This window comes from Brachyhypopomus gauderio, chromosome 7 (assembly GCF_052324685.1).
Source record: "Brachyhypopomus gauderio isolate BG-103 chromosome 7, BGAUD_0.2, whole genome shotgun sequence".
Lineage (NCBI taxonomy): Eukaryota > Metazoa > Chordata > Actinopteri > Gymnotiformes > Hypopomidae > Brachyhypopomus > Brachyhypopomus gauderio.
This window is the reverse complement of record NC_135217.1, coordinates 31,982,605-32,126,783: the sequence shown is the minus strand read 5'-3', so window position 1 is coordinate 32,126,783 and position 144,179 is coordinate 31,982,605. Positions and strand designations below refer to the sequence as shown.

At 42.5% G+C, this 144,179-nt stretch overlaps 2 protein-coding genes across 4 annotated transcripts; both read left to right on the top strand.

Annotated features, from left to right (window-relative positions):
- Positions 1 to 47,499: 47,499 nt before the first annotated feature.
- Positions 47,500 to 56,654, top strand: LOC143519648 (uncharacterized). 3 transcript variants are annotated; one of them, XM_077013307.1, is made up of 7 exons: positions 47,500 to 47,631; positions 50,312 to 50,671; positions 50,882 to 51,118; positions 51,282 to 51,378; positions 51,646 to 51,691; positions 55,775 to 55,899; positions 56,094 to 56,654. In XM_077013307.1, the coding sequence occupies exons 1-7, from the start codon at positions 47,574 to 47,576 to the stop codon at positions 56,155 to 56,157; spliced, it is 987 nt and encodes a 328-aa protein (XP_076869422.1). In that variant the 5' UTR covers positions 47,500 to 47,573; the 3' UTR covers positions 56,158 to 56,654. The 3 variants fall into 3 exon arrangements, with proteins under 3 accessions (XP_076869422.1, XP_076869420.1, XP_076869421.1); XM_077013305.1 differs by having other exon boundaries at positions 51,628 to 51,691; XM_077013306.1 differs by lacking the exon at positions 47,500 to 47,631 and adding an exon at positions 49,209 to 49,359 and having other exon boundaries at positions 51,628 to 51,691.
- Positions 56,655 to 57,980: 1,326 nt separating this feature from the next.
- nek11 (NIMA-related kinase 11) lies at positions 57,981 to 118,293 on the top strand. Its single transcript, XM_077013304.1, has 16 exons — positions 57,981 to 58,007; positions 58,357 to 58,543; positions 69,714 to 69,879; positions 74,057 to 74,175; positions 75,187 to 75,251; positions 75,945 to 76,071; positions 78,098 to 78,247; positions 78,893 to 78,971; positions 80,561 to 80,646; positions 81,626 to 81,745; positions 83,497 to 83,590; positions 83,739 to 83,868; positions 92,136 to 92,263; positions 95,844 to 95,904; positions 98,699 to 98,792; positions 116,852 to 118,293. Exons 2-16 carry the CDS (start codon positions 58,365 to 58,367, stop codon positions 117,090 to 117,092), a joined length of 1,839 nt encoding a protein of 612 aa, XP_076869419.1. The 5' UTR covers positions 57,981 to 58,007; positions 58,357 to 58,364; the 3' UTR covers positions 117,093 to 118,293.
- Positions 118,294 to 144,179: the final 25,886 nt, after the last annotated feature.

Below are 144,179 nucleotides of genomic sequence, written 5' to 3'. Positions count from 1 at the left end.
TTTGCATACATTGTCGTTGTGACATGTCAATCAATAGCTCTGAGGCGTGGCCAAATTTACTTCAGCAGCTATATCTCAACAATGCTTTGACCTATCTTTATGAAAATTTATCAGTTGTTAGGGCACATGACTCAGAGGTCACAGGTCAAAGCTGGCCACGATTGTCCAATAGGGGGCGCTATAACATGGGGAAATTTGTTTCTCAGAAACCATTAGTCACATCAAGCCCAAACTTTACAGGCATCATCAGGGGCCCAAGTGGTATCAAGGCACACAATGATGACCTCATCACTCAAAAAACATGGCCGCCATGAGCCAATTAATTTTTATTTGAATTAATTGGCCATTTGACAGACTTACCATTGGCCAATCAACATGAAACCTCATCACTGTACATATCCCAGGACTATGTGTCATACTGTGCAGTGTTGAAACATTTGGCCACTAGGTGGCGCTATTTGTGAAAATCATACATAACTCCTCCAAATTTTCACTTAGGAACATGCAACTTGTTTCATTTTATACCTTGCAGTAGACCTGACAACTTTGCAATTACAAGTCCTATTAAAAAATGCATACTTTTGTCACATTCATCAATTGTTTGAAAATAGCTCTTTAAGAACTAGTCCTAGGAATTTGACCCAATGATGGCAAAAATGGCATAGGCATAATCTGTAGACACTGTAGTTAACTAAATAAGGAAAAAATGTTGCATTTTTATTTGTCTGATTGGTCAATTTTTCCATTATATCCTTCTGGCCATGCCATAAATGACCTTTATTGCTATCACTCATAAACCATGTAAGTGATCAACTCCCAATTTGAAAGGCTTTTATAGACTGAGGTCCTTGTGAGGTAGGCCAAGTTTGGTACAAATTGGCCTGTCGGAGGCGCTACAGTACCCAAAAACCTGAGAAATCATAAAAACTCACGCAGCAATCTTGTTATGCAGAATACAGACAAGTAATGGGGCTTGTATGATTCAGATCAATGAGGTCTATAACATTGCAATTGCATCTTATAACAAAAAGTGCACTGCCTGACCAGAAATGAACCTTTTAATTCACCAAAATGTCATTGCATTACTGAGATTAATGAGATATCAGTATGATAGTACTTGGGCTCCATCTAGTGGCCAAACACCGAAACTGACTGAAAACAATTGCTCACATGAAACACCACAAAAACGCACACAAAGCTGATCTCAGCATGTGATTTAGTTCTGTGATCTGAATCATTTTGCCAATACACATTATTTTGATCCTTTTGGGCCTTTAGTGCCTCAGTTGAATTGAATGTTTTGTCACATTGATTTACTTATGCATTTTTTCCACTCAAACAGCTTCTATTCACTTTTGGGTCTAAAGGACCTATTGGGCTTCTTTTTGCCTATTGAGGCCAAGAGGCCAATTTGTTGGTCTAAAAGACCCTTTGGGCTTTTTTGCCTTTTTGTGTGTGAACCCGCCAATCGCCGCTTGCGGCTATATTTAGGGTTCACACACATAGTGTGGGAAACCTATTGTTATTGCTCGGATTTTTCTTTCTTATTATTATTATTATTATTTTTCTCCGCATAAAATGCATACTGCAGCCTAGACCGTAAGGCCCAGGGAGACCAAACTTGGCAGACTGGTGTAGTCTGTTTGCGGGACCGTGCTAAAGTACAGAGACCCACATTGGCCTGATGGTGGCGCTATAGCGCAGCATTTTGCGTTTTGGTCCATATCTCCCACCCCGTAGGTCCTAGAAACAAAATTCCACTTCAGGTGCATTCCTTGGCTCCAGACAAACAAAAAAGCCTCAAGAACCATTAAGCTCCGCCTACTTAGATTTTTTGCTAATTTGCATAATATGCAAAACCTACTTTTTTATACTAGTCCCTGGTTTTTCATCGGATTTGTTCAATCTTGGTGTCAAAATATTCAGAAGAATCTCATTATCAATAAATTTGAACAAAATTGTTACATTTGCATACAGTGTCGTTGTGACATGTCAATCAATAGCTCTGAGGCGTGGCCAAATTGACTTCAGCAGCTATATCTCAGCAATGCTTTGACCTATCTTTATGAAAATTTATCAGTTGTTAGGGCACATGACTCAGAGGTCACACGTCAAAGCTGGCCACGATTGTCCAATAGGGGGCGCTATAACATGGGGAAATTTGTTTCTCAGAAACCATTAGTCACATCAAGCCCAAACTTTACAGGCATCATCAGGGGCCCAAGTGGTATCAAGGCACACAATGATGACCTCATCACTCAAAAAACATGGCCGCCATGAGCCAATTAATTTTTATTTGAATTAATTGGCCATTTGACAGACTTACCATTGGCCAATCAACATGAAACCTCATCACTGTACATATCCCAGGACTATGTGTCATACTGTGCAGTGTTGAAACATCTGGCCACTAGGTGGCGCTATTTGTGAAAATCATACATAACTCCTCCAAATTATCACTTAGGAACATGCAACTTGTTTCATTTTATACCTTTCAGTAGACCTGACAACTTTGCAATTACAAGTCCTATTAAAAAATGCATACTTTTGTCACATTCATCAATTGTTTGAAAATAGCTCTTTAAGAACTAGTCCTAGGAATTTGATCCAATGATGGCAAAAATGGCATAGGCATAATCTGTAGACACTGTAGTTAACTAAATAAGGAAAAAATGTTGCATTTTTATTTGTCTGATTGGTCAATTTTTCCATTATATCCTTCTGGCCATGCCATAAATTACCTTTATTGCTATAACTCATAAACCATGTAAGTGATCAACTCCCAATTTGAAAGGCTTTTATAGACTGAGGTCCTTGTGAGGTAGGCCAAGTTTGGTTCAAATTGGCCTGTCGGAGGCGCTACAGTACCCAAAAACCTGAGAAATCATAAAAACTCACGCAGCAATCTTGTTATGCAGAATACAGACAAGTAATGGGGCTTGTATGATTCAGATCAATGAGGTCTATAACATTGCAATTACATCTCATAACAAAAAGTGCACTGCCTGACCAGAAATGAACCTTTTAATTCACCAAAATGTCATTGCATTACTGAGAATAATGAGATATCAGTATGATAGTACTTGGGCTCCATCTAGTGGCCAAACACCGAAACTGACTGAAAACAATTGCTCACATGAAACACCACACAAACGCACACAAAGCTGATCTCAGCATGTGATTTAGTTCTGTGATCTGAATCATTTTGCCAATACATATTATTTTGATCCTTTTGGGCCTTTAGTGCCTCAGTTGAATTGAATGTTTTGTCACATTGATTTACTTATGCATTTTTTCCACTCAAACAGCTTCTATTCACTTTTGGGTCTAAAGGACCTATTGGGGTTCTTTTTGCCTATTGAGGCCAAGAGGCCAATTTGTTGGTCTAAAAGACCCTTTGGGCTTTTTTGCCTTTTTTTGTGTGAACCCGCCAATCGCCGCTTGCGGCTATATTTATTATTATTTTTTTTCTGCCTTAAAACGCATCGTGCAGCCTAAACCGTAAGACCTACAGACTTCTCCTTTGGCCAACTTGTAGTACTCCTCTCCGCTACTCAGGCGCAACACGCCAGCCCGATACGACCCTAGGTGGCGCTATAGCGCACACAAACGCATGAAAAAGTTTACACAGGTGTTTCTCCTACACCGTATGTCCTAGAGACAAAATGTAAACTGCATATGATCAGGCATGAGCTCATCTAAATAAAGTTCCATTGAAGCCATATGCTCCGCCCCTTACATGTCGAGCTAATTTGCATAATATGCAAATTTGCACACATTTTTGAGCGCGTACTAGTCCCTGGATTTTTCACATATATGCACATATGTGGTATCCAGGCGCTCACAAGAGTCTGAACTTTAATTGTTATGGAGCCAAAGTGCACATTTCTGCACATGGGCGTGGCCACATGCATCACAAGTCAAGCGTAGAAAATTCCTTCGCCAAAAATCCACATATTCTGCTATATCTCAGGCATTCTTTCACGTATTCATACCAAATTTCACACACATGTACCTACTGGGTGTCTAGACCTGCACATGCATTTTGGCAGACATGCACATCTAGGTGGCGCTATAACGGCCAAAAAACTCTCCTGCCCACACCGATTGGCCAAATAACTCCAAACTTGGTACGCATCATCTATATGCACCTATGACACAGGTCCTTGACCTGCACCATCATATGTCCAATATGGCCGCCGCTATCGACCAATCAGCTTTCAGTACACCTTTCACAAGCTTTTCATATGCCAATTTTTTTTCTGCCTTAAAACTCGTTGTGCAGCCTAAACCGTAAGACCTACAGACTTCTCCTTTGGCCAACTTGTAGTACTCCTCTCCGCTACTCAGGCGCAACACGCGAGCCCGATCCGACCATAGGTGGCGCTATAGCGCACAAAAACGCATGAAAAAGTTTAAACTGGTGTTTCTCCTAAACCGTATGTCCTAGAGACAAAATGTAAACTTCACCTGATCAGGCATGTGCTCATCTAAAAAAAGTTCCATTGAAGCCATATGCTCCGCCCCTTACATGTCGAGCTAATTTGCATAATATGCAAATTTGCACACATTTTTGAGCGCGTACTAGTCCCTGGATTTTTCACATACATGCACATATGTGGTATCCAGGCGCTCACAAGAGTCTGAACTTTAATTGTTATGGAGCCAAAGTGCACATTTCTGCACATGGGCGTGGCCACATGCATCACAAGTCAAGCGTAGAAAATTTCTTTGCCAAAAATCCACATATTCTGCTGTATCTCAGGCATACTTTCATGTATTCACTCCAAATTTCACACACATGTACCTATTGGGTGTCTAGTCCGGTACATACATTTTGGCAGACATGCACACCTAGGTGGCGCTATAACGGCCAAAAAACTCTCCTGCCCACACCGATTGGCCAAATAACTCCAAACTTGGTACGCATCATCTATATGCACCTATGACACAGGTCCTTGACCTGCACCATCATATGTCCAATATGGCCGCCGCTATCGACCAATCAGCTTTCAGTTCACATTTCACAAGCTTATCATAAGCCAATCAATATGAAACTCACATATTATGTTCATCTACACACCCTCTAAGACATACTCAAGTATGACGGGAATTGCACCACTAGGTGGCGCTATACTAGAATTTCCTGAATTACCCCTACATCTTTCTTACACATGCACACACATGCAATGGCCTACCTATAGGTTTCATATACACATTGCTTCACCCATACCTACCCAGTGATTTCACACACATGCTTACGCATCTCAGGCGTGCCAGATGGTGCCCATACCCTGTGCTTGGACCCCGTAATTGCCGCTTGCGGCTATATTTAGGGGTCCAAGCACCACCGGTGCTGGAACCCTATTGTATTTGTTCCGATTATTATTATTATTATTATTATTATTATTATTATTATTATTATTATTATTCTTTTTCTCCGCTAAAACGCGTTGTGCAGCCTAAACCGTAAGACCTACAGACTTCTCCTTTGGCCAACTTGTAGTACTCCTCTCCGCTACTCAGGCGCAACACGCCAGCCCGATACGACCCTAGGTGGCGCTATAGCGCACACAAACGCATGAAAAAGTTTACACAGGTGTTTCTCCTACACCGTATGTCCTAGAGACAAAATGTAAACTGCATATGATCAGGCATGAGCTCCTCTAAAAAAAGTTCCATTGAAGCCATATGCTCCGCCCCTTACATGTCGAGCTAATTTGCATAATATGCAAATTTGCACAAATTTTTGAGCGCGTACTAGTCCCTGGATTTTTCACATACATGCACATATGTGATATCCAGGCGCTCAGAAGAGTCTGAACTTTAATTATTATGGAGCCAAAGTGCACATTTCTGCACATGGGCGTGGCCACCTGCATCACAAGTCAAGCGTAGAAAATTCCTTCGCCAAAAATCCACATATTCTGCTATATCTCAGGCATTCTTTCACGTATTCATACCAAATTTCACACACATGTACCTACTGGGTGTCTAGACCTGCACATGCATTTTGGCAGACATGCACATCTAGGTGGCGCTATAACGGCCAAAAAACTCTCCTGCCCACACCGATTGGCCAAATAACTCCAAACTTGGTACGCATCATCTATATGCACCTATGACACAGGTCCTTGACCTGCACCATCATATGTCCAATATGGCCGCCGCTATCGACCAATCAGCTTTCAGTACACCTTTCACAAGCTTTTCATATGCCAATTTTTTTTCTGCCTTAAAACTCGTTGTGCAGCCTAAACCGTAAGACCTACAGACTTCTCCTTTGGCCAACTTGTAGTACTCCTCTCCGCTACTCAGGCGCAACACGCCAGCCCGATCCGACCATAGGTGGCGCTATAGCGCACAAAAACGCATGAAAAAGTTTAAACTGGTGTTTCTCCTAAACCGTATGTCCTAGAGACAAAATGTAAACTTCACCTGATCAGGCATGTGCTCATCTAAAAAAAGTTCCATTGAAGCCATATGCTCCGCCCCTTACATGTCGAGCTAATTTGCATAATATGCAAATTTGCACACATTTTTGAGCGCGTACTAGTCCCTGGATTTTTCACATACATGCACATATGTGGTATCCAGGCGCTCACAAGAGTCTGAACTTTAATTGTTATGGAGCCAAAGTGCACATTTCTGCACATGGGCGTGGCCACATGCATCACAAGTCAAGCGTAGAAAATTTCTTCGCCAAAAATCCACATATTCTGCTGTATCTCAGGCATACTTTCATGTATTCACTCCAAATTTTACACACATGTACCTATTGGGTGTCTAGACCGGTACATACATTTTGGCAGACATGCACACCTAGGTGGCGCTATAACGGCCAAAAAACTCTCCTGCCCACACCGATTGGCCAAATAACTCCAAACTTGGTACGCATCATCTATATGCACCTATGACACAGGTCCTTGACCTGCACCATCATATGTCCAATATGGCCGCCGCTATCGACCAATCAGCTTTCAGTACACCTTTCACAAGCTTATCATATGCCAATCAACATGAAACTCACATATTATGTTCATCTACACACCCTCTAAGACATACTCAAGTATGACGGGAATTGCACCACTAGGTGGCGCTATACTAGAATTTCCTGAATTACCCCTACATCTTTCTTACACATGCACACACATGCAATGGCCTACCTATAGGTTTCATATACACATTGCTTCACCCATACCTACCCAGTGATTACACACACATGCTTACGCATCTCAGGCGTGCCAGATGGTGCCCATACCCTGTGCTTGGACCCCGTAATTGCCGCTTGCGGCTATATTTATTATTATTATTATTTTTTTTCTGCCTTAAAACGCATCGTGCAGCCTAAACCGTAAGACCTACAGACTTCTCCTTTGGCCAACTTGTAGTACTCCTCTCCGCTACTCAGGCGCAACACGCCAGCCCGATACGACCCTAGGTGGCGCTATAGCGCACACAAACGCATGAAAAAGTTTACACAGGTGTTTCTCCTACACCGTATGTCCTAGAGACAAAATGTAAACTGCATATGATCAGGCATGAGCTCATCTAAATAAAGTTCCATTGAAGCTATATGCTCCGCCCCTTACATGTCGAGCTAATTTGCATAATATGCAAATTTGCACACATTTTTGAGCGCGTACTAGTCCCTGGATTTTTCACATACATGCACATATGTGGTATCCAGGCGCTCACAAGAGTCTGAACTTTAATTGTTATGGAGCCAAAGTGCACATTTCTGCACATGGGCGTGGCCACATGCATCACAAGTCAAGCGTAGAAAATTCCTTCGCCAAAAATCCACATATTCTGCTGTATCTCAGGCATTCTTTCACGTATTCATACCAAATTTCACACACATGTACCTACTGGGTGTCTAGACCTGCACATGCATTTTGGCAGACATGCACATCTAGGTGGCGCTATAACGGCCAAAAAACTCTCCTACCCACACCGATTGGCCAAATAACTCCAAACTTGGTACGCATCATCTATATGCACCTATGACACAGGTCCTTGACCTGCACCATCATATGTCCAATATGGCCGCCGCTATCGACCAATCAGCTTTCAGTACACCTTTCACAAGCTTTTCATATGCCAATTTTTTTTCTGCCTTAAAACGCGTTGTGCAGCCTAAACCATAAGACCTACAGACTTCTCCTTTGGCCAACTTGTAGTACTCCTCTCCGCTACTCAGGTGCAACACGTCAGCACGATCCGCCCATAGGTGGCGCTATAGCGCACAAAAACGCATGAAAAAGTTTAAACTGGTGTTTCTCCTAAACCGTATGTCCTAGAGACAAAATGTAAACTTCACCTGATCAGGCATGTGCTCATCTAAAAAAAGTTCCATTGAAGCCATATGCTCCGCCCCTTACATGTCGAGCTAATTTGCATAATATGCAAATTTGCACAAATTTTTGAGCGCGTACTAGTCCCTGGATTTTTCACATACATGCACATATGTGGTATCCAGGCGCTCACAAGAGTCTGAACTTTAATTGTTATGGAGCCAAAGTGCACATTTCTGCACATGGGCATGGCCACATGCATCACAATCAAGCGTAGAAAATTCCTTCGCCAAAAATCCACATATTCTGCTGTATCTCAGGCATACTTTCACGTATTCACTCCAAATTTCACACACATGTACCTATTGGGTGTCTAGACCGGTACATACATTTTGGCAGACATGCACACCTAGGTGGCGCTAAAACGGCCAAAAAACTCTCCTGCCCACACCGATTGGCCAAATAACTCCAAACTTGGTACGCATCATCTATATGCACCTATGACACAGGTCCTTGACCTGCACCATCATATGTCCAATATGGCCGCCGCTATCGACCAATCAGCTTTCAGTTCACATTTCACAAGCTTATCATAAGCCAATCAACATGAAACTCACATATTATGTTCATCTACACACCCTCTAAGACATACTCAAGTATGACGGGAATTGCACCACTAGATGGCGCTATACTAGAATTTCCTGAATTACCCCTACATCTTTCTTACACATGCACACACATGCAATGGCCTACCTATAGGTTTCATATACACATTGCTTCACCCATACCTATCCAGTGATTACACACACATGCTTACGCATCTCAGGCATGCCAGATGGTGCCCATACCCTGTGCTTGGACCCCGTAATTGCCGCTTGCGGCTATATTTAGGGGTCCAAGCACCAGCGGTGCTGGAACCCTATTGTAATTGTTCTGATTATTAGGGGTCCAAGCACCAGCGGTGCTGGAACCCTATTGTATTTGTTCTGATTATTATTATTATTATTCTTTTTCTCCGCTAAAACGCGTTGTGCAGCCTAAACCGTAGCACCTACAGACTTCTCCTTTGGCCAACTTGTAGTACTCCTCTCCGCTACTCAGGCGCAACACGCCGGCCCGATCCGACCATAGGTGGCGCTATAGAGCGCAAAAAATTGTCACGCCTACACCGTATGTCATAAACAAAAAATTCCAATTGCATCTGATCAGTCTTCTTCCATTCTACAAAAAATACATTTGAACCCATAAGCTCCGCCCCTTACATGTCGAGCTAATTTGCATAATATGCAAATTTGCACACATTTTTGAGCGCGTACTAGTCCCTGGATTTTTCACATACATGCACATATGTGGTATCAAAACGTTCAGAAGAGTCTGAACTTTAATTATTATGGAGCCAAAGTGCACATTTCTGCACATGGGCGTGGCCACATGCATCACAAGTCAAGCGTAGAAAATTCCTTCGCCAAAAATCCACATATTCTGCTATATCTCAGGCATTCTTTCACGTATTCATACCAAATTTCACATACATGTACCTATTGGGTGTCTAGACCTGCACATGCATTTTGGCAGACATGCACACCTAGGTGGCGCTATAACGGCCAAAAAACTCTCCTGCCCACACCGATTGGCCAAATAACTCCAAACTTGGTACGCATCATCTATATGCACCTATGACACAGGTCCTTGATCTGCACCATCATATGTCCAATATGGCCGCCGCTATCGACCAATCAGCTTTCAGTACACCTTTCACAAGCTTATCATATGCCAATTTTTTTTCTGCCTTAAAACGCGTTGTGCAGCCTAAACCGTAAGACCTACAGACTTCTCCTTTGGCCAACTTGTAGTACTCCTCTCTGCTACTCAGGCGCAACACGCCAGCCCGATCCGACCATAGGTGGCGCTATAGCGCACAAAAACGCATGAAAAAGTTTAAACTGGTGTTTCTCCTAAACCGTATGTCCTAGAGACAAAATGTAAACTTCACCTGTTTAGGCATGTGCTCATCTAAAAAAAGTTCCATTGAAGCCATATGCTCCGCCCCTTACATGTCGAGCTAATTTGCATAATATGCAAATTTGCACAAATTTTTGAGCACGTACTAGTCCCTGGATTTTTCACATACATGCACATATGTGGTATCCAGGCGCTCACAAGAGTCTGAACTTTAATTGTTATGGAGCCAAAGTGCACATTTCTGCACATGGGCGTGGCCACATGCATCACAAGTCAAGCGTAGAAAATTCCTTCGCCAAAAATCCACATATTCTGCTGTATCTCAGGCATACTTTCATGTATTCACTCCAAATTTCACACACATGTACCTATTGGGTGTCTAGACCGGTACATACATTTTGGCAGACATGCACACCTAGGTGGCGCTATAACGGCCAAAAAACTCTCCTGCCCACACCGATTGGCCAAATAACTCCAAACTTGGTACGCATCATCTATATGCACCTATGACACAGGTCCTTGACCTGCACCATCATATGTCCAATATGGCCGCCACTATCGACCAATCAGCTTTCAGTTCACATTTCACAAGCTTATCATAAGCCAATCAACATGAAACTCACATATTATGTTCATCTACACACCCTCTAAGACATACTCAAGTATGACGGGAATTGCACCACTAGGTGGCGCTATACTAGAATTTCCTGAATTACCCCTACATCTTTCTTACACATGCACACACATGCAATGGCCTACCTATAGGTTTCATATACACATTGCTTCACCCATACCTACCCAGTGATTACACACACATGCTTACGCATCTCAGGCGTGCCAGATGGTGCCCATACCCTGTGCTTGGACCCCGTAATTGCCGCTTGCGGCTATATTTATTATTATTATTATTATTATTATTATTATTATTATTCTTTTTCTCCGCTAAAACGCGTCGTGCAGCCTAAACCGTAAGTCCTACAGACTTCTCCTTTGGCCAACTTGTAGTACTCCTCTCCGCTACTCAGGCGCAACACGCCAGCCCGATCCGACCATAGGTGGCGCTATAGCGCACAAAATCGCATGAAAAAGTTTACACAGGTGTTTCTCCTACACCGTATGTCCTAGAGATAAAATTCAAACTGCATCTGATCAGGCATGAGCTCATCTAAAAAAAGTTCCATTGAAGCTATATGCTCCGCCCCTTACATGTCGAGCTAATTTGCATAATATGCAAATACGCACACATTTTTGAGCGCGTACTAGTCCCTGGATTTTTCACATACATGCACATATGTGGTATCCAGGTGTTCAGAAGAGTCTGAACTTTAATAGTTATGGAGCCAAAGTGCACATTTCTGCACATGGGCGTGGCCACATGCATCAGAAGTCAAGCGTAGAAAATTCCTTCGCCAAAAATCCACTTATTCTGCTGTATCTCAGGCATACTTTCATGTATTCACTCCAAATTTCACACACATGTACCTATTGGGTGTCTAGACCGGCACATACATTTTGGCAGACATGCACACCTAGGTGGCGCTATAACGGCCAAAAAACTCTCCTGCCAACACCGATTGGCCAAATAACTCCAAACTTGGTACGCATCATCTATATGCACCTATGACACAGGTCCTTGACCTGCACCATCATATGTCCAATATGGCCGCCGCTATCGACCAATCAGCTTTCAGTTCACATTTCACAAGCTTATCATATGCCAATCAACATGAAACTCACATATTATGTTCATCTACACACTCTCTAAGACATACTCAAGTATGACGGGAATTGCACCACTAGGTGGCGCTATACTAGAATTTCCTGAATTACCCCTACATCTTTCTTACACATGCACACACATGCAATGGCCTACCTATAGGTTTCATATACACATTGCTTCACCCATACCTACCCAGTGATTACACACACATGCTTACGCATCTCAGGCGTGCCAGATGGTGCCCATACCCTGCGCTTGGACCCCGTAATTGCCGCTTGCGGCTATATTTATTATTATTATTATTCTTTTTCTCCGCTAAAACGCGTTGTGCAGCCTAAACCGTAAGACCTACAGACTTCTCCTTTGGCCAACTTGTAGTACTCCTCTCCGCTACTCAGGCGCAACACGCCAGCCCGATCCGACCATAGGTGGCGCTATAGCGCACAAAATCGCATGAAAAAGTTTACACAGGTGTTTCTCCTACACCGTATGTCCTAGAGATAAAATTCAAACTGCATCTGATCAGGCATGAGCTCATCTAAAAAAAGTTCCATTGAAGCTATATGCTCCGCCCCTTACATGTCGAGCTAATTTGCATAATATGCAAATACCCACACATTTTTGAGCGCGTACTAGTCCCTGGATTTTTCACATACATGCACATATGTGGTATCCAGGCGCTCACAAGAGTCTGAACTTTAATTGTTATGGAGCCAAAGTGCACATTTCTGCACATGGGCGTGGCCACATGCATCACAAGTCAAGCGTAGAAAATTCCTTCGCCAAAAATCCACATATTCTGCTGTATCTCAGGCATACTTTCATGTATTCACTCCAAATTTCACACACATGTACCTATTGGGTGTCTAGACCGGCACATACATTTTGGCAGACATGCACACCTAGGTGGCGCTATAACGGCCAAAAAACTCTCCTGCCCACACCGATTGGCCAAATAACTCCAAACTTGGTACGCATCATCTATATGCACCTATGACACAGGTCCTTGACCTGCACCATCATATGTCCAATATGGCCGCCGCTATCGACCAATCAGCTTTCAGTACACCTTTCACAAGCTTATCATATGCCAATCAACATGAAACTCACATATTATGTTCATCTACACACCCTCTAATACATATCAAAGTATGACGGGAATTGCACCACTAGGTGGCGCTATACTCGAAATTCCTGAATTACTCCTACATGCTTTCATGTAGAAGGACAATCATGATCTCATATGATTCTATGCAAAATCACTAACAACTTTGTAATTGCAAGTGCTTTGCAAAAAAGTACAGATTTTTGTGTATAATCCAATACATATAATTTACACTTTTCATACTAGTCCTAGGATTTTCACTCCATCACCTCAAATCACATATTATAATATCCAGCAGCATGTGAAATACAAAACTGGTGGAACAAATTCTAAGATTCTTGCAATTTAATATTTTTCATATGCATCACAGTGGTACCGTCATGACATATGAACTGCATATTTCAAAAACTCCCCTATATAATGTTAGGGTTTTTCTTTCTTATTATTATTCTTTGTCCCATTTTTTGACCTAAAACGTATTGTGCAGCCTAGACCGTAATGCCTAGAAACCCCAAACTTGGCAAAAAGGTTCAGTTAACTCCAAGGACCAGATTCCCATACAGGGACCCAAATTGGCCTGATGGTGGCGCTATAGCAGACCATATTGACTTTTTGTCCATATCTCCTACACCGTAAGTCCTAGAACCAAAATTCCAGTTCCTATACATTCCTTGACTAAATTCAATAGGACAATTAATATACAACCATTAAGCTCCGCCCACTTAGATTTCGAGTTAATTTGCATAATGTGCAAAATCACACACATATTTGAGCGCAAACTAGTCCCTGGATTTTTCACATACATGCACATATGTGGTATCAAAACGTTCAGAAGAGTCTGAACTTTAAAATCTATCCAACAAAAATGCTAATTTCTTCACTACCTAGTCAGTATAAGCCAATCAAATGAGGAGGCGTAAATTCAATAGTAAATTTTGCGCATATGGAGCTCTAACTTAAGAAAACTTGCATGTAATGAGATGGCACTTCACAGACAGCTTCCCTGTGAGGGTCTGGGGCAGCTCGCAGAGGTTGCCATACCTCACCTGCTAGGGGGCGCTATAACATGCAAAAATTTGCCCCATGCACTCAGATTGGCCGATCCACATGAAACTTGGCAGACATCATCTATGGGCCTCTGGGAACCAGGTCCTAAAGCAGACACTCCATACTTCCAAAATGGCTGACGTAATCGGCCAATCAGTGATCGGCACGCGTTTGACAGGCTTACCATTGGTCGATCTGCATGAAACCTCTTGGGTGTGGACAAGTGCACGCCCCCTATGACATAATCCAGCCAGGTGTCGATTGGCCACTGGGGGGCGCTATTGCAAAAAAAGCAAGTGTATCCCCTACATAATTCCACTTGGGAACATGCAATTGGACTCTTTTGATTCCTTGCAGTAGTGCGAACAACTTTCCCATTACATGTCCTATTAAAAAATGCACAGTTTATTTACAGTTAATAATAGTTTGAAATCATCACTTTTCATACTCCTCCTAGGATTTTCATACTATCATGTCAAGCAAAGTCTTATAATACTCTACAGAGTGTGAAATCAAAAAACAATCTAAAGATTTTGGATTTGAGGACACTTATACCTGCTAAATATTTTTTTAATGGACAGCATCGATACATATAATATTCATATTCTTAAAGCTCTTTCATATTTTACCCAATTCTGACCAAAATGAACAAGCCCATTCAGAATCCCATCCTGAACAAATTTGTCAAGTTTCATCTAAATCGGTTATCGTATGGCTCTACAGTGCAGTATTATATACAATGCATAAGAATGCATGTAAAGTCCCTCTGTCACCTTCTCCTTCTCACACGCACGCAAGCTGAAACTCACACTCTCAGTCTCTCTCACACTCTCACCCACATTCCCCCTCCCATCTCTGTGCCCTAAGTAAACATTGCTCTGGCTACCTAGATCTCTCTGTGTCTATTAACCAGGCACACACACATACAGGCGCAAGCAGGCCTTCCTATAGCATTCACAATGACACTTCCCTAGCCATACCCACCCATATCTCAGTGACTAACACATGCTCATACAAACTGATATTTGGCTTCTTTTTTGTCTCTCTCTCACACAAACACAGACACACACACCTTTATACCTATATGTATGTATAGTTTCTATGTATACTTATGTATGTATGTATTAGTATATGTTGTCATAGTTTGAGTACATACACTACCACACACACACACACACACTTCTACCTAAATGTATGTAGTTTGTATGCATATCTATAGTATATGTATAGTATATGTAAGTCATGCCAGTGATGTCAGTCATATCAGACATGCCAGTCATGTTCTGCCAGTCATGTAAGTCATGTCATGCCAATCATTTCAGTCCAGTCATATCAGTCATGTCAGTCAAATCATCAAATCATTACAGTCATGCCAGTTATGTCAGTCATATCAGTCATGTTAATTTTGTTCGTCATGGCAGTGATGTCATTCCAGTCATGCCAGTCATGTCAGTCATGTAATGCCAGGCTTTGCAGACTACATTCATACTTTGAATACATGGGCAGTCATGTTAGGCATGCTAGGTGTGTAAAGAGTGAATTAACAAAGCATAGTCTCTGGCTCCCTCAATCTCTCTGTCGGTGATATACAGGCCCAATCATGTATAGACACATGCAGGCCTTCCTATATTGTTCACATAGATGCAGCCCTAGCCAGATGTGCTGTTTCTGTGTCTCCCTTTCTGACACATGCAGATGTCATTACACACTATCTGTAGAGCACACACTGGCCAAACCCAAACAGCTTCTTTTCACTTTTAGGTCTAAAGGACCTTTTGGGCTTCCTTTTGCTTATTGTGTGTGTGAACCCGCCTATCGCCGCTTGCGGCTATATTTATTAGGGTTCACACACACATAGTGTGGGAACCCTATTGTAATTGTTAGGATTTTTCTTTCTTATTCTTTGTCCCATTTTTTGACCTAAAACGTATTGTGCAGCCTAGACCGTAATGCCTAGAAACCCCAAACTTGGCAAAAAGGTTCAGTTACCCCCAAGGACCAGATTCCCATACAGGGACCCAAATTGGCCTGATGGTGGCGCTATAGCAGACCATATTGACTTTTTGTCCATATCTCCTACACCGTAGGTCCTAGAACCAAAATTCCAGTTCCTATACATTCCTTGACTAAATTCAATAGGACAATTAATATACAACCATTAAGCTCCGCCCACTTAGATTTCGAGTTAATTTGCATAATGTGCAAAATCACACACATTTTTGAGCGCGAACTAGTCCCTGGATTTTTCACATACATGCACATATGTGGTATCAAAACGTTCAGAAGAGTCTGAACTTTAAAACGTATCCAACAAAAATGCTAATTTCTTCACTACCTAGTCAGTATAAGCCAATCAAATGAGGGGGCGTAAATTCAATAGTAAATTTTGCGCATATGGGGCTCTAACTTAAGAAAACTTGCATGTAATGAGATGGCACTTCACAAACAGCTTCCCTGTGAGGGTCTGGGGCAGCTCGCAGAGGTTGCCATACCTCACCTGCTAGGGGGCGCTATAACATGCAAAAATTTGCCCCATGCACTCAGATTGGCCGATCCACATGAAACTTGACAGACATCATCTATGGGCCTCTGGGAACCAGGTCCCAAAGCAGACATGCCATACTTCCAAAATGGCTGACGTAATCGGCCAATCCGTGATCGGCACGCGTTTGACAGGCTTACCATTGGTCGATCTGCACGAAACCTCTTGGGTGTGGACAAGTGCACGCCCCCTATGACATAATCCAGCCGGGTGTCGATTGGCCACTGGGGGGCGCTATTGCAAAAAAAGCAAGTGTATCCCCTACATAATTCCACTTGGGAACATGCAATTGGACTCTTTTGATTCCTTGCAGTAGTGCGAACAACTTTCCCATTACATGTCCTATTAAAAAATGCACAATTAATTTACAGTTAATAATAGTTTGAAATCATCACTTTTCATACTCCTCCTAGGATTTTCATACTATCATGTCAAGCAAAGTCTTATAATACTCTACAGAGTGTGAAATCAAAAAACAATCCAAAGATTTTGGATTTGAGGACACTTATACCTGCTAAATATTTTTTTAATGGACAGCATCGATACATATAATATTCATATTCTTAAAGCTCTTTCATATTTTACCCAATTCTGACCAAAATGCACAAGCCCATTCAGAATCCCATCCTGAACAAATTTGTCAAGTTTAATCTAAATCGGTTATCGTATGGCTCTACAGTGCAGTATTATATACAATGCATAAGAATGCATGTAAAGTCCCTCTGTCACCTTCTCCTTCTCACACGCACGCAAGCTGAAACTCACACTCTCACCCACATTCCCCCTCCCATCTCTGTGCCCTAAGTAAACATTGCTCTGGCTACCTAGATCTCTGTGTCTATTAACCAGGCACACACACATACAGGCGCAAGCAGGCCTTCCTATAGCATTCACAATGACACTTCCCTAGCCATACCCACCCATATCTCAGTGACTAACACATGCTCATACAAACTGATATTTGGCTTCTTTTTTGTCTCTCTCTCTCTCACACAAACACACAGACACACACACCTTTATACCTATATGTATGTATAGTTTCTATGTATACTTATGTATGTATGTATTAGTATATGTTGTCATAGTTTGAGTACATACACTACCACACACACACACACACACACACTTCTACCTAAATGTATGTATAGTTTGTATGCATATCTGTCCAGTCATAACAGTCATGTCAGTCCAGTCATGTCAGTCATTTCAGTCCAGTCATATCAGTCATGTCAGTCCAGTCATGTCAGACATAAGTCATGTCAGTCATATCAGTCATGTCATTACAGTCATGCCAGTCATGTCACTCATTCCAGTTATGTCAGTCATATCAGTCATATTACTTTTGTTCATCATGCCAGTGATGTCTTTTCAGTCATGCCAGTCATATCAGTTATGTCAGTCATGCCAGTCATGTCAGTCATGTAATGCCAGGCTTTGCAGACTACATTCATACTTTGAATACACGGGCAGTCATGTTAGGCGTGCAAGGTGTGCAAGGAGTGAATTAACAAAGCATAGTCTCTGGCACCCTCAATCTCTCTCTGTCTGTAATATACAGGCCCAATCATGTATAGACACATGCAGGCCTTCCTATATTGTTCACATAGATGCAGCCCTAGCCAGATGTGCTATTTCTGTGTCTCCCTTTCTGACACACGCAGATGTCATCACACACTATCTGTAGAGCACACACTGGCCAAACCCAAACAGCTTCTTTTCACTTTTAGGTCTAATTAGGGTTCACACACATAGTGTGGGAACCCTATTGTAATTGCTCAAGTTTTTCTTATTAGGGTTCACACACACATAGTGTGGGAACCCTATTGTAATTGTTAGGATTTTTCTTTCTTATTCTTTGTCCCATTTTTTGACCTAAAACGTATTGTGCAGCCTAGACCGTAATGCCTAGAAACCCCAAACTTGGCAAAAAGGTTCAGTTACCCCCAAGGACCAGATTCCCATACAGGGACCCAAATTGGCCTGATGGTGGCGCTATAGCAGACCATATTGACTTTTTGTCCATATCTCCTACACCGTAGGTCCTAGAACCAAAATTCCAGTTCCTATACATTCCTTGACTAAATTCAATAGGACAATTAATATACAACCATTAAGCTCCGCCCACTTAGATTTCGAGTTAATTTGCATAATGTGCAAAATCACACACATTTTTGAGCACGAACTAGTCCCTGGATTTTTCACATACATGCACATATGTGGTATCAAAACGTTCAGAAGAGTCTGAACTTTAAAACGTATCCAACAAAAATGCTAATTTCTTCACTACCTAGTCAGTATAAGCCAATCAAATGAGGGGGCGTAAATTCAATAGTAAATTTTGCGCATATGGGGCTCTAACTTAAGAAAACTTGCATGTAATGAGATGGCACTTCACAAACAGCTTCCCTGTGAGGGTCTGGGGCAGCTCGCAGAGGTTGCCATACCTCACCTGCTAGGGGGCGCTATAACATGCAAAAATTTGCCCCATGCACTCAGATTGGCCGATCCACATGAAACTTGACAGACATCATCTATGGGCCTCTGGGAACCAGGTCCCAAAGCAGACATGCCATACTTCCAAAATGGCTGACGTAATCGGCCAATCCGTGATCGGCACGCGTTTGACAGGCTTACCATTGGTCGATCTGCACGAAACCTCTTGGGTGTGGACAAGTGCACGCCCCCTATGACATAATCCAGCCGGGTGTCGATTGGCCACTGGGGGGCGCTATTGCAAAAAAAGCAAGTGTATCCCCTACATAATTCCACTTGGGAACATGCAATTTGACTCTTTTGATTCCTTGCAGTAGTGCGAACAACTTTCCCATTACATGTCCTATTAAAAAATGCACAATTAATTTACAGTTAATAATAGTTTGAAATCATCACTTTTCATACTCCTCCTAGGATTTTCATACTATCATGTCAAGCAAAGTCTTATAATACTCTACAGAGTGTGAAATCAAAAAACAATCCAAAGATTTTGGATTTGAGGACACTTATACCTGCTAAATATTTTTTTAATGGACAGCATCGATACATATAATATTCATATTCTTAAAGCTCTTTCATATTTTACCCAATTCTGACCAAAATGCACAAGCCCATTCAGAATCCCATCCTGAACAAATTTGTCAAGTTTAATCTAAATCGGTTATCGTATGGCTCTACAGTGCAGTATTATATACAATGCATAAGAATGCATGTAAAGTCCCTCTGTCACCTTCTCCTTCTCACACGCACGCAAGCTGAAACTCACACTCTCACCCACATTCCCCCTCCCATCTCTGTGCCCTAAGTAAACATTGCTCTGGCTACCTAGATCTCTGTGTCTATTAACCAGGCACACACACATACAGGCGCAAGCAGGCCTTCCTATAGCATTCACAATGACACTTCCCTAGCCATACCCACCCATATCTCAGTGACTAACACATGCTCATACAAACTGATATTTGGCTTCTTTTTTGTCTCTCTCTCTCTCACACAAACACACAGACACACACACCTTTATACCTATATGTATGTATAGTTTCTATGTATACTTATGTATGTATGTATTAGTATATGTTGTCATAGTTTGAGTACATACACTACCACACACACACACACTTCTACCTAAATGTATGTATAGTTTGTATGCATATCTGTCCAGTCATAACAGTCATGTCAGTCCAGTCATGTCAGTCATTTCAGTCCAGTCATATCAGTCATGTCAGTCCAGTCATGTCAGACATAAGTCATGTCAGTCATATCAGTCATGTCATTACAGTCATGCCAGTCATGTCACTCATTCCAGTTATGTCAGTCATATCAGTCATATTACTTTTGTTCATCATGCCAGTGATGTCTTTTCAGTCATGCCAGTCATATCAGTTATGTCAGTCATGCCAGTCATGTCAGTCATGTAATGCCAGGCTTTGCAGACTACATTCATACTTTGAATACACGGGCAGTCATGTTAGGCGTGCAAGGTGTGCAAGGAGTGAATTAACAAAGCATAGTCTCTGGCACCCTCAATCTCTCTCTGTCTGTAATATACAGGCCCAATCATGTATAGACACATGCAGGCCTTCCTATATTGTTCACATAGATGCAGCCCTAGTTATTATTAGGGTTCACACACACAGTGTGGGAACCCTATTGTAATTGCTGGTATTTTTCTTATTTTTCTTCTTATTCTTTTGCCCATTTTTTGACATAAAATGCATCGTGCAGCCTAGACCGTAATGCCTAGAAAACCCAATCTTGGCAAAAAGGTTCAGTTAACTCCAAGGACCAGATTGCCATACAGGGACCCAAATTGGCCTGATGGTGGCGCTATAGCAGAGCATATTGACTTTTTGTCCATATCTCCTACACCGTAGGTCCTAGAACCAAAATTCCAGTTCCTATGCATTCCTTGACTAAATTCAATAGGACAATTAATATACAACCATTAAGCTCCGCCCACTTAGATTTCGAGTTAATTTGCATAATGTGCAAAATCACACACATCTTTGAGCGCTAACTAGTCCCTGGATTTTTCACATACATGCACATATGTGGTATCAAAACGTTCAGAAGAGTCTGAACTTTAAAATGTATCCAACAAAAATGCTAATTTCTTCACTACCTAGTCAGTATAAGCCAATCAAATGAGGGGGCGTAAATTCAATAGTAAATTTTGCACATATGGAGCTCTAACTTAAGAAAACTTGCATATAATGAGATGGCACTTCACAGACAGCTTCCGTGTGAGGGTCTGGGGCAGCTCGCAGAGGTTGCCATACCTCACCTGCTAGGGGGCGCTATAACATGCAAAAATTTGCCCCATGCACTCAGATTGGCCGATCCACATGAAACTTGACAGACATCATCTATGGGCCTCTGGAAACCAGGTCCTAAAGCAGACATGCCATACTTCCAAAATGGCTGACGTAATCGGCCAATCAGTGATCGGCACGCGTTTGACAGGCTTACCATTGGTCGATCTGCACGAAACCTCTTGGGTGTGGACAAGTGCACGCCCCCTATGACATAATCCAGCCGGGTGTCGATTGGCCACTGGGGGGCGCTATTGCAAAAAAAGCAAGTGTATCCCCTACATAATTCCACTTGGAAACATGCAATTGGACTCTTTTGATTCCTTGCAGTAATGCGAACAACTTTCCCATTACATGTCCTATGAAAAAATGCACAGTTTATTTACAGTTAATAATAGTTTGAAATCATCACTTTTCATACTGCTCCTAGGATTTTCATACTATCATGTCAAGCAAAGTCTTATAATACTCTACAGAGTGTGAAATCAAAAAACAATCCAAAGATTTTGGATTTGAGGACACTTATACCTGCTAAATATTTTTTTAATGGACAGCATCGATACATATAATATTCATATTCTTAAAGCTCTTTCATATTTTACCCAATTCTGACCAAAATGCATAAGCCCATTCAGAATCCCATCCTGAACAAATTTGTCAAGTTTCATCTAAATCGGTTATCGTATGGCTCTACAGTGCAGTATTGTATACAATGCATAAAAATGCATGTAAAGTCCCTCTGTCACCTTCTCCTTCTCACACGCACGCAAGCTGAAACTCACACTCTCAGTCTCTCTCACACTCTCACCCACATTCCCCCTCCCATATCTGTGCCCTAAGTAAACATTGCTCTGGCTACCTAGATCTCTCTGTGTCTATTAACCAGGCACACACACATACAGGCGCAAGCAGGCCTTCCTATAGCATTCACAATGACACTTCCCTAGCCATACCCACCCATATCTCAGTGACTAACACATGCTCATACAAACTGATATTTGGCTTCTTTTTTGTCTCTCTCTCACACAGACACACACACCTTTATACCTATATGTATGTATAGTTTCTATGTATACTTATGTATGTATGTATTAGTATATGTTGTCATATTTTGAGTACATACACTACCACACACACACACACACACACACACACACACACACACACACACACACACACACTTCTACCTAAATGTATGTAAAGTTTGTATGCATATCTATAGCATATGTATAGTATATGTCAGTCATGCCAGTGATGTCAGTCATATCAGAAATGCCAGTCATGTCAGTTACATCAGTCATGTCAGTCATGCCAGTCATGTAAGTCATGTCATGCCAATCATTTCAGTCCAGTCATATCAGTCATGTCAGTCAAATCATCAAATCATTACAGTCATGCCAGTTATGTCAGTCATGCCAGTCATCTCAGTCATGTAATGCCAGGCTTTGCAGACTACATTCATACTTTGAATACACGGGCATTCACAATGACACTTCCCTAGCCATACCCACCCATATCTCAGTGACTAACACATGCTCATACAAACTGATATTTGGCTTCTTTTTTGTCTCTCTCTCACACAAACACACAGACGCACACACCTTTATACCTATATGTATGTATAGTTTCTATGTATACTTATGTATGTATGTATTAGTATATGTTGTCATAGTTTGAGTACATACACTACCACACACACACACACACACTTCTACCTAAATGTATGTATAGTTTGTATGCATATCTGTCCAGTCATGTCAGTCCAGTCATATCAGTCATGTCAGTCCAGTCATGTCAGTCCAGTCATATCAGTCATGTCAGTCCAGTCATGTGAGACATAAGTCATGTCAGTCATATCAGTCATGTTATTACAGTCATGCCAGTCATGTCACTCATTCCAGTTATGTCAGTCATATCAGTCATGTTACTTTTGTTCATCATGCCAGTGATGTCATTTCAGTCATATAAGTTATGTCAGTCATGCCAGTCATGTCAGTCATGTTATGGCAGGCTTTGCAGACTACATTCATACTTTGAATACACGGGCAGTCATGTTAGGCGTGCAAGGTGTGCAAGGAGTGAATTAACAAAGCATAGTCTCTGGCTCCCTCAATCTCTCTCTGTTGGTGATATACAGGCCCAATCATGTATGGACACATGCAGGCCTTCCTATATTGTTCACATAGATGCAGCCCTAGTCTTTCTTATTATTATTCTTTGTCCCATTTTTTGACCTAAAACGTATTGTGCAGCCTAGACCGTAATGCCTAGAAACCCCAAACTTGGCAAAAAGGTTCAGTTAACTCCAAGGACCAGATTCCCATACAGGGACCCAAATTGGCCTGATGGTGGCGCTATAGCAGACCATATTGACTTTTTGTCCATATCTCCTACACCGTAATTCCTAGAACCAAAATTCCAGTTCCTATACATTCCTTGACTAAATTCAATAGGACAATTAATATACAACCATTAAGCTCCGCCCACTTAGATTTCGAGTTAATTTGCATAATGTGCAAAATCACACACATATTTGAGCGCAAACTAGTCCCTGGATTTTTCACATACATGCACATATGTGGTATCAAAACGTTCAGAAGAGTCTGAACTTTAAAATCTATCCAACAAAAATGCTAATTTCTTCACTACCTAGTCAGTATAAGCCAATCAAATGAGGAGGCGTAAATTCAATAGTAAATTTTGCGCATATGGAGCTCTAACTTAAGAAAACTTGCATGTAATGAGATGGCACTTCACAGACAGCTTCCCTGTGAGGGTCTGGGGCAGCTTGCAGAGGTTGCCATACCTCACCTGCTAGGGGGCGCTATAACATGCAAAAATTTGCCCCATGCACTCAGATTGGCCGATCCACATGAAACTTGGCAGACATCATCTATGGGCCTCTGGGAACCAGGTCCTAAAGCAGACACTCCATACTTCCAAAATGGCTGACGTAATCGGCCAATCAGTGATCGGCACGCGTTTGACAGGCTTACCATTGGTCGATCTGCACGAAACCTCTTGGGTGTGGACAAGTGCACGCCCCCTATGACATAATCCAGCCAGGTGTCGATTGGCCACTGGGGGGCGCTATTGCAAAAAAAGCAAGTGTATCCCCTACATAATTCCACTTGGGAACATGCAATTGGACTCTGTTGATTCCTTGCAGTAGTGCGAACAACTTTCCCATTACATGTCCTATTAAAAAATGCACAGTTTATTTACAGTTAATAATAGTTTGAAATCATCACTTTTCATACTCCTCCTAGGATTTTCATACTATCATGTCAAGCAAAGTCTTATAATACTCTACAGAGTGTGAAATCAAAAAACAATCTAAAGATTTTGGATTTGAGGACACTTATACCTGCTAAATATTTTTTTAATGGACAGCATCGATACATATAATATTCATATTCTTAAAGCTCTTTCATATTTTACCCAATTCTGACCAAAATGCACAAGCCCATTCAGAATCCCATCCTGAACAAATTTGTCAAGTTTCATCTAAATCGGTTATCGTATGGCTCTACAGTGCAGTATTATATACAATGCATAAGAATGCATGTAAAGTCCCTCTGTCACCTTCTCCTTCTCACACGCACGCAAGCTGAAACTCACACTCTCAGTCTCTCTCACACTCTCACCCACATTCCCCCTCCCATCTCTGTGCCCTAAGTAAACATTGCTCTGGCTACCTAGATCTCTCTGTGTCTATTAACCAGGCACACACACATACAGGCGCAAGCAGGCCTTCCTATAGCATTCACAATGACACTTCCCTAGCCATACCCACCCATATCTCAGTGACTAACACATGCTCATACAAACTGATATTTGGCTTCTTTTTTGTCTCTCTCTCACACAAACACAGACACACACACCTTTATACCTATATGTATGTATAGTTTCTATGTATACTTATGTATGTATGTATTAGTATATGTTGTCATAGTTTGAGTACATACACTACCACACACACACACACACACACTTCTACCTAAATGTATGTAGTTTGTATGCATATCTATAGTATATGTATAGTATATGTCAGTCATGCCAGTGATGTCAGTCATATCAGACATGCCAGTCATGTCAGTTATATCAGTCATGCCAGTCATGTTCTGCCAGTCATGTAAGTCATGTCATGCCAATCATTTCAGTCCAGTCATATCAGTCATTTCAGTCCAGTCATATCAGTCATGTCAGTCAAATCATCAAATCATTACAGTCATGCCAGTTATGTCAGTCATATCAGTCATGTTAATTTTGTTCGTCATGGCAGTGATGTCATTCCAGTCATGCCAGTCATGTCAGTCATGTAATGCCAGGCTTTGCAGACTACATTCATACTTTGAATACATGGGCAGTCATGTTAGGCATGCTAGGTGTGTAAAGAGTGAATTAACAAAGCATAGTCTCTGGCTCCCTCAATCTCTCTCTGTCGGTGATATACAGGCCCAATCATGTATAGACACATGCAGGCCTTCCTATATTGTTCACATAGATGCAGCCCTAGCCAGATGTGCTGTTTCTGTGTCTCCCTTTCTGACACATGCAGATGTCATTACACACTATCTGTAGAGCACACACTGGCCAAACCCAAACAGCTTCTTTTCACTTTTAGGTCTAAAGGACCTTTTGGGCTTCCTTTTGCTTATTGTGTGTGTGAACCCGCCTATCGCCGCTTGCGGCTATATTTATTAGGGTTCACACACGTAGTGTGGGAAACCTATTGTAATTGCTCGAATTTTTCTTTTTTCTTCTTATTATTATTATTATTTTTCTCCGCATAAAACGCATACTGCAGCCTAGACCGTAAGGCCCAGAGACACCAAACTTGGCAGAATGGTGTAGTCTCTTTGCGAGACCGTGCTAAAGTACAGAGACCCACATTGGCCTGATGGTGGCGCTATAGCGCACCATTTTGCGTTTTGGTCCATATCTCCCAAACCGTAGGGCCTAGAAACAAAATTCCACTTCTGATGGATTCCTTGGTTCAAGCCAAACAAAAAAGCCTCAAGAACCATTAAGCTCCGCCTACTTAGATTTTTTGCTAATTTGCATAATATGCAAAACCTACTTTTTTATACTAGTCCCTGGTTTTTCATCCGATCACCACAAGCTTGGTATCAAAATGTTCAGAAGAATCTCATTATCAATATTCCTGGAAAAAATTGTGAGATTTGCATACAGTGTCGTTGTGACATGTCAATCAATAGCTCTGGGGCGTGGCCAAATTTACTTAAACAGCTATATCTCAGCAACGCTTTGACGGATCTTCATAAAATTTTAACAGTTGTTAGGGCACATGACTCCGAGGTCATAGGTCAAAGCTGGCCACGATTGTCCAATAGGGGGCGCTATAACATGGGAAAAACTGTTTCTCAGAAACCATTAGTCACATCAAGCCAAAACTTTACAGGCATCATCAGGGGCCCAAGTGATATCAAGACACACAATGATGACATCATCACTCAAAAAACATGGCCGCCATGAGCCAATTAATTTTTATTTGAATTAATTGGCCATTTGACAGACTTACCATTGGCCAATCAACATGAAACCTCACCACTGTGCATATTTCAGGACTATGTGTCATGCTGTGCAGTTTTAAAACATTTGGCCACTAGGTGGCGCTATTTGTGAAAATCATGCATAACTCCTCCAAATTTTCACGTAGGAACATGCAACTTGTTTCTTTTTATTCCTTGCAGTAGACCTGACAACTTTGCAATTACAAGTCCTATTAAAAAATGCATACTTTTGTCACATTCATCAATTGTTTGAAAATAGCTCTTTAAGAACTAGTCCTAGGAATTTGATCCAATGATGGCAAAAATGGCATAGGCATAATCTGTAGACACTGTAGTTAACTACACATGGAAAAAATGTTGCATTTTTATTTGTCTGATTGGTCAATTTTTCCATTATATCCTTCTGGCCATGCCATAAATGACCTTTATTGCTATAACTCATAAACCATGTAAGTGATCAACTCCCAATTTGAAAGGCTTTTATACACTGAGGTCCCTGTGAGGTATGCCAAGTTTGGTTCAAATTGGCCTGTCGGAGGCGCTACAGTACCCAAAAACCTGAGAAATCATAAAAACTCACGCAGCAATCTTGTTATGCAGAATACAGACAAGTAATGGGGCTTGTATGATTCAGATCAATGAGGTCTATAACATTGCAATTACATCTCATAACAAAAAGTGCACTGCCTGACCAGAAATGAACCTTTTAATTCACCAAAATGTCATTGCATTACTGAGATTAATGAGATATCAGTATGATAGTACTTGGGCTCCATCTAGTGGCCAAACACCGGAACTGACTGAAAACTATTTCTCACATGAAACACCACACAAACACACACAAAGCTGATCTCAGCATGTGATTTAGTTCTGTGATCTGAATAATTTTGCCAATACATATTATTTTGATCCTTTTGGGCCTTTAGTGCCCCAATTGAACCTTTTTTTGCACATTGATTTATTTGTGCATTTTTTCCACTCAAACAGCTTCTTTTCACATTTTGGGGTCTAAAGGACCTTTTGGGCCTCTGCCTATTGAGGCCAAGAAGCCTATTCGTGTGTGAACCCGCCAATTGCCGCTTGCGGCTATATTTAGGGTTCACACACGTAGTGTGGGAAACCTATTGTTATTGTTAGGTTTTTTCTTCTTTCTTATTATTATTATTATTTTTCTCCGCATAAAACGCATACTGCAGCCTAAACCGTAAGGCCCAGGGAGACCAAACTTGGTAGACTGGTGTAGTCTGTTTGCGGGACCGTGCTTAAGTACAGACACCCAAATTGGCCTGATGGTGGCGCTATAGCGCAGCATTTTGCGTTTGGGTTCATATCTCCCACCCCGTAGGTCCTAGAAACAAAATTCCACTTCAGGTGCATTCCTTGGCTCCAGACAAACAAAAAAGCCTCAAGAACCATTAAGCTCCGCCTACTTAGATTTTTGCTAATTTGTATAATATGCAAAACCTACTTTTTTATACTAGTCCCTGGTTTTTCATCTGATCACCACAATCTTGGTGTCAAAATATTCACAAGAATCTCATTATCAAGGAACATCAACAAAACTGTGACATTGGTATACAGTCTGGTTGTCACATGTCAATCAATAGCTCTGAGGCGTGGCCAAATTGACTTCAGCAGCTATATCTCAGCAATGCTTTGACCTATCTTTATGAAAATTTATCAGTTGTTAGGGCACATGACTCAGAGGTCACAGGTCAAAGCTGGCCACGATTGTCCAATAGGGGGCGCTATAACATGGGGAAATTTGTTTCTCAGAAACCATTAGTCACATCAAGCCCAAACTTTACAGGCATCATCAGGGGCCCAAGTGGTATCAAGGCACACAATGATGACCTCATCACTCAAAAAACATGGCCGCCATGAGCCAATTAATTTTTATTTGAATTAATTGGCCATTTGACAGACTTACCATTGGCCAATCAACATGAAACCTCATCACTGTGCATATCCCAGGACTATGTGTCATACTGTGCAGTGTTGAAACATTTGGCCACTAGGTGGCGCTATTTGTGAAAATCATGCATAACTCCTCCAAATTTTCACTTAGGAACATGCAACTTGTTTCTTTTTATACCTTGCAGTAGACCTGACAACTTTGCAATTACAAGTCCTATTAAAAAATGCATACTTTTGTCACATTCATCAATTGTTTGAAAATAGCTCTTTAAGAACTAGTCCTAGGAATTTGATCCAATGATGGCAAACATGGCATAGGCATAATCTGTAGACACTGTAGTTAACTAAATATGGAAAAAATGTTGCATTTTTATTTGTCTGATTGGTCAATTTTTCCATTATATCCTTCTGGCCATGCCATAAATGACCTTTATTGCTATAACTCATAAACCATGTAAGTGATCAACTCCCAATTTGAAAGGCTTTTATAGACTGAGGTCCTTGTGAGGTAGGCCAAGTTTGGTTCAAATTGGCCTGTCGGAGGCGCTACAGTACCCAAAAACCTGAGAAATCATAAAAACTCACGCAGCAATCTTGTTATGCAGAATACAGACAAGTAATGGGGCTTGTGTGATTCAGATCAATGAGGTCTATAACATTGCAATTACATCTCATAACAAAAAGTGCACTGCCTGACCAGAAATGAACCTTTTAATTCACCAAAATGTCATTGCATTACTGAGATTAATGAGATATCAGTATGATAGTACTTGGGCTCCATCTGGTGGCCAAACACCGAAACTGACTGAAAACAATTGCTCACATGAAACACCACACAAACGCACACAAAGCTGATCTCAGCATGTGATTTAGTTCTGTGATCTGAATCATTTTGCCAATACACATTATTTTGATCCTTTTGGGCCTTTAGTGCCTCAGTTGAATTGAATGTTTTGTCACATTGATTTACTTATGCATTTTTTCCACTCAAACAGCTTCTATTCACTTTTGGGTCTAAAGGACCTATTGGGCTTCTTTTTGCCTATTGAGGCCAAGAGGCCAATTTGTTGGTCTAAAAGACCCTTTGGGCTTTTTTGCCTTTTTTTGTGTGAACCCGCCAATCGCCGCTTGCGGCTATATTTATTATTATTTTTTTTCTGCCTTAAAACGCATCGTACAGCCTAAACCGTAAGACCTACAGACTTCTCCTTTGGCCAACTTGTAGTACTCCTCTCCGCTACTCAGGCGCAACACGCCAGCCCGATACAACCATAGGTGGCGCTATAGCGCACAAAAACGCATGAAAAAGTTTAAACTGGTGTTTCTCCTAAACCGTATGTCCTAGAGACAAAATGTAAACTTCATCTGATCAGGCATGTGCTCATCTAAAAAAAGTTCCATTGAAGCCATATGCTCCGCCCCTTACATGTCGAGCTAATTTGCATAATATGCAAATTTGCACAAATTTTTGAGCGCGTACTAGTCCCTGGATTTTTCACATACATGCACATATGTGATATCCAGGCGTTCAGAAGAGTCTGAACTTTAATAGTTATGGAGCCAAAGTGCACATTTCTGCACATGGGCGTGGCCACATGCATCACAAGTCAAGCGTAGAAAATTCCTTCGCCAAAAATCCACATATTCTGCTATATCTCAGGCATTCTTTCACGTATTCATACCAAATTTCACACACATGTACCTACTGGGTGTCTAGACCTGCACATGCATTTTGGCAGACATGCACATCTAGGTGGCGCTATAACGGCCAAAAAACTCTCCTGCCCACACCGATTGGCCGAATAACTCCAAACTTGGTACGCATCATCTATATGCACCTATGACACAGGTCTTTGACCTGCACCATCATATGTCCAATATGGTCGCCGCTATCGACCAATCAGCTTTCAGTACACCTTTCACAAGCTTTTCATATGCCAATTTTTTTTCTGCCTTAAAACTCGTTGTGCAGCCTAAACCGTAAGACCTACAGACTTCTCCTTTGGCCAACTTGTAGTACTTCTCTCCGCTACTCAGGCGCAACACGCCAGCCCGATCCGACCATAGGTGGCGCTATAGCGCACAAAAACGCATGAAAAAGTTTAAATTGGTGTTTCTCCTAAACCGTATGTCCTAGAGACAAAATGTAAACTTCACCTGATCAGGCATGTGCTCATCTAAAAAAAGTTCCATTGAAGCCATATGCTCCGCCCCTTACATGTCGAGCTAATTTGCATAATATGCAAATTTGCACACATTTTTGAGCGCGTACTAGTCCCTGGATTTTTCACATACATGCACATATGTGGTATCCAGGCACTCACAAGAGTCTGAACTTTAATTGTTATGGAGCCAAAGTGCACATTTCTGCACATGGGCGTGGCCACATGCATCACAAGTCAAGCGTAGAAAATTTCTTCGCCAAAAATCCACATATTCTGCTGTATCTCAGGCATACTTTCATGTATTCACTCCAAATTTCACACACATGTACCTATTGGGTGTCTAGACCGGTACATACATTTTGGCAGACATGCACACCTAGGTGGCGCTATAACGGCCAAAAAACTCTCCTGCCCACACCGATTGGCCAAATAACTCCAAACTTGGTACGCATCATTTATATGCACCTATGACACAGGTCCTTGACCTGCACCATCATATGTCCAATATGGCCGCCGCTATCGACCAATCAGCTTTCAGTTCACATTTCACAAGCTTATCATATGCCAATCAACATGAAACTCACATATTATGTTCATCTACACACCCTCTAAGACATACTCAAGTATGACGGGAATTGCACCACTAGGTGGCGCTATACTAGAATTTCCTGAATTACCCCTACATCTTTCTTACACATGCACACACATGCAATGGCCTACCTATAGGTTTCATATACACATTGCTTCACCCATACCTACCCAGTGATTACACACACATGCTTACGCATCTCAGGCGTGCCAGATGGTGCCCATACCCTGCGCTTGGACCCCGTAATTGCCGCTTGCGGCTATATTTATTATTATTCTTTTTCTGCCCTAAAACGCATTGTGCAGCCTAAACCGTAAGTCGTACAGACTTCTCCTTTGGCCAACTGGTCAAGGACACCTCCGCTACTCAGGCACCCAACGCCAGCCAGATACGCCTATAGGTGGCGCTATAGCGCACACAAACGCGCAAAAAATTTTCACGCCTACACCGTATGTCGTAAACAAAAAATTCCAATTGCATCTGATCGGCCATGTTCCATTCTACAAAAAAGAAAATTGTGGCCATATGCTCCGCCCCTTAGATTTCGAGCTAATTTGCATAATATGCAAATATACACACATTTTTGAGCGCGTACTAGTCCCTGGATTTTTCACATACATGCACATATGTGGTATCCATGCGTTCAGAAGAGTCTGAACTTTAATTGTTATGGAGCCAAAGTGCACATTTCTGCACATGGGCGTGGCCACATGCATCAGAAGTCAAGCGTAGAAAATTCCTTCGCCAAAAATCCACATATTCTGCTGTATCTCAGGCATACTTTCATGTATTCACTCCAAATTTCACACACATGTACCTATTGGGTGTCTAGACCGGCACATACATTTTGGCAGACATGCACACCTAGGTGGCGCTATAACGGCCAAAAAACTCTCCTGCCCACACCGATTGGCCAAATAACTCCAAACTTGGTACGCATCATCTATATGCACCTATGACACAGGTCCATCATATATCCAAGATGGCCGCCGCTATCGACCAATCAGCTTTCAGTACACCTTTCACAAGCTTATCATATGCCAATTAACATGAAACTCACATATTATGTTCATCTACACACCCTCTAATACATATCAAATTGCACCACTAGGTGGCGCTATACTAGAAATTCCTGAATTACTCCTACATGCTTTCATGTAGAAGGACAATCATGATCTCATATGATTCTATGCAAAATCACTAACAACTTTGTAATTGCAAGTGCTTTGCAAAAAAGTACAGATTTTTGTGTATAATCCAATACATATAATTTACACTTTTCATACTAGTCCTAGGATTTTCACTCCATCACCTCAAATCACATATTATAATATCCAGCAGCATGTGAAATACAAAACTGGTGGAACAAATTCTAAGATTCTTGCAATTTAATATTTTTCATATGCATCACAATGGTACCCTCATGACATATGAACTGCATATTTCAAAAACTCCCCTATATAATGTCTGATTGTTATGAAAATGGACAGACACATTCAGAAGACCACTGAGGTGATATCTGCCAAGTTTGTGCCAAATCCATCCACAAATGGTTGTACTGTGAATATTTTCATTTTCTATGCTGAACATGCATGCAGATCAAAGGTCATTCTTTTCCTCAAAAGAGTTAGAGTTGAGCCTGTAATCCAGTCAGACCCATTAGCTCAATGGGTAGAGCAATGTGCTCCCAGCCACAATGCACGTGGACAACGGGGGTTCGAATCCCACGTTGGGCAGTATTCCACCATAAGTTTAAAAAGCTGCCATTTAGATTCTGTTTTTTGAGCAGGTACTTCAATCACGAACGGGCTTCATATACTTTCATGTACATTTCATAAAGCTTTACATAATGTGCCAGTGGGTGCAAAATCTTGCCAAACCTCAGCTTGGACCCCGTAATTGCCGCTTGCGGCTATATTTATTATTGTTATTATTATTGTTGTTGTTGTTTTTATTGTTAACAACAATATCAATAATGATAATATTATTTTAGTCCATTGTGATGATATCTTTCCCAGCCATTGACATACATGTACATAAAATATACTTTCTAAAAAACCCAAACTGGCATAAGCAATCATATGTGTGGCACAAGACATCACAAAGCATATATGAGCAAATTGTATTTTAGAAGGGCTGCCAACTTCATGGCAGATTTAAAAGAGATTTAAAGAGAAAATTTAATGTCTGGACCATTTGGGCTGAATTGAATATCAATGTTTTATAAACAAATTATCAATGATTAGTTCCGACCCTACAATGTGATTGGCTGAGAGGCGATCTAGGAGTGCCAATATTACACGTTATAGCACTGTAACCGAAGCTCTCCATGTATTACTCCGCCACATACAGGTAACCTAGCAACAAAGCAGCGTTTACAAGCCAAACAGCGCAACTACACACAAGCAGCAACATTATCAAACTGAATTACAGGGAGTTCGTTAAATCTATTGGCTTCGAAAGCATTTGTTTCGATCTGAAACTGGAGGATGAAGCTATAAATCAGGGGTTCTCAACTGGTCTCAGCCCGGGACCCACTTTTTCTCATTGTCATTAAGTCGCGACCCATTAAAGAAAAATATCCCAGGTCCTTATTGCAATACATTGGGGTTTTTTTTTAAGGTTCATGTGTTTTATGAATGCTCATGAGATAGTTTAAAAGGTTTTGTGTATCAGTGTTTGACAATAGGGGGTTTTATCAGTTATGATTTTTTAGAACCTTTTTACAATGGTTTTTACCTCCATTTAGCCCTGTTTTCAATGGTCCTATCGCCTTGATTTTACAGCTGACATGTTTGTATACCTCTGACAGTTTTTACCGCTTGGCTTTTATAATCCCTTTATCTGGTTTTAAAACTGAATGTGATTATGCACCCTTTTATTCTATTCCTTATTTTTTTATTTATTGTACAAACCATTTTATATACCTGGTGGTGTACCACTGAGTGCATTTATATGTGTTAAGGGGATGAAGGCAAAGGAGTGGCAAAGACTGGACAATACAGAAAACAGGCCACACAGTTGGTTGTAAAATTCTTTTATTGGATGTGTGATTGTATTTATTTGATATGACACAATAAACAAAGTCAAAAGAAAAAAAAAAGAAAAAAAGTTGTAGGTTGCCATACACCATGCACTTTATGTAATACAACTTGTTTGGTGGTCTTATGAAGGACCTTTTAAAAGCTATTGAAATTATTTCAAAAAACAGAGTATGTAGTGTTCTGGGGCCTTCACGACCGCCCCTTGCGTCCGTGTTAAAGTAATTTGTAGACGGTGCCTTAGACGTTGCAGTGGTGAAAGTTGCACATTTAAAATAACATGTTGTCTGCTATTTAAAATACGTCTATTCCTGACGTAAACAAAGTTGTAGATGTTTGTCTTAGTTGCCAGAAATAAGAATTTTCATATTCTGGCACTTTTGCTAATACTGTCAAAGTTATTGAAGAAAGAATTAAGAATATGTGAACGTGAAACAAACTTTACTAGTATGCATACGAGTGACTTTTGATACCATTAAAATTACCTTAAAACTATGTACAGTTATAAAGAAGTGTGTCCTCTTTGGGTCCGACACAGAGATACGGTCTCTGGTCCGACAGAGATGTAGACTGGAAAAAATGTGATGTTTTTCGCTTGGCCATTTTCAACGCTTAGCGATTAGCGCTCCGCTGCTTTGCGAGTCACGCTGGTGATCAGATTCCCGCATTTGTTGATGGGGAGTGCAATAATTATATTACTCGCAAATTTAAATTTATGGTCGCCATTGCGACGATTTTAGTCGCAATCTGGAGCCCTGTCATGTCTGACGGGTGCCTCTCTGTCTTTTTTCAGGATAAAAGGTGAGTACAAAATTAGAAGAGTAGCATATTAATTTTTTTTACAAACTGTCCGCGACCCACCAGTTGAGAATCACTGCTATAAATGACCAGCCTGAGCCAAGGTTTGTCAAGATCAGATTTGGAGTTCCAGTTTCCAGTTGTTGAATTAGAGTTCTAGGATTGGAGTCTGAGAACATTTGAAGCTTTAGATCTGAATGTGATCGGGTCTGGTCTTGTTCTCACAGGTTGGAGAAGGTGTACAGAGTGAAGAAACAAGCCCTCAGACACACTATGCTCCTCAGTCTACAGAAGAACTGCTGGATGATGTGACTTATGTTGCTGAGTGCATCAAACACACTGAGCCCACAAGAGGGTGAGATTGAACACATTCAGATTACATCCTCTAAACTTATAACTTACTTTTACACTAACAATTATGTTTTGTGAGAGTCTACACTGTATTTGATCAATTCTGTGTTTTATAAGTTCTGTACCCAAATAGGACATTGCAATGTAGAAATGTAATTTTAATCACATTTTAAGTGCACTGTTGTGCATTTTGTATGTGCATTTTGTAACTCATAAATGACTTAATATGTGATTGCAGATCTGTCTCTACTGACCACCAAGTCACTACAGTTACACTACAGTTATCTACACTGCAGCACCCAGAAGATAATCACATTTTTACACTTTTACTAACCATGAAACTTGGGTTTTCTTAGTCATTGGTGCAAAGTTGGGTCTGAACACCACATGAAAGTCAATCTTCATGACCTCTCCAGACCTTCCCCCTACCTGAATGTTGCATATGCAGATGGCAAAGCCAGCAAGAATTTTGTAGCCGCTGGTAACCTTAGCTCAGGGGTGGGCAATTAATTTTTACAAGGGGCCACATGAGAAACCTGAATTGTGTCAGAGGGCCACACAAACGAAAATGACGTCATCGCGGTGGCTCCGCCCACCTCACACAAACTTCCGCGAACGGCGGAGGCATTTATACTTGCAGCAACACATTCTGTGCAGTGTTGTCTGAAACAATGTGTGTTAGTGTAAAGAAACACCCCTCAAAAACAGGGGAAGCAACATTTACCTGACCAATTTTAATGTTGCTTTTTGTTTCAGATTTGAAAAGTGCTGGAATTTAGGCTAAATACTTGAAAATGCTTGAAATTGTAACTACTTCGTTTCACAACAAATATCTGTCTGACTGAACAATTTTCTTGTATTACTTTAACAAATACGAGCCTCTTGTGACTCCAGGACGAAACATGAGAGAAAGTGAAGACGTTAAGATTGGGCGTTTTGAAAATAAACCACCATTAAATAATGTGATTAAAAGCGAATTATTTCGAGTATATGTATAAATATTTAACTTAATTAAGTTTAACGTGCTGGGAAATATTGAAATGGACCTGGAAAGTGACGTACAAGTGCTTTAATTCCACCTTGTAAAGGTGTATGAACCCTGCAAATATGACTTTGTTCATCGTGCGAGGCCCTCGCACACGGGCGGAGTCACCGCGATTACAACATTTTCGCCGCGCGGACCCTCGCGCCGCGTCAAGTATAAACCAGGCTTAAACCTACCTTTATAGCACTTCTACGGCACTTTCAAGGTCCATTTCAATATTTCCCAGCTGATTCAGGTTCTCTCTAAGCTCGGTTTTCGTTAACTCTGAGTTTACTTACCCGGTTTCGTTACTAAATCCGCTTTCTGGAATTACCTCCCTGTTCAGTCAGCTATTTGTTGTGAATCGAAATACAGTCATACAATTTCAAGCATTTTCAAGTCCTTTAGCCTAAATTCCAGCACTTTTCAAACATGGAACACAATGCAACATTAAAATTCGTCACGTAAATGTTCCGCTGTTCGCGGAGGTTCGCGAGCTACGTTCATTCGCGAAAGTATAAATTCACCCTTATCTTGTCGCTGATCACCTACCTAACCCTACTGTTTCTCGCACAGCTCACACACACGCACGTACGTCCACACGGAATTAACACAAATGTAGCGCTTTCAAAATAAAAGCGTCACAGTTTTATTGCACGCACGATATAGATATTTGTTTCATTTGTTTCATTTATGATTGGCCTAAGGCAGACCTGGGCAAACTACGGCCCGCGTAGTTTGCCCAGGTCTGCCTTAGCTGAATCTGGAGTTCCTGGGGTAGCCGGGCCTGCAAAACACCATATTCTGATTGGACACAACAAAGTTGTATTCTGATTGGACACAGACGAGTTGTATTTGTATTCTATCCCTTTATGTTAAATGAGCCACTCAAAATGAAATCAACAGGCAGCTGGACTATCTTTAAAAATGCTTATGGAATATTGTGATGAGCCCATGCAATATAACTAGATAACACATTATTATCTAAGTGACATTTAATGATTTTAGAGTAATATATGTACTAGATGACACTTATTTATGGGTGAACAGGTACACTATTTTGCCAAAAGTATTCACTCACCCATCCAAATGATCGGAATCAGGTGTTCCAATCACTTCCATGGCCACAGGTGTATAAAATTAAGCAACTTGGCATGCAGACTGTTTTTTACAAACATTTGTGAAAGAATGGGTCGCTCTCAGGAGCTCAGTGAATTCCAGCGTGTAACTGTGATAGGATGCCACCTGTGCAACAAATCTAGTTGTGAAATTTCCTCACTCCTAAATATTCCACAGTCAACTGTCAATTGTATTATAAGAACATTAAAGTGTTTGGGAACGACAGTAACTCAGCCACAAAGTGCTAGGCCAAGTAAACTGACGGAGCAGGTCAGTTGATGATGCTGAAGCACATAGTGCGAAGAGGAGTCAATCACTACAGACATCCAAACTTTATGTGGCCTTCAGATGAGCTCTTAAAGATGTTGCTTCAGTTCATTGACGTTTTTAGGCATTCGCTTGACCTGCTGACCTGCTAAGGACCAGGGGCCTCATGTACAAACAGTGCGTACGCACAAAAATATTGCGTACCCTATGTTTCACGCAAACGGTCAGATGTACGAAATGTGATTTGAACGTGAGAAAGTGCGTACACCCACGACACCTTCACCTCTGGCGTACACGTTTCTTGAATGCCACTGCATTAGGGAAACCGGCTATCGCTGCAAATTGCGCTTTAATGTTTGCCTGGTCAACCGCTTCATATGGGAACTTTATAAAACTAGCTGACATGCAGATGATCCCATCCAAAACAGCTGGCATGGCCTGGCTCAAAGATGACTGGGATATCCCCGACCGGGCTGCTAGTTCTCTTTGAAATGAGCCAGTTGCCAGGAAGCCGAGCATTTCTCTCTCCAAAACTGGAACTCAGCACAAGAGGACAGTTCTTGGAAGTCTGAAACAGCTTATAAGCCAGTCGTCATCATGGGCCAAAAATCATTATGGTCACAGAAAACGCTCTATCGGCGAATTCGGCCATTAGCAATATCTTCCAGTAATGCCAACGCTGCCATCTCCCAAGAACTCCAGCGCAACATTTTATGTATGTTTATATAATTTGGGCTAAGTGGAAACACGTTGAATGATTATTTCAGTAAGGCAATGAAATTGTCTGAATAATTTACTGTTTCATTTTCTGATTAATTTACTTTATTTTACCCAATAAGGGCTTACTACAATATCTGCATGAAGGTAGTTGTAATTAATTTCAACGCATCACCTCTAAGTGTCGCTAACTGACGAAAACACATTAGGAACATGCGTACGCCTGTGGTGAAAGTGTCGTGGGTGTACGCACTTTCTCACGTTCAAATCACATTTCGTACGTCTGACTAGCAGTGGTGGACGAAATACACCAATTATGTACTTGAGTAAAAATACAGGTAACTTGCATTGAATATTACTCAAGTAAAAGTATTCACCTCAATTTTTTACTTGAGTAGAAGTACAAAAGTATCTGCCTTCAAAAATACTTAAGTACTAAAAGTAAAAACGTTTTTTTTTCTTAGCGTCACATCAAAACCCCTAGGCCTACTTGATCAAAAGGTGAACAGGAAACAGTGCCTTACATTTGCCTAGCAAACACAAAATACACAAAACTAGCCTATATTATCCTCACGACATTCATTTCCAAACTTTATCCATATTAATAATTCACACTAGAAAGGTAGACAAGTGGACAAACCGTTTAATATGAAAACATAATTCACCACTAAACAGAACAATAATTTTGAACCGGTCACTTCAGTCCTAGCTTGGGGGACTTTTTCTGAGGTTCTACGTTGTCCACCACATGGCGGGACAGAGAAGCTAGAAGCTGTAGCACCTAGAACTAGAACTGTGTGCAGCCCTACCAACTGAACTCATAATATTAAACTGGGCCGAATAATTAATAATAATGAATATAATAATAATCAGGGTTGCCAACTCTCACGCAATGAGCGTGAGACACACGCATTGACTGTCTTTACCAGAGACCGTCTTCACTATACAGTATACAGAATGTGAGATAGGCTTAATGTAAAAAGGGTAGGCAAAATAAGCTATAGCTTCAACCTATACCTTTTTGGTTAAATGTATTTTGCTGACATGTTTACTTACAGCAAACTGAGGTTGTGTTGTTGTTTTGTGTGTTTGTTTGTATATATATTCTTTTTGATTGTGGAGCACATAACCGAAATAAAACTTTTCACACGTCAAACGTCAAAACGTCACTCGCTCACACGACATACATCCGATTTCTCACACTGAAAAAAATCTAGTTTATTTACCTCTGATCTACATCTATGATTCAATGAGTTACTAGTTTGCTCTGGCGCCAACCACTGGCGATCGATCGATCGCGATATAATACTTAATTTGTGCCCAACAATTTACACTCGTCGCCACCCGACCAACATTTTACACACATGCCGCCGCCCCGCCTCCCAACCCTGATAATAATAATTTTTATAATAATTTTAATAATTTTGCTTCGCTCATATTTGCTTGCCTTCGCCTCCCTCATAGGAATGAATTACGAAGTTCGCTTCGCTTGGCCAAATTCGCGTTTGTGTCCCCGGCTTTAACGTTTGATGTGGGAGTCTCCTGTGTTAAACTGGCGTTTAGCATCTCCACAGATTGCAATTTGGGTACTAGCACATTGCTTTGGATAAAAGCATCTGTTAAATGTAGTGTATTTCAATGTGATATCATTAACCGGGGTATATAAACCTACTCATCTAATGGCGAACTTACTTCGATGTGTTTTTTCAAGTTTGACGGCGAGTTCATAAATGATGACAGCGATGTGTTCTTCGGAATGCAGAGGAGGAACACGAATAGTTTTTCTTTTTGAGGAATTCAAACAATTGGGCTAAATAAGGCCAGTGGTGTTGAGGAAAGCCATCTGTTGCAGCCATGTCAGATCCTCAGCCATTTAGCGTATAAATCTTAATCTCTTACTGAGCGCTGATTGGTTATAGTCTGTGACACGGTACACTTTGACCTGTCGGTATTTTATTAAGCGTTGATTTAAAAATGAAAAAGGAACGAGATGTTTCTGTAAATGTAACGAAGTGAAAAGTAAAAATTTTCGCTTTGAAATGTAGTGAAGTAAAAGTATAAAGTCTTACCAAATAAAAGTACTTGAGTAAAGTACAGATACATGGAAATGTTACTTAAGTACAGTAACGAATTACATTTACTTAGTTACTGTCCATCACTGCTGACTAGTTATGTAACATTTGAAGTGATGCCTCAGAGCCTGTATTGCGCAAAAGGGGGCGTGCCAGATGAAGCCCCTAATCGAGGCATGTATCATTGCCCTAAAAATCATGTGACTGATGACAAACGAGGCCTCGGATTCTGTGGGCTACGTCATTGTTTCATTTTGAGTGTCACAACCACATAAAGGGGGTTTGAGCCTTGCGGCCCTTTGTGGGTTTTGAGTTGGCATTTGGTGTTGTGAGAAGTGTGCATTGGTTAATTAGTTAGAGTTAGTGGTTAAAGTTCTGTTATAAAAAAAGATTAGGCTAGACCAGCTATTATTTATTATTCTTATTATTATAGACTTCAAGCTAGTTGTAAGCTATAAGGCTTCTAAGGCATCTAAGAAAAGGAATCGACTCAACCCCAACACTGTTTCATTCTGTTTTGTTTTATCTAACTATACAGAATGGACGGTTAAAGCAGTATTATTGCTTACTATCAAGTTTATTAAACCTTAACACATAGCAAACTCACTGATACATATCCTCTCAGCTCACGGTGTGTGTCACACTCAAATCCGTCCCTCTAAGAACATAACATGTATCTAACAAATCCACTTGTTACATCCTTTCTCTCTTTTTTTCTTTTCATTAGCTTCATTGGCTAATTAAAAATTACAACACATCCTTTAAGAACATTAACTTCAGATGTATATTTTGCAAACATACTATGCATTAATTCCAAAATTAACTGTGCATTCAATAACTACGTTACTCAAATTCTGCCACTTTTACAGCGCAAAAACAACTTGCATCCAAAACATATAAAGAGACCAAATTATCCATCTCACTGAGTATAGTCCCTCAAATAGGCAGGTCGTTTATTCTGACGACCAGACCTTGTAGTAGTAGCGCACTGATCATTACTATGACCACTTTTAGCAGTGGCTCCAATTCGTGCATCTGTCCCTGTTTGTGCAGTTACTGAGGGTTGGCAGTAGTTGTGTCTGAGATGGCGTCGGTTTCTCCTCAGGACACCACCTGACTCCAGCTCCACCTCATAAAGGTCTGGGACTCACTGGTCTAAGCACTTTAGCTGTTTTCCAGACTCTACAAGGTTCAAAAGGTTGGACTCTAACACTGTCCCCTGAGTTGAAACAGTCCAAGTCTTTCGCTGTAGTCTGTTGTTAATTAATCCCTGTTTGTTCTTTGACACTTTGGGCTCCAACAGAGTCTCTTTCATAGGAAGAAGTGTCTGTGTCCTCCTACTGAGAAGTCTCTGTGCTGGACTTGTGTTGAGACCCTGGCTCGGTGTGTTGCGATGGTCCAGTAGAGCCAAATATGGATCCTGCCGGGAGATGCAGCTTTCTGCATTAGACGTTTTGCCATTTTTACAGCTGACTCCGCCTTCCCATTGCTTTGTGGGTATCCGGGTGATGAAGTCCTATGTTCAAATTCCCACATTTGGCTAAACCTTTTAAACTCGTGCGATGAGTACTGCGGTCCATTATCAGAAATGAGCACATCTGGAATCCCTTTCCAGATGTGAAAAAATGTGCTTTCAGTTTGTGAATCACTGTGTTACTTTTGGTGTCCGGCAGATAGTCAACTTCCCAATAATTCGAATAATAGTCAACGGTTACCAGATAGTCCTTATTGTTCCAAGAAAACAAATCAGTTCCTACCTTGGCCCATGGTCTGTAAGCCATGTCATGGAGATGCAATGTCTCTTTTTGTTGCTTGGGGTCAACGGACCTGCAGATGTCACATTTGGAAATAAAAGTCTTTATTTGACTTTAAGGATTAACTTGATCACATCCTGCAACTCTGTGTCCGCTCTTGTTGCATCACGAATGGCTGCAAGTCTTTCTGCAGAGATTGGCAAGTAAATTATCATATTAACCGTCTTTAGCTCTGACTCTGTCTCTCCCTGAGTGCTGTCAGGTAAGTAAGCTCTGCTTAGTGTGTCAGCTAGAAGCATGTCTCGCCCAGGCACATAGATCACATTAATGTCATATTTTTGCAGTCTTAGTAGTTGTTTTTTCAAAATGTTTTCCAGTGGCTTATGCTCACTCTGAACAGTCACTTTTCTACCATAAGTATATTGGTGGAACTTTTCCATTCCAAACACTATAGCCAAACATTATTTTTCTATCTGGGCATAACCCCTTTCCATGGGAGTCAATGCCCTACTTGCAAATGCTACTGGTCTACCTCTGAGTCAGGGCTGCTCCCAGTCCCGTCTCTGAGGCGTCACACTGCAGTGTTAACTCCTCGTTTTGTTCATAGTACTTTAGTAATGGAGCATTTGTTACTTTGTCTTTCAGTCTTCCAAGAGCTGTTTCATGAACCTCAGTCCATTCCCACATGTTGTCCTTGTGTGTAAGTTGTCTCAAAACTTCGCAGTCATCCGAAAGATGTTCACAAAACTTGGAAAGGTAGTTCACCATACCTACAAATCTCTGTACACCCTTAGTATCTGTAGACCTTGTTAACTCCCGCACTGCACGAACTTTCTCCGGATCTATGCGGAGACCTTCTGCTGTCAGCAAGTGTCCAATGTATGGCACAGACTCTACTAAGTTTAAACTTGTCTGCATTTAGTTTAATGTCTCTTTGTCTGCACCTCATTAGGAAACATCTCAAGTTGTCCCCGTGATTCTTGTCCGCTTCCTCCTGTGTATCTCCCTCACCTGTAATCAGTATATCGTCAGCAATGATGTACACCCCTGGTAAGCCCTCTAGTGCGTGCATGAGTTTCCTTTGGAAAATTTCTGGAGCTGGGCTTATACCCATTGGCATCCTGAGCCATCTATACCGTCCGAATGGGGTTGCGAACGTAGTGAGGTAACTGGACTCTTCATCCAGTTTGACATGCCAAAATCCATGCTTTACGTCACATACCGTAAATACCTTTGCCTTCGAGAGTCCTGGCAGTACATCATCTATAGTGGGAAGTGGATAATGGCTTCTTTTTAATGCTCTGTTCAGTGGTTTTGGGTCTATACAGATCCTTAGTTTTTTGTTTGGTTTCCTCACCATTACCATACTGCTTATCCAGTCAGTGCTGCGCTCCAGAGGTGCAATGATTTCTTTTCTTTCGAGGTGTTTGAGTTCCTCTTTGAGTGGGGTCATCATAGCTACAGGCACTCTGCGTTTAGGCAGTTTCACTGGGGGTACACTTTTGTCTATTTCTATGTTGTATTCGCCTTCTAGGCAGCCAACCCCTGTGAAAACATCTACAAACTCAGACTTTATTTTGTCCATATCTTTTAGCTGATCACTATTGCCTGTCCTTTTGTCTGGACATTGTGTTTTCACTATACTGTCGATCGCCAGAATATTCTCGTACTGCACCTTGATCAGCTTCATGGCTTCACTGGCCTTCCTACCCAGTAATGGGATTCTGTCCTCCTGGTCCACTACTTGAAACTCAAGTCTGTACAGTTTACTATTTCTCGGATTACGGAGTTTGATTTTACATTTTCCCAGTGGGCGCAACCTGCTTTTGTTGTACATGACAAGCACTTTTTCTGTCTTATCTAATTGTATATTTGAGTTCAACAGCTGCTTTGGTATAACATTGCAAGTAGCCCCACAGTCTATCTGAAAGTTGTCAAGCTTCTTTTCCAACAACATACCTGCAAAGAGATGTTGACTTTTGTTGTGCGTCTCTTCCCTTTGATCAGCAGTACCTTGCTTTTTTCTCACATCTGTCATTGTCATGATGTCCTCACATGAATCGCTTGAGTCTGAGACTGTGTGTACCAGTCTGTCTTTTTTGCTTTTCTCGAACATTGTTTTGCATTTTGCAGCAAAGTGGTTCTCTTTTCCACATTTCTTACACTTCTTTCCATAAGCTGGACATTTGTGTTTATTTCTCTCATGAATGTTGCCACAAAACTTACAGTTAATCTCTTCCTTTTTTTCTGTCCTTGGGTTCCTTGCCATGGCATGTATTTCCTCCACCGTTTTACCCTGTATGGTTTTGTTGTTTTCTTTTGAAAGTTCTGTGGCTCTGCATATTTGCATGCACTTATCCAGTGTTAAGTTTTCTTCCCTTAACAGTCTTTCCCTCATCGTAGAGTTATGCGTACCACAGACAATACGATCCCTTATTAGTGAGTCCTTAATGTCACCAAAGTTGCACGTGCTGGCCAGTACTCTCAAATCTGTGACATATTTATCAATAGTTTCATCTTGTCCCTGGTCTCTAACAAAAAACTTGTATCGCTCCACTGTTTCATTAAGTTGTGGATTGCAATGTTTATCAAACAGTGTCATTATTGAACTCACTGTCCTTGCCGATGTAGTACCGCTCGTCAGCGTCGCCATAAGCTCTCTCCCCCTTTCCCCAAGACAGACCCTTCAGAAATTCGCGATGTTGCGATTTGCAACTTCAACGCAACTTCAAGCAAACCCCGCGAATTCAGGGCGGTGTTGCAACTTTAGCCAATCACCGCAACTTTCCCGCAAATTTGACCAATCACTGATGTCGTCTTGATGTGACGTCGACAAACTCCCGCCTTACTTCCGTATATACGTTCAAGAGGAGCAGACTGAAAGCAGCATGAGCGACGAAAAAAATAACGGCAAAAAGATCGGGAAAAGCTACACTACATGAAAGCAGGGATAAACTGTTTTTTTTTTTGTTTTCAGTGTTTTATTGTTTCACAACGATGGGTTCATACATGTATTTCCAACAAGTTTAACTATTCTAGTACCAGCCCATCTACTCCAAGTGATTTTTCATAGTCTTTTAAGAGACAGAAAGTCCATTTCTGCCACCGAGCTGTTGCACTTCGAGGGATCATTTCAAGAAAGTGAGAGGGAGGGATCATTGTGCATTCTCTGTCCCAAGACCCGTGTTTCAGAGGGTGGGGCATACAAAAACTCGAGAGGGATCATTCCTGCCCAAACTATTTCATACCACATAGAGTAAGAGAAATAAAATCATTGCTTGAAGTGTTAAAACCAGGGGTAAAACACAGGATAAGAAGCATAATACCCATAAATAAATAAATCAGGGTTGCAAACTCTCACGCATTGAGCGTGAGACACACGCATTTGACCGTCTTCACACGCTCTCACGCCACACTTCCGATTTCTCACGCCAAAAAAAATCTAGTTTATTTACCTCTGATCCACATCTATGATTCAATGAGTTACTAGTTCGCTCTGGCGCCAACCACTGGCGATCGATCTCATATAATACTTAATTTGTGTCCATTTTACAGGCCGCCCGGGTTCGCTAACCCCGCCCCCCCCCCCCTCAATAATTAACGTTCGCCACCCCCTCCAGGTTCAAATCTCAAGCGATCTTGAAAAGTTGGCAACCCTGAATAAATAATTAAAATGGACTACTAAATAGAGCAAACCATACAACATTTACTCCCTTCCATCGCAATTGTTTTGAAAAACACCCGCAACATCAAACATTTTAGCCCGCAACAATCACAAAAAAGGCCCGCGAAATCCTGGTGGGACTGCCAAGAAGGTACGTAAACAACTTAACTTTAGTTGTTTCTTCCGAGTCGGGCATTGTGAGTTTCGTATACAACGTAAACTCCTCTTTCCAGCTTTTCCACGTTTTCGCTAAGTTTGGGGAATCCAAACAAAGTGCTGGAGGTGGTTTCAGTCCATCCATCGCGACGACCAGAACTCCTCTCCGCTCGGTCTTCGGCTCCGTTCTTACCAGGCACGCGCTCCGCTTCCCGCGCTGTTCTAAGCTAGCGGCACTTTTCTCTGGTCAGGGTTCTCACAAACTCGCTACAATCGAATACACGATCGCTGCCACCATGTTTCATTCTGTTCTGTTTTATCTAACTATACAGAATGGACGGTTAAAGCAGTAGTATTGCTTACTGTCAAGTTTATTTAACCTTCATACATAGCAGACTCACTGATACATATCCTCTCAGCTCGCGGTGTGTGTCACACTCAAATCCGTCCCTCTAGGAACATAACATGTATCTAACAAATCCACTTGTTACAAACACTGTTAAAAAGCTTCTTAAAAAAATAAAAATCAGTAATATATTTATTCCATCTGTTGCAGTTTCCTGTCTTTCAGTTCCATAAGCACTCTTGTACTCCCAGTTCCACAAGCATTTATTTTACATGTTCAACATCATCACTCAAATAACAATTTATAAACACACTTTTATATTCATTGGGACGTGGCAAAAAAATTATTTTATACACAGACACAAACAGTTTTCTCTGACTCAGAATTAATTGAGTGTCATATATCCTTTTGCACAGCAGGTGTCACTAGTGAGAGCGAGTCAACGAGGCTTCGGGTAATGAACCTTTGAGCTGGAAAGCCCCATTGGTTCATGAAGCCTCGTTTTGCCATCACTACATCTGACCGTTTGCGTGAAACATAGCGTACGCAATGTTTGTGTGCGTACGCACCGTTCGTACATGAGGCCCCAGGTCAATACCAGTGAATCCATCATGCAAAGAACAACAACCAATACAGGTAGACATAACTAAACTGAACACAAACTACAGGAAACATTAACTACCATTACATTTACAAGAGACATAAGAACCATAGCACACTCACAACCAGTGATGTAATCTTACCACTTTTTTCGGTAACGAGTAATATAACGCGCTACTATTTCCAGTGCAGTAATCAGATTAAAGTTACTTATCCAAGTAACTGTGCGTTACTATTTTTATTTTCCGTAGTAAAATATATATTTTTGCTTTCTTCTTGGCTCAGTTCTACTTTTGCGTCTGACCGTAGCGCTCGACTCCGCACGACCCTGTGAGAGCGCGAGCATGTTTTACACGTCATTTTTTGCAGTGTCCTCCCGTAACGATATGTGGTAGTATAAAGAAACACCCCTCAAAAACAGGGGAAGGAACATTTACCTGACGAATTTTTATGTTGCTTTGTGTTTCAGGTTTGAAAAGTGCTGGAATTTTGACTAACGTAGCCTACTTGAAAATGCTTGAAATTGTAATGGTATTTTGTTTCACAACAAATAGCTGACTGTCTGACTGAACAGTTCGCTTGTATTACGTTTACAAATACATTTACAAATAATACCGCGCAGCAACACAAACGTAATGTCAGAAGATACTACTCCTCACTGTGAATTCCCTAACGGACAGACACTTGGCCGCTCAAGGAGTCTTATTAGCCCTTTAATTGACACTTGGGGGGCGGAGCCTGCACGCGCCAGGGTTGCGTTATCAATAAAGTTTCCCTCCTCGGGATTTTTGGATTAAGCAGTTTCTGCCTCAGTTACCGAACCTGCTTCAATACATTGTTACTGTTAAAAATGCACTTCCAATAAAGTGAGTATTGGAAAAATTAAATTTGCTGCTGAATGTAACTACTAAAGTAACTTGTAATCTAACGTAGTTACTTTTAAAATAAAGTAATCAGTAACGTAACTAAGACTGTGTTCGAAATAGTCTACTACATACTACTGGCATACTGATCGAGCCCCAAATCAGTATGTCGTATGCAGTATGTGACCAAAATGAAATTATCCAGTACGCGAAACATACCCGGATGACCTACTACTTCCGCAAAATATTCCAGTACACGAACAGAGCTATCTTCGTGGTGTACTGCATCCCATCATGCAACGCTACGTTCACGTGACCCCGTAGTATGCTTTGCTTTTGTCGCATACTGGAAACTGTACTGCATACTACTATGAGGACCAGTATGCAGTATCCAGTATATACTGAGTCCAGTATGCAGTATCCAGTATGTAGTAGTCTATTTCGAACACAGCCTAAGTTATTTTTAAAAGGAGTAATCAGATTTTTTCAAGGTAACTAAGCCATCACTGCTCACAACCACAATGATCTGCAACAAAAGACACCAAACATAGAGCTTAAATCACAGGACATAATGAGAAACCAAACTAGAAACAGCTGATGACAATAACCAAGACAGAAAGACAGAGCAAAAGGGAAAACAAGGAAAACCGGAACAGAGGCAGGACTAGGAACGAGAAAACAAGACAGACAGAACAGAGGTGGAGCCAAGCGTTACACACACAGTATAACACATGTGGTCAGTGGGGTACAAATTACACAATTCCAGGAAGTTCTTCAACTTCTCATTTTTCATGGTAAAACTTGAGCCGAGCTTCTTCAGTCACATAGAGATTCTCCATTTCTGGCACATAAATGATGAAAAGGCTGCATCACTTGGCAATGACTCTGTTCACACTATCTGGTATGAACTGTTCTGTATCTTTATTATAACATCACACTGTTCTGCTGGTTTATTATTAGTAAGTAAATGTAAATGTCATACGACATGCTCAAAATGTTCATTAATAATTAACTTGTGTATGATCTAATAATGTATGTCTTCAGAATAGTAGCAGCAGCGAACATGTTGCTGGTGTCTGTGTCATAGCTGCTCGTAACGCCGGGTGTCTGTGTCATAGCTGCTCGTAACGCCGGATGTCTGAAATGTAGCAGCCATGTGTGAATGTGGCAGAAACACATCTTTACTAACACTAGCCCCACAAACACCAGGAAAAGCATTCTGACCAATGAAGAATGGAGCTGGTTGGGCACAGTGTTGATGAAGGAAGTCTCAACAGTGCATCACACATGTAGGGCTTCAGTGTGAAGTGCTGTTGGACTGGATCTGTCTGCTTAAAGTAGGAGGAGAATTACTTAAAACCAACAAGGTGCAGGTGTGAAGGGCGTGTCAGAAGGAGGGAGACTGGGAGGGAGTGGTTTAGGGTGTGTGTGTGTGTGTGTGTGTGTGGTTGGGGGGGGGGGGGGGCGTGTCTGTGTGAGTGGGCGTCTTGTCTGAGTGCTGGGACCAGCTCACCATGACACTGCTATTTTAACTGATTCATATTTGAAAGGTTTTTAGTACACTGCCACAGTTACAGGAAAACTCATACAGGGCTAAAAGAAATCATAAATATAACTGTACTGTTTTGTACTGTAAACTGTACTGTTTTGTATAAATATAACTGTACTGTACATTTTGAAGGATGTCTCACATGGAAGATTTCTAAATGTCTTCCAGAAGTAACCTGGAAGTGGGCAAATATGTACAATACAGTATTGAACCAACATCACAGTTTTGAGAGTTGAGAGTTTTAAAGTTCAATAATTCATGAATTCTTTTTCTGATTTGTATGTATTTCATACATATTTTACAGGTTTTCTCACAGATGTTGGGCCATGGCGTGTGCAGTATCCTGACACAGTCTGTGCTTATAGAGGATCCAGCGTTGTTTTGTCCTGCAATTATCATTATCCAGCTATGGTAGAGGTGCAAGAAGTTTATTGGTGTTCAGCAAAAAAAAACAAAGATTGCAGGTATCCACCATACGTTTATGACAATACAACGAACCAGAGCTCAGAGGACTTTAAGTACATTGGAGACAAAAAATCAAACTGCACTTTGTTAATCAGTAATGTTCAGTTGAATTACACTGGAGAGTACAAATTCAGATTTATAACTAACAAAGAAGGTGGTAAATGGACAGGTGATCCTGGAGTGATACTCCAAGTGACAGGTAAATGCTTAATCATTAAATTAAAGCTCCAAATTTTTTTCATTTACATATTTGATTATCTTATCTTAACAAATAAATGGACAACAATGGAACTGCTTACAAATGCCTTATTTTACTGGAAAAACAAACCTCCAACCTACAATGTTTTAAACGAAATACATATTCAGTGCTGATTCACTTATGCAGACTCTTGTTGTCTGAAAAATCTAGAGTTATCAGTGATCAAGTCGTCTGGAAGTGGATCTCTACAGGAAGGAGACGCCTTAAATCTGACATGTAACGTCAGCTGCACTCACAGTGTCCCAAAGTTCATTTGGTCTAAAAACAGCAAGCGTTTAAATGAATCAGGGCCTGTTCTCCACTTTCCTGCTTTGACTGCCTGTGATTCTGGGACCTACACCTGTACTCTTAATAGCAGAGAGGCTTCAGAAGTTCTTCATGTTGAAGGTTAGTTGACTAATTTCAAATATTTCTGGATTTCTTTTTCAAATGAAAGCAGGAAGAAAATAAAAATATGTTGATGTTAATGTTTGGCTGGAAATTCATACACACAGTAAATACATTCATGCTTATTTGAATATTGACATGTATTGTTTAATCTCCCAAACAGGAATCTGTTGGCCATCGTGGGTTACTGTCTTGGTCATAGCGGGAGGGATCTTTGTTGTACTAGCCATGGCAATATTAGCTTTAATTTACAACAGGAGGTGAGATTCTGCATATTTCTGGACATTACATTCTTTACCATCTAAAAAGATGGAGTTTGTGGTTGGATTGTGACTGAACTATGTGTTGTAGTCTTTGATCTGTCAACAATCAAAAATCCAGATTACGTTCACAAAACACATAACCTAAATGTAGTTATGCACTATTATTTTGACACACTGGGACTCTGTAGATCACTGTTTATCTGAGATGCTGTTTCTGCCACTGAGTCTCTGTATCTTTAACTGTAGGTTTTCTGCTTTTATTAGGGGAAATGCAGATGAAGGTGTAATGAGAAGGAGACAGAACGTCCAGGTCTGACCCACATCAGCCTTACAATTAAAGCATTTTCAATGTTTGAAAACATTTTCATAAATATCTATAAATAGTAGTTCAGTTGGCTGTATAAGTCCATGAGCTGTCAGGTTTTCTATGACATGTACTGCTGGATTTTACAACCATTACAACATGCAGTTCCCAGTGCTGCAGACCTCTGCAGAAGGACGATGAGTTATTGTGACGGGTGGGGGTGAGCAACAAAAAGGAACCGATCACGCCAAGTCTCAGGGAAAAAGGATGGTTTAATAGAAAGTGTGCAAACCTAAAACCCGTGCAATAGATCCAAATTAAGGATATAATGACCAGCGGTCAACTGGTACAAAGACAAGACATACAGTTGTGATCAAATTTATTCAACCCCCACTGAAATAAAGTGTTTTGGCCAGTTTGACATTGATTTTGATCATTTCAGTCATCTTATTTACAATTATATCAAAGAGGCACTTATAAATTAGACAAACATAACATAATATTTATGATGGAATAACCACAAATGTCTTTACTGTGCTCACATCATTATCAGTTTTATTCAACCCCCTAGTGACATTATTTTTTAGTACTTAGTACAACATCCTTTTCCAGTTATGACAGCTTTCAAGCGTGAAGCATAGCTTGACACAAGTGTCTTGCAGCGACCTATGGGTATCTTAGCCCATTCTTCATGGGCAAAAGCCTCCAGTTCAGTCACATTCTTAGGCTTGCGCACTGCAACTGCCTTCTTTAGGTCCCACCAGAGGTTCTCAATTGGATTTAAGTCTGGTGATTGCGATGGCCACTCTAGAATGTTCCAGCCTTTCATGTTCAACCATGCTCTAGTGGACTTGGATGTGTGCTTCGGATCATTGTCCTGTTGGAAGGTCCAACGTCTCCCAAGCCGCAGGTTTGTGACTGACTCCATCACATTTTCCTCCAAGATCTCCTGGTACTGAAGGGAATTCATGGTACCCTGCACACGTTGAAGCTTTCCTGTACCATTAGAAGCAAAACAGCCCCAAAGCATAATTGACCCCCCGCCATGCTTCACAGTAGGCAAGGTGTTCTTTTGTTCATAAGCCTGGTTCTTCCTTCTCCAAACATAGCGCTGGTCCATTGTCCCAAACAGTTCTAATTTAGTTTCCAAAACCTGTTCCAAAACCTTTGTGGCTTGTCCACATGACTTTTGGCATACTGCAGTCGACTTTTCTTGTTCTTTGGAGTCAGCAAGGGGGTGCGTCTGGGCGTTCTGGCATGGAGGTCTTCGTTATGCAGTGCGCGCCTTATTGTCTGAGCTGAAACTTCAGTGCCCACATCTGACAGGTCTTTTTTCAGTTCCTTAGCAGTCACGCGGGGATTTTTCTCCACATTACGCTTCAGGTAGCGCACAGCAGTCGCGGTCAGGATCTTCTTTCTGCCACGACCAGGTAACGTTTCCACTGTGCCCTTTAACTTGAATTTGCGAATGATACTTCCGATAGTGTCTCTTGGAATATTTAACAACTTCGCAATCTTTTTATATCCATTGCCATTCTTGTGAAGAGCAATAACCTCTTCTCTTGTCTTCTGGGACCATTCTCTTGCCTTCACCATGCTTGGAAACACACCAGTAGATGTCTAGAAGGAGCTGAGTATCACAGTCCTTTTAAATCTGCCTAATTGTTGCTTATCATGCTTGATTGCTGCTCGTTGACATCCACAGATGTTTTCAATACCTGATGGAAAACACTGGAATGAACCTCTGTTCTTAGGAGTGGTAGTCGTAAAGGGGTTGAATAATTGTGTCAATGAAGAAATCACAAAAAGGCCATTTAATACTTTATGACAAAAAAAATTGATGCTATCTTAGTTGCATTTAGTTCTTTAACAAGTCCTTGTAAGATTTCATTATGAACACAATTACAAATGTGCACTGAATTCCATAAAACCCTTCGCAGCATTGGGGGTTGAATAAATTTGATCACAACTGTATATAGACAAACAAACGACCCTCAGGTGAGACGGATCACGGGCTCCGCCCACCTGAGGGACGCACATGGCGTCACCAGACAACAACAGCAGCCGCTGTGGACGGAGGCGGCCGGTAGGGGGCCGCCTCACCGTGACAGACCCCCCCACCAAGCCGCACTCCCCTCCACTGGGTGTGTGGCACACAGCGGCTGCACACAAAACATGAAGGGGCAGGAAGGCAGAGACAGGCAGGAACACACCTCCTGCCGTCCAGGAGCTGGAACATAAAACACAAAACATTAGGCAGCTCACCTCCCCGGGCGGGACCCTGGACCGACCGGGCCGTTAACAACACAAAACCACGCCCCGGTCGGTCACAGGGCCCTCACGCCCTAACCGGCGTTTAGCCAGAGAGCCCCAAGGGTGTGCGGACGAGGAGCTACGACTCCTTTGTCGTCCTTAGTGTGTGTGTGTGCAGGTTACCTCCCCGAGGCGTGGCTACTTCACCTCCTGGACCTACCTCCTCCCAGAGCTGACCCCGGCCCTTGGCTAGGGGTCACCCCAGCCTCCTGGGGAGCCAACCCCTCCCAGGGCCCCCCAACCCAGGAGCGCCAGAGACCGAGGCCCAGAGCACCCCCGACGCGGGCTAGGGAGCAGCCCCAAGGGCCTCCTGGTAACCCCGGGCAGGAGGGAGGATCTCCATCTCCAGCAGGAGCTTCTCAGACCGGAGCCCCATGGTCCCCAAACATCCGGGGGCCCCAGCCCTCTAGGGAGGGGCTCTTCATGACCGGGCTCCGGTCACCCCACAACACAAGGGGGCTCCTGCCAGGTGGAGACCCCCACAAGGTCCAGGAACACCACGACACCGCCAGGGGGAAGCACCTGCACAGAAAACACACACACACACACCCCAACATAAAACACAAACGTGCCCTACCCTATTCAGGGCCTCGCTCGGGAGCGACGCCCTCCGTGCCACACCCCATGGCACGGGACCACAGCCGGTCCCCCCCCAAACACGCATTTAAGGGGAGGAGCATGCGTGGAATTACACACAAACAGTTGACAACACGCTAGGACAAAACACACACGCAAAGACTAGACAAGCAAACAAAAACGGTGCACAGACAGACAGACGGGACCTACACAAGCGCGCTCGACATAAACACACAGTGATGCGCGCCGCTCAGAGTCGCAGTCGCTCCCCACATTTAACACAAGACACACGGGGAGCGAGGCGACGGTGACAACAACAACAGCAGCCGCTGTGGACGTGACAGTTATTGATTCTGTAATTACTGGTAGTTAAGGAAACAATAAATATAATTTAGTTGTTTACTTAACAGCTAACATTAGTACACAACTAAATTATAATAGAACAGTTTCTAGTATTGCATCACCTGGCTTCAAGGTAAAAAAAAAGCTTCTTTAAGGTGGCATCCCCATCTAAAATCATATAACACTTGTGTCATTTGCGTTTGCACTGGTTTCCTGTGTGAGATTGTCATGGGGAAGGTGTGCATGAAGGAAACAAATGTAAATGTCCTGCTGAAGGGTTAGTGTTAGGGTTAGTTAGGGTCGTGAAAATGAAGAGGAACATAAAGGAACTAATTTTTTATTAGTTTCATATTAAATATTACATTTGTTTGTTTGTGAATGACTGGACATTGCAGACGATGCAATAATCTCCATCAAAGAAAATGTAAAAATAGACTAACAAAAAGTTTGGTCTGTGCTGATTTAGTGACTGCCTATTGAATTTATTTGACATATTACATAATTCAATTGTGGTGACATCTTTTCCACCCATTGGCTTACATGGACATAAAATATACAAACCAAAACTGACATAAGCAATTATATGTGTGGCACAAGGCACCAAAGGCATATATGAGCAGTTGTATTTGTATTTTGCATTTTGGAAGTTGTATTGGAGATTTAAAGAGAAAATTTATGTATCTGGACCTTGTGGGCTATGATTAGAATATCAGTATTTTAAAAGTAAATAATCATTGATTACACAATGCTTGATCAGATTTGGGATTCCAGGTGTTGAGTCAGAGTTCTAGGATTGGAGTCTGAGAACATTTGAAGCTTTAGATCTGAATGTGATCAGGTCTGGTCTTGTTCTCACAGGTTAGAGGTGTACACAGTGAAGAAACAAGCCCTCAGACACACGATGCTCCTCAGTCTACAGAAGAACTGCTGGATGATGTGATGTATGCTACTGTGTGCATCAAACACACTGAGCCCACAAGAGGGTGAGAATGAACACATCCAGATGACCTCCAAACACACCAATTTATATCATCTTATGAGCTAAGATTCATTTTAAGGATCTACAATGTTCTATATATATTTCTTCTGTACCACAAAATGTCACCACACTGTAGAATGAACTACACTGCAATATGTGGATTTTGTAGCTCACAAACACCATAATATGTGTTTACAGACCAGCATCTATTGACCAGCAAGAGGACAATTCTGTCATCTACAGTGCAGTGCACATCAGCTAATCACAGCACTTTTAATTATGAAATGCATCCCATCATTTTCTTAGTCATTGATACAAAGCTGGGTTTGAATTTATCACATTAGGTCAACAATTAAAAAGTAAAGTCATGTCACGACCATGTTCCTCAGGTTAAGATGTTCCAGAGTGTTCCTTCCCCAACAGTGTTCTCAGTTGCGTTCAGAGCTTCATCACCATTGATAATCACAACTTAAATGGTCTCCCTCCTTCCCCTCCTCAACTGCTGAAGTGTTTCCAGAAATTTTTTACGGCCACCAGAAAGTCATTCTCCACGGGATCTCCAAACATCTCCGACTTCATGTACTTCACTTTGAGCTCTGAATACAACCATTAAAGCAGTTTGGTTGTTTTTTGGGGGCTAAAATCTTCAGAAACAACAATGATATTAAACATTCAGTTGTAACTTTTAATAACAGCCTATTTATATTTTAACCCTGTTAAATGACTGATTTATCAAAATAAACTCATTAGACACTTGGACCAGCCTTACAATTCTGATGTATATGCCATGATCATAAAGTAAGAATTACTTAAGTCTCTATAAATTAATATCTTACACTTGTATCTAAAACCTAGGTGTCACATTTGACGGTGACCCAAGGGGTAATGTTAGTATTGTCTCCAGAAGAGTGTTCTGTGATTTTAGCATAGCCAAAGTCTGAAGTGTCCTCACAGCAACCTCAACACTTTTAGGAAGAAACTTGAGACTTTTCGTTTTGTACAGCCTCTAATTTCACCGCTCCGCCTACACTGTGCTTATGTCATGTTCTATCATGTTGGACTTCTGTCATATTCTTTTGAACTTTGCACTTGCGTTTTCAATGCAAATTAATTTTTACTTTCTTGATGGGGGCAAATATTATATGATCTTATTATATAAGATATATAATTATATGATCTTTTCAATTTAAAGTATTCATTAATGTAATGTCTCTAAATTTTTCACTGTATTAATTTCATGATTTAACTTTATTATTAAACTGTGTCTGTTCTTAAGCATCTTACATGTAGGCTAGCAAGCTTTAGGTTTGAAGTACAATGTAACACACAAGACTTCAAATACGAAAAGGGGTTCTTTATTCTCAGCAAACACTTCAGTTCTCCGAACTAGTAAAGAATATGAGTTAGCAAAAACATGCAACTCGTGCTCTATCTCTGGTCTCGAAATGGCGCGCTAGCGTGCAGCGGCACGTTTGCATAAAAAAATTAACATAAGAACATACGGCAGTGGTCTCTCTACAAAAGGACAAAAGAACAAAACATTGTTAACATCTCGGTACCATGTAACAGGGTAAATAATTGATCCCACAAACATTTCTTACCGAGTTTCTCGAACATTGTTTCAGGTAGCCTAACTCTCTCACACCAACCGTCTCGGATTGAAATGACATGCCCGTCACGTCTGTCCCAAAAGTGTGCAAAAGGATTTTGTACTTTCTGACACTCATTACCCCTGCACCTGGGGATGGCGCCACCCTCTGACCTACGCAGGTACTTCAACCAGCATGTGGATAATACAATGGATTTACAGTGAACTTTACAGTTAACCACTTTTTCCCACCTGGTTACATTAGGTTAAAGCCTCTAGCTACGCTAAGCTTCAGATCTAGTCTACTGTAAGTTAATGCGTATGCATACTACGACTTATAATAATAAAATTATTTGTTAGAATGTCTTTTCCGTAGTCTCATTTTAGTACAATAAAGATGAATCTCCATCATACGCCAACACAATCCTCTTCTTCCTCCTCTTCCCTTTCACCAACCAGCACCAGATTACCATGACAATACCGTAAAAACACGGAAGCTGATCCAACGATTTAAGCATTCACAGGTATTATTTCATATACGATGCATTTTTATACCGCAAAAAACACAAATGTTATTGACCTCGAACATCTGACAGTTTAATGAATCTGTTATTCGTAGTTATGTGTGAATGTGCGTTAAACCAGGCAGCTAACCGAGCCGAGCAGCTTTAAACACACACGGGCTGCTTCAGAGTTCAGGACAGACGCTCACTGACCCACTAATGGCCAACACGAGACACGAGTCCGTCCACTCAGTTGTGTTTGGAGAACGGGCACAATAACAGCAATAAAAATATGACTTTGCATTAGTCAAGCCTGCTCGACCCCCAGAACCACCGCTGTCTCACACTACTGTGTCCTCTTGTCATCTAGAATCTCAGATGTGGCCTAAGTTCCGTGAACTGGGGGTCCAGACCTGTAACCGGCCCCCCCGACACCCGCCGCCCGGTACCGGGAGTCTGATCGCCAATAGATACGTGATTGAGGAGCGACTCGGGAGGGGGAGTTTCGGCACTGTGTACCTGATTAAAGACACCAAGACGGCGATGGAGGAAAAGCTGTGAGTGATGAACGTGTTCAACACGGCTGGTGTATTTAAACCACACACCGTCCCTTCACACACCGTCTGGTCTAACCGGTCAGGGGTGGGTTTCCCGAAACGTTCGAAGCGTTAAGTACTTCGTAACGTCGTATGAAACGTACGAGGTTAAGAAGTACTTAGCGCTAAGAACGTTTCGGGAAACTCACCCCAGTCTGACAAGGATCTTACATTTTTTTGAGAGTCTGTTTTATGGGACCAAACGCTGGCTGAGTAATAGAGGAAATCATACAGCCAACATTTAGATCAGATTATTTTATCAGTTCACATTTAGACTAATTGTGAATTAAACAATAAATAGCCTAGTTTTTCCAATAGATAATGGGCGTACTATTATTCTGAGTCAATTTCCAAACTCACAATTTATCGTCTAGGTCTATGACAAATTTAATGTCAGATTTAATGTTGATAAAGGATAATAGGTTATAGCAAACCATTGATTCTTTATAGTCTGTAAAAGGGAGAAATAGTTAAAATAGCGTATAAACAGTGATTTAGTTATCAGCCACTGGAGGGCAGTATTACTCTTTCGAGCGCTTGATCAGTTTTCCTCATATTTTAGACCCCAAAGTTTGAAGAAGTCCTGTTTTCTGTAACTGTAAACATTTAGAAAAGCCGTGGCAATACATTATCTAACATTACAATATGCTTTGATATCTAATCTAAATATATAGATAACAAAAGATATTAGTTTAAACCCAGTATTGCAACCTAATGGTTGTAATTGGGTTATTGATACATATGAAAATATACTGTAGTCTGTGGACTAACTGATTTAACTAACACTACACAGTGACATTGTTGGACTTTACCCTCATAGAATAATTCAGTATCCAATGAGAAATGTAAATAAAATGTAGCACATTCATGTGCAGTTGTTATTACAGTATATGGGTCGCTTTTCACATAGGAAGCCTACAAATGATTCAAACAAACAAACAAACAAAAATCAAGCCACCAATAGCAGCATGTTGGCTATCAAATATATTTATATTGTGCTAAGTATAAATGAAATAACAGTATAGGTGAGTGGTGGTGATTAAACAGGCCACTGGGTCTGGGAACTCTTCACTCTTAGTCTTCTGATTATGAATAGTTACTGTGCCTACTCTAAATTAATATATTCACGCTGGCCAACACGCATACATTACCTATACAAAAAATGTGGTTTGGTCTGGAAACGTCCAGTACCAGTTCAGTGGGCAGAGGAGACTCTGGTGCTGTGGCTTGTGACAGCTAGGAAGTGGAGCACAAAGGTATCAAGAAGAGACCAATTAGGAGCTGTGCCCCACTGCAGGGGTCAAGGGTCAGGTGGGGTCGTGCAGGGGTCAATTTTTCGTCCGCCTCTCTTCTGGGCACCAACCTGCGCCCGTTTTGCCACCATCTCCCTGTCTGCACGTCTCTATGTATTTTACTTCTCACTAATTCACTACGTTCCTGCTGCTTCACCTCTTTTGTTCCCCCCATCCAGTCACTCCTCTGGTTCTCTGTTCCTCCTCCTCTCCTCCGTGTCTCCGTGTCTGCTCCCCTGTGTGTGTGTGTGTGTGTGTGTGCGCTGTCTCTCTCCTGCGTCTCCTCGTCCACTCCCCTGTGTGTGTGTGTGTGTGTGTGTGTGTGTGTGTGCGCTGTCTCTCTGCCCCGCAGTCGTCCAGCGCGCTGTTTTTTGACAGAGGTTTTCCTCAGCAGCACCTGCAGTCTGATGGACACTTCTGTTTTCTTTCTAAGAGCCAAATGTCAGTAGCAGGTGCTGTGAAGCAGAACCACTGCCCCCCCCCCCCCCCCCCCCACTTTCTTCACTCAGCTTTGTTAGCGCACCATTCTCTCCTTCCCTCTTCCCCCTTCCCTCTCCTGCTTTCTCCTCTCCTCCCCTCTCCCCCTCTCTCCTCTCCTCTCCTCTCCTCCTCTTTCTTTTCCTTCCTTTAACCAATCCCTCCTCTTCTCTACTCTCCTCCACCTGCCCCCTCCTCATACCTCATACCTTCTTCTCTCCTCTTTTACACTTCTCTCCTTCTTTCCTCAATATGTAGCTTATTTCATCTGGTCTCCCAATCGATTTTTGGTGGTGAATATAGAAGTGCCTTCATTGTCCCTTACTCACAGGCCTATTTTTATTCTACATTTTCAAATAACTCTTCATTTAGACACAAACACACACTAATGGCCCGGTTCTCAGAGCCCTTAAAGCCTAGTTCAGAGTTTCTTTGCTATACATTTCCCCTTGCACCACCACTACACACAAACTCACTCGCACGCACAAACACAGAGATACAGATACACATTAGCATATTTCACTTTGACACAGACCAAGTCAGACAGAGGAGATCTCCCCAGATGGGCTGCCATTTTGAGCAGGGTGATATTTAGTTAATGGATGAGTCTGTCATCAGTATGGGTGTAGTGCAGCTCCCACAGCCTGTCATCGCTGGTGTCTTCATCAACAGCTCCTAGGTCAGGAGACACCCTGAAACGAGGACTTTTTCAGATGTGTTTTTCATGCAGGTTTTTCACCAGCCTTAGACTAACATGGATTTTTAGTGAAGAATTTTTGTTGGCAGATTCATTTAGTCCAACACGAGATCTTCATTTTTGTCTGTAAAAGCTGACCTGAAGGATCGAGGGCTGAATGACTTACATGTGCACATCAGCTGTATAATAACCCTGCATGTTCACACAGTCTAGCAAAGTGATTAGAACTCCTGGTTTTAGAGGAACGTCTTGATATTCATGTGTGTTTGAGTGAGAGAGAATGTTAGCACTGTGTTTTTGACATGACATTTACAAATGAATGAAAATTCTGTAGGAGAAAAACACCCTCCCAGTTATTTGAGGTACTGACAGGCATTCGGGAAGCCAAACTCTCACAGTCAGGACACACGTTTACTTTACTGTTCAAATCATAATTCACAGTGAAAGTCCTAAAATGCAGTAAATGAACAAGAAAATGGTGGCCGGTCCAATGTGGGATTGTAAAGACAGAGTCCCCAGTGACAACTATTTACGGCATATTAAGATTAATTGCTTGGCCTATTTTCTGTTCACTGAAAGACCATCACTTTAAAACAAAATCCTCTGCTGCCTGTTTGTGGCAGCACGTTTAACTGCTATGGTAGAAGGAATAGAAATAGAAAAGAAATAGTTCTGCCCTGCATGATCAAACAACAGTGACACCAGAGGTAGGCCCACTCTTGCCTTGTGTGTAATTCAGGAACAGCTAGTGAGCCAAAGTCCTTTTTACAGCTTACATGTCAAAGGTTTTCAATAGGGTTTTGTGTCCTAGTTTTCTGTAAATATACTGAGTCAGCTGACCTTCAGTCATTTTCAGTAAACAGTAATTCACTACTCAGACCTAGTGCTCAGTTTGACATACACACACACACACACACACACACACACACACACACACACACTGCAGTCAGCTGACTAAAAGATTGGCATGTGATGCTACTTTCATACTATATCCTGTATAGTAAACAATTATAGATTTTTTGTTGGCAAATTTGTTCTCTGTGACCGTAGACCTACATTTAAAATGTACCGTAGGGCGGCCAAGATGAGGAGCAAACACAGGCAGGTGCTGGGACTTCGGTCATAGTGATGTCACGTGTGTCTGCTAAGGCCATAGCATGCAGCAGGGTGGTAACACAGGTAACACACGGTAACACAGGCATTTGAGAAACCTTTTATGGGCTGTTGAAGCAGTTTTGATAGGAATGTAAAAATCATGCCTTAGTACGGTGAAGTTGCTTCTGCTGCAGTGCTCCACAGCTGATTAACATCACTCTCAAACGGAGTGGAAGGTGTCAGGTTAGGCCCTGATATTCACCTGCGGCGGGGGAATCTGTAACCAGCTGTAGTACAGGATGTATCTGGGTGGTTTATTTCTTCACAGAGTCCTCAGGTTATTAGTCTTACCCAGAAAGGGGGAGAGTCTCCTGGGTGGGCAGATCGAGACTCTCTGGGCTTACCTGCCATGTCCAGCTCCTGCAGCGGACCCCTGTATTCTATTACAGTGTGTTCTGGCCCGGTTCAGCAGCCTCCACCAAACCACAACTTTGGAGGAACTTTAGATTTGTTTCTGGACACTTCCACTCCATTCTCTGCTCTCTCTCTCTCTCTCTCTCTCTCTCTCTCTCTCTCTGCTGTCTGACAGATCTGGAGCTGACTAAGTGCATCTGTTTCTTGCTGGCCAAAGCCTAAAGGAGTCTGTGTGTGTAAACTGGGCCATTCTCTGACCTGGTTTATTAGTCAAGAGGTTTCCCTTCTTTTACATTCATATTTATATTATAGCAATAATAATAGATACAGGCTGCTGTAATGCGGTCAGAGCATTTTCAGGTCTCTCACTGCTGATTTAGGCCTCTAGATAACTCAGGATTCACTGTGAACTAAACAGTAGTTTTCTGAGATGAGAGGCATCTCCATTCTAAACTCTCCTACTCCATTCTCTGTTCTCCATGGCTGCGTCTGTAATAGAGACGAGATGCTGAGCAGCTCATGTCATCCTATTTTTCGTATTAGTAACAGCAGTGCTAATTCTGAGGAGGATATGGTACTGTTTCTGCCATTTGGGCCCTCAGAACAGAAAGTATGCATGTGCAGATGGGTTATGTAGTTCTGCTGGGTTATGTAGTTCAGATGGGTTATGTAGTTCTGCTGGGTTATGTAGTTCAGATGGGTTATGTAGTTCTGCTGGGTTATGTAGTTCAGATGGGTTATGTAGTTCTGCTGGGTTATGTAGTTCAGATGGGTTATGTAGTTCTGCTGGGTTATGTAGTTCAGATGGGTTATGTAGTTCTGCTGGGTTATGTAGTTCAGATGGGTTATGTAGTTCTGCTGGGTTATGTAGTTCAGATGGGTTATGTAGTTCTGCTGGTCTCTGAGCAAGTCTTCCTGTGACCTAGTTTATTATTACCTCTCGAACAGCAAAAATCAATAAGTTGGAAAGTCCTCCTTCTCAGTAACTGTATATATCCGTAACTGCATATATCCATGGTCTCCCTCCCTGTTGTGAGCACAGTAAGAAAGAGTCTTTTGTTTGAGTCACATAGCTGAGCCATCATTTGGAAAGGTGTACCAGAGAATCTGTGGCATCAGACATCACAACTACACCACCAGGTATCCGTGGTTACATCTATTTAGGCAAGCTCAATGGAAGAGGAGAGGATTTACATGAAGAGCTGGACAGTGGCATATAAACAGAGTCCTCCAGTTTCAATATCACAATGATATTCAGTTGACAATTCTCTGTTTGTAAAGTGTCAAAAATCCGCAATTGACTCAAGTTCTTCTATTAAACATTGCAATTTGGGGTTCTTTGTATTGTTTCACTTTAACAACCAGGATGTAAGCAATGATGTATTCATTTTTTTATTTATTTATTTTGAAATGAGTTTTCCATCAGTTCAACAATCTAAGAATTTCCATGCTCAACAATTGCAATTTGCAGCTGAATCGATCCTCCCCTCCAGACCTAAAAGACAGACGGAGAGACCGCTGGGTTCTGCCAATACTCACGTTGTTATTAGTTAACGTCTCTGGGCCGACTGGGCGGAGGATACGCCCCGGTTCAAAAGGCCTCCAGGTCTTGCTTGGTTGTTTTTTCCTTGCCTTGTTGCTATTCTCGGGTTTGAGAGTAAATGGTCCTCAGTCTCTAAGGACCCAGTGAGAAATGGGACATGAGCGCATGTTAAATTATTCACCGCAGGGAATCGTGGTGACCGGAGCTTCCTCCTCCTCCTCCTCCTCCTCCTCCTCCTCCTCCTCCTCCTCCTCCTCCTCTCCTTTGCATAGATCTTTTGGGTAGAGATCTAGGAGGTCTGTGACCAATTTAAGACCTGGTCTGGGTTGAAATGTTGTTCTTATGAAATACACTGTGTCAGAGGAATTTATTTTATTTATTGGGTGGAATCATATACTTTATGTATTAATACATTTATAATGCATTATAACAAACAGCTTTGGCTTCTCAAATTGCCATTGACCAATTATTTATAAAAGTATATAACACATATATATAACGCATGTATGTAGAGCATGTATATAACACATAATCAAGTCTTGATCTTAATCATTAGTCATTACTGATGTTTATTAAAATATTGGTCATTTAATAACCAACAAAATGTCATGTATAGCTTAATACACCCCAGAACGTCTTTCTTTGATGTGCGCATACTCAATAGATCATTCAACCCCATTGGTAACCATTACAAAATGATGGACAAACACATATTTATTTCAGTTTGAGAGACATTTTTCCATATCTCATATTGCAGCTGTCATGGTCCAGCCCGCATTCAGCCAATCTATCCAACCTCACAGTTCCCCCGCCGGTGACCCCCCCTCAGGGACTCCTTAGGTCCCCATCACCAACCTGCTAATCACCTCACGCACCTGTTTCATATTCTCCTTCTCCCTATTTAAACCCCACAGGATCTGTAGTCCAGTGTTTCCCACTGACTGTCCTGCACACCAGGGGCTACACAAGCCCCTACACAAGCCCCGTCTCCATAACCTCTTTACATTTACATTTTTGTTTTACTTGCCAGAACACCTCCGAATATTATTTTTTACAGTGTAGCATCACAGTGAGTGAGTGTGAGTTACAGTCCAGTTCGATTAGGTGCTTAATAACACACTTCAGTTGTGAATAAATATTATAATTATTAATGAACCTGACCTTATGAAGTCACATACTCCTGCTTTGAAAAGTGTTAAGGCATTCAGCTTTAATACATCCAGACTTTTGGCAGGCATTCTATATGTTACATATAACACATTATGAAAGCGTCTATAAAGCATAATACAGGATTAATCTGATGTGTTACAGATATGTTTTTATAGTTAAGAAGCAACACTCTGGGCTAGATGAACAAACTGTGTGGTTAACATGATCCTTCACAGTCTCTCTCTCATGTGCCTTAATGCAAACTAATGTCAGTAGTTCAGGATACAGAGCACATAGCAACATGTCTTTTTTAAATTCACCTGAGACTTCCCATACCACATCTCTGCTCTTGACACAAATTTGAGTAGATGGACTTGATTAAAGAGGTTTGGGTCTGAAGGTTCAGGTCAGCCAGATACTCAAGAGCAGGAAAAGTATAAAATGGCATCTGCCTACCAAGAATGGAACAGACGAGCAGACACGGAGGAGATTTAATTACTAACACATTAAACTCATAGTTGACTATGACTATGACATGTTCCTTATGAACTTAATGTTTTACATATGAACTACAAGTTATGGTTAAGTCAGAGTAGCCATAGATGAATATGTAAACTTAACTGAACAATTTGCATACAATTTTAATATTAAGTGTAAAGAAGCTTGGTAGTATGTAAACTAATTTTAAACTAATTTTATCCATTGCCTGGATGTGAAATCCATTGGTTGGCACTTCCTCAGCTGTGACGTCCCTCCATGGGTCTAGTGTTTTTGATCTTCTTATTCTTTTGATCTATTTGTTCTCACAGCACATGAGGATGAAGCCTGAAAGGAATATTTTCACCCAAATATGTAAATGATACTGGACAGTGGTATGGTAGTGTCTATGGTTTCTATCATATCTTTCTAATTAAGAATAAGAACTCACCCTCCTCAGAATTACCTTTATTGAACATAGTAGTAGTCCAGAAGTAATCTCTTCTCTTAAAGCCACCATGGTAAAGAAAAGGGGGCGATGGGGTTATTTCTAGAGCAACTTCAGATTGACAGCAGTAGTTGGAGACAGAACAGTCTGTCTCCACAGTAGTGGTGTCCCTGCATTGTGAATGTAAAGCTGCGTGCATCTCAGGTTCAGGGGTGGAGGACCACAGCACATCACTGTTCAGGGGTGGAGGACCACAGCACATCACTGTTCAGGGGTGGAGGACCACAGCACATCACTGTTCAGGGGTGGAGGACCACAGCACATCACTGTTCAACACACCTAATTCAGTTTACAAAGTTCATGCTAATTATTGGTGATGAAACTGGTATTTTGAAGCAAGGAGAACAATGTGGTGGATTTTTATGCCCTGTATTTGAAAAGTGGCGTCTGGTTGAACGACACCTAGCTAGCTTCACCCAGGCTTCCCAGGTTGGAGGTTTCTGTTGGGACGTTAGCTGTTTCATGATAGAGAACAACAGGAATAATAATATCCTCCCAAAATAATATTGTGATGACAGTGCTAATAAGTCTAGAAAACAAAGAGAAACCACAAATCAGAGATTTGAGCCTGGATAATTGCCAAATTGAAGTGTTGGACAAATCGGTCATGTCTCACAAATTGCCATTTACTGGGGGACCCAGGGTGTCCTGACGAGTGAAAAGATCCATTATGACCCATCATTATTGCTGGGAGTGAGACCCAACCTGGCACTGGTGAGCGTACTCTCAGACTGGACAATTATCTGAGCAGGAGGAGGAGAAAGAAACTTTATTTCGCCAGTGAAATAGCATTGATAACGTGGTTGTTTTCCCAGGCACACCCTGCCAGGAGGGGAATTGCTGTGCTTGGAGACACCAAAGCTCCACTCTGTGGGTGGGGACCTGCACGTGGGACCTCTGAGCATTGCTGCTGTCTGCACAAGAAAGTCATTTTCTTAGTGCAGCCACAGAGACATGACAAGGGCATTTATCAGGCCAACAAGGTCTCATTATTGCACATTTGTAGCACTTTGTATGAGCACGCTTTCAGCATTGTCAAGGAGAGAAAAACCCGGACAAGATAGTTGCCGCTGAGTGAAAGCAGCTATTTGCTGTGAGGAGAGAGCAGTCTTGTACAATGAGAGCCTGCAGTCCTCTTACATGTGGTTGACAATGGTCCGAAATAGAAGTGCTGAAGTTGTCTAGGGAGGAAGATTTCAGCACCATGGAGAGTGGCCTTGGGCCAATTTCATATGATGATTCTGTGCATAAAGGGCTGCCCGCCATCATTATATTGGGTATTCAGAGAGAAGGTTTAGGTCAGGGCTAAGGGTCAGTCATAGGTTGAAAATCTAAGTTGTCACTCTTGCTTGTTAAAATTCTCAGTTGCCTGGTTGCTCTGGTTGCTTGACGATCCAGCCTGTGTGTAGGTTCAGGTGTGGTACCACAGACCATCACAAGCTGAGACAGTCTCAACCAAAACCAACCTGCAGTATGCAGTTGTTACTGATATAGGGATAAACATTTAACACGCATTGCATACTGTATTAGTTGTAATTTCCTCTGAAAAGATATGACGGCTCATCTGATATTGTGCTAATAAGGGTTCTTCTAATTTCAAGTTGCATTTTGAAATGTTTGAAGGCCTTTCCTCCCCTCCAACTCTCAGCTTATTAAAATAAATCAACAAAGCAGCACTGCCAATTAGCCCAGTGACTCACCACCATAAAGGAGTAGTAAAAACGAGACCGCGGCCCCTTTCTCATCTGCGCTCAATCCCTGATCCCTTGTTTGCATAATATTTGAGGAGAAGGAAAGAGCGAGGAAGTAAACGATTAAGGGTAAATGTCAGTGACTCGTCCGCTGATTTGGACTAGAATGAAATGCTCTGTATCATCCCCTGAGCCTCTGACAATAGGGATTGCACTGAAAGTCAGAGGCTTGAGCAGCTCTAGGGATTCCAGGTTCATTCTTCATGTTTGGGTTATGAATCAAGTGAAATTTGACCGGTTGAGGTAATGATTAGGAAAAAATAGATTCATACAGCAATTTCCCTACCTTTGTAACCATTCATTTGGGACAGATAAATGATATTCATAATTTAGCAGTGGTATGATAATGTAGCCTTTCCTTGTGCTCTAATTTTATCCACAGAATACCAATTCTGCTTATTCTGAAGGCTTAATATTACCCCTCTGGGGATAAAGGAAAACAGAGCAGGAAAAGAGCTTTCTTCTTTCTGAATCACAAAATCACAGACACAAAGCCAATTCTCTGCTAAAAGATGGGCTGGTTCTTTTGCTTTAAAACAAAAAAAGGTTAATGCACTTGTTTAATTACAACATAATGATTCCTCAGAGTCAGTGTTCTAATGACAAACTGAAGAGATCAAAGCTATGAGCTTTAATAGATCTGGGGAAGCAATCTGTCCTTGGCTAAACAACATGTCTAGCTTTTGGCTGGTAATTGAGAGCCATAATGTTAATACTGTGTATTGAAGCAGACACAAAGGGTCTGTATCAGGTTCAAAGGCAGAAAGCACCATTTACAAACTGGATGTGTTGGACACACAGAAGACAGACAAACTCAAAGACTCAAGCACTGAGAAGTTTTTCTCAAACTGAGATGTGAAATATCGATATTACTTTATGAGATTTTGTATAGAGGTTGTCTGGATATTTGAGGAAAGTATTTAAGGTAGCCTGAATATTTGGGGGGGGGGGCATTTTAAATCTGCTGACCAAACCATTCAGAACACAGTAACTTTCCACAGTCACCTTCAGATCGCCTTAAAATTATCAGGACATGGATTTCAGCAACTATCCATTGTGTCTGTGTCTATTGTCATAAGTGCTAAACCAGCAAAACTGAATTGAATTGAACCGAAAAGTTATTGTTGTGGAAATTCAAAATTCCAATGCAAACACTAGCTGGAGACCAGAGGTGACCCGAACCAAAGATAAGAGCTTCCTACAGTTTGTCACTGTATCCCCTAGCCACACCTTTTGTCTGTGCTTCCTCTCAGCGCTCCACCAGGATGAAAGTCTCAGGCTCTGACCTTTAGATCATGACATTTACTGCTTCATTGTAAGCAGCATGAGTTTACAGCTAATTAACCTCCATACTTGTTAAGAAATTAATAGAGGAACAATATTGGAAGAGTTCTTAATGAGTTTTACAGATCTGACTTGTGAATAGAGCGCTGCAGCTAAGTGGTTTCAGTGTTACCCTACTGAATGGTTTTGTTGAACATCTAATTTGTGCTCTCAAAATGCAGTTTACCAGAAAACGCACTGTTCATTCACTGATTCACTAATTACCTTTATTTATCCAGTTCCTAGAAAATGTATGCTCTTTTATAATAACAACAAATAAATACAACAACAAACACATCTGGTCACTTGTTCATGAAAGTGCATTTGTGAGACAGTATAAACACTGGAGGTGCTGGTTTTGCCCCAGTTCTGCCCCGGGGTGACTGTGTGTGCTGTGTTGTGCAGTAAAGTGCTGAAGGAAATCCAGGTGGGGGATCTGAAGCCTGCTGAGACAGTGAAGGCGGTGCAGGAAGCTCGGCTCCTCTCACAGCTCCTCCACCCAGCCATCCTCAAGTTCTTCACCAGCTTCCTGGAGAGAGACGTCTTCTGCATCATCACTGAGTACTGCGAGGTGAACCATCGCTTCTCTCTTTCACAATGTTTACACACACTCTTAATATGGTGCCAACTCTCACGTGTGGTGTTTAAAAAGATCAAGTTCATATTTGGAAGTTTGAAAAGGAGAATGACACAGAAAACCGTATAAACACGTCCTGTGTTTAATGGTGGAATGATCAGAAATTCTGACTTGCGTGAGCTAATTGCTATTGAATTTTTTTGCAGATTTTTCTATTCCCTTCTTTGCTCCTACACATTGACAGTCATTTGTGTCTCTAAGGCATGAATGGGACTAGCTAGTGATAGCTGTTGACACCCACAACAATTCCAAAGTTCCCTCTTAGCTCTTCTGAAAATATCAGGTTTATGGGCTCTGATGTTTAGACCCTCCTCAGTGTTGACTCTTTTCTACCATTTTGGTACTGGACTTTATTTTGCCAATGCTTTTAATACACTGCACATGCCTGATAGTAGTTTTGGTGCTTTGCAGAGCACCATTGAACCACCAGTCAGTGTTTCATTGAAATCCTGTGTCCTTGCTAACCTATAACATAAAGGGTCAATGGATTTTCACTGAATTCAAGGCCTCCCTGGGACTAGGAGAGAAGTCGTGACATTTAAGTGTTGCTTGTCACAGAGATGCCATTTGGAGGTCTTTTTCTTTACTAGGTCATTCCAGTGCACTGATGAGAGTTGGTTAAGCATTTAAAAAGCACAGTATAACTTCACAATGTTGTTTGTGTGCTCAGTCGTAGCTCATCATGGTTCTTAGTGAAGTGTCCCTGCACAAATGTTATTTTGCAATGAGGCTCTGATCTTTGGTGGCTAAACGGGTTTAGCTTACGGTCTGTAGATGGAAAAGTATTTGTTTATGGACACTCAAGAAAATATAATTTCCTTTTCCATTTCCTTTCCCTTTTTTCTGTAGTAGCTGATTGTCTGACAAGATCCATTTGTACCTATTTCTACAGTTTTACGTGTCAGCGCATAAAAATGTCTACAGCTCTTCTCAGTAAAACTGCATTCTTGGTTGATCCAGGCTGTGCATGGATGTACCCAGCACCTGTGTGCTTTTGGAAACAGACTGCTAGGAGACACTACATAAATAACATAACTACATAAATAACGACATCAGCTGCTTGTTACACTGCTTGTAAGTTCTTGTGTATGGAAAATGTCTGAGTTGGGATTTCTTATTTCAATCCACCGTTCGCAGTCTGGCATAGATGCAGCACATGAAGATGTATTTATTTCCCCTCCAGCGGGTGAGCTGGATTACATAAACGTGGGGTGCGTTCATGCTGTCCAGATATGATGCGTGTGCTGTGAAACGCGGGAGGATGTAGACCGACACGGCTGCAGTGTTTTATAGCACGAGGGGGATCCCCCTTCATCTGGGCTCTAGCTCTCAGTCTGATCCTCAGTATAACCTCCAGCAAGAGAAAGAGAGGGGGGGGGGGGGGAGAGAGAGAGAGAGAGAGAGAGAGAGAGAGAGAGAGAGAGAGAAAGGCTGGCAGGGAGGTTGAGAGACAGTGAGAGGGGGAGTGTGGGGGAGATAGGGATGGAAGGGGAGAGATGGAGAAAGAGAGAGGGGAGAGAAAGAGAGTGAGAGAGAGAGAGTGAGAGAGAGAGGGAGGGAGAGAGCCCATAATAGACGAGATGGGGAATCGAGCATGTGATTGATCTTGTGTCTCTCATGCTCAACCGGCTGAACGTGTCTCTGATGTTTCACAGGGACGTAGAGAAAGACGAAATTACATGAATAAAATTCAAGCAGGTCTCCTTTGCCTCCTCTGCCTCTCCGGTTCATCTCACCAAACAGTTTGCCTTGTGGCTCCATGCTGGTTGAGCCTTAGCTCACTGCCACTCAAGCTAATGATGCAGGAATCTCTTCATAAGTGTGTGTGTGTGTGAGAGAGAGAGAGAGAGAAAGTGTTTATTAAAATAATAAATATTCGCAATGTATTCAACTTCTTAGAGCTGCTTGAAGAATTGATTTGTGCTGTGCATATCTAACTTGGTTTAATAAACCTTTATTCTGCTTGACTTGTGGCAGGAATCATTATGTCCGTGTCCTTTAAATCACTGCTGGTCTTCTTTCCAAAAGACTATAATAGTGGAGAGAAGGAGCTGCCTCGATAATTGGCCCCTACAGAGAGCCTATAGGTGAAAAACAAGATTATGATACTTTTATTTATATATTATTTACCTTTTCAAGCTGTGCTTAGTTTTTATTCTTTTCCCCCTTTTGCTACTACCTACTGTACTACTGAACTACCAAATATTACACTGTACCTGTGTTTGGGTTCCAGCTATGAGTCATTCTGGAACATTCTGGATATCCATGAGATCTGTTCATGGCCATCCTCATCACAGCTATCACAACCAGAAAGTTATACTTCTGTAATAGTGCTAAAATGTACTCCCCTTATTTGAAAGGATGTTTATTGCATTTATACAGTTAAAGTTAATAGCAGTAAATCTTATTTTTGTTTCATTTTGATCCATATTTCAGTTTAACAGGTTTGTGTGTGTATTTATTTGTTTATCTTTCTTTTTATGGTAGCTGTTATTTTGGTATACGTTTATATTTCTGCTAAGGACACTTAAGGACACCACTGCCCTTGGATCAGGTACCAATGAGGGGCCCTTGGCCCCTTCTGGGCAACCCCTTCCACCATAGTGTTGCCCCTCTGGAGGATGTAGCCTATGGCTGATTTGTTGACAAAGCTCTGACAAAACAAAAAACTGCATTGACTTTGTTTACATGATCACTGTACAGTCTTTCCATGCTAATGTGAACCAAACGTGATGAACGTTAACGTTAACAAAATTCATTTATGGTTTGTCTCACAGTGAATGTATCTCCTTTATTCTGAATCACGTTTTTATAATCTATGTTAAAGAAACCTGTTCTGCTGCTTCTTACAACCTGTGTTTGCTGGAGGGGTTTGGCTTATGCCATGCACAAGGACATTTCTCAAGAGAAAACAAACCTTAATTAAATCTTAAACACTAATTTTTCAAGCAAATGCCATCCAGTGTCATAATTTCAACAAACTGGACTTGTGACCGGAGTTACACAGTAATGGGTAAATGGGTCTCATTATGTGGTTTTGATGTAGTCAGTGGGAGTGTGGGTGAGATATTAGACCTGATTAGTGTTCATCAAGCATTCATTTACCATCTGGGAGCTTTGGTGCTAATTTCAACCTTGGAACCCTCGAATAAGAAAGACGTTTTGGAATCACAATGGCCCTGTTTTCATAGATAAACACATTATGAGTAACTAATGTGTCATTGCATGGTGCAGCTATAGGCTGATGACAGGAAACAACTCCCTGTCGTCCTCTTACCGCTCCCGTCCGGCTGTGTTCAAAGCCCACACTTCCTCCAGGCTAATGTGTGCACAGGCAGGCTTATTCAAAACCACTTTAAACCTGCTAAGCCCATTACACAGATCTGTCTCTCGTCAGACGGGTCCAGTGTGGCTAGCCCCGCACCACTAATGACACAGAATGGATCAAATGAACTTCTACAATAACACACATGACTTTCGGTAAGTGGTTGGAATATGTAGCTACTGAAATGGCACAAAAGTGCCCAGAGACCATGACTGACACTGGGAGGAGGGAGAATAGAGAAGTCTCATTGTTCTGAGGTCCACCTCTCCCTTCCTCCATCTCTTCCTCGCCCTCATGATGTGTTTTTCCTGTTTTCTTGTGCACTACCAGTGGGGACCTTATGCTGTGATAGGCACAAACACCTAGAGATGAGTCAGGATTCATCATGCTCAACAAGAATTATGTTTGTGTCTTGTTTTCTTTTGAAAATGAAAATCACAGAAGACACAGCACACTATGGAAATTACATACATATTATGTACATTTTAATTTTGTGTTAATTTGCCATTCTGATTTTACCATTGGAGGATTGGTTTCCTGAGCCTGGGTTCATCTGAAGAACTCCTCCTGCTTAAGCTTTACCTGTCACCTTTGGCTTATTACTTCCAGATCCAGATTCAGATTAAACATTAAACATTATCCAATTAAACATTACTGTTAAAACACCATACAAATACATTTGGAATCGAACTGTATCTCATATAGGCCTTACAGGTCTAAGTCTGTTTCTCTGCTATTTCCTGAACAACTGAAGCATTAAAAATGTGCAACTCCCTCGCCCCCCAGGACGGAGATTTGGACTGTAAGCTGGAAGAGTTGCGAGAGGCCGGGGAGACTCTATCCGAGGGGCAGATCTCTGACTGGCTCATTCAGCTTCTTCTGGGGCTGAACTACATGCACCAGAGGTAAATCTCTTCATAATAACGACCAGCGCTAGCCTCTTGAAGCTTTTGAGCATGCTACTTTGTGAAATGGAAGTTGTTTAAATGATTTAAGGAATGTTTTAATTGTGTCTAAATTGAATAAAACATTTATATGTCATGGATTCACTAGTTTAATGTGATTAAAAGTGGACATGATACACTACATGTACCTTGTAGGTTTAACACTGTCAGTGAAACTGGATTCAAATATTCAATCAATCAATCAAATTTTATTTATATAGCGCTTTTTACAACAGTTGTTGTCACAAATATTAATCTAAATACAGAAAGACATTTCTTGTTCTAGTGTGGAACGTGACACCAAGAGGTTGGTTGTGTTGGGAAACCTTGCAACAAGTAGCTAGTTTACATTAGCTAGCAAACTAAAGTATTTCAGTATTCAGTAGCTAAAGTATTCTGATATGCCCAAGCCAACTGAGTGTATAAACTGCTCCTATGGTTAGAGTAAAAATAACAACACATAAGCAACATCACATAGGGGTTGAAAGGGATACGCTTCTCTTTACCTGGGTACTTATACCTCACATTAAGCCCTGAATGTAGTTCTGTCTTTCAAAATATGACTAAAGACTTGCACATCTGTTATGTTTTACAGCCTGGTGAGAGTGCTGGTTAGTTAGCTAACTAGTAGTGTTGGTTAATTAGCTAACTAGTATTTAGCTAACTAGTAGGCCTACCAGATTGCAAACTGATGAGCTGCTCTCATCAGTCAGAGTGCATGGCACCCATGGCACTTATTCAGGACAACTTATGACCATCCAGTTGACTTTCCGATGAACCAACCTCATGACGTAACCAACCCCAAAACCAGGAGCACACGTGCCTGGTATTCACAGTGACTGTGGCTCCATGCATACTAAATACAGATATCGCTGACAGCTGCATCTAAATAGAGGACAAATGTGCTGTAGAAAAGAAAAACGTCTCCATGGCTTTCCGTGTGTAATGATTCCTGTTGCCTTTCCGTGCCAGGCGTATACTACACCGAGATCTGAAATCGAAGAATGTGTTTCTAAAGAAGAATGTTGTGAAAATAGGTGCGCACTCCCAATGCAACACCACACTTGATGTTGTATTTGATGTTTGTTCATTGTTTCGGAAGTGTCTTCCCAGTGGCACACGGTGCTTAGGAAGTCGTCCCTGTGTGACAGAGTCTGACTCTCAGCTCCAGAGGAACACGAGCATCACCCCTGTGCTGCTAAACGCCCACTCACCCTGAGATAAAGGCAGGGCACTGAGGCGCAGCAAAAACTGCGTTCCTCTGCTGGGTCCTCTTTTAGAACTGTGCAATTATAATTATGTGAAAGCAGTTTTGATTTTAAAGAAGATGGCTCCCCTACTGTTCCTGTCTTGGCACAAGAGATTTTCTTTAAAGTAGCACAGTTTTAGAAGTGCAATACATGATTCACATGAGTCTTTTGAGATACTGAACGCCTTAAAAGGTATAAAGTAAAGATGAGTATATAGGCAATGGGTGATATTACCATTATCAGAAAATATTACTCATAGCAGAAAAGAATAAATTATCACATAAATGTTCTACTAGTGTTTTATCATCTTTACTTTATACTGAAACAATACCCATATCATACAAGCATTCAGTCAATAGCAGGATCTCTACCCATACCCATATCAAAAACAGAATCATGCTTTATGTAGTACATTTAAGTAATACATGGCATGGGAAAACATGAAATGAATACATGGTATTACATACTTTTTCTGATCAGGTGACTTTGGAGTTTCATGCTTGCTGATTGGGTCATGTGACCTGGCCACTACATTCACGGGTACACCATACTATATGAGTCCTGAGGCCCTCAGTCACCATGGTTATGACTCAAAATCTGACATTTGGTAAGTGAAGCTGCAATGAAGATGTTTTAAAGGGCTACTTGTGTCTCAATAACTTTATTTACTTGTCTTATAGATTGGGATACAGATTTTTCTACAGCTGGGCCGTACTGATTAGATTTGTCTCAAAATACATATGTCAGTATTTCAGAATTCTCAGTAGAGAAAGCCCAAAATTGAGCTTGGTTCAAGTTATCATATTTATTGTTCAAAAATATCATTCTTTTCATATACAGTACATATTTTTGTAAGATAAAGAGCATGTTTGTGTCTTCAGTTGCATTCAGTATTTGATCAGTACTATAGTGCTTGAAGGAGATGTTTTCACCTTAAATTCCATGAACCTAAAAAGAATTGTGATCATTACATTTCACAAAAATGAAAGCGACCAGACAGATGCATTTGGGTACTGAATTGTTTTGTAATGGAGGCTTGTCATCTGAAAGCTTGTGTGGGTAATCCCACAATTCCTGTGATGTTTCTGCTGAACTTCAAACGTACGTGTTTGCTCGAACATAAGAACATAAGGACAAGAGAATGTAAAACAGAGCAGAACACGGCAGGTTCACCTGCTGAGCTTTAATGTGCAGAATTGGCCATCAATACAGATGCTCCCATGAAAGTGCTGGAGGTGTTGCTCACACAGCACATAAATTAACCCCTGACCTTTGGGTCTCATAGTGTGATCCTCCCCAAGAGCTGATTTTACCCAGAAGTCTTTAGTCACTGAGAATGCCATGGCAGAGAGGGGGAGGATAAAGGTAGAGTGCAGTAGGGAATTATGGGAAAAAATGGGGATGCTGGAATGATGAGGAAATAGACTGAAAGAAAATGAATGAAAGAATGAGAGAGAATGGAAAGGCCAGGTAAAAACAACAGAACAGGAATAGCAGAAATGCCAAAAGATGGTTGAGAATGAGAAAGAGTTTGTGAGAAAGAGGGCGATCTCATTGCCAAATAGCCTAAGGCATCCACTGCTAATTTAGTCACCACAAAACACGCACACATACAATCCCTGGGTGTGTGTCTGATAGAGGTATATATACACCCACACACACCACACAGTATATTGCAGTGTGAGAATGCACAGGCAGCCTAATGAGATGAGGACACTGTAGTTACGTGACCACAGGCACACCAGAGCCCTAGAGAACAAAAAAAGAGAGAGAGGAGAGGAGAGGAGGAGAGAGTCAGTGTGACAGAGAGAGAGAGAGAGAGGGGGGTAATGCTAATTCTTTTACACAAGCTGCTGAACGTCGCTTCCTCCGAGCGCATCGGGTTTCAGAGCTTGTCTCATTCTCCCACTTCTCTTTCCCTGTGAGAATCGTTCACATACAACTTTCCCTGCCTTTGTAAACAAAGTAAGGAATCTCACTCCTCCTGGTAGGGGAAGGCTGGATCAGACTTCCCAGCGATGCTTTCACTGGCTACCTGGCTACACAAAGATCAGGGTTAGCCATCCTTCCATTCAGAGCACCGCCATTTCACAGAGATTCAAAACAGAGGCCATGTACACCTCCCAGGAGCAATGCTAAATATCACGATTTTGAAACCACTGAGATATTGGTTTCATATTCTTGTGCCTCTGGAATCACTCACAAAATGGAGCCTTGATTTCAACCACGTGGGATGATAACTCAATTATTCGCCCATAGGTTTCAAATTCACATTTAATAGATTTCATCTTTAATATAGAAAGATAGCTAAGAAAGTAATGAAAACATTCCATCATTCACGTGATATAGCCATATGAGAGAATGGATCCTGACAGTACTGTCAGAGGCCATTAGGATACTGTATATGCAGATCTCAGGACAATGACTGACTTACACAATTACCTGCACGCTCCTGCAATGGTGATGTCACCCGTGCGTCGCGTTAATCTCAAACGCAGCTTGTTTTCCGTTTGTGAGTGTGCGGCTCCTGCAGGTTATTGGGCACAAGCAGCCCCAGCGTTTCAGGAACTTGGAAGGCCGTTAGGATCCAACCTGCCAGTCACGTTCCTGCGCGTGTACGTGTTTGTGCGCAGGTCTTTGGGCTGTATCCTCCATGAGATGTGTTGTCTGAAACACGCCTTCGAGGGACACAATTTCCTGTGTGTGGTCCTGAAGATCGTGGAGGGCCCCACGCCATCCCTACCGGAGCACTTCTCCCGGGACCTAAACACCTTAATGCAGAGGTGTGAGACGCCACGTTGCCTTTGCTCCATTAGCTATGCGCCACTAGCTACATGTCATAGGTAGCAAATGCCAAAGCTATGATACAGTTTTCATACTGTAAAATGCTAACTGCCTCGCATTTGTTGTTACTAACATTACTATTTTTGTGTACTGAGTATTGCATTACACCAGACTTAGCTGAAGGCATTGCTGCTCTGCTTGGACAGAATCATATTTCAGGCTATACTGGTTTTTGTTGTTTTTGAACACTTTCTGCCTTTGGGTTGTCTATAAGACAGGTAATACAGTAAAACCCCCACTGTAAAGAAAATTTCTCAGTTTAATATTCACCTGGAATTGAATATTAATCTTGCAGGGAAATAGTCAACATTTAAAATCACAGCTGCTTTGGAAAAGTAGTTATAAGATGTTTAGTGCGTGTTGTCAGTGTTAAAAATTGAGGTCATTTTGTCAGTGAATGTTAGTTGTTAGTGAACCGTTTTCATCTTTCGATCATGGCAGTAAAACTGGCTTGATTTAAAATGATCACAGTCTATGTTTTTTCTCTGCCCCTTTTTCATTCAATCTCTCCTTTATCCCTTTATCCCTTTCTCTTTCTTTGCTTCTCCCTCTCTTACATCTCTCTCTCTTTTTTCTGGGGCCAGGATGCTGGAGAAGGACCCCAGGTGTCGTCTCTCTGCTGCTGACGCTCTTCGTTTGGGCTTCACACGGGAGCTCACGCAGGTACAGTCACTGCTCTCTACAGTACCGGTCCGACAGCCCTGTGTCTGCCTCACACTAGTGTTGGGGCCCGCATGCATCAGCAGGAGAACTAGCCCAACTGGGTCAGCAGTACTCAAGGCTTATTACTCAGAATTGGCAACTTATTGATTTCTTAGTGCAGTTTCCTCAGCAGCACTGCAGTGAAAGACATTTTTGAATGTTATAATCTAAGTGATAATATGATATAATCTGAGTGATTTAATGCTGCTGGAGTTCAGGAATTCTCATTCATGATCTTAAAAATAACCACACACGTACCACCCAAGGTCATGTGGCTTGCATGATCATGGAAGCATTCATGATCGCTCAGCATTTTGGCAGAATTACAGTCAGTTATTTCAGCTGTTAGAGAGGGATAAAACCTTGACCACTAAATCTCACATACACCCACTTATTTATTTTTTCTATTGCCCTGCAGATTTCATAGTGTAGCACTCATTAATCAAACTGTACATATACTATCAGAGGAGGTCCTGCACAGTCTCATTGTCACTGAAGGACACACTAATTTCACACTAGGACACTAGTTTCACAGAAGAACTCACTGTAGTTTAGCTTCCCTGAAGGACACAATTTAACACAGCACATAATCGAGGTTACTGAAGTTGTTTAATTGCATTGTTAGAGCCACACACACACACACACACACACATGCGCGCACACACACACACACGCACACACGCACACACACACACACACACACACACACACACACACACACACACACACACACACACACACACACACACACACACACTCAAAGGCTATCATACCATCACACCCCTAAACCATGTAATCAGGGTGGCTGTGGCTATCCAAACAATGACACCAAACACAATACCCTTTAATGTAGTCCTCTGTTGTGCTTCTGTTTCCATGCTGTCAAAGCTTTTACTTGGCTGTGTAATTTGTGCCTTTGTAAATGTTTTGTTCTTTTAGTGTGCTTTGTCTCCCCCAGGATAATGTCTCTGTCTCCCCCAGGATAATGTCTCTGTCTGTCTTTCCATTTCCACTTTGATCATTTGAATAAGAGTAAGATAGAATGCCGCATATTTCCTCAATGATCCACATATAGAACGTTTTCGGGATGCGTGTAGTGTAGATCAGGTGCATCAACAAAAGAAACAGTTCAGAGTTATTCAAAGTTTAACTTTGCATCCCCTCAGAGTTCCGACACACTTTAAGGTAAAGTTTAACAGATCTGAACTTCTGTTGCTAAAGCTCCTGCACCACACGTCTCCTGGTCTACAACACACACCTCCTGGTCTACACCACACGTCTCCTGGTCTATACCACATGCCTTCTGGTCTACACCACACGCCTCCTGGTCTATACCACACGTCTCCTGGTCTACACCACACGCCTCCTGGTCTATATCACACACCTCCTGGTCTACACCACACGTCTCCTGGTCTACACCACACGCCTCCTGGTCTACACCACACGTCTCCTGGTCTACACCACACGTCTCCTGGTCTACACCAAACATCTCCTGGTCTACACCACACGTCTCCTTTCACACACATTCACATGTTTTCTTTTCTCCACAGAGCGTTGTGTATCAGCTCTCAGACCTGGCGCTGAGGGACGAGGCGTCGGCAGACGAGAGGGACGTGTCTCAAATCGCCAGAGCGCTGTGAGTTATAACCGCGTGTGCTTAAACTTAAATCACCAACACGCTTCTCACCTTCCCGCTCCATGGTGAGCAGAGCTGGCGGTTGTCAGCTGACACTCGGCCGAGCGACTCGTGACGGCGTGATCGCCGCGGAGACCTGGGAACAACACTCCGTTCTCTTTTGTTCCTCGCACCTGCTTGTTAAAAGGAGATCTAAAAATACGTCTGTTGTGTGCCCACTGTTAGGAACGTGTTAATCAAGCAGCAGCTAACGAGTGACTCGTGCCCCATTAATTCAGCCATCATGCGTGATGTTAATGGAAAACCTCACCACCTGAGGCCACACCAATGTTAGCCAAGAGCTAATGGAAATGGTTCAGTAATACTAATGCTATGATGCAGGAAAAACCTACTGAGCACCACCTCAGTTAGACTTTTACAACTCCATCATTAATATTTTTAGATATGGCTGCTTGGCAGAGAAATTGCACTCTGCTTATGTGACGCTGCCAGTTTGTGATTACGAATGCCCTCATGACACTGTTTGAAGTCTTTACATTCAGTGGAATGTTCCTAAGCACAAGTAGGCCATTTACTGCTTTGAACATCCTTGCACATATCAAACACACTGTCCTGCACAGAAGGAATTTGCATATATTATGTAAGTATAATCTTGCATAATTTGTCTTTAAAAACTTTGACGTGCCGCTCACAAAGGCTGCTTTTTAAAACGCATACATGCACTCTGACACATCCTGAACACACACACACACACACACACACACACACACACACACACACACACACACACACCCACACACACACACACACACACACACACGAAGCACTATTCCAAGTCTTCAGTAATTTTAAAGCTCTTTTGAAGTTCTTAAGAATATACAAGTAAATGCTCTTGTTATTACAAATTCAAAAGCTATGTGTTTTTAAAAGCATCAAACATTTGAACAAAACATTGCCTGTCCCCACTCTGACCCTGCAGACAGGCGAAGGTGCACCTGCAGACACTGAGGGAGAGGTCAGAGGTCGAGAAGATGAGCCCCCGAGAACGGATGAGGCTCAGGAAACAGCAGGTGGCGGATGAGAGGGCAAAGAGGCTGAAGTGAGTGGTGTTAATATGGATGTAGCTAATGGTAAACTGCACCTGCTAAACTCCACACCACCAGTAAACTGTTTGCTGGGTTCCCTACACTGACCCCCTGTAATGGCTCTGTCAGATTCAAACGCCGACACTCACCTACAAAGCCATAACTGGACCGGCTCCCACATACCCAAAGACATTGATCAAATGGTTCTGCCCCATGCTGCCTTCGAGCCTTTAATACTGCTTGACTCAAACCACCATCCCCCAAGATACAAAGACGACACGCAACAAGACTTCTCTTGTCTCTTGGAATGAACTTTCACTGGCTGTCTGCAGAGCTGAATGAGTCACTGGCTGTCTTCAAATGAAAACTGAAGACTAGCCTCTTCACTGAGTAACCAAGCACTTAAACATGCACTTAAGAGAAAAAATGACTCTTGTTTTAATGTTGAGTGTCTTCCACCCTGGACAGGGCTTTGGCTTGATAGTCTTAACACTGACCTATCTAGTGTCCTGACCCGTCTATTTATTACGAGGGCGTCTGCCAAATGCGGTAAATGTAAATGTTTGACTAGTCACTAGCAGTTAGCATAGCACTAGCAGTTAGCATAGCAAAGCATAGCGTCATGGAGACCATTTCAGTCATGTCTCTTTCATGTTACCTTAGGTCCTCACAAGCTGTAATCTTGCTAGTTGACAATGTTACATATTTCAGTATTCAAAATGATAAATGGTAGAAGATAAAATGTCCTTCTAAAATCTCCATTGGTGGCAGGGTGTGGAAAAAGGCTTCACTTTACAGTGAATTTGTGTTGGGACAAATTACCTCCTGCCTCTCTCGGTCACTCAAAACCACATCCCAAATGTTTGCACCAGACATTAAATCATTGAACAAAACTTTTAAAGATATAATTGACGACAGGTTATATACACTGTCTTGAAAATTGATTCGAGTTTTTTTATTCTCCGACAGCAGATTTCTCTGTGCCATTTTATGGCAAAGCCATTTGCAGCAGCACATGCTGGGATCAGATACTGATGAAATATGGACGTTTGGAATAGTCGGCTATCAAGAGCCAAATAGCCGCCTCTGTCTCCCAGAAACACATTAACAACACCTGATATTTATCTGGAGTCCTTTAATGTTTTTCAGCTTGTCACTGGATCAATAAGTGTCTATAGGGTGGACTCCTGTAATCTTAACAGAAACAAGCTGCTTGCTCCCATGGTCCAGCAGGTGCGGTTTCATAGGCCTGTTCACCCGTACATCACGACTGATGGAAACTGGCTGACTGTTTCTACTACAAATGAATGTTGAGATGAACTCATGGATCTATGTACTAAGAGAATATAGTATATGACATTAACAGTATACAACAGTTCATCAGCTAGACAGGGCTCTCAAGTCTCACGCATTGAGCGTGTGACACACGCATTTGACCGTCTTCACACGCTCACACGCCACACTTCCGATTTCACACGGCGAGAAAAAAAAAATCTAGTTTATTTACCTCCGATCCATATCTATGTCGCCCTCCACTGGCGATCGTTCGCGATATACAAACCCCCACCCCGCTCAACAACTTACGTTCCCCCCACCGCTCAACAACTTACGTTCGCCACCCCCCCACTCAACAATTAACGTTCGCCACCCCCCGTCAACAACTCTCACACTCTGACATGAATCCAAAACTTGAGAGCCCTGTATAGATTATTCTGTGTGTGTTTGGTTCAGGTGCAGTTTCACGTTCTGTTATTTCATTCAACAGACAGATTGTGGAGGACAAATACAAAGAGAACCACCATCGCATGATGGAGCTCCGGTCCAAACATTTTCAGAAAGTCAGCGTAAATGTCCTGAAGGTCGGTCTGCGTTTTTCTATGTTCCTTTATGTTCACGTAGACTTAGCATGAAGTCATCAAAAATTGAAAAGCCATTTTCATAGTTCAAAATTTTAGTTGAAAACCTTCAGTATTGAGTTTCTGTCCTCACGTTTTTTCCATCACTAAGGAAAAAAGTGAAATCACGGTCTGCTCGGCCCAGCCGACCGCTGGTCAACATATTACAACAATCAGCCATTCGGGAAGGACGGGAAATCAAAATGTTGATAAAGACACAGTGTCAGCTCCAGCAGAACATGGTGAGTGCCCTTTCTAGTGCGAATGAGTTTTGGGTTTCGGCTTGTTCAGCATATTTGCATGTCCTCTGTGCAATCGACTCTCAGTCACTGGCACAGAGTTCACTCGGGAGCATCCCGGGACAGAGGTCAATAGGCCAGTAGGTTTCAGGTGGACAGATCGGTGTCTTGGCTGTGACATCTGCTTTCAGTGGCTGTCGGTTGTGCAGCTAATGTGGACATGGCTGCTGGTGGCACCCGTGGGAACCCTGAGCAGGGACAGTAAGCGTGGTGTGTTCATAATGGGGAGTGGAGTCGTGGGTAGTGGAGGGGTTGCTTCTCATGTGTGCAGTGCTGTGATGGCTGAGACAGCAGGTGGTGTCCATGGGAGATATTTTGACTGCAGAGTTTGACTGCAGACAGCATGGGGACTGGTTAGACTTGCTAGAATGTGTTTCGGTTCATCAACATTGCCATCCAACACCTGGTATATGGATTGTACAAGAAATGGCAGAGAAGATTTGTGACAGTGGTGGCAGAGCGTAGACCATTCAGAGTGTGATTCTCAATAACTCTGTTGCTGTAGGCCAAAGACGTAAAAACACCAGACCAAAAACCAAAAACTTACAATGAGACATAGGACGGAGAGACCAAGACTGAATCTAAATAAAATCTTAACATCAGAAAACCAGATAAGCTAATCTATTATTGATAATACGTTTCAGGGGGCTGTGCTAGATTTAAATGCTAATCCACAGGGAAGTAGTTGGAGATGTATCTGTACAGACATCTATAGAGAGAAAAGAAACCTTTCTAGTCAATGACAAGAATCCTTTCTAGTCAATGACAAGAAGCCTTTCTAGTAAATGGCATGAAGCCTTCTGAGGTAATGACAAGCATTTATTTCATCAGATTTTCATGACACTTGAAGACTTTGGCAGCGATGCCCAACCTGCCGGTGTGTGGAGGAGGCTCCCAGGTCCTGCTCTCAGGAGCCCACACCATCCTCACGTTTGAGGATCTACACACCTGCTTTAGCTCAGCAGTCCATTACCAACCCTTCATGAGACACGTGAGGTGTGTCAAAGTAGTGGAAATGCACACCTGGTGAAAGCAGTATGGTACATGAGACCGGGAGGACCAGGCTAGAATACAGTTAGTACCCGTCCAAGCCTTTGATCCAGTCAGATCTGCCAGGCTCATCTGATCAAAAGGTAATTCTTGTTTGACATTAAGTAGTTTAATCAGTGTTTGGATTGAACAAGTCCATGAGACCAGGAGCTCCGTATTTAGAGGCCATAAATAGTCTTGCAGTGTGAAGTGCAGTTGTGCACAGGCGGAAAAAACACATTACACACCAATTTAAGTGTTATCATAACTATCAATTAATCTAGCAATGTGCGTGTGGCCTATTGAAAAATTGATTTGTTTATTAAGTGGTCTATTAAAAACAGATTTGTCGAGGACCTTGTAGATGACGGAGAACCTGTGAGAAGCGCTGGTGAATCATCACTAATGGTCATGTGGCGATCATTATCCAGATCAAACACTAAATGAAAGAAAAACGCTTCCTTCCTCGTTCCATAATGGAGTTCTGCTATCATGACAATAAATCTCCAGGTTCTCCACAAAGACAGGCTGCTTATCTGTGTTCCTGGCTTAACGCTGTAGATTACAGAGGAAATGAAACCTTTTAAAAAGACGAGGAGATAAATTTGCATTATTGGGCAACTAAGAGAGGAGCCAAAATTATTTAGAAACAAAAAAAGGGGGAAAAACAGTTGTGTTATGCTGAATTTACAGGGAAACTTGTAACATGGCAATGAAACCTATGCACTTAGAGCTAATATAGAGTGTAAGTACGGATATATTGCATGCAGGATGGCACTATATATATCATGCAGGCTTCTATATGTTATATGATTGAACTGTGGTAAGATGAGAAAGGGAAGGACACAGCTATAGCAGTAAGGCTCTCTGTTAATAAAGTAGAATCAATTCTCATGTCTTCAGTAAATGATGCTGCATGCTTCAATACTGTTACTTCTTACAGACGGAAGAGTCACGACAGGCAAACTTCTCAGCAAAATCATTAGAAGAACCCTTTCTTATATTTGATCAGTGGGGTGTCTCCAACACTGAGGAGTGGGTGTTTTCTTTCAGGCCTTGTTGCTGTTCGTTCTGTGAGCTGCTCGGAGCTCGAGGGAGTGCATATGTTTATCTTCACGGTTGTAAATGAGTGTCTACGTTTGCTGATGTCTCCAGCTAAACTTTAATGGCTCCACCAGGGACCTCCCTGTACACACCAAACGCAGGTCTGAATCATAAACACGGACAATTTGCAAATTATATTCATTTTCATATTCATATAATTCTTCTTTTTTTACCTTTTAAAAAATGAATTTCTAATTATGATTATAAAGCAGGACAGGTGTAAGTGCTTGCTGGAAATGATTGCTGGGGGTTTTATGCTCATCACAGATGCCTCCACATGCTAACGTAAGTCTTCAAAGGCAGGAGGGAAACACGAGCGTGTAATTGACAGCGGCTTCCTGCACTTCATTTGTGCTTAAATCCTGAAACTCAGTCAGAGATTCCAGGTAATGGGACTATGGGGAGAAGTGTTTCAATCTTAAATAAAAGAATAGCTAGTGCTTTTTTGCACAAGTGATTCAGGTTAAGGAACACTGCTGATTAACATCAGTGAGACTATCAGGGGAAGATAGAGGGGGATGGTGTACCCTGGCTAAGCCTCCAGTCTCATTAAACTGGGCTCTACTGCTCTGTAATGCTTCTTATTCATCTCCATTAAATAAACATTTAGTGAGTTTATGACCAGGGGTTAAGGCTGGAATGAGGGCAGTCTTAATCCCACTTCAACATTATACTGAAATTTATTTAAAGTATTTCTAATACTGAATTGCTTGGAGCAATGTTAAACCTACCTGTGTTGTGCTCATATGATGTTGCCCCAGGGTGAAGACAGGGCAACACAGATGTAGCTGGTTTTATTACTGTATTTATTCACCGCTACACCAGAAATCGATGTAGGTGAAGGGTTAGGAGATGTCCAATAAATCTGATAACAAAAGAAAATGACCAAATATGTTGGGAAGAGTTTTGGGGTGTAGGGTTAATGCACAGCTTCATTTAAGGTACAACTGTTAAGTTCATTACAGCTTAAACTACCTGTTGGGGCAGATGTTTGATGTTCATCTGGCCTAATATGTGGTTTAACTACTAATTTCTAATAAAAAAAGATTATAGAACAGTGGGGTTTAAAATAAAAATATGTGCAGGAGAGATTGGCTGTATTACAGGGACCCAGTATAAAACTATAGCTAGTTCGCTAGCATTCAGGTATTAGCTAATTGGCTGACTAAAAAATAAAGCAGTAAGTTGAAAGGCCAGTGATATCTGATCAAATCCTTCTGAAGAAATATGCTACCACTGCACTTAAAAGTTTACATTTTGTACATATTTGGCATAAATATACCGCATAAGCTACAGTATATCTCTCTTACTGTGTGTTCAACTTGTGTATCTATGTCTCAGTATCTATAAACCTGCACAAGCTCTATATCTGTTTGCCATCCTCTTCCTTGTGTAAATAATACATATCACTGCTCTTTCTAATATGGAATATATTACATCATCACCAGTATCACCAGTCTAACCAGATTTATGCCTGGAGGCCTTCCTCTCAGGAAGCTGAGATGCAGATAAATGTTGTGCCGTGGCAGACACGGTGGTGTGTTTTCTGAAGTAATGGTGTTGGGTGGAGGCGAGAAGGATGGACCTGCCACTGGAACACCAGCAGCGGTGGAGACCCTGATTCACTGGAACCACTGGTCACGGTTCTTATAATCCGATTGAACAGATTCAGCTGCACGTGTGGCTTAGATGGCAGCATGTTGTCTGAATCAAATGTTTGACCGGCAGCGTGTTGTCTGCGAGGAGCCATGTGCTCCTTTAATAAAACGTCTTCCCCATTTCCGGATGATATCAGCATTGTTCAGTGTTCAGCATCTTCTAGTGTCCCGTAGTGTCCTGAGTCCTGAGCACACAGAAGGCATGACTGACAGGACACAATATAACTAAAGATGTCTTGTCACTACATGTCACTGGGCATGTGAAGTTTTGACTGCATCAGACTAGTCATGACATTTAAAGACATGAATCAACTTGGTATTATTCAGAGATGCCATGTGCTGCTTAGTTAACAAAGAAGCATGATTAGTAAATGTTTATTATTAATGTGATTATTAAATTAAAAAGACTAGAAATGATCAAATTAAAATGACCAGAAAATCACAAGTTGTGAAAATTATATTTTTAAGAATGAACAAAACAAACAAACAAACACAAAGCAAAAGAAGCCAACACACCAACACAGAAGTGAAAATATTGCTATAATCCCACCAGGATGGGTGGTTAATCCCCCCACACATTTACCAAAACAGAATTTAAGTCGTCTATATGCAACAAGAGAGAGTAATAAACATCCTACTTTGTGTTAAAGGCGAATGCTGTTTTCCATTAATGTCTGTGTTGCATGTGGTTCATGTTAAAGAAGTTGAATTTCTTATCATTTTTACATTCTAAAATGTGGTGAGTTAAGCTGTTTATATTACAGATTTGTAGATCACGTTGTTTAGATCTAGATCGGCTTGGCTAGAGAGATGGATGTGACAGTGTAAAGAAGGTATAATAAGTTCCTTTCATTAAACCTAATCAGACACTTTTCAGATTTAGATTTGCACTTGACACCTTGAAACGTATTGTGTTCTATAGCATTATATTGTCTTGTAGCTCTCATTCTAGGGTCAGTACTGATGCTTGGTTCTGGCAAGGTCTCAGTTAAGGGTATTTTCAGACTCTAACCTATCATTGGTTATGTCATAAGTTATAGTAAAGTTGCTAGTATTTGGACTGTAGGTCCATTTGCTGTAGTATGTCTTTGGACCTGAGTGAATTGAGCTCAGACAGCTGTACACACAGGTGTATTGGAGCTCCACTCTTTACCTCGGGCTTTGCTTTAATGCCGTGTTCTCCCGTAGGAAACTGAGATCTTCATAATATCTCTGGTGTTTCTCCAAAACATAAAAGAGATATGATAGAAAGAATGGTGGAAATTGTGAACTATTGATTCATTCTGATGAGATCTCAACAAAGTCACACACTGGATTTGATCAAACTGAGCAATAAAAAGTTCCTATTTTGGTCAAAAGTGCAGAATTTATTAAACTTTCTAAACCGATGTTTAGTTTGTGCACACCAAGCAGAGAAGAGCATCCTCTTGACGTGGTATTGCTGCCATGCGTTTTGATATGTACCAGACACCCAGATACAATACTCTCAGTTACTGTATTCACAATAATCTCTGCTGGGTTGCTGCCACAAATAGGCACCACTGGGCATGTGGGCATCAGAAGCATTTGCAGCAAAATTGCATCACTGTGCATGTGCCCTTTAATACCAGAAAACTTGCAAAACATTTGCAAGATATTCTCTGTATACAAGTAGATCTTTATTGTTCAGTTTTCGATCCAGAATTTTCTCCCTTTTTAGTGGGCAGTGACCACTTACGTTGAGGAGGCTTTGTTCCAGTGTAAAACCACACTGTACCCCAGTTCCCCACACTGTACCACACTGTACCCCAGTTCCCTCCAGTGCTGTTGTGGTCCTCAAGGTGTCTGTGCCAGGGGCATTTGTTTGTGTTTTTTGTCTCCTCCCTGTATTGTCTCTGTTCTCTCCACCATTCATGTTCCTCTAATGTGTCTTGAAAGCTCTCTATAGTTGATCATGAAAAATGTTATGCTGGATATTTAAAAATAACACCAGATCACAATGCAAAGGGCACAAATACTACAGGCTGAAGTGCATACAGTACATGAAACTAGAGTCAGACAACATGAATAGGGTCACCAAATCTCTACAGCATATGATGCCTTAGACAACAATGCCTTAGTGCATGTTTCAATAAAGACAACTAAACACTGATAATGAAGAACAAAAGAAAAAATGATGATGAAGAACAAAAGAACAAAACAAACATGAACAAAATCCCAGCAAATATTTAAAAGCAAAAGATCTTCAGTAAGGTTCAGCATAATCCTCCATCCTAATTTTCACTATATTTAATTTTGTCTCAGATTGTATATTTGATTTAACAAAGCAGATTATATAAAAAAACATGATTATTGAAAATATTTTGAGCTGGTGCTCAAGACATGCCCTGTTCATGAATGTAGATTGAAGTCATCATTTACATGAGGACGTGTGTGTCCAGATGCCCCTCTTTTGAATCACAGCCAGGACGAACTCCTGGGAGGAGACCCAACCCACATGATGGGATTTCACACTTTCATGAACAAATTGCTGGGTCTGGTTGGTTTTGTGCTGCGTCTCAGCGCCACCATGTTCCTCTCACGCTTGCATTGTTTTTGCAGACATGTTCCAAGAGCAGAAACCTCTCTGAAGAAACAGAGCAGTTCTGCTTCCTCTTTGATGTGAAATGTTTGTTTGGTTAGTCTTACATGTAAGAAACCAAGCACAAATTAACCTCCAAAGCTCCTGCTGTCAGCAGCCATTGGCAGCTAATTTTTTTTTCAAGACTGCAGACCTACGTATAATGTAACCGCACAGAAGAAACCTCACGGGGAAACTTCTTGACCTTACTTCTTAACTTTTTTGAGAAAAAAAATTGTGCACCAATGATACACCAAAGAACATGTACTTTAAATACTCACTTGCTGAGTTTCCCTTTAAATGCTTCAATTAGAAGACCTAATAGCTGAGAAGGGGGTTGAGAGATGCTCCCTGTGCTACAGTGGAAGGGAGGAGTGGACGCTGTTGAACTCTTTGTTAAGATGAATCATCTACTGGCCCTGCAGGTTTCTGCTGCTGGTTTGTGGTATCAACCTTCATGGTTGACTTCTCTCATCTCTTGGTCAGGTTTGCTACATTGCACACATTCTGTTTCTGGATTGGGAGACAGCTATTCACTAGTTCAGCCAGGCTTGGTAAATGCTAAATTGTTTATAAATCAACACACACACACACACACACACACACACACACACACACACACACACACACACACACACACACACACACACACACACACACACACACACACACACACTATCTCTACCATAACTGGATGTTCTTCAACACACATCCAAACCAAAAGTATTATCTAGCAGGTGATGGTGGAAATAATAAGTCTGATATGATATAAAGGCGGGAAGGAAGAGCACTCACTCTTAACAAGCACTGCCTCTTAAAGACTGCCTCTCAGGCTGGTTAGGGCTGCTTTTTAGTGTATAGCATCTCTCCAAAAACAAAGATCATTCTCTGTTCTCTGTGGAGAACATTGTAGTAATCAGACTTGTTTTGACTTGTTTTGAAGTTTGAAATAAAGTGCATCTTCCTACATTACTGGGGGCTGTTATGAAATGGCCCTTTCCAAGGCCTCTAACATCTGCCTTTGTATACACACACAAACACACACACACACACACACACACACACACACACACACACACACACACACACACACACACACACACACACACACACACACACGTACTGTTGCTATCTCTTTGGCAGTTAGACCCTTGTCTGGAGCTCAGGTGGAGACCTTTACCCGAGACAATGAAACTGTTCAGGCGATGAATGGCAAGTTGCTCTCTTGCTCACACTCATACACACACCCACACACACACACACACACACACACACACACACACACACACACACACACACACACACACACACACACACACACTCTTTCTCTCTCTCTCTCTCTCTCTCTCTCTCTCTCTCTCTCTCTCTCTCTCTCTCTCTTTTCCCATACACTGTAGTACCTGTATATGTCTCAGAGGAGTATTGCCATGTAGCAGTGTAGCTGGGAACAGTAATTGTGTTTGCACTCACGTGACTGTCATAATGCTGTGGATTCCCCTGGATTTTGAGCTGCTTGTCTTTGTGGACTGCAGAATTAAAAATGAATGATCAATTCCAGTTGGGCTCAGAGAGTTCACACTCTCCCTGAGCAGAAATGGCATTACAGTGAATCTGCATCAGCTTCTAATACACCACTTTAAAACACCCAAAACATCATTTTTCTTAAACAGCATTTTACACTTTACACATCTGTGTTATTCAAACAGCATCAAAAAATTAAGGAGATCATATTTGTGTGTGCATGTATGTGTGTGTGTGTATGTGTGTGTGTATGTGTGCATGCATGCGTGTGCGTGTGCACGTGCGTTTGCATGTTTCAGGCATTCCAGAGGACCCACAGGATGCGGAGGCATATTATTCTGAGGAGGTTTTTGAGTCTGGCTCGGATGAAGATGATTTCTCGAGGGGTCTGTCCTGCGCTGACAACCTCTGCCAGACACCTGCACAGGTGAGAGACTTCTAGAGGAGGGACAGGTGTAGCAGAACTCTCCCTTTGGACAGAAACTGGTGCCAGTCAAATAAGATTTACTTTGTAAAAGACATTTAAATGTCAGTGATACTCATATCTTTTCTGGCATGTGTGTTAGGATTCAGACCACTAGTAGGAATCATATAAATGATAGGAAACTGTGTTAAAATGGTAGGAGATGTCTAATAAAAATACTCCTTTATGCAAGGCTTGTGCACAAGGTTTATACAGGTCACCTCTCAATCTTAAGAAATTATATGAAAAAGGAAAACATAAGCATGTTATGGAAATGGTCAGGTTCCCATTTAACTACATGGGCAATGTTCAAGTGTCTCTCTTCTTCAGATTTGCTGCATTGCACACAGCTAGTTCAGTCAGGCTGGGTAAATGCAAAATTGTTTGCTGATCAATCAATATACACACACACACACTTGTGTGTGTGCACGTGTGTGTGTGTGTGTGTGTGTGTGTGTGTGTGTGTGTATGGCCAATAGTAATAATTAAATACAAATTCAACCCCTGAATGAATGACTTAATATTGTTGGATATGGTTGGAAAGCTAAATGTTCTGAGCTTAAATGACTCCCACTGTGTGCTAAAGAGCAGAAATGAGCCAGACTATCTCAGAGGAAAAGTGCTAATGCAGATAATAGCTAGCGGCCACCAATTAATATTATTCTGAAGCAGTCATACTATCTGTTGCTTATTGACTTTCATTCAAGTTAGCATTTATAGCCAAACTTAGGGATAACACATCTGAGGTATTTCATTGGCTCAGAGTTTTATTGTTGTCTTAGTTATCACCTATCTCCAACGCAGAGAAATATAGCTAACAGTTCTGAACTGTTGGAGGAGGTTTGCTAAGAGTTATTAGCTCCAGAGTCTGAGTATAACCGAACTATTAGGTCTCTTTTCACTTGTTTAAGTCAAAGGGTTGTTTAAGTCAAAGTTATTCACAAGTACAGAGTTTCACCAGTTCTTGTTTTTTCCAATCATGCTTGCAGTTTTTTCCTCACTTGTATGCAATATCTGAGTAAATTTTCGTTATAAGACAGAAAATGCATAAATTATGGGCAGCTTCACATTCCATCGACACTTTCATACATTTTCATTTGAGTTTGGCTTGCTGTATGGTTCCATTCCCATGGAGCCTATTAACCACCTCTCCACAGTCACTTGTATTATTAATTTAGGATGTATGGCTGCTGTATGACATTGCACAGCTGTGATGGGAGTTGACCCGCAGAAAAATTACGTAACTTAATTTTCCCCACAGTGAATTAATGTCTGCTTTTAAAACAGCTTAAAATTTTGACTTTCACATTGTTGAACCGAATAAGTCTCGAGCACTGTAGAGTCTATTAAATGTGGGACATATAGCAGCCTGAACTCTTTGGTCCTGAGATACACACCGTGAGCCCAGTGCAGCCCGAACCCTGATTCCCAAAGTGTCATAGCACAAATGTCATTGTAGAATGGAACCACACTGAGAATGATCTTCAGCTGTGCTTCTGGGAAATGGAGTCCTGGTAAGCCCCAAGAGATGATAAAGCTCTGGCCAGGCTCCCAGACGCTCACGGGCTGAGTCTTGTTGCTCCCAAGACAGACGCCCCCCCCACCCCACCCCCACTTCAGGCCTGCAGAGCTAGAGTCAAATCTCTTCCCAGAGCACCCAGCCATGCAGCCGTGCTTGGCCAGATTAAAACGATTTGTCACTGCTGGATGAAACAAGGGAGACCGTGAGCAGATGAAAGTGGAGGGCAGACTGAAATGGACTTCTGGCTCAGCGGATGGTTGATAATTAGCTCGTCAACAAAGATGGTGGAGCGGTCCAGATTCATTCCAGCAGGTATGGTGGGCCGAGATTGAGTAGCACATTTTAACAGGAAAGGTTTTTAGGTTTCCATTTTTTGTGGTAAGTCTAGACATCACGCTTGGCACACCTGAAGTCCCCGGTGACAGACCCTTGTCCTCTAAGCAATTATAATACTGATTACTAAAAACGTCCTGGTTTTGCCCACAATTCAGATTGAGTACAAACATGGTTTCTGGTGTTGTATATATATTAAGATGGCCCATGTATTCCACACAGTTTTACACAGACAAGAAATGACTGTCATGGTTATATTGTTGTAGTGTTGGTGACCACGGACCTGTGTTTCAAACGTTAGGAACAGAAGTGCATTTTTGGTGCACCTTCACTATAGCAGCCATAGAACACCCCACAACGTTGGTGCCTTCTGACACGCTGCCTCCATTCGACTAGTGCAGTGACTTCGTGCCCTTTCAGACATCAGTCAAATGAGAAACTATCCCATGAGCGACAGATCTCTGCGCGCAAATGCCTTGCTGACGTCAGAGGTCAGGTGAGAACGACCAGACTGCTTCAAGCTGACAGAAAGACAACAGTAACCTAAATGACAACTATTTACAACAGACGTATGCAGAAGAGCATCTCTGAACTCACAGCACTTCAAACCTCAGAGCAGATGGGCTGTAGCGACACATCACCACACTGGGTGCCATCGCCTGGTCTGATGAGGTTCAAGTTCTGCTGCATATGTATGGCTGGGTCAGAATGTGGCATAAACAGAATGAAAGCACAGATCCGTCCTTCCTTGTATCAACGGTTCAGATAGTGGTGCTGTAACAGTGGAGATATATTCTTGGCAAACTTTGGGCCCCTTAATACCAAGTTTGTTTAAGTGCCACATTCTTCCTGAGTATTGTTGCTGACCAGGTGCGTCCCTTTCTGATGATTCTGATACTTCCAGCAGGATAACACATGCCACTTACAAAGGTCAAATACCCTCATACTGGTTTCTTGAACATGTTAATGAGTTGACTGTATTCAAATTGCCTTCATAATTACGAGATAACAATCCAGTAGAGCACTTTCAGGATGTGGTTGAAGTGGTTGATTCGTATCAGGGATGTACAGTCAATAAATCTGCAGAAACTCGTGTGAATACGGACAGAAATCTTTGAGGGGTGTTTCTAACACCTTGTTGAATGTATGCCTGGAAACCTTGTGTCATTCTGCCTGCAGTCGATCTAGATTTGCTACGTGATAATTTATTAGCACAACCACTAACATAACTGGCACAAAAGGGTCAGTTGTCATCACACATCCATCCTCATCACCACAGCTGGAGTTGTTGTCTACTGCATTACCTGCAAGAGATGTATTCAGCTTTATATTGGAGAAACCAAGAGAAGACTTGTAGATTGGTTTATTGAACACCCTCGGTCCATCTGAATTAAGGTCATTTCCAGTGTCAAGGCATTTTAATACTAATGGACATTGTATTAATGACATATATGTTTGCATAGCCAGTGGTCCTCTGGGAAACTCGTTGCGAAAATCGTTAATATCGTTAAGATAAGTTTCTTATCTAAGTACAGTGACGTAACTTTTTCCTATACATATATCTTCTTTAAACACAAAGGCATCAAATCTGGGTAAGAGTGGTTGAACCAATACAGACAAAAGTCTTTTCTAGAGTTTTGTGTTGTGTCTGAGTGGATGACTTTGAACTATCATGTTGTATTCCCTCAGGATAGTGATGTGGAGGCCATGATGCGACACATGGAGAATGTTCTAGAAGAACAGCCCAGCGGTGAGTGTGGCCTGCTGACGCCCTCGTCATCCCCGACACATCAGAGCAGGAATGAGGCTAATGAAGCCAACAGGCGCACAGAGAATGCAGCGACCCGTCTGATCAGACTGGACGGTTCTTACACTCACGGCTGGTCTGTTGTTTGTATTTGTTTACAGTAAGGTTCAGTGGTACGGGCACAACTACTGTTGGTATTCTGTCACAGTGACACACACACACACACACACACACACACACACACACACACACACACACACACACAACACACACACACACACACACACACACACACACACACACACACACACACACACACACACACACACACACACACTCACACACATTTCTTGAGGACTGCTGAGTGTATTGTCTTGGAGATGAACCCAGTGGAAGCAAAGAGCTCTGCATTAAGGAAGTGATGAAGCATTCCTGACAATTTCTCTCCCATTCTGCGTGATAATGAGAAACCCCCCCCCCCCCCCCCCCTCACCACCCATCCCCACCCCCACTCCTTAGCCGTGCACGCTAACAAAAAGCAGACATGGCCTGTTTTTTCTTCCTTGGAGCAGCACTGACATTTACATTGATTGGGTCATTTATGTGGAGCTATTTACAGGTTCTGGCCAGATTAAATGCACTTCCCCCAGGACGAGGCTGACGTGTGTTTCCGGCTTCTTCTTGCCGTTTCTCTCCTGCCTGGTGTTCTCTCTTCAGGTTTCATCAGCTTTATTTAAACCTCTCGTTCTGTACCCACTCCTGCAGTATCCAGATCACAGTATGTGTTTGAGTGTCTGAGTGCCCCTTAAAACGTGCCATCTGGAAACTGTTGTTGAAACATGTAAACAAATGGAAACAAGCTAGCAGTAGCGTTATCCTTTAGAGAAAAGGCCACTGCTCTATGAAGAACAGCCAAGTTAAACATTGCTTTTGCTGAACAATCTTTACTATTATATGAGTGAGAAGTCTAACCCAAACCTGCTACTGATTATCAGTTCAAAGGTTCTTAGAGCTGTCAAAGTGTTCATCACATTCACCTCCACACAAGCATTGAATTATTAATGTCACAGCATCCAGAACCTTCTCCTCTGTTTTACTCTCTCTGTCTGTCTCTCTGTCTGTCTGTCTCTCTCTTTCTCTCTCTCTCTCTCTCTCTCTCTAGTTCCACATTTACAACACCTCTGTGCTGCTCTCTCTGACAGCAGGTTTGATTCGCATCAGAGGTGTGCTGGTCGCGGCTCTTGTGGGGTTTTGTCAAATGTATTCAAACAGACAGCTAGTAAAGCACACACACACACACACACACACACACACACACACACACACACACACCCCCACACACACACACACACACACACACACACACAGATGGTGGATGGACTTCCGCATGATTCATTCCTGTATAGGAGTGACGTGTTTTAGTGACCACACACAAGTGTGCACACACACACACATATATATGTGGTTTTCCTATCACAACACTGTCATTTGCTCCCCAGAAAGTGTTAAATCCATGACCACACACTCCAGAACGAGCTCAGATCTTGGGAAGAGGACCGTAACTCATGCTGGTGTTCTTGACAGTTTGGACCTGCTGGTTTTCTGCACGAGCAACTGTCACACCCACCCACCTACACACACACACACACACACACACACACACACACACACACACACACACACACACCCAACACACACACACACGCACTACACTGACTGCTGCTGTTGGACTACATTACCCAGCAGCACACAGCTTCTTCCCTACACCTAGCTTTCTCCCATTCTCTCCCAGCTCAGCGTCCCATAACTTTCACCCCCTCCGTGTATCCATGTCACAAAAACTCCCATAATAATCCGTTAATGCTCTAATGTCCTGTTATAGTACAGGAGCTTCATGCTGCTTCATGTTTCCTGGTTGTAAATGTCCCGTCAGAATGCAGCCCCGTTATGCAATACTGCAGGACTATTCTGTTTCCGCTCTTTATATGTGGCTTGTGTTTGGTTTCGCTGGACTCATCACTGAGGTTATAATCAAGGTCTCCCTGTCTGCCATTCCCAGACTCCTCACTGTGGGGGAGTAAACACACTATGTGTCCTAGAGAGAGTCATTACCATTAGGTCACTTGTAACTGGGTTTCATTCTCTTAAAATATTTATTGAAAGTATTTCAAATATCAAACTTCCAGAAGAACATCATATCTTTTGAAGACAATTGCATTCATTCAGATGTAGAAATTAATTGAGAATAAAGCTTTAAACTTAGCTTTAAATTAGATTTAAGCTAAGGGGCAGTCATGGCCTGGTGGTAGGGAACTGGTCTTGTGACCGGAGGGTCGTGGGTTTGAGTCCCAGACCTGAGGCTATGACTGAGGTGCCCTTGAGCAAGGCACCTAACCCCAACTGCTCCCCGGGCGCCAGGCTAGGGCTGGCCACCGCTCTGGGCACATGTGATCCATAGCCCTCTAGTAATCACTAGTGTGTGTGTGTTCTAACTGCACAGGGGTGGGTTTCCCGAAACGTTCGTAGCGCTAAGTACTTCGTAACCTCGTATGAAACGTACGAGGTTAAGAAGTACTTAGCGCTAAGAACGTTTTGGGAAACTCACCCCAGATGGGTAAAAAGTGGAGGACAAATTTCAATTGCGGTGAAAAATCACAATTAACAAAATATGGCATTTTTTATATTCTTATTCAGGGTTATTAATACCTTGATATTTCCTTGTGAGTTAGAACCTAGTCAAAGAAAGCATGTCTAAACAATAGTAATGTGTGTTTATGTTTGTGTGTGTGTCCCACAGCTGCATCAGAGAGAGGGGTGCGTCACTCTGGGCACCAGAGTGTATCGAGCATCAACACCACCATGGCTGAAAACCGAATCAAATACATAAGAGAGTGAGTTGAACACACACACACACAATCACATATAAATGTTAAGGGCTTTATAAAGAACACACACACTATCTGTTTGCGCAGGCTCACACAAACACAAAAAACTCACACACACACACACACACACACACGTTTTCAAACTTTTCAGTGTAACACAGTGCAATGCCTGTCTTCCTCCAGTCTCCGCAAGTTCTTCCTGCTGTCTCTGGGTAGTTTTGTAATGTCTTGCTGAACATCTCTAGTGGAGATCAGATTATTCTTCAACAAACCGAATGTGTCAGTATGTTCTATGACTGCTGCTCTCTGGCTCGGATATATAAGATACTGGATATACTATATAATTTTATCACAAACCTGTTGGATGGGAGTTTTCACAACAGTTTTTTTTTGTTTGTTTTGACCACTTTTTTACACATGTGGAGAGGCTTTATGAGCCTTTACACCCGCCAGTTCTGAGAGAGCGTTGTGCATTCATAGCCCCGCCCACCAGCAGTCACTTAGCAGTGACTCCGCCCACTGTGAGACTCTATCAGCTCTTCGGAGATTTCAAAACCCTCTTTGCTCTTGTGCCCAGAGCTGCCGCTGTTACTGCTTTGTATGCTGGATACTGCACAACTTACAGCCACATTCTGTGCAAGTTAGTGACGCTAGTCATGCCATAACCGAGCTCACAATGCCTGGATTTACCGGGTTAACTCGCCCGCCAGTTTGCTGATGGCGTGCAAATCAGCCGCCAAGAGCATCATGTGAATCTGGAGCGCGACTGGCTCCACTCTGTGTAAGCCTGAGCTCATAGCTCGGCCTCGTCCTGAGTGAGTAAAGGCGTGTGGAGGTGTTGTCCCGCGGCCCTCTGGGTCCTGCTGGGTCCTGCTGGGGTAGAAGTGGCTCACGAGAAGCCTGAATCTCTCAGGAAGAGACATGCACACGTTCATCTGTAATAAAGAGCAAGACGAACGGTGGATCAGTTTATAACAGAAGCTGAATGACCTGCCTGTGGCCGCCACATCTTCAGGTGTCTTTATTCTACCACTGCACACTTTTGTCTTCCCAGGTTTGTTTTTGTTTGCCAGTAGCTGTCACTCACATTAGAGAGTACTCCTGAACTTACTAGCATATTATCATTACTGTTGTGTTGTGAAACAGAAAAGTCTGACTTTAAGTAACTGGCTCTGTCTGGCCGCACCACAGCTCAGCCTGGTCTTGGTCGGGTGGCCCCGCTGAGCTGGAGGTGGGCGATATTAATAACAGAAGCATTCTTCCTGTGGGGGCATGAATTAGAGGCTGTCAGCCTGTGACTGCATGTACTAGCAGAGAGAGAGAGAAAGTTAGAGGGAGAGATGGAGGGAAAGGGAGAGAGAGTTAGAGGTAGAGATGGAGGGAGAGAGAGAGTTAGAGGGAGAGATGGAGGGAGAGGGAGAGAGTTAGAGGGAGAAATGGAGGGAGAGGGAGAGAGAGAGTTAGAGGGAGAGATGGAGGGAGAGGGAGGGAAAGGAGAGGGAGTAGAGGAAGGGAGAAACAGGTAGCAATTTGCAGCAGCTGCATGATTCTCTCTTTCTCTCTCTCTCTCTCTCTCTCTCTCTCTCTCTCTCTCTCCCTATGTTTCATTTTGGCCTTTCTGCCATTGTGTGGTCATTTCTAAGCACAGCTGTATCTTATGACCTTTTAAAAAAGGTTTATACAATGCTTCATAGAATATTGCAGTTCAAAAACTTTAAATCCAAAACCAAAAGAAAAAAAATTGATAAATGAATATAACAAAATATGGCTTGCTAAATGAAGTTTAAGGTTTTAACTACATCTGCTGAATATAGTTTATTGGTTTGCTAAATGCAGTTTACTGGTTTACGTATATTTGTTGGATACTGTTTCCTGTTTTAATGAAGTGCTGGTTAAACTGCTGTGGAGTTCTGGGAGAGGTGTACCTGTTCAGTTACTCTTTTGTGTAGTGGTCTGAGACAAATCCAGACAATTAAGGGTTTTGTTGTTTTCAAAGCCCATAAATAAGTATTAATGCAATAAAATAATATTTTAATAATATGTTTATGTTGGTATCTTAAGAAAAAATGTTGGTGTCTTTTGTGACATTTTGCGAAGCAGGAGTGAGACATTCTACATTGGCAGGCAAAAAGTAGAAAAAAGGACTTTGTAAGAAGACGAAACTCATTGGCTTCTAGGGACGTTCAGTGTGAAGCACTGAACTCGGGAGCCTGTGGGGATTAAACAGGAAGGGGACTGAACAAGGAACAGGTGCAGGAGATGATGTAATACATGCGTGATTGAGAGTGGGGGAGTGGCTGAGTGTTGTAATTGATGTGTGAGTGATCGTTGTTGTGTGATTGGCGACTGGATACCGACCAGTGTGAGGCATGTTTGAGGTTTGACATTGAATAAAACCTTCAAACCCTTAAGACTGCGTGTCCCTCCTCCGCATAACTCAAGATGTGGGGGCAAAAAAGTGGCCAAAGTCAAAGAAGGAATTATGGTAGGACAACATTTGTTTTTGGCAAGTAAGAAACATAAAGCTCAACAGCTTTTGCTGTGGCTCACTAGAGACGTTTGCACGGAGCCAAGATTCTTTTTGAACATTCTGGTCTTAGGAGAATGTGGAAATAGGAAACTAAAGCTGGCCAGCAAATTTCCTGCTCCATGATTTGAGTGATCTAGATATACAGCAATTATTTTACTCTGCTGGAGAAGGGCAAGACCCCGAAGACATGCAAAAATTCAAGGATTCAGAAAATCACATTTTAAAATAGTTTAATTAGTTAAGAGCCACTGTAAAATGAGTCTTTCTAATAGTGTTTGTGAGGATTCTGAAAGTAGCAGATCAGACTTATTGTAGATTATTAATACAGCCCTTGGACAGATAAGACCGTGTCATGGTAACATTGCCGATTAAATGTTGTGAAGCGATGAATCCCCTTAGCAATGCTACAAATGTGTCATTCTGCACACAAAGCTGTATAAAGGAAGTGTATCATTAGACCATTGTAATAGTTGTTGGACAAAGTCTGTACCTTTAAGTTAAAATTATATAACGTCCATCAACCACAGTAGTGATTCCATGTGTCAGTCACACACAGTAATGGATCGGTTTTAAGTGCCGGTGGCTTGAAACTGGTATTCAGTTTGGTTTCCAGTGTGCACTTTAGCAAAGGAAGGTCTCCTACACAGTGTAACCTAAATAATACAGTGAAACCTGGCTCTTATGTCTGAGGTGTATAATGTGGGCCTGCCTACGTGTGATACTACCATTCAGTTTTCTATTACTCTATAAATCATGCCAAATGTCACATGGATATCTTGTCTGTGCTGTGCAGGAGTTCAGAGTCGAATTCCAAGAGACTAAACCGAAGCCCTTGCTGTGTGATTCCTCTGAGACTGCAGTGCGTTCAGCTCCTCGCCGTGTCTTCTTATGCGTCTCCTCACACACTGCTGTCTCTGATAGCGGGCCGTTGCGACACACTCATCTCACACTGGGCGTCAGAAGCAGCACCTCAAAGCCAAGGGTGGACTCGCACGGACCAGGAACCTTTTGTGTGAAGGAGAAGGTGCGTGTGCGAGTCTTTAGCAGCATGAGGTCTGCTCCAAGAGCGTGAGTCTGGCTGGAGGTGCCGTGGACACATATGCGCACGCCCGTGTGTCTGTGGCTGCCATTGGAGCTGCCTGTCTCTCACGGTGGGGAGCTGGCTGAAGCAGCAGAGAGATGCTGATTGGTGGAGACAGAGAGGCGGTCCTCTGGGCAGGAACAAGGCAAAAGGTGGCAAGCTGATTGCTGTCTTGATTACTGCGTCTAATCAGCTATAAATTGCCACTCTTCCTCTGTCCGTGTGTGTGTGTGTGTGTGTGTGTGTGTGTGTGTGTGTGTGTGTGTGTGTGTGTGTGTGTGTGTGTGTGTGTGTGTGCATGCGTGTGTGTGAGTTTGGCACTGGAGTAAACTTTTAAGAGTTTCAATGGAACACCTGCTTCTTAAAGATATGAAAAACAACAGGCTGACATTGAAATGACACTGAAATGTGAAACTAGCGCATGAAGGAAGACGTGATGATTACTGTGACACGTTAGTGGCTGTCTGTGACAAATGCGAATATTAATGTGCAACACTGCCTGATGTGAGTCCTGAACACTGACTGCTTTACAGTGTTGGTTTGCCTCCTCACGAAATCATTTACCACAATAAACAATTGAAAAACATTCTTGCTATTAAATCACACACAAATACACATATACGCACCCACACGTGTGGGATAACACAACAATTTGTTGTATGGCTTTCTGTACATTTTTGCACTATGAGTTGGACCCCTGCTCACTAGTAAGCCACTCATTAATCTTCATTTGGATTTAATTATGTTATGTGCTGGGGTAATTGTGCACGGTGTGTCTAGGAAATGCAGTAAATTAGCTATCTGATAAATTACACCCACAGGCCTGGGAGGAAAGCAAAAAGATCCGCTGTTTTTTGCATTTTTGCAAATGTTTTTTGTCAGAAAGAAGCATATCTTTGGACTAAATATGATTACATGGTGGCTACACTGGTTACATAGTTATTACACTCTAGCATCGTATTGTAGTGTATTGTCTGCTGTATGTGCTCACGTTTAGCCTAGCGTTGCTTACAGAAGTGCTTTGTTGTGGTTGTCACATACACATCCTCATATGACATATAGGTCAGGGCTATCGGTGCTGTCAGGCTAAAGCCTTGGCTATAGGGAAATTACCAAGACTGTAGACATTTTTTGTTGTTTTGTTTCTACATGCATATTTAAATGCTTAGTGAATCATTGAAGAGGTGCGTCTTCAGTGTTCCTTTGTAGACAACCAGCAGCCCAGCTGTGTGGACACCATTCGACCAGCTGGGTGTCAAGACAGAAGAGTCGTGATGCATGTCTTTTAAATCAAATCACTGTCCTGTCTCCACCATATACATATATATGGGCTACTGCAGCCCAGCAGGTTGAGCACGGAGGCAGCAGGACCAGGATTTGGGCTTCGATTACCAGGGAGACCACGTGCTCTGATACTGGTAAATGGAAAAAGTGAAATAAGCTGCTGAAAACGTATAAATATAGTGTGATCATCCTGTTATTAACACACCAGAGGCTTCCAGTGAAATATTCATGGACATTTTCCTGACACATCAAGCACAAGTTATGGACAAAATTGAATGGAAATACTTTATTAGAAAAGTCTGCGCTATAGTTGCACGTCTGAGTCTATAGTTCATCTCTTGCCGTGCAACTTGACTCGCCTCTAGCCCTTCATTGATATTCAGGACTGCTGTCCTCTCAATATTTTTGGGTAGCTGATGTACTGTCATCGCAGCAGTGATACTGATACCATGTGTCACGTCCCCCCCAGCACTGCAGTGCCTGATATCACTGCAGCAGGACAACATACACGCTAAGTGCTCATCACTCTTGCATCACGTACTTCATCTCAACACTTGTGTCCTGTCTCATCTTGCTCCATGTCGCCGGATATCTGACCAACTAAGAACTCACTGACTCCCTTATCAAGTTTGAATGACTCCTTTTTGGTATAGAGTGCTTACCAATTGTAGGTACCATGCTAAACCAGCAGGTGGCAGTACCACTGGCAACACATGGAACAAGCTTGCTTTGACGGAAGTAAGGGTGTGTCTACAGTTCAGGTGTTTAAATACCCTGAACAGCCATTCATCTCTCTCTCTCTGGTTTGACCGACACATAGGTTAGACCTATTAAAGAGAGGCTCCGTAATATCTCTCTCTGGTTTGACTGACACCGAGGTTAGACCTATTAAAGAGAGGCTCCGCCACTTCTCTCTCTCTCTCCGGTTTTCTTTGAGAACACGCGAACTTTGCAACGACTAACAGCAAACAGCTGAAAGTCGTACTACTTAATTAACGAGCCCGAGTTACGGTGCAATCTAACCAGTAACCGATCAACGGTACCGCGACAACAGATTCACCTAACTACTTCAATCAAGCTTGCTAACGCGGCCACACGGACTGAAACAAAGGCGATCAACTCCCTGTTGTTAAACCGTGAACGAGACTCTCATTCCTGGACGATTCCCCAGCACACCTGGACGACATCGCTTTTAATCAACGAGGAGTTGGCGGTGGAAATTCCCTCCTAATTCCAGGAGAATTCAGGGAGGACGAGGAAACCACCCAAAACACTCAACACGTGAGACTCTTACCGCTGGGCATAGTTTATAGAAGGGCAAAGTTACTTGAACTGCAGAGTTAACCAAGTTTTCTGTTAATACATTCTGAATGTTTAACTTTGTCATAAACTTCGTTAAGATTTCTACACACAAGTTCTCCACCTGGCATGCAATCTCCATGTTTTATCTTCTGAATATTTGACAACTTGTTCCCATTCTCAGACACACTACATACATTTTTGGTTAGTAAGCCAGCGCCATTACTCTTTGTTCTGACCACGTTGGAATAAACCAGCTGAGCTCATTAACATAGTCACGCTGCTCTACTGTTTAAAGTCGGCGCCATTTTAGTTGCTTTGTTCTCCATAGGAGAACTGAGATTACAACTCCGCCTCCTCACACGCGCACAAGCGCGCACACTTACTCCTCCCCTTTTTTTTACACACACACACACACACACACACACTAGATGCTGAGTCTTCACTGTAAATATACTGATCCATGTTGATGCTCTTTGTGTTTTAGAATAGTTGGTTTTAAATAAATGTATCATTTATTTTCACCAAATTGTCTGTGTTGATGTCATTCAAAAGTGGTTGTTGCCAAAACCTCCAAAGAATTCATTGTTAAATCCTTCAGATACCAAACCATTCATTACCTTTAGTTGATAACTAAACTTGTGGTTCTGGTATAATTAGAATATGAGACTGATTCTAAAATTAATGAGACTGATTAATAATTAAGGTAAAACAAATTATATCTACTTTAAAGGATTAGTAGGTGAAACCCCTACATAATTGGTGCCCCGTGTGAGGGAGATTTCTGGCTCAACCATATTTGTTTGATATCAACCATAATTTCATATCATAGGCTTTCAAGCCATTAGAATAGGACCATCTCCAAATTCGCCAGAAGAGGGCGCCAGAGCGCTTCCTAAGTCTTCCTATAGAGGAAAGCTAATACTTAGTAACTTTACAGTTTGGTGATATCTTGTTCTAATTTGTTTACCATTTGGTTACTATTCACATTCATTGAGCAATCAACTGAAGATCAGTATATTTATTTTACTCATTTAACTTCTGATTACTTCAATAGTAATTCAGTTGCTTTAATTTGTGTGGCATCCCACTTATTTCCCCTGTACTGCAGAAGTATTAGGATAATTATTTAGTGCAGTTATCAGACTTCACTGTTGCAGTCTTTTATCCAGTGTGCTAGTGTTTAGATGCCGGTACCATAATCATCTTTTGCACACTTCTTTTTACCCCAGTTTCAATTTGGCTTGTCTATCTAGGTATTACCCTTTACCTGCCCACACTTGCCAGACACAGGATCCTGGCACATTAGCTAAGCCAGATTGTACTGAAGCTGACTTGATTTTGTCCCTTTTCTAACTAGTCTATAAGCATACTTGGAGAGACTAACCATGGCTTTCCTAAAGCAGAATACTTGTCCATCTTTGGTTGTTCAGCTCCTTCAGATGCTTGAACCAGGTAGAAAGGATGTTGACAAACCTCTAAAGGACTCCTTTGGGGAGATCCCTGCCGTTCCAGATGTAGTTTTTAAAATGTTCCTTCTATGTCAGCAGCAGGCTCGCTTAGAATTAGAGGCACTACGCAAGGAAAATAGACTCCTCAAACAGGATACTGCTAAGCCATGGGTTAAAGTTCTCCGTCACTACGACGGATTTCCGTCATTTGATTTTTTTGGGGAAAAAATCCGTCAAATCATAATAAACCACACACGCGCGTGCTATCTGTTTTGTGGCCGAAATATTATTCTCACTGGCGCTCATCAGCGCTGGATGGATGACGGCGGTGTCATTTGATTGACTTGCGGTTCATTCCGCCTTCAGATTTGCGGACAGTAGAAAAGTTTTTACCCCCCTCCTGCCTGGCGTGACCGTAGTGCGCGACTCTGTACACCTGCGCGAATGGCGGAGGCTACTTGCTGCATCACATTCTTTTTGCAGTGTTGTCCGAAGCGATATGTGGTAGTATAAAGAAACACCCCTCAAAAACAGGGGAATGAACATTTACCTGACCAATTTTAATGTTGCAGTAGTGCTGGAATTTAGGCTAAAGTACTTTAAAATGCTTGAAATTGTAACGGGTTGAGCCACCGCGATTACGTCATTTTCGGCGTGCGGACCCTCGCGCTGCTCACGCCACTCGTGCTGCGTCAAGTATAAAGGCTTAAACCAGGCTTAACATGGATGGTGTTGTTCTGTTTGTATTTAAAAGCTCTATCCAGTGGTGTGATTTAAATTTGCCATTTTTGGACATTTAATTTTTTTGTAACATACCTACTTAAAGCAGGTAATCTTACGGCTTATGTTTTTGCGATGGTGAATCTGATAAAAACGAGAGATTCATACCTTTTAAAACTCACCAGGATTCACTAAATTTGACTTGATCTTTAAATCATTTTCTGGAAGAGGACCCCCAGATAACTCCCATTAAATACACATTTATGTACATTTATTGCTCAGATGTTCATTCTCTTTTCTCTCCTTACACAGGCTGTTTAGATAAATATACTTTATAAATGTGTTTTTGTGTAGAATTAGGCAAAAGAGGCCAACTACACCACATTTTCAGTAATTGCTGGCATTGTCTTTTGCCAGGAAAAATTTTCAGTCAAATGAAAATTTCTTGCTTTAACCCATGTGCTAAGCTCAGTTCTGAGGTTGAGAGCCTTCGCCACAACCTCCAACTGACCACTCATGCGCTGAATGACGTGCTCACCGTAAGTGAACGTCACACGGGCTTAACAGAAACTGCCCGCCTCCAAAGGGAGAGTGAGTTTGCCCGTGCAAGAGCGCAAGATTTCCTTATAACTAGATCTGGCACCTCTAGACCTTCTTTATTAGTTACAGTAGAAAGCCCATATAGTCAGCACTCCACAGGTGATGATACACCTGTCGTACATCCTAAGGCCCCGGCTCCAGTCCCCATGAGTCTTAGATTAGATGCAACTAGTTCTTCCTCAGAGTATCCATATGATACTACTGACGGTTCAGCTTCTGAAGCTCAAAGTGAAGCCTCTGTGGAGAAGCACCCTCCAAGAGCAGATGCCCTGTCTGCATCCTCTTGCTACAAGTCAGCAGAGCCCTCTTACTCGTCCCTAGCTTCTGCCCCCTTACTCTTGAGTAACAAAAAGAGTAATACTAATCCTGCTATGTCTTTTGGCCCTCCTTATTCTCTGCATGATGTCCAGACCAGGGACATCCCGTCAGGTACAGCAGCTAGGAAGCCTTACTTAAAAGCTGAGCATCATTCCACTGACCCACGCACAGGCTGGCGCAGTGACGTACATGTTCCAGCTTCTTCCTCAAGGAGAAATGCAGATATTTCTCAACTTGAGATGCGCAAAGGCTCACTGTTGCCCCCTATGGACAGAGACCAGGAAGGTAGAAAGCATGCTGGTGACCATTATCCTCCGCATGATGTCCAGACCAGGGACATCTCATTAGGTACCACAGTTAAGAAGCCTTGTATGAATGCTGAGCATCATTCCACTGACCCACGCACAGGCTGGCACAGTGACGTACATGCTGCAGCTATTTCCTCAAGAGGAAATGCAAAAATTTCCCAACTTGAGATGCACAAAGGCTCACTGTTGCCCCCTATAGACACAGAGCAGGACGGTAGAAGGCATGCTGATGTACACCACTGGCAGAACGTACAGACAAGGGACGTCTCACCAGGTAGAGCAGATAACAGGCCTTACTTAAACGCTGAGCATCATTCCACTGACCCACGCACAGGCTGGCACAGTGACGTACATGCTACAGCTTTTTCCTCAAGGAGAAATACAGATATTTCTCAACTTGAGATGCATAAAGGCTCATTACTGCCACCTAGGCACAGAGAGACAGGAGGCAGTAGGCATCCTATTGACCAAGAGTTACACCACTTGGATAGTGAAGGTCCACCTTTCTATTCTAATAGACATGTCCTTGAACATTTCCCTCGGTTAAAGTTACTAGATTCACTAGCCAAGGACATGGAGCCATTCGACCCAGCAAGGTCAAACTACCATGTTGAAGACTACCTCAAAGAAATTGAGTGTAGCCTCTCGGACTTGCCTTATGCAACAGAACGAGAGAAAGTGAAGCTGATTTGGAAAACCACCTCTAGATCAGTTCGCACATTCATAGAATCACAGCCGTTTTCCATTAGGGACAGTTACACTCAGCTATGCAAAGCCCTCGCTGAGGAGTATTCCCCTTATTTTGACGAAGCGTCAGCATTCATGTCAGCCATTAAAATTAAGCACAAGCGTTCAGAGCATCCCAGGGATTACTTTAATCGCTTGAAACAAACATTTTTCCAGGGAAGAAATGGACCAGGTCTCACAGAAGACCGAAACTTCAAATCCCTATTTTTGCACAATCTCCAACCTTGTGTGAGAACCCATGTCACACTTTTAGCACGCCAAGGTGACCTGTCGATGCGTGAGATCAGAAAGACCACGCAGACAGTTTGGGAGACTGTTGTGCAGCCCAGTCTGCCTGAAGGAGACTCCAAAGAGCTCCAAGATCCTCCCTATGATTTCCCTGTAAATTCAGACACTGTTCTTTCTGCAGGCCCCTCTCACTACTCTCGTCACAGGGACAGAGCCAAGAGGTGGAAAGAGAGGCAGAACCAGTGGAAGGGGGGACAGCCATAGATAAGGGTCAGTTAGTGGACCTCCAGCCTGAGCCAGGAGGAGGTAGAACTGACTTTATACGAAGTTACATGTAAACCTTCAGCCTGTAAACATGTAGCTATGTTTCCAGATCTCTAACCCTTTAAAGGGAGATGTTCCTGACATCATCTCCGCTCACAGTTCTGCATTCTCAATGCAGTAGGTTCTTTACTAAGGGGGGTGTACCCGGCGTTACCTCCTAACTTCTACATTTTACCCCTCACACAGATCTTATTCTCTCCTCTACCAGTATAGCAAGTGTGAGATACTTAAATACTTGTCTATCACAGGATAGGATGAGGCATTACACCTCAGTTAAACCCCCATTTACATTTTACTAGATCTCACAAGAAGCCACACTCTAACTGGACATTAACCCAAATGTTTTAGTCCAGCAAGATCTTTCCTTTAAAGCATTGTTAAGTTTGTTCCAGCCAACAGACTAACACCAACATGTGCTAACTCCACACCTTTCTCCATTTCCTCTTTTCCATCAAAGGCATTTAATCCTGCATGTGACCTTGTTTTCTTATTGTAAAGCCAAGAGAAATCTAAGCCATGCATTAGTATCCTTTCATTGTTTTTCTTGATTTGGTTAACCTTAGTTACTGTTCAAGAACTGCCCAGTAGTGAACTTGTTGCCCAGATGTGTCTCTACAGCATCTCCCAGCCATCTCATGGATCATGCTATGAGCGGGATGGACAACTTGACTCATGGAATTGATCACCTCCCAGTGGATGCTACAGGGAACATGGACTGCATGGATAACCTTTTGTGCTCTTCAGGACTATGACATCGGCCCCAGTCTGAAGACCAAGGGGGGAATGTAGGTACCATGCTAAACCAGCAGGTGGCAGTACCACTGGCAACACATGGAACAAGCTTGCTTTGACGGAAGTAAGGGTGTGTCTACAGTTCAGGTGTTTAAATACCCTGAACAGCCATTCATCTCTCTCTCTCTGGTTTGACCGACACATAGGTTAGACCTATTAAAGAGAGGCTCCGTAATATCTCTCTCTGGTTTGACTGACACCGAGGTTAGACCTATTAAAGAGAGGCTCCGCCACTTCTCTCTCTCTCTCCGGTTTTCTTTGAGAACACGCGAACTTTGCAACGACTAACAGCAAACAGCTGAAAGTCGTACTACTTAATTAACGAGCCCGAGTTACGGTGCAATCTAACCAGTAACCGATCAACGGTACCGCGACAACAGATTCACCTAACTACTTCAATCAAGCTTGCTAACGCGGCCACACGGACTGAAACAAAGGCGATCAACTCCCTGTTGTTAAACCGTGAACGAGACTCTCATTCCTGGACGATTCCCCAGCACACCTGGACGACATCGCTTTTAATCAACGAGGAGTTGGCGGTGGAAATTCCCTCCTAATTCCAGGAGAATTCAGGGAGGACGAGGAAACCACCCAAAACACTCAACACGTGAGACTCTTACCGCTGGGCATAGTTTATAGAAGGGCAAAGTTACTTGAACTGCAGAGTTAACCAAGTTTTCTGTTAATACATTCTGAATGTTTAACTTTGTCATAAACTTCGTTAAGATTTCTACACACAAGTTCTCCACCTGGCATGCAATCTCCATGTTTTATCTTCTGAATATTTGACAACTTGTTCCCATTCTCAGACACACTACATACATTTTTGGTTAGTAAGCCAGCGCCATTACTCTTTGTTCTGACCACGTTGGAATAAACCAGCTGAGCTCATTAACATAGTCACGCTGCTCTACTGTTTAAAGTCGGCGCCATTTTAGTTGCTTTGTTCTCCATAGGAGAACTGAGATTACAACTCCGCCTCCTCACACGCGCACAAGCGCGCACACTTACTCCTCCCCTTTTTTTTACACACACACACACACACACACACACTAGATGCTGAGTCTTCACTGTAAATATACTGATCCATGTTGATGCTCTTTGTGTTTTAGAATAGTTGGTTTTAAATAAATGTATCATTTATTTTCACCAAATTGTCTGTGTTGATGTCATTCAAAAGTGGTTGTTGCCAAAACCTCCAAAGAATTCATTGTTAAATCCTTCAGATACCAAACCATTCATTACCTTTAGTTGATAACTAAACTTGTGGTTCTGGTATAATTAGAATATGAGACTGATTCTAAAATTAATGAGACTGATTAATAATTAAGGTAAAACAAATTATATCTACTTTAAAGGATTAGTAGGTGAAACCCCTACACAATGAAGCTTGTGGGTGCGCAGGGGGAGGACTTAACCTGGTCCTGGGAAGGTCTTCGGCTGCTGGTATTTGATTGGATGATTTGATCCCAGGGGGCGTGGGCCTTCTCACACTATGCCACTCCAGCCCGGCTGCCCATAGCGCTGGATGTTCCTGTCCTGCTGCTCATGTTCCCAGACTCCCTTGCTCATTTCCCATGGTTCCTGCCACCCCTGCCCCTGTTGCCTCTGTCTTGTTTGTTCGTGGTCCCATGATATGAGTACTTTGCAGCCCCACTGCCTAGGTTACAGGCAGCTCTTAGACCCTGTGAGCTCCAGAGAATTCTCAGACCACACTTTGGGTCTGCTGCTTCTGCTCAATGCTGAGGAAGGCACAGACACTTAGACCATCACTGTAGAGGCAGCTCCACACCCCGCACTACATGTTCTTTTAAACATTAATACTTGAGTTGCCACCCGACGGTTTCCTGGACTAACCTGCTGTCCCTCACCCTCTGCTACCTCCCGCCTGTCCTGACTCCTTGTCCCGCTCTCCCTCTGCTCAGCTCAAGCTCCTGTTCTGGCTGTAGTTCATCATCCTGATTTTGGTCCTCTTCGTGTTCTCATTCCAGTTCTGGTAGCTGTTTCCAGCCCCAGTTCCGACCCAGTTCCCACAGCCATTCCCTTCTGCCGTTCCCTCACAGATCGAACTCGTGTTCCTGTCTCGGGCTCCTGACCCGGTCATCTGTCCTGCATCTGTATCCTATCATCTCAAAACCCCAGGTCCTGCTCCTGACCTGATCTCTGGTCCGGGCCTGGATTCAGCCTTTGAATCCTGCCTCATCTCCTGGTGCTGCTGTTGGAACATACACAGTTCCTGCCCCAGGCTCTGCTCTTCCAGTGGGACACCTGCCTCAACTCACTCTTTCTACTGTTTGTTTCTTGTTTATGTAAAATACTTTGGAAAATCTTTGTCTATGAATTTTTCTGCACAAAAACACATGCCTTATCTTGCCTCATAGAATGTAAAAACAATATAACTGTAAGTAAAATAAAGCATTGAGTAAATATAGATTAGCCCCATAGTCTCCACTGACAACTCTTTCAAAAACTACAAAATGCACTGGAAACCGATTTTTTATTTGCCACGTTCTGACTAAGCAAAAGGAAGTAAAGTTTCAGGTGGAGTTACATTTTTAATGCGTCTCAAGGGTTAAGGGGATAATGGAACCATGACCACCTGAAAACCTGTGAAAGAGATATCATACTGTTGGCCTAAAAACCAATTCCCCTTTTCCATTTCCCTGTGCTGCAGTCCACAAAAACGTGCCAAGTCATGGTGCAACTCTAGAGAGACAGCAATGAAGTAAATGTGTCTGGTTTAATCCCAGACCTCCCAGTGGCCATTACGGAGCGCAGGTCACCCCCCTATTTCTCTTCCAGTGAACAGAAACAAATACTCATCTAATCTCACCAAGTTTTCACAGGAATTGCAACAAACAGGATCATTTTTTCTGGGATTTTACAGGAATGAAGTCATAGAAAATATCTGCTGCTGCAACGTCTGCCTTTGTTCTGAACCATATCAGTGGCTCACACCACATGGAGCCCTACGGTGGCCAACCAGACAGACAGGGGAGGAATAATAACTACTTCTGTAAGGAACCAAAACTTAAACTATGCAAGTTCATATATATATATAGAGGGGACTGGTGAAAGGAGACAGTTGAGAGGGGAACGATGAGAGCCAGGGCCCAGGGCCGGCGCCACAGGGGGGCGAAAGGGGGCGTTGCCCCCTCAGGCGAGGTGTCCCGCCCCCTCAACGTAAATATTAAGACCCATTTATTTTACTACAATCGCTGCACGGCGCCCCCTCGCCCGTTCGACAATACGTTTTTGCTGCATTATTTCTGTCCGAACATCCTGTGTTGAACCCCCGTGTCATGACACCTGGAGGTTTGATGCTGTTATTTCTGACCGTGACACTGCTTGGAGCACTTTCTCACAAAGTCGCTTGCATTGTATGGCCTTTTGGCACAGCAGTTGGAAACCTTAAATGAGTCAAATCAAATCAAATATATTTGTATAGCACTTTATATATTATAAATAATATAATATAATAATATAATATAATAATATATTATATTATTTATATTATTATATATTTATATATTTGAGTCCTGGCATAATGAACAGGATAACGTCCCGTGATGCTTCTGATAAATACAAAACTTCCCAAAGGCTGTGTGTTCATTTTTATGTTTGCGCATTTACACGTTCAACACTGCCATAAAGTTTAAGTCAACGGTCCACTTTGGAATGCTGAAACATTTTGCCAAAATCGCCATGACGGCAAACATTCTTTTCTCCATTTACTCACTATGAGGGCACAGAACAAGCAAATAAACAAAAATCGAATTATGCAAATTGAGTATATAGGCTTCACTGGGTTACTTTTAATAACGGTAAACTATTGGTTTTGAAATATAAAGATCACACGAAGCTGATGAAGTAATGATATTATGATATAAGCCATTGTTGCCATTTATTTTGAGGTCCAATTATTCAAAGTTCTCATAAAAACAAAAGCACATCACATGAAAGGATATGAAAGAAAACATAGTGTTGGATAAAGATTTTTCCATCTGTCAATTGACCTTGTACAGTTAATGCTTTATGATGCTTTGAATGGCTTATTTGAAAAGCCAATAAACATTTATGAATAGCAACATTCTAATCAATGAATTACAAATCCGTGTCAATCCGTGTCAATGCTGGCATTTATTGGATCACAATTATTGGACCTGTTGCTGTATATCTGAAAGAGGGTAAATAAAGTAAATGTTTCCCAGAGGTTTATCCTATTATTCTTGAGTTTCCAGTCTGTGGTCAGGAGCTTGACAGTTACTGTCTTATTCTAAGGGTCTACCAAGACAGATCACATATCACATCTGGCCGTGAGGAGGTGGTAGGGACTGATGGCCACCTTTCATGAGACACTTGCTTTAATTTGTCAGCCTCCAGTGTCACACAACAAATTACAGACCCCATTGGATACCTGTCCGTCTTGGACATGCTAAGCAAGGACCATGCTAGCACAAGCAGATTCATTTTAGGGAGGTGGTTTACTGCAGGCTGATGTGACAATGTTGTTCTTCTTTAAGAGCCTGTGAGTCAGTGTGGATGATTATTTGATCATTTGTCCCTTGTTCACTACAAAGAGACATTCTCAGTGGACTTCTTGAATGTGTTCCTCACTTTTTAGTTGAGACATCCTAGCTATTATATAGTGGTTCACTTACAGTGAAAAGGGGAAAATTGGAACTACAAGCTATCTGAGGAATGACTTCAGTGGTCTTCCAAAATAAAAGTTTTTAAAAATATGTCAGTAGTTATCAATCATTAAACCATTCATAGTACAGAATGGTATAGAGGAAAAGCCAATAACAACAACACAAGTCTAGTGTTCCTTAAGGTCAACAAGATTTCAGAAAGGGGGACAGAGTTAGAGAAACACACCAAGACACAAAGATGAAAAAGAAGACAGTTTCTTCTTCTGCCGGGTGGGCCCCTTGTGCTACTCTTAATTGTGTCTGGAAGGAGAGTGTCTGTTCTGTTCCAGACTGAGATGGGTTTTCTCTGCACAGCCTTCCTCTGCCGAGTCACCTTATGAGTGATAGCTGGGACCCCCTGCTGCGATGTGACAATGCCACTGTACAGACAAACAGAAAGAGCTGTAGTGATTCAGACTCATTTGGCAGTGTGTGGTGACAGGATATGAGCGCTGACCGGGTGAAATGTTGGTTAATAACAGAAAATGGTTTGTTGATTATAGGACAAAAACATAGATGACAGGACATAAAACAAGACGTTTCTAAAGAACTGACCAATATCAATATTGAAACAGCAAAATTTTTTAATTCATGGGGAAATGCATCTTTCCTTGTCATTGACCATCACGCCTGGTCTACAAATTGATTGATGGAAAATGTTTTAATCTTCAGCCCAACTCACAACCCTGACCATAGCAGTCTAATCCTGAGTCTAATCACCAGAAGGCTCTGGGGCAATTCTAAGATAGGATCCTGGTTAGCACTGACATGACTTTTCTAGACATTTTTGAGAATTAATACATTTGAGAAAGAATCCATTTTGAAACTGTGTGTTATCTGAACTGTCTTTTCAAAGCCTATTACCCTTGGATGACCTGTGCTGAGTGAACATCTGATCACTGAGACTTTTCAGATGTCGGAGCTTATGTCAACTTACCAATCATTCTTTTCTCACACGTTTGATTCTTTTTACAAAATAAGCAGATGTAAACCAGAAGGCTTAAAAGCTGTGTGTGTGTGTGTGTGTGTGTGTGTGTGTGTGTGTGTGTGTGTGTGTGTGTGTGTGTGTGTGTGTGTGTGCGTGCCTGTGGCTGTGGCTGTGAAGTTGTCAGGTTGGATCAGGTTAAGTGTGCAGGTTAGTGAATATGCTTCCCATGGTCTGCTGGTGTATCCAGTATTTGACAGGAATGATTTCGGACATGTACCACATGGTAGCAGCTACTGCTCACCTGCTTAAGGAAGTAGTGCTTTGTAGACAGATGGGAAGAAACCCCGAGGTCTCGTCCCCTGGACAGGCTGATGTTTTTACTGGTGGGAGAAATCTGGATACGTTATACTCTGCTTTGGGATGGTGATTTAAATCACCAGATCCTTATTTTGTATTTGTTCCTTCTAAAAACATGACGGCACTTATCAACACTTTGCGATGCACTCAATGAGATTTACACTAAGAGGCACCGTAAAAATGAGCAGCTGGATCAATTAAAGTAAGAACAAAAATTCTGTTTTACAGTCTATTACACCCAAAACATTTAAATGAGCTCAGTGAAGATGAATGCTTTCAGTTTGTCAGAGTGATGGGTCTCCAACTTATAGAACTGACGTGAACGTTCCACACGGGAGAAGTTGAGGAAATTCCTCTTCTCGTCAGTGTGCATCTGTTGGTTTTTATTTACGTTTTGTCTCCTGCAGTTCATTGTGTGAGAGGCTGGGAGAGGACGTGTTCCAGAGGGTTTATGAGGACCTGAAGGAGACCCGGCAGAGGCAGGACAGTGAGGACGCCATTGGTGCCGCTCTGGGGCAGCTTGTCCAGAAGCCTAGCGACTGTTTCGAGGTGGACCAACTGCTCTACTATGAGGAACAGCTGCAGGCAGCACAGGCCAAATGGAAATGCACAACCACCGAGTCAACATACCCTCAATCTGGGCAATAATCACACCAACCACCACGTCAACATACCCTCAATCTGGGCAATAATCACACCAACCACCAAGTAAACATACCTTCAGTCTGGGCAATAATCACACCAACCACCGAGTCAACATACCCTCAATCTGGGCAATAATCACATCAACCACGAGTCAACATACCCTCAATCTGAGCAATAATCACACCAACTATAATCACACCAACCACCAAGTAAACATACCTTCAGTCTGGGCAATAATCACACCAACCACCGAGTCAACATACCCTCAATCTGGGCAATAATCACATCAACCACTGAGTCAACATACCCTCAATCTGAGCAATAATCACACCAACTACCAAGTAAACATACTGGGCAATCTGGGCAATAATCACATCAACCACAGAGTCAACATACCCTCACAGAGTCAACATACCCAACCACAGAGTCAACATACCCTCAATCTGGGCAATAATCACACCAACCACCACGTCAACATACCCTCAATCTGGGCAATAATCACACCAACCACCGAATCAACATACCCTCATTGTGGACAATAATCACACCAACCACCAAGTAAACATACCTTCAGTCTTATCAAATATGGTTCTTTCCTGTTAGTCTTAATTTAGGTTGTTTTAATGATAATTGTGACGGGCAGGGTGAGCGAAACAAAATGGAAGTGATCACGCCAAGTCTCAGGGAAAAAGGATGGTTTAATAGGAAAAGTGCACAAACCAAAACCCGTGACATAGATCTAAATGAAGGATATAATGACCAGCGGTCAACTGGTACAAAGACAAGACATATATAGACAAACAAACGACCCTCAGGTGAGACGGATCACGGGCTCCGCCCCCCTGAGGGACGCACACAACACAACAATACAAACAACAACATCAACCGCTGTGGACGGAGGCGACCGGTAGGGGGCCGCCGTACCGTGACAATAATGTTGATTATTCTTCTTCTTTTGAGATAATTTTATTTATTTGAAGCACACAGAAACACACAGACACTTTTTTGTCCCTTTTCTAAATGCATCAGTTCTTCCCATCACACCTGTAACGTGTGGAGGAGGCTGAACCGTGACAACACCCCCACATACAGACAAATAAACAGATCTTGCATTTCAAGCATCTCATCGAATAACCTTTGAACAAATTTCCTGTTGACTTAATCATTTTTTTATTAAGAATTTTAAAAGGCTTATTTTGTTATTTAGCATTATTACACACAATGTTTATACATGTTTGAAACCTCAAATGGAATGTAACCTGATACACCAGCTCACTGTAGTGACTCACCTTGATACGTATTTTATTAAACAATAATAAATGCATTGTTCTGTGGAGTGGCAGGATCCACTGGGTTTGACCCTCTTCACATTCTTCACCATGCTGTGAATCATGCAGTTGAAAGAGTTTGATAGAAGACATTGTGTTGGGCCTGCAGGTGTGTGCAGGTGTGTGCCGGTGGCAGGTTGGGGACCTGTGGCTGTCTCTCCGCGGTGTTCTTCATCTTCTTTTCATGCTAATCAATAGCGCATCACGGTGCTGCCCACAGCCAAACGGTTCTCTCAGTTCAACACTGCAGGAATCTAGAGACCTGAGCCAAGTAGAACTGTGTTTTAACTCATATCAAACATTTGGATTAGTCATCTGATTAAATGTACTTCTTGAAATGTTTCATATTAATTTGGCACATTTAAGCAGACATAATAAATGGAAAAAACTGGGGGGCGGGGGGGGGGGGGTGTAGTCAAAATTTCAGTAGAAACAGGACACTTAAAAATGATGAATAGTGTTGTGGAGGACAAATCCTCTTGTTACTAATGTTCCAGTAGTGATACAGTATAGTGGATTGTGTTGCTGCCCATAGGGGCCATTGGAGTTAAATGCCCTATCCATGTACCATAACACAATAACAAGAGTCCTTGGGCAAGACTCCTAAAACTATATTTCCCTACCTCTGTATCATGTAAGTAAATTGTAAGTTGGTCTGGATAAGAATGTCTGCTAAATGCATGAAGGTGTGGGGAAAGGTCTAGCAATAGTGGCTGATAAGAGTGTGATCTGTTATCAGGCAGATACAGAGGACTTGGGTTAACTGGCTTCTTATCACTGGGACTGACTGAAGCATGTGTTCCACATTATCAACTGTTCCAAGACAACGGACGTTGGGATTGCTTTGTTTTTCCTGTGGTGCTTTTGAGAAGACACCTCAGTTCAGATTTGCATGACATGGTTTTAATAAAGATCCATTTATCAACTGGGCATGAGGTCCCCACTCGATGAAGATATTGCTGATGTGGCCATGTTGATCATGCAGGTCACATGTTTACGTCCAGAAAAGTGTTTATTACCATGCTGCAGAAGATAAGATAAGATAAGATAAGATAAGATAAGATAATCCTTTATTAATCCCGCAATGGGAAATTTGCAATGGTACAGCAGCAGAGATGAAGGGACAGAGAAATATGTCAGAAAGTATTAAAACAATATCTAAAATAAAATGTAATACTATATATACAAAGATTTACAAAATATATATGATACTGAAGAATAATAACATCATAAGACTGCAATAATGTTTCTTATCAAACTACCACTATGAATACTGGAGGCTCTTCATTGTGGTGTGTGTGTTTGTGTGTGTGTGTGTGTGTGTGTGTGTGTGTGTGTGTGTGTGTGTGTGTTTGTGTGTGTGTGTGTGTGTGTGTGTTTTAACATTACAGCCTAACATGAGATATTGAGCCCTAATGCAGAAGCAGAAAAATCACAGACGATTCAGCTCTCTCTCTTTCTTTCTTTCTTTCTTTCTCTCTCTCTCTCTCTCCCTCTGTCTCTCTTTCTCTCTCTCTCTCTCCACTAGTGCTTCATACCTACCCACTAGTTTAACAGTGAGTGATGACTTGTTAAGGGTCATTTATTACTTTCACCTTTCTGAGAGATTGGACTACTTTTGAACGTCCTTCTATGTTCATCAGCCTTCTGCTCAATTAAGAAATAATGAGATGAATGTTGGTACTTTAAATGATAGTACCGGTACAACTGAGTGATGATGCCAGTTCGCTCTCATGAATTATTATGAGGAAGAACAGTTCTGTAGGACTGCTGGAATAATGAAGCCGTGCAGGACGCAGGACCGAGTCTGGGTCTCTCATTACCACCATGACCTGAGGACGCCTTGCTGTACAGGTCCAGAGTGCCCGTGTCCCCTGGACTGGTGTGAGTGGCGTGGGACTCTGAAGGGTGAAGAATGTGTTTTCAAACACGGTTCTCCTGGGGCTTGAAGCACATGTTTACTCCGTCAGATGTTCATATGACAAACAGCGTTTTCTACCTCTCCTGCACCCGCTGCTTCCTGCCTGTTGCATAAGCTTGCAGTGCCGCAAGTGCGTGGTGAGGAAAATGAATCAACCCAGATGATGTAGTGTTGGGGAACGGGGGTGATTCGTTCCCTGTGGGAGTGGATATGCTGTTTGCTGGTAAATGGAACAGTGCATGGGCTCTGTTCCTGTCTGTGGGGTCAAACCCATTATAAAGATGAACATGTAGCAATGTACCTGGTCCCCAAACCACTCAGAGTTCAATTTGAGCCAAAAGGCAGCACGTAAAGCATCATCTCTTCTCTTTCTTTAATGAATTTCTTATCTGGTTTGGCTCAGCACAAGGAGGACTGATGTCAAGTTATCTATGACCTTCTGTTCAGTGAGGATCTGTTTCCACGTCAGAGAGGTCAGTCACTGGCCGAGCTGCCAGCCCTCGCCTCCACTCGCAAAGAAATCAAAACCAAAAAAACACTCTCCAGTTGCCTTTGAAACGCTTCGAATCTACCAAAACCGGAAGTGTAGCCTCATGAAGAGCTTCTGAGTGTCAGACCTCTCGGTCATCAGCAGGTAGCCGCATCTCGGTCATCAGCAGGTTTGCTAGGACAGGGAGAACTTGAGACTGTGCAAGATATTGTGGCCCCAGGGCTGTTTGCTCATTACCTGCTGCCACTGTGTCCACAGACGGGGCTGTTGCTCAGAGTTCCATCATCAACAGTATTCATGTCATCACATGCTGGTCATTTCAGATGTCATTGCTGTTGCACCTTTAAAAGGTTAAATCGCTGGGCGCAATTCTTGAATGTCATTTCTGTCTGTTTTAATTCTCACGTCTCTGTTTGCATATAATGGTGCCATTCTATTAGTGCTTTTCAGTGTCGTTGGGAATTTGGAAATTCATGATGACTATTTTACTACATGGATATCATGAGCTACTTGTGGACCAGACCAGAATTTGACACGCAGTTTAAGTTTTGGAGGTAGTGTTCAGGCTGTAGCTGTAGCAAAAAAAACTTAATTGCGCTTAGCTGTGTTACAGTTATTCAGCCACCAGTGGAACATTTGGAGAGACCTCAGCACCAGTGAGAATCACCGGAAGATCAGTTTATTCCTCCACTCTGCGAATCGCTACATGTAGCCTGACATTGAAAATTGCTTTCAGAGAACTCATTAGCATTGCCATCACAAATGAGGGCTGTTACAGAATATGCTCAGCAGGAACCAGAGACTCTAATGAATCAGCGAAGCACGTGTGAAACACACATTCTGTTCCCTCAGTGAGTCAAGACCCAGTTCAAACGGCCGGGCTGGTCTGGAAATCTGGAAGACTCACAGAGGAAAGTAGTTCTGCATGTTGGAGAAAATACAGATGGCCAGAATAGCACACACCCCCACTATTTTGCACACACACACACACACACACACACACACACACACACACACACACACACACACACACACACACACACACACACACACACTCTCACACACACAGCTTTTAAGTCTTATTGGGGCTCATGCCCCAGTAAAATGTTGCTGTGCCCCACTAAAATCAAGGCAGTATTAATTCAATATTATCCCAGATTCCTGACCAGAACTACAGTATGCGTCAAACAGTAACAGCAAATGACTCAATTCAAAAGCCTGTGTTATCTAGCTAACATGAATCTAGCTAGCATGTCACACCAGCCAACGTATCTACTCCTGAACCTATTAATTGTTATTTCAGTAATTTCTGAATTGTTAAACTGGACAATAAAATATTAAGTCTATGTATGTTATCTACAGGCTTTTGAATAGATGTGCAGGTTTGACACTGCGTCTGATTGGCAGCGGTGGGGTCCAGCTGTACCACACACACACACACACACACAATCATACACGCACGCACACACACACCCACACACACACACACGGGCTGGGCGGGGCCTAGCACATGGGCGGGGCCTCACACTCCCTGAGGGCTGCAGGCTTGCACATAGCTTTGTTCTGTGTGACCTGTGCTGCCTTATGCTCAGCAGAGCAGAGGTGGAATAGGAGCCGAGGGGTCTGCAGCCGCCCCCCACCGATGCCCCAGCATTGAAGATGGACGGGTTGACACAGGGATAAAGAGGAAGAGTTGCCTCTATTCAAACATTTTGTAATGATAATTGAAATAAAGATGGTCGTATTTGATTCTTTCTTCATCTTCTTTTAGTTCATTTTAAAAGACGTTGATTGGGACCGTGTGTTTAAGCTGTCGAGTGTACAATGCTGTGGGTTGATTTCACAGCTTGATCCACATTAACTAATTTCACCGAGGCGAGATGCGCTTCAGACAGTTATGGTGCTTACCAGAACAGTTTAGCTTGCTGTAAATGTGATGTCTTTGGATGATTAATAACCATTGGGTGTGCAATCCCATTCAGAGGGACTCAGAGATGGAGGTTTTAAGCACGGTTGTATCAGCATGGGTGATAAGGTCCAGTGGCAGTACCAGCTGAGGCCCATGACCCATGACCTCTTGGAACGCTGCCAAGACAGTAGTAGCTCATATTTAATAATGTGATAATAATGGTAAACTCACCACACTTACAGGTTTACAGGTTGTTAAAGTTGTAAACAGTGATTATAGAAGGATACACCAGAGTACGCAGCTGTTCAGCACTACGTTACACACTGGACATCTTCAAAAAGAGCTTTGAACTCTGCTGGAAAGTGTTGGTCCAAGATTACGCAGCAGTTATGTGACAGACACCCTCTCTGGCAGACCCTCAGAGCCTCAATGCACCTGCAGATGTTAAAGTCATTCATTATTAATCACAGTTGGCCTCAGCCGCATTCTCACTTTGCTCTGAGGGTCTGTGGCCTGGACTTTGCCAACTCCATCAACATGTGGCCCCGGCTTACTCGTTCTCACATGGCTGCTGTAAGAGGAATTAATTGACGATGTGCTGGCGGAGAGCTCGTGACGGTTCTTCTCCAACACAGCCCGCTCTGCGGTGTGACCCACTTTCACGCACGCTGGGACCGCCGCGACGGAGCTCAGCTCAACTCAGCCGCGAGTCTGAAATTCATTAAACACAATGGAAGCCGTCCATGCACGCCGGGGATGCCGAAGACATTTTTTTTCCCTTTCCAAGACATTTATCACTGTGACAGCCATAATGATAATGGCGAGTCTGATTTTGAAGGAAGTTTTGAATGTAATTAACATTTGGGTATTGAAAAACTTTCAGTAGTGACAACAAATTCCAAAAGAAAAGTCTTCTGGGCTCAGTTGTTTTAAGCCAGCTCCTCATATGACTTCAGTTATGCAGGCAACAGTACGTTTTTGGTATGTGCCTAGTGAAAAGTTTTTAAAAGTAACCTATTTATTTCACAAAAAAAACTCTCAGACAACTCTCAGACAGACAAATGTGCTAATTAAATACACTCCATTAAAAAAGATTTCGGTGGAAAAAAGAAAAAAAAAAAAAATATATATATATATATATATATATATATATATATATATATATATATATATATATATATATATATATATATATATATATGCCCACTTGTCCTTCTCTGGAGGGTCTTTTTTCTTCAAGTTCAGGGCCTAGGACTGCAAGGCCTGCACTATTTTGGCCTTGTATACAGCATTGTATACAGCAGATTGCCACTATGTGTCTGTTTCTATGTTTCATATAGGCCAGTGTCGACATTTTTAGATGGTGCAGTAGGAGGTGCAGGAGGCCGAACTGAAGACAAAGAGACACAAGCTGCTATATGAGTACATGTACATGAGTTTCTCTCCTCCCTTGGTGCGCTAGCGTCGTAGCACTGCGGCACAGCCCGGCGTGGCATGCTCACCTTGCTCCAGTAGAGGAAGGGAACGGGGTATCAGATCGCATTCATCTTCTCCATCGATGGCACTCTAGGCCAAAACAACATCTTGTCTGGCTTCCTGTCCGCCTGTTTAGCACTCGACATGTGCAAATGTATTTTCGAGATTCACAAATGGGTTCGAGATTTTTCTCAGATCACTCCGAGGCGGCGGCGTACACACACGCGTTATCTTCTCAGTTCTGCTCTGTGTTGCTATTTCTGTCAGTGTCAGGACGTAAGCGTCTTTAATCTGCGGTGATATAAAAGCCTCAGAAATGCCGTGGTTTAATGGAGAGGGTGATGGTGGAGCATGATTGCACTATGAGCTCGTAAGAGCCGCAGTGATTCTTGGCCTGCATTACTCGTGTTTTGTCATCTTGCATCTGCTTGGTCCGCCACAACACCACCGTATTACCGTCGTGTTAAAGTGTGAGCAGTGAGGCGTATGATGTAGCAGCACATTCATTGACAGCTCACTGAGGGACTCAAACTGAGCTTTTGAAAAGGAATAAAACCCCCGCAGAATGTGCTTTTCAGTAGACGATGGGCATTGTGTTAATTCATGCACACTGAGACCTTTAGAGTTTGCATGAAAAAGAGATTCTTGAGAAAGGTGAGTTAGACTATTAGAAAGGTCAGAGATGTCACTCTGCTCTTTTTGGGATTGTAAAAAAAAGAAACACTTGTCCAGGGAGAAATTGAGATTTGCAGGAGCAGACCAGTCAGTATTGGCATTGTGTTTGATGATCAGTTAGTATTGGCATTGTGTTTCATGGACTGCATAACTGGAAGTTGGTCTTCTTAGTAAAATATAATTCCAGAAACAATTTCACCATTTTCAGATAAGCACAGAGTTCATACATTTGGTTTGAAAAGAATTTCAGAAACTTTTCTTAATAAGCCATTATCTGAGTTTTTTTATGATCTGAATCACTTGCAAATCTTTTGAGTTTGATGTTTTTGTGAAATATTAATTGTTTTCATGCTTTTTGATACAGATATGGAGACACACGAGAACTAAAACTCTTTAAACAAAACAACTAAAACTAAATTGTATTATCATTATTTTTATTATAATGAAATCCTACTGATAGCTACTGTACGTTGCATAATAGTTTGAAACACAGATACAATACAGTAATATTACTTACAAAACCTATATATAATTCATGTAGAGGAATATCCCATGCATTGCCTGCTCTAATTCCGATGCTGTTATATATGTGTGTGTGCATGTGTGTGTGTGTGTGTGTGTATGTGTGTGTGTATGCGTGCGTGTGTGTGTGTGTGTGTGTGTGTGTGTGTGTGTGTGTGCGTGTGTGCATCCTGTCAGTTCTACACAGACACACACACACACACACACACACACACACACACACACACACACACACACACCTCAGTTGCTGGTACTGAAGCAACCTGCTCTCTGCTTTCTCACATCTGAGAAATCGGGGGCCTCTTGCTCCAGCCCGTCAGGATTCCCCCTTGTGTGTGTGTGTGTGTGTGTGTGTGTGTGTGTGTGTGTGTGTGTGTGTGTGTGTGTGTATAGATGTGGACAGCCAGGCTTTGTATGTGCTGTAATTGGCACTGGGGTCGTTCCCAGCAGGGTGTGTGTACGTTTACAGGGCAATGTGCTTCACCAGGAGACAGCAGAGGGACTCTGGACTAATAACCTAATAGCTAGATATTGTATCTTTCTCTCTCTCTCTCTCTCTCTCTCTCTCTCTCTCTCTCTCTCTCTCTCTCTCTCTCTCTCTCACTGTCTCACTCGTTCTCTCTCCCTCTCAGTGTTGGTTGTTCAGCATCACACACAGGTAAACCTGTGGGGACACTTGTAATGGACGGATGGGGCATTATCCCATCAGACGGTCTGCAGAAGGTGAACTGAGGCCATGCTCTCTGCCGCTCAGTGCTACACATGCGCTGTGCCTGCCGTGCTAATGTGAGGACGCGTTAAAACATGCGGACTTGTGCTGCCACATTCACACACCACGCTCAGGATGCCTCTGCAGTGATCCTAGAACCTTTTTTCAAAACCTTTATTTATTTATTTTTAATGATCTTTTTTATTTTCATAAATTAGGAGCCATTAGAGTGCAGTGAACATCGACATGGCCAATATTGAGGATAACCATTTTTCTATCACCATTACTCACAACTTCATTCGTTCTTTTTGATGCTTTTATATCTGTTATTTTCCTATTGGCTGGGTCCTCTTATTTTTTCCCTCTGCTGAGTTTCAAGGCAAATGTCACATTGCACAGAAGAGCTGTGAACCTGCGGAGACGGGCGGGCCTGTGATTGACGGCCCGGTGACGCAGCATGAGACGATGCTGGAAAGAGCAGCGGAGCGGCACAGATGCAGGAGTGTCCGTGAGGAGCACTACTAACATCCTGGCCCTTACACTCCACCGCCCAGTGTTTCCCGTCCTCCTGGGTGACCCAGTTCCCTCAATAAAGTTCTTCCAGCTGTGCTCTTTGCATAGAAGGAAAAGGATCCCTAATGAGAACAAGACAGGCTTAGTGGGTTTAAGACATCTCCCCTTTCCGAATGAGAACTGAAAAGTGCTTTTATGAGTCTAAATAATAAATGTGAAGCATCTAAAGTATTGCAACTGACATGGCAAGTAAGATTTATGGCATGGAGTAAAATTCAGAAGAAATACAAGTATCTTATACATGGAGACAATGTGTATAGATCATTTTGCTTTTGGTAGGGTAAAACCTGAATTAGATGGTAAAGCGATTTTCTTTGCATACTCCATAAGACCATGAGACCATGAGATTTGTACTGAGTCAGGAATATCAGTTCAGTATTTAAATTGCTTAAAGTAATCCTTAAAGCAATCTTTAGTAGTCCTTAAAGTAATCCTTAAAGTAATCATTAGTAATCGTTAAATTAATCCTTAAAGTAATCCTTAGTAATTCTTAAAGTAATCCTTAAAGTAATCCTTAGTAATTCTTATAGTAATCCTTAGTAATCCTTAAAATAATCATTAGTAATCCTTAAAGTAATCCTTAAAGTAATCATTAGTAATCATTAAATTAATCCTTAAAGTAATCCTTAGTAATCCTTAAAGTAATACTTAGTAATCCTTAAATTAATCCTTAGTAATTCTTATAGTAATCCTTAGTAATCCTTAAAATAATCCTTATGTAATCCTTAAAATAATTCTTAGTAATCCTTAAAATAATCCTTAAAGTAATCCTTAGTAATGCTCCACTTGCTTGGCATTTCTCATTTGGCTCATAATCGCAAAATTACAAAGGTGAATTAATTGGATTTCATCTGAATGAAGGAAAGCTAACATTAAGTGTTTGGAATATTTAATACCATTTGGGTTTTGTGAGTACCTGTCAATTATTTTCATAAGAAATATGCAGATTCATTCTTGTTTCTCATAGTTAAGGTTGGTTATGATTCTTCTACTTCTGATCACTGTGTAAGACTCCACACTTAGTATATATTTTCTTCATAATATCTATGTTTTCCTGATTTTTTCTTAATATTTAACTAATTACTGTGTACCATAGCTGACATGTTATAACAGTTAACACAACATTTGTTAGAAGTGCAGCCCTTGAGCTCATTATGCCCTGAGGTGCTTTTCGCTGGTGCTGCTATTTTCCCCACATTATCCCCCAATACTTGATGCTAATGAGTTCACTTTAAATGAGGCTTATGGGGTGAATTAAACCAGCTCGTGCCCAACCTCAGTTCATATGAATCCTTTACAAATTTGAGCTGCCACTGCACTTTACTGGGAGGGAGGAAAAGGTCAGAGGTTCACCATTACCCCTAAACCCCGTGGGGCTATTAGATCTTAGGGCAAAATGGCTGACATAGGCCTACAAGAAACAACAAAATGACACCGTGTTTGTGTTACTCTTGCAGTGTTTATTTTGGTCTAGCAGAAGCTGCATACGTGTTGTCACTACACTACTGGGGGTTGTGGTGTGTAAAGGGAAGAGCAGTCTCGGCATTCTTTCAATTAAATTCAGTCCCTTTCGTTTAGAGCTTAGAATTGGATTGCGGTTTGGGGCTGTGTTTTTGAACGGGAGCTCTCTGACATGATGTGCACGTCTGTATCACTAGTGTCAATAAAGCAGAATTCAAGCAGTCATCTACTGGTATTACCAGGTGGCAAATTCAACCAGAATGTCAGGCAGTTACATGAGTGGGCAAACACCTCACTATACAGGAAAACATTTTGCCAGCAGCCTACACTATACTGATAACACATTTGCCGTGTTGTCCGAGCCTTGTGTGTGCCTTAGTATCCAGTGAATACAAGGAGGGTTTGAATGAGAAGAGCATGGGAGAATAAGACAGGGTCAGTTTCACTGTCCTTTGTCTTCATACACTAAGGTCCTTTGATTGACCTCAGTGTATGACAGTTGCCATATACTGTAAATAAACGTGCCTCGCCTTGCCTTGTCTAGACCATGGACAGTTCCATTAACCATTATATGTGAGTGACAGTAGAACAGCACCATGGACAGTGCTCACATGGTTCACACCTCTGGGATTCCTTTGAGCTTAATGGTTTCATTTTTGCAGTGTTATTGGGCAGCTGAGACACTAGTTATATTTAATGTGAAATCAAAATTGCTTTAGGAAATATAACAACATACATTTGACTTAATCACTTCTTATGAATATTAATATTACTAACTTGACAGCTGCTTTGAGTTTGTTTAGAAAAGACATGTTTGGGAAATCCTCCTTGTTATAGATGTGACAAATCCAACGTGCAATATAAATAACACTGCATCACTATTTTGTATTTGTCAGACTAAGTAAAAAAGATTACTGTTCTGTTCAATGCCCCTGGCTACTGGAGCAGAACTAAAGATGGATTCGAAGCATCAGTTCTGGTAATGGTTCATAGGACCTAACAGAATTGCATGTACACTATCTCTCTGGCTTACAGGACTCCAGTGTGGACTTCAGTCACAATCAGTGGACTTGGTCAGTTAAATGGCTTTTGTTCCTCTGTGGCATGTGCATTATTTATCACCTAATTTTAAAGGGAAAAAAATAACTTGATGGCTTTGATGGGTGAGTGGATTGAACGGATGGAATGGATTTGTAACGGATTTGTCGTGTAATGGATCCAAGCGGCAAGCCATACGAGCATTGTCCACGAGTCCTAGCGGCCCAAGAACTAAATGAAGATGAAGGATGGCCGGCAGGGCTGGGCTGGAGGTGTGGGAGGCTTCAGTGAAGGTTGCTTCCCACGGGGGACTCTGAGCTGATGAGGGGTTGCAGTGGTAATGGCTCCCTCCTCCCACCATAATCTGTACACTGGACCATTACTTTTCTTTAATAGACCTTGAGGATGCGGCCAGTCGTCTTCACAGAGGCAGGTGTTGTCGTGCAGCTGCCCAAAAAGCAAACCTCTACCTCAGGGGTGCCCACAGTTTTCAGCTTGCGAGCTACTTATAAGATGACCAAGTCAGAAAGATCCACGTAATTTGTTGTGCTTGGGGGGGTGGCGAACGTAATTTGTTGAGTGGATTGCAGATTGGCTACCGTGAATGTCAATCAAAATACAACCGTCAGTGCAGATGTGCGATTCATCTACTACTATTTTATGTGACGCGATCTACGCACATTCCTTCACGATCGACCGACACTTCCTTCGCGATCGACCGGTCGATCACGATCGACGTAATGAGCACCCCTGCTCTACCTGTTTTATAGATTGATGGAGATCGTTGCAATAGACTAATTCAGGCTTAAAACTCCAGGGCCCCAAAATGTGTGTAAACCTTGACATTATAAGTCATGATCTAATAGGAATATGAAAATGGAAATTAACTCCCAAATCTCTCAAACAGTGTACAAAAGCCATTTACCTGTTGATATTGCAATATTTCATGATCACATTACAGCAAATGAGACTGTGACTGAAGCAAACTGTAAAAGAAAATGGTATAAAGTAAGTAAATGGGATAAGGTCAAAAATTGAGGTCAAAATTTTGTTTTGTACTGTACTGTACAAGTGCTTTTAATATACTGTAGTCATGAGAATTTGTGTCCGACATTAGATTGGTGGTTCATGAGACAACCTGTTACTCATGGACGTCCCTTCTGTGTGCTCTCTCTCTGGCAGCCGCTGTTTGGAAGACCTGTGCCATTATTCCCTGCAGTTTATCTCAGCCAGGCACCTGTCCCCTGTCCTAAGCCTATCCTTCTAAACCTGTCCTGATGTGGCACTCACAAAGGAAGACCCACGTCCCACCAATCTATATACGGCACTAGCTGAAGGGGGGGGGGGGGGGGGGGTCGTATCTGTTTAAGTCTGGAATGGAGATTACATTCTAATGCTCTGACATTCCTCCAAGCACTGTTCACAATGACAGGATTAGTGGCTGCACAACAATGATCCATTCTTTAATGGCAGCCAGCTGACTGGAATGTAGTAAGGTTTTGAATAAGAAAACGGCACACTGTGCTTTTCCACAGCTGTTCTACCCCTGAGAGAGACCTAACAATACAAAACATTTTAAGCTCTAACACATTTGTTAATTTGTTCTCTCTCCGTTCTTCCCAGTTGCTTCCCAGCCCTCTGCCTTTTTTATATACAGACATTGTTGAACTCAACAGTGTTGATGGGCTGAATCAGGGTCTGGCAGCCAGTATTTGTCACTCCAGCCATTATCGCTCTGTGTCATAAGTCACCAGGTTTCTCAGAGAGCAGCTGTTAGCTGGATGACTTCAATACACATTTGTTTATCCATTTGTTCTCCTTTAAAGCCCCTCAGTTATGGAATAGTCTTCAAGCTCCAATCTGAGATTCTGACACCAGATCTTTAAATCTGAACTTAAGACTCACCTATTTAATCAAGCCTTCAGTTAATATTGCCCTTGTAAGGTGTGGGGCTCGAGGGCCCCCAGCCGTTGAGATTTCTGGTAATCTGAGATGTTCATCCAGCTGTGTCATGGCATCACTCTAGTTGTGACAATGGCTTGGCTGGAAAGCAATGTCTCAGTGAGCCCTCATGACTGTGGTCACCTCTGAACCCCTCCCTTTAGTTATGCTGCTATAGAATAGCCTGCCGGAGCCACATGCTGATCACTGGCACGTGAGCTATGTATGTTTAAATCAATGATGGTTTAAATTGATGTCCACACACTCAGACTGTATTGTCTATCTTTTCACATGCTTCTACTTAAGATGATTGCATGCAAGCACCTACAAGCACCTGGGAGATGGTCTGGTTTGCCGGTGGATATACTGATGCCGGGGTTAGATGTGCCATTGCCGCAAGAGGATGTGCTGATGCTAGCTCCTACCTGAGACTCATCATCTGCACTGAAGGGACTGTGACTACTTGGACGGGGAACAAGAACCTTAACTATAACTGTAGACCCACCTTTTGTCCACAAATACGGACTTGTGCAAATACGCCCAATGGAGGATGGGTACCCTTTTGAGTCTTGATTCTCCCGAGGTTTCTTCCTAATCCCCACAACCATAGGGAGTTTTTCCTTGCAACTGTCGCCTTTCATATCTATGCTTAAATATGGTTTATACATAAATGCATTTATGTCGATAAACAAAATTTCCAGAAGGAATCTTCACTGCTATCAGAACAGGTCATATGTGAAATGGGTAATTGGAAAAAAAGATTAGTTTACTATTAGTCATAACTTTGGACTACAACTCTAAAAGATGTGACAAGATTAGTGCTGTAAATTCCAGGCTTGCTAGATTTTCTAATTAGCAATCCAGGTAAAATTAGTGGAATCACCACAATCCAGGAAGCCTGAGCAAAATCCTGGTGAGGACTTTTAATCGCGGCACCTGGAATTGACAGCACTAGACAAGATACATACAAAGAGACGAGAGTGTGAGAGAGTGAATACGTCATACATCGCCATGACACTAGAAAGTTGTGGAAGTCACTACGGGTGACCTGCAATAGTCGCTGATTCGACTATAGTCGACTATACCCCCTAGTCGACTATGAACATCATAGTCGAATGTACCATTCTAACTGCATGGGGGTGCCCAAGGATGCTGCTAAGAATTATTTGTTAAATGAAATGTCTTTGTTTTCGTTATATATAGCATTTTGTCAAATAAAATCATCCTAATTTCTGTTAATAAATATTTTTAAATGATGTGTGCACATTAACATTAGGCATCTTCCTTACTACACATTAATAAATCACACCCTGCAGTAGCACAATCCAAATGAGCGGAGCTGAACACGCTAATCTGCCGAGATTATAATGGCTACTAAAAAAACTTCAAAAGTATTTTGAAAAAGATAAAGATGAATAAAACAAAGTAAAGTGCAAGTTATGTCATCAACGTCTTTCATTTCGCACAACAACCAACATGGCATACCATTTAAAACGCGTAAGGCGAAAAAAACAGTTCAGCCGTTTGTCGTTTCGGTCGTGTCGTCTCGTTGCGACGCGTCTCGGCAAGTAGGTCTATTGTCACGTTGAGGACCCCGGCCCCTCCCTTTTGGGCATGTGTTTACGTAGTCTACGTGCATCATCTGCGTCTGTGGATATTCCGTGGTGATGGCAATGTCATGTGATAATCCGTCTCACCTGTGAATCGTCTCGTAATCACATGGGGTTAATGTGGTTTGTCTATTTAATGTGCGCTCGCGCAGTGTCCTGTGCTCGTCGTTGTCTAAAGTCTACACGTTGTGTGTGTGCTTGCTATATGTTATTCGTGCGCTGTTGCGCAATATCTGTAAGAATAAAGTGACGTCAGTGGAAACTAAGGATTCAGTGTCTCATCCTTCGCCACAGCCCCAGCGTCACAGAACGACGAGCCGTTCGAGACACCAACCCAGAATGCCAGGCTACAAGGGGAAGCCGAAGAAGGGCAAGAAGCTCATCACCGTAAGCGGCATCACCGCTCTTCGTCTTCTCCCCCACGCCACGAAGCTCCGCCGACTCGGACGCAGCTCATGGAGGACCCGGAGTGCTCCTACCTGCTCTGCGCGGCTCGGGAGACCACTATTCCCGAGCTGAAGGAGGAGTACTACCGGACTGCGGTCCGAGTGTGGCGAGAGCGGCACCCCGCACCTTCCCGGGAGGGCTCGCCCATAAGAGTGAGCGTCCCGGAGTTCTACCAGGCATCGCCACCAGAGGGCGAGCTTGTAGAGGAAGAGGACCCCCCGACGCAGGAGCAGCTGGAGCAGGATCCCGTCTGCGCGTTCCAGCTGGCCGCAGCACGGAGTACGCGAGACCCCGAGTTGGCCAAGGAGCTCCGTGAGGGGGTGGTGCGGATTTGGCGTGAGCGCCAGCGACGCCCCCATCCAGCACGCGCCCTCTCGCCTCTGAGGGTGGACTCCTGCATCTTCGGTGCTACGGAGTCCACCCCAGAGAGCGAATTCGGGGAGGGGGACTCCGAGGAGGAGTCAGAGGAGGAGGAGGATTACCCTCCATCCATCTACTCCGCTCCCACCGTGGACTATGTTGGGGAGGGGGAGGAGGAAGAGGAGTACCCTCCCTCCGTCTACACCGACACCACCATAGACTACGGCGAAGAGGAGGAGGAGTCAGAGGAGGAAGACTACCTCCCTCCGCCTGTGGGTCTCTCTCCCAAGGGTCAGGAGGAGGAGCGGGACCATTACCCTCCGTCGGAGGACGACAGGTCCACAGTGGAGTACGGAGCAGAGGACTATTCGCCGTCTGTGGGCTCGGGAACACCCGAGAGCGACTCCTACACGGAGGACGAGGAGGAGAGCCTTCCCTCCTCCGTGAAAACCGTCAAAAGGAGGAGGACTCCTGGAGAGACCGCGTCTTCCAGTCCTTCCGGGGCCAGCCCCATGGACTATTCCCTGGGTGAGAGTCCGGCTAAGTCCATGGAAGGGGTCCTGGAGGGCGAGGAGGAGCTGATGGACTACGAGGAGGAGCTTCCTCGCGCTGCGCTGGGTACGTCCGCCAGTCACGCTGCACCTGGCACGTCCTACAGCCGCGCTGCACCTCGCACGTCCGCCCGCCGCGCTGCTCCTGGCACGTCCGCCCGCCGCGCTGCTCCTGGCACGTCCGCCCGCCGCGCTGCACCGGGCACGCCCGCCCGCCGCGCTGCACCGGGCACGCCCGCCCGCCGCGCTGCACCGGGCACGTCCGCCAGCCACGCTGCACCCGGCGGAGAGTTCGCAGCGAAGGCAGGAGGGGGATTGCCCAACACAGCGCCAGCAGCACCGGAGCTCTCTCCCCTACTCGCTCTTCTCCTGGCGCGAAGCCTGGCGCCTATGTTACATGTGTGTGTTCCTGTGTTTGTCAGTCTCCCCCTTTGTGTACCTAACCCGTTTTTCCCTCTTGTGCCACTTTGTGTAAACGTGCCTGTGTGTGTGTTTGTGAATGTGCCGTTTAATGTGTTTAACGTCTTTTCCCCTGTCTTCCCAGGGAGGGTGTGCTAGGCGATTCGGGACGGACGCTTCGCCAAGGGCAGTCACCTCCCAGACGCAGGACTGAGCGCGTCGGATCCGCCCATCGTCGTGGGTTCGGGGCACTCGGTCCTGTTGGCACCCCGGGACGGGTAGTGCCCTTGGAGGGGGCGTCTGTCACGTTGAGGACCCCGGCCCCTCCCTTTTGGGCGTGTGTTTACGTAGTCTACGTGCATCATCTGCGTCTGTGGATATTCCGTGGTGATGGCAATGTCATGTGATAATCCGTCTCACCTGTGAATCGTCTCGTAATCACATGGGGTTAATGTGGTTTGTCTATTTAATGTGCGCGCAGTGTCCTGTGCTCGTCGTTGTCTAAAGTCTACACGTTGTGTGTGTGCTTGCTATATGTTATTCGTGCGCTGTTGCGCAATATCTGTAAGAATAAAGTGACGTCAGTGGAAACTAAGGATTCAGTGTCTCATCCTTCGCCACAGCCCCAGCGTCACATCTATAAACATTTTTTGTTGTTGTTTGCTTTTTAAACCCCGTTACTTGAACCTTTACTTATAATTTTTTTGCTGTTGTGTGGCAATTTTTTATATTTTCAGGCAGGCATATTTTATTTAAAATATTTTTGACATGTTGCACAGTGCCTGTCTGACAGTTCGATATGCGCACTGCGCACTGACGGTTAATGTTCTCTAACGTTTCATTAAAAAATAAATAAGTAAATAAATAAAAGCTGAATAAAGCCAACCTACCATGTTTATTAATTTATCTGAGTGTTTAGGTATTTACTTTGAAGTGGAAAAAAGTCCTGAATGAGAACGCCATTCCGTTTAAGGTGCTCCAGATTTTTAAAAAAACCTGATTCGACTAAAGGGGAAATCTGACGAATCAGATTCGACTATGAAAATCCTTAGTTGAATACACCTCTAGAAGTCACTGATCAAATTTGTTTTCACAGTTGGTAACCGTCAACATTGCTATGTTCAGCAGGACACACTGACAGTGGTAGCACTTGTCTTCCTGTACTGGCATGGTCATCAGTCACATGACCTCCATGGAGATAGAGCCCAACTCAGGCAGTGTTTAGCCATGACTCCAGACAGTCCAGTCAACCACATGGGAGGACCAACCAATCAGAACTCTGCTCTCTGCCAGTGCTGACCAATACCTGCACTCTACTCATTTTTGAGACTCGAAAAAGACATTTTATATGGTGACTATGGGATTGTTGACACATAAGACACCTGTCATGCACCTCACCATCCAAGTGCACCATGGTCCTTAAGTAGTGGTGTAGGGAATGTCAAGCCCTTGTCCTTCTGTCTATATTGTCACAACCTTGGACAAGCGTGCAGTCATATTTTGCACAGAGGCGTCATTTGGTCTGGACAACCACTTATAAATCCTGGGCATGAATCTTGGTCTTGAACTACATGACTATAATCAAGACAGTTGCACACACATTAAAATGATCGAAGAGTTTTTATTAGCTGTCAACCAAGACAGAATTATGGGCGAAGAGCTGAAAGCCAAAAAAAAAACCAGGCAGAGGCAAGAAGGCAATGAGCAGGTCAAACAGCAGAGGAATCCGCAGTGTAAATCCAACAAATGGGTAAACAGGTTTGCAGTCACACACAATATAAGCAGACAGAATTACAGCCGCAGTGGAAAGGCCTAGAACCATAGCAGGAACACTGAAGAGACGTTGCAGGTGCAGCGGAGCGAGCAGAAAAACACGAAGTCTGAACAAAAACACTTTCAAACAACAGTAAAGTGCGAACAATGTAAACAGAGAGGCAATGGGGCTCATCTAAGAAAGCACAAGTAAGAATAACAAACATCAAGCACCAACAAATAGCAGTGGGGAAAGAGGGAGATTTTAAACGTCTTGTTTTAAACGTGGGAGGTTAACTAGACACAGGTGGTAGTGATAAGGAAGCTAATATTGCTCAGTAGCTTAGTAGCTAATACAAGCTATGTTGCGTGTCTCTTCAGTACCTCAGCACAGCGTATTCGTTGATGCAGAAGGAAATAATTAGAAACAATAGACCAATCTACTGTAAACAAAAAAAGCTTTATGTGTACTGAGATATCTCAGGAGATCCCACACATACAAACACATACATGCTCCCCACCCTAAGAGGTAGAGATCTGAAAATAACTGCTAAACTTCTTATATGCTGGTTTTCCTCCAATCTGCCTCTCAGTAATCTTCCATTACACATTGTTCTGACTGCTATTTGGCTGTTCCCCTTTACAGCCACTGGTGGCGCTGCTAATGTCATTAATGCTCTGTCACTTAAGTCTGATTTGCTAGCTTAGTCACATGGTGAGGTTTATAGGTCAATGTGGCCATCTTAGACTCAGCTGTGCACGTGATGAAGTAGGTGTAATGACTCTACAAACATCTCTATCCATCCTCACGTTTTGTGCCATATCTTTCACTGTTTGTAAGTAAAACCTTTTGCAGTATGTTTTAAGATATGTATTAGTAGAACATTACATATATCTGTGACCTGTTAGTACAGTTAACTGCATTTCTGTTTCATGCTCTGTGTGGATACATGGTCATGGTGCTTTACAAATGTTGGTGTACACTGTATTAAGATATGTGATGTTTGTTTGCAGTTTCACAAGTGAAATGGGAATTTGGAAAAAGTAAACACTGAAGACACTGAAACGCCTTTGGTCCAGCTCTTTATTCAAACCCTATTGTTTAGCTATCTGTCAAGTTGTATTAGGCTACATGCAATAAGGACAGAATAGTGAAAAAACACTGCAAAACCGGCACCTAACACAGGATCAGTGGTGAAGCACTCGTTTATGCTGATTGATATGCCTTGGAGGAGTCAATAATTATGGAGGAAGCGGACAAAACAGAGGGACAGCAAACTCATGAGATGAGGTCAGTCACCTCTAGCTAATCTTTGGGGTCAAAAAGATCCGCAGCTAGTCTGGCTGCTGCTCAAGCTCGAGCAAGAGCAGAGGCAGCACGTGCACGAGCCAGTTTCATCAACAAAGAAACAGCTGTTAAACTAGAAAAGGTTCGTATGGAGGGTACTTTGATGGCGATACAACAAGAAAAAGAGGTTGTTGCTGCTTTGGCTGAAGCAAAAGTATTCGAAGAGGCTGCCGAGCTCAGCTTTGGTGGTAGTCAGAAGAACACCTCAATTAATTTACCTGCAGTAGATCCAAAAGAGCACACCAGCAATTATGTAGAACAGCATTTTCAAACACGAGCACATCAGTGCCCACCTCCTTCACCCTCTCCTCAAGAACGCGATGTCAAACAGGAAGATGAGGCTCATCAAGTCCAGGCAGGCTCTAGATCCCATATGCCTAGTCTCTCATTTTATGGTGAAAGGTCCGCTCAAGAGGCCACGTTATATCCCAAAGAACCAAAAAAAGAAGAGGATCATCATGTACAAGCTCCTGTACAAATGTATACAGCCTTTCAAACACATCCTCCTCCACATGAAAACACAGCAGTAAGTGACATTGCCAAGTTCCTTGTCCGTCGTGAGCTGTTAAGTTCTGGGCTCCTCAGGTTTGACGATCGCCCAGAAAATTACTGGGCTTGGAAGACGTCTTTCTTGAATGCCAAAGCAGGCCTGAACCTCTCTCCAAGTGAAGAACTAGATCTTTTGATGAAGTGGCTTGGACATCAGTCAGCTGAGTATGTGAAGAGAATCCGAGCTGTGCATGTTAGGTATCCTGATTTTGGTCTCAGGAAAGCTTGGGAGAGATTAGAAGAGACCTATGGAGCCTCCGAAGTTGTTGAAAAGGCCCTTCTGGACAAAATTGAAAACTTCCCTAAACTCAACAACAAAGATCCTCTAAAGCTCAGGGAGCTTGGAGATTTATTGCTTGAAGTGGAGTCTGCAAAATCAGAAGGCTACTTGTTAGGGCTTTCATACTTGGACACATCAAGAGGTGTTAATCCAATTGTTGAAAAGTTACCTCACAATCTGCAGGAAAGATGGATTTCTTATGGGTCTCAATATAAAAAACTACACAGTCATTTTTCCTCCATTTTCTGTCTTTGCGCAATTTGTCTGTTGTGAAGCTGATGCAAGAAATGATCCAAGTTTTAACCTATCTTCTGGTGCATTTCACACAAGGTCAGATATGACTGTCAAAAGACCAATCCCTGCAAAGTTTACTATCACCACTCATAAAACAGGAGTAGCACAAATGGATGAGTATGCAACACGCACATCTGCTATGAAGATAACAGACGTTGAGAAACAGTGCCCACTGCACAAAAAGGCTCACCCTTTGAGACGTTGTAGAGGTTTCAGAGCAAAACCATTAGAAGAGCGAAAGAGCTACCTCAAGGAACAAGGAATCTGCTTCAGGTGCTGTTCTTCCACGAGTCACATCGCAAAGGACTGTAAAGCTTCAATCAAGCGCTATGAATGCAACAGTGAGAGACACATTTCAGCCCTTCATCCGGGACCAGCTCCGTGGAACCAGGAAGCCTTGCCAAAGTATGGCGGGGAGGAAGAACGAACCCAGACTACACACATCACGTCAAAATGCACAGAAGTCTGTGGTACTGGTCCAAGCCCCAAATCATGCTCTAAAATCTGCCTGGTTAACGTGTACCCTCGGAACTGCCCAGAAAACATGCTGAAGATGTATGCTGTTCTAGATGAACAAAGTAATAGATCCTTAGCCAAGTCTGTGTTTTTTTTATCTGTTTAACATTGAGGGCAACAACACCCCTTACACCTTGCGCACCTGTGCTGGTATTTCTGAAACTTCAGGGAGAAGGGCAGTTGGATTCCAGATTGAGTCCCTAGATGGCGACATAAGTGTGTCACTACCTACACTTATTGAATGTGATCACATGCCTGATGATCGTTCTGAAATTCCAACTCCCGAAGCTGCACGACACTTTGAACACCTGAAACCCATAGCTCATGAGATTCCTAGTATAGACCCTCATGCACAGATACTTCTACTTCTTGGAAGAGACATCCTTCAATTACACAAGGTCAGGGAGCAGCTTAGTGGCCCCAATGACACCCCCTTTGCACAACGATTAGACCTGGGCTGGGTTATAGTTGGGGATGTCTGCCTGGGTTCTGCACACAGACCAGCTGATGTTAACACATTTCGCACTAACATCCTGTCAAATGGACGTCCTAGCATTTGATTTCCATGCCCCAATGTCATTTATGTGAAAGAGAAGTTCAGCCTTAAGGTGCACCAAACATCTCCTTTCAACCGTGTTGCTCATGTCACTTCAAATGCAACAAAATGCACATTGGGAAGCACAGTGTTTGAAAAGACAATACATGATGAAAAGATTGCACCATCCATTGAAGACAGACTGTTCATGGAAATAATGGAGAAAGAAATGTTCATAGATGAATCGAATAGTTGGGTGGCGCCACTTCCGTTTCGTACACCAAGGCTTCGTCTTCACAATAACAGAGATCTAGCCATGAAAAGGTTGCATTCACTTTGTCAGACACTGAAGAAGAAACCACAGATGAAAGAACATTTCATGGACTTCATGCAAAGAATCCTGGATCTTGGTCATGCAGAGTTGGCACCAGCTCCCAAAGAAGGAGAAGAAGTCTGGTATCTGCCTCTTTTCGGTGTCTACCATCCCCGTAAACCAAGCCAAATTAGAGTTGTTTTTGACTCAAGCGCACAGGACAAAGGTATGTCCCTAAACCAGGTACTCTTATCAGGTCCTGATTTGAATAACACCTTGTTAGGGGTCTTGCTACGCTTCCGCCAAGAAGCAGTTGCTATAACTGCCGATATTGAACAAATGTTCCACAGTTTCATTGTACGACAAGACCATCGTGATTTTTTACGATTTCTATGGTTCAAAGAAAATGATATGACAAAAGAGGTAGCTGAATACAGAATGACGGTCCACTTGTTTGGTAACAGTCCTTCACCTGCCGTAGCAATCTACGGACTCCGCCGTGCAGCTCAGCTTGGGGTGGATGAATTCGGAAAGGATGCAGAGGAGTTCGTAAAACACAATTTCTATGTTGATGACGGGATTACATGTTTACCTACTGTTGACGAAGCAGTAGACCTACTGAGAAGAACTCAAGAGATGCTTGCAACCTCTAACTTGAGGCTTCACAAGATAGCCTCAAATTGTCCTGCAGTTCTCATGGAATTCCCAGTTGAAGATCATGCAAAGGATCTGAAAGACCTGGATCCAGAAGTGGACACACTTCCTACCCAAAGGAGCCTTGGAATGGGCTGGGATCTCAAGAGTGATATCTTTGTCTTCCATATCACTACAGACGAAAAGCCCTTCACACGTAGAGGAGTTCTGGCCACAGTAAATAGCATTTTTGATCCTATTGGATTTGTGGCTCCCATTACAATCCAGGGAAAGATTCTGCTGCGTCAACTAACTTCTAGTTCCTTGGATTGGGATGTTCCACTACCATTAGAAAAGAAGGCTGATTGGGAATCATGGAAGAACTCGTTACAACATCTGACAGATTTGGAAGTTCCTAGAACTTATGTGAACATTTCGCTCTCCAAAGCCCAAAGGATAGAGATCCATGTGTTCTCAGATGCGTCCCCTGTGGCCATAGCAGCTGTGGCCTATCTGAAGGTGAAAAATATCAGCGGAACATGCAAGACCGGGTTTGTTCTTGGGAAGGCGAAATTGGCGCCCACCGCCGCACATACAACTCCCCGTCTAGTGTTAGGCGCTGCTGTTTTAGCTGCTGAACTAGCAGAGCTTGTTGTAGAAGAGATGGATGTCAAACCAGACGTGATTGAGTTGTACACGGACAGTAAGGTGGTATGAGGATACATTCGTAACCAAACAAGACGCTTCCACATCTATGTCAGTAATAGGGTGCAAAGAATCCGAAGGTCAACCAAGCCAGAACTGTGGCATTACATACCTTCAAGTTTGAATCCCGCAGACGTTGCTACACGTCCTGTAATTGCTTCAGACTTGCATAACTCTATCTGGCTATCTGGACCTACCTTTCTCTCTGTTCCTGATGGGTCCTTCACTGAAGAGGAATCTTATGAGCTCATCAACCCAGACTCTGACATTGAAATTCGGCCAAACTGCACCAGTGTAACAGTTCACGTCTCTCAAGACAAACTCGGATCTCATCGCTTCCATCGTTTTTCCAGCTGGAAGTCCCTCTTGCGTGCTATCGCCTGCCTTATTCATGTTATTCATTCTCTAAAATCCAACACTGAGAGGAGCACATGCAGTGGGTGGCATTATTGTCCAAGGCCTCGCACTGTAGATGAACTATCTCAAGCAAAAAGTACTATCCTTCGATGTGTACAGCAAGAAGTCTATTCAGGTGAGTTAACGTTTTTAAAGGCAGGAAGAGAAATTCCCAAGAGAAATACGTTGAGGAAATTATATCCCATAATTGATGACGAAGGTCTTCTGAGAATTGGGGGAAGGCTCGATAATGCGCAGGTACCTTTTGATGAGAAACATCCTATCATTGTCACCGGCAAAAGCCACATCGCTTCTCTACTTGTGAATCACTTTCATGAGCGGATCAAGCACCAAGGCCGTCTTTTTACAGAAGGAGCCATAAGAAGTGCAGGATTCTGGATTGTTGGTGCAAAAAGGTGCATTAATAGGGTTATCTACCAATGTGTTCAGTGTAAGAGGCTCAGAGGAAAAACCACAGAACAAAAAATGGCTGATCTTCCTGAGGACCGCCTCAAAACGGATCCTCCTTTTACCTACATTGGGCTAGATGTATTTGGACCATGGACGGTTGTGTCTCAGCGCACTCGAGGAGGCTATGCACGTAACAAACGATGGGCAGTCATCTTCACATGCTTGTGTGTCCGTGCTGTCCATATTGAGTTGATTGAATCAATGGACACATCCAGCTTTCTGAACGCACTTCGACGCTTCTTTGCCCTAAGGGGCCCTGTAAAACAAATACGCTCTGATTGTGGGTCCAATTTTGTTGGTGCTTGTAAAGAACTGCTCATGGTCCTGGAGGAACCAAGTGTTAAAATCTACCTAAGTGAGGAAGGTTGTCGCTGGGTTTTTAATCCTCCCCATGCCTCCCATATGGGTGGGGCTTGGGAGAGGATGATTGGCATCTGTCGGCGCATATTGGACTCTATGCTCCTGCATACGGCCGAGTTACGGCTCACTCATGAAGTGTTGTCTACACTTATGGCAGAGGTCTCTGCAATAGTGAATGCAAGACCTTTGGCTCCCATTTCTAGCGATCCTGATTCACCTGCTCTCTTGACCCCAGCCATGTTGCTAACCCAAAAGGCCAGCCCTCTTCATCCTGTGCTAGGTACATTCGACACCAAAGATCTCTTCCGACAAAAATGGAAGCAAGTACAACATCTTGCAAATGTCTTTTGGGAGCGTTGGAGGCTTGAATACCTCAGCACTCTACAGAGCCGCAGGAAATGGCAGACCGAGAGGTCTTCTGTCAAAGAGGGGGACTTGGTCTTGCTGAAGGACATTCAAGTTAAGAGAAACGAATGGCCTATGGCTCGCATAACAAGTTTTTCCTGGCAGTGATGGGAACGTCAGGAAAGTTGAGCTTAAAGTTGTTAAAGGTGGTACTGCAAAGACTTACCTCAGATTATTTGGGAAATAGGTCTATCTCATGTCACCATCATGGATGGCAATAATTTTGATAGGGTATAGTGGTATTTTACAATTCCAGACCGGGAGTGTTCTGACTGCTATTTGGCTGTTCCCATTTACAGCCACTGGTGGCGCTGCTAATGTCATTAATGCTCTGTCACTTAAGTCTGATTTGCTAGCTTAGTCACATGGTGAGGTTCATAGGTCAATGTGGCCATCTTGGACTCAGCTGTGCACGTGATGAAGTAGGTGTAATGACTCTACAAACATCTCTATCCATCCTCACGTTTTGTGCCATATCTTTCACTGTTTGTAAGTAAAACCTTTTGCAGTATGTTTTAAGATATGTATTAATAGAACATTACATATATCTGTGACCTGTTCATACAGTTAACTGCATTTCTGTTTCATGCTCTGTGTGGATACATGGTCATGGTGCTTTACAAATGTTGGTGTACACTGTATTAAGATATGTGATGTTTGTGTGCAGTTTCACAAGTGAAATGGGAATTTGGAAAAAGTAAACACTGAAGACACTGAAACGCCTTTGGTCCAGCTCTTTATTCAAACCCTATTGTTTAGCTATCTGTCAAGTTGTATTAGGCTACATGCAATAAGGACAGAATACACATATGGAGTTGTTTTCCACAGTTGTATGTCATTACATCATTTAATGTATGGTTGAAGCACCCCATTATCTCCTGTTCCCAACCTAAAGCATCCTGCTGCACCATTGTTGAAACTTCCTGTGGACCATCCTGTTCTCCGTTACTGAATGCACACTAATATACTGCTTAACCATAGCAAAAGCCCTAAGCTGATGAATATACTTTTGTAGCTTAATGCATCTTATGCAGCATTCATATCTGGTTTTAATATATATTTATATATTTATTTCAATAATATTTAATATCAAGTTTACTGCTAAGCAAAATATATTGTTGCT

Coding starts and splice junctions, on each gene's coding strand:
- nek11 (XM_077013304.1), top strand. CDS start 58,365: ATGTGGCCTAAGTTCCGTGAACTGGGGGTCCAGACCTGTAACCGGCCC. Junction 75,252..75,944: donor GAAGAATGTTGTGAAAATAG/GTGCGCACTCCC, acceptor TTTTCTGATCAG/GTGACTTTGGAGTTTCATGC. Junction 78,972..80,560: donor TCACACGGGAGCTCACGCAG/GTACAGTCACTG, acceptor TTTTCTCCACAG/AGCGTTGTGTATCAGCTCTC.
- LOC143519648 (XM_077013305.1), top strand. CDS start 47,574: ATGAGGCCCCAGGTCAATACCAGTGAATCCATCATGCAAAGAACAACA. Junction 51,379..51,627: donor GCTTTAATTTACAACAGGAG/GTGAGATTCTGC, acceptor CTTTAACTGTAG/GTTTTCTGCTTTTATTAGGG. Junction 51,692..55,774: donor GAAGGAGACAGAACGTCCAG/GTCTGACCCACA, acceptor TTGTTCTCACAG/GTTAGAGGTGTACACAGTGA.